The sequence below is a fragment of the Adelges cooleyi genome, unplaced genomic scaffold (genome assembly GCF_023614345.1).
Source record: "Adelges cooleyi isolate 19-005CV unplaced genomic scaffold, UGA_ACOO_1.1 ACOO_flye_CR_arks_rails_tigmint_CR_PRNA_108, whole genome shotgun sequence".
NCBI lineage: Eukaryota > Metazoa > Arthropoda > Insecta > Hemiptera > Adelgidae > Adelges > Adelges cooleyi.
Genome location: NW_026095761.1, coordinates 957,985 through 1,078,787, shown reverse-complemented (window position 1 = coordinate 1,078,787; position 120,803 = coordinate 957,985). Strand labels below are relative to the sequence as shown.

The 120,803-nt window shown below is 30.7% G+C and overlaps 4 protein-coding genes across 9 annotated transcripts; 3 read left to right on the top strand and 1 right to left on the bottom strand.

The window, feature by feature from the left end:
• Nucleotides 1-5,408: 5,408 nt before the first annotated feature.
• On the bottom strand, nt 5,409-75,359 carry LOC126841164 (ras-related protein Rap-2b-like). Of its 6 annotated transcripts, none has more exons than XM_050577510.1 (4): nt 75,114-75,359; nt 67,956-68,075; nt 37,925-38,354; nt 5,409-7,138 (listed from the first exon to the last, which is right to left on the bottom strand). In XM_050577510.1, exons 2-4 carry the CDS (start codon nt 68,063-68,065, stop codon nt 6,728-6,730), a joined length of 951 nt encoding a protein of 316 aa, XP_050433467.1. In that variant the 5' UTR covers nt 68,066-68,075; nt 75,114-75,359; the 3' UTR covers nt 5,409-6,727. The 6 variants fall into 6 exon arrangements, with proteins under 6 accessions (XP_050433467.1, XP_050433463.1, XP_050433454.1 ...); XM_050577506.1 differs by lacking the exon at nt 75,114-75,359 and adding an exon at nt 72,483-72,732; XM_050577497.1 differs by lacking the exon at nt 75,114-75,359 and adding an exon at nt 72,108-72,473.
• Nucleotides 49,903-51,906, top strand: LOC126841202 (uncharacterized). The gene is made up of 3 exons (XM_050577529.1): nt 49,903-50,047; nt 50,205-50,334; nt 51,511-51,906. The coding sequence occupies exons 1-3, from the start codon at nt 50,027-50,029 to the stop codon at nt 51,732-51,734; spliced, it is 375 nt and encodes a 124-aa protein (XP_050433486.1). The 5' UTR covers nt 49,903-50,026; the 3' UTR covers nt 51,735-51,906.
• Nucleotides 65,286-67,813, top strand: LOC126841212 (staphylococcal secretory antigen ssaA2-like). The gene is made up of 3 exons (XM_050577541.1): nt 65,286-65,429; nt 65,541-65,652; nt 67,306-67,813. Exons 1-3 carry the CDS (start codon nt 65,412-65,414, stop codon nt 67,509-67,511), a joined length of 336 nt encoding a protein of 111 aa, XP_050433498.1. The 5' UTR covers nt 65,286-65,411; the 3' UTR covers nt 67,512-67,813.
• A 13,073-nt stretch (nt 75,360-88,432) lies between the features above and the next one.
• On the top strand, nt 88,433-112,289 carry LOC126842045 (glycine receptor subunit alphaZ1-like). Its single transcript, XM_050578902.1, has 10 exons — nt 88,433-88,669; nt 90,210-90,280; nt 101,718-101,785; nt 101,861-102,081; nt 102,257-102,339; nt 103,073-103,219; nt 105,555-105,753; nt 110,264-110,543; nt 111,174-111,397; nt 112,182-112,289. The coding sequence occupies exons 1-10, from the start codon at nt 88,581-88,583 to the stop codon at nt 112,216-112,218; spliced, it is 1,419 nt and encodes a 472-aa protein (XP_050434859.1). The 5' UTR covers nt 88,433-88,580; the 3' UTR covers nt 112,219-112,289.
• Nucleotides 112,290-120,803: the final 8,514 nt, after the last annotated feature.

The window sequence follows — 120,803 nt, the reverse complement described above, 5'->3', positions numbered from 1 at the left end:
GTTGTGAAGAATTCAAATGTTTTTGAAAAACTTAAATCTATGTATTCTGAAGGACAGTACGTTCGAAGTAGAAACATGTGTTTTTGTACAAAAGAAATCCTGCATGCGTTATAAAAGTTGAAAAAAAATTTATCAAAATAGATCCTTCTTTCCTGTGGTAATATGTATGTTTAAAAATTGTAGCTTAATGTTAAGTTTTAGCGAAAAATTGCCTATACAATACGCCTTAATAAATGCTTGTGAAGAGGTCCTTTTGGATATTTTATATATAATTTATAATATTGTAAGAAATTTTTCTTTTTAAAAAAAATGTATTAAGTACAAAAATAACATTTCGTTTAATGAACACAAAACAAGCTTTTTGAAAGATGTTCATGTATTCATGTATTAGTCAACTAAAAACCATGTTGCCTGTTAGCACAGCTTTGTCCAACTTGACGTCTTCTTCAAACATGACTGATGAAAATAAAAGAGTCTACGAAAATGGGATAGCCTCGCTATAATATAAATATGTATATATTTATTATCGATTGCCTAGGAACGTTCAAAATACCGACCCCGAATCCTATTATACCCTTCTTTGAAAATTATTAATATAGATTCTAAACAAATCATACTGTTTTATTAAGAAATAATTGGGGACTAATTATAATTATATTGTTAGCTTTAATTTCCATTCGGAATCATAAAGCGCAAATGCCAATTAAACAGTGTTGTTAACGTTCCTTTTGTGAAGGAATAAGTTCCCTATCTCGTTATTTTTATAAAATAAAAACGCCCATTTGCCACCTTTTACACTTCGTTCACTCCTATAAATTTAATCGATTATTTTCATACATTTTTAACAGATTCCTAAAAAAAAAAAAATTGACAATAACATAGTTTCGAAAATAATCTATTTTATGAGCCAAACTTTTTTTTTCACAACGTGTGCTTTTTTTATACGTAGGTTCTAAAACTAAATAGTGTTTTTTTCTGGTCACACTTGACTTTTAATTATTAAATCGTACATTTTAAATTACTAATTATTCATTGATCAAACCTAGTTAAAACTTACATTTTCAATAATGTGCAAAAACTAAATGCACGTTTCCAAAATGGGCCTAGATGAATTTGTTCCATTCGTGTGTATTATTTTTAAGCTCTGATGAAAACATATATATATTCCTCGTCATTTTCTATTGCCTTTACAAAGTTATATAAGAAACCCATTTTTTTTTTGGCATATATTGAAAGTACTGACTACTGTAGCTATAAAATATTCCATACATATATTAGGAACTATATTGTTTTTTTTCTTTTAAAGTTATAGTGGACGGTAATTTGAAAAATATGTACATTTTAGAGCGTTTGCTCAATTTTGAAAGGGCAAAGGATGAACTGTTTAAATCGCTGGCCCAATAAAGCACCTTTCATGTACGATTCCTGATATACAGACTTGCTACATGGATAAATCGGCTCGGCGGTTTTAGGATATGTCGTTGGACGAGTCACAAATAGTAGGGAAAAAAACAATAACTTCTCATTTCCGCGTCGAAGCTAAAAATATTGGAAATCGTTGCTTTGAATGTCGTTTCTTAACAACACTGTAATTAATCGTAAACGGTTTTTTTAAGGGAATTTTTAAAAACACACTTGATGGATGACTGAATGACAAAGTTCAATGACAAATGACATTAGCATTAGTCAAGTGGACCGTTTCCGGGGTCGATACCTAAGTACTGTAAGGTGTACTTGTTGCTATAATTATTGTGATTATTTTAGTGTCTATAATGTATCGACTGAATAATAAGTCGTTACACGGCTTGTATACAAATATAATGTCATGGTATTGATGGTGTACATTTTTTTTTTTTTTTTACAGGTTTACAAGGCTTACGTGACGTCCGACAATATTATGTCAAAAAAAAAAAAAACGCAATATTAATAATATATAATAAATAATAATAACGCACATCATGAAAATATTATAGTAAACACACTTTAGATATAATAATAATTATTATCAAAACTAATTATATCCGCGTTGCTTAACGGCTCTTAATTAACCGATTCGGCGTTGATATAAGACAAATAATCGAGATAATATTGTACTGTATTATATCTTGTCTTATATAATAAAGTAGGAAATGACTCTGTATAATTTAATGAAGTTATTGTGTTGGGAGGTTGGGTACACCGATTTAAGTTTGCTTATTCGTCAATTGTTCAATTTTTTTTACTGAATTCTCCGTGTGTACTTAACATTGTTATTATGTGAGTTAGACGTTAATAAATTAACGCATTCTTGCTTATAAAATAAATATATTATTTTACCTGATAAACTATATGTCAATAGCTTAGGATTTTTCATATTGATCAGTGATTACACTTCTAGGTAGCAGTGCATATACGACGTAGTAGCTTGTACGTCATATTATACTGGCGCATGCCTTCCTGTTTGGTCATCTACAGAATTCCATTTTATATTAAAAAATAATGAATAAAGGTAAAAAAAATATACTTCATGAGAGCAAGAGGACAACTTGACTTCAGTTTACTAAGCTAAAAATTGATAAAGTAGCATTGGATGTAAAATCTATATTGATGTTCAACACATCTTCGACACATTTTTAATTAAAGAACGACAACTATGAACTACCTAAAACAAATCAATTCGTTTGTATTGATTGAAATATAAATATAATATTTGTTTATTTGATCTTTCCAACGACATTATTAAAAAAAAAAATATCGTATTTACGACAAAAAACACATCATTATAATAATATTATAATGATGTGTTTTTTTGATATTATGCTAATAATATTAGCCTGTCATCGAAAATAAAACAACCAACCCTATTTTGTTATAATTGCCTTATTATGGTAATATAATTACTTAACTTAAAACTGTAAAAAATCACTTATTAAAAACGACATTATTCGAAGGAAAATGTATTAATACTCAATACTCATAGGTATAATAATGTATTAATTTATTATAATTTTTTTTAAATTTAGTTCCACATGCAAAAATATATTTTTAAAATCGTAAATGTGTCTTAATTTATAGTGTTATGTTTTTTATGTAGCATGAGTTATTGATAAAATTTGGCATTCAAAAATAATGTACCATTAAATTCATAAGCTTTTTTTGTAAAACAAACTTCCTGTTATATTAATTTAATTTAATTTAAAAAAAAATAGTAGGTATTTCCAATGCAAACGATTTACTATTTTTGTTATATACCTATTTGTTATATTTGTTTTACAGCTACATACTGAGTTATTATAATTTTACGGTACAGTAATCTTGCTCTGAAATAATTGGCCTAACTAAAAAGGTGTTAAAATAAAACCGTTATTATAATAAATGATGTAAGAAGTAAGGGTGAATGTTTCCTGGACATACAAATAACTTTACAGTCTACCTCACCTCCAGCCTATACCGCTAAAAACTTACAAACAATTTAATGGAAAATTGTTATTGGCAAATCATTATTTTCATTAAATTATCATTTTGATTTTATTAGGCAAACCAAATATTATTTATTTATGTTGCCCCTTAAAATTATATTTTTGAAATCATTTTTTTAACTTGAACTAGAAAAATGATTTTTAATCATGTAACTATTATAATATTATGACTTTTTTTTAAATTTCGCAAAAACATATTTTACATGAAAAAATGTTTAAAACCCTGTATGTTTATAGTTTTTAAGTGTCCGCTAATTGTGACTTGAATCCAAAAACCTCTTGCCTGTACTTTTGAGAATTAATAAATGTATACCTAAGAGAGCATTAAAACTAGTGTATAATTTTATAGGCTTCGAAAACAATTTTTTTTTTTCTTTGTCGTCGAGGCTTTTCGATAATACGTTTTAAAGCTTAGACCCTAATGCGGTGGAGAGTGACATTGGAAAATAGGATAAAGAAAAAAAATGTCTCGCTCAGGTACCTTGGAGGGCAGCCCTAATGTGTGTGCCCTTCCCCCTCCTCTTTAATGGCCCCGCTTGGTTCTATAAGAAGATACGTTTTGAAAGTAAGTATAATAATAATATGTGAGCGAGGGTTTTTTATAGCTGTCCCCGCTATACGCATACGGTTTACCCGTGTCAAGGAAAGGATTTATATTATATTGTACGGGATTTAAGTGGGTATCTACTTGGATACACATAAACTCGGGCCAGCTATTTACTATTAATCTGCGATTTATAAAGTTTTATATGCACACTGCTCGGGTGCCAAACTTTCTAGGATATAATAAATAATCCGGATGGACCTAAACTATTACTGTTCAAACGCGACCGTTAAATAGTATGATATAATATAAATTATAATCCATCCCGTTTAGAGTTGTTGCCTCGTGCCGAGGTTGACCAATAATATAGTATAGTATAACGCATAATATTGACATTGTATGATTTACGGATATAAAAGAACGTATTTTTAACTCTATCTGTTGGCCCTGGACTTAGTGGTAAACGATAACTGGTAAGAACCAAGAAAAAGTTTTGTTAAAAAAAATAAAGGTTTGAAAAGTTCTCTTTACTATTGAGTTTAGCTGATGTAAAACAGTTCAGAAGATGTATTTCAAAAACTCAAAAGAAAAGTCGAAGTGCTCTTTTGGAAAGAAAAAAAACCATTGAATAAAAATAATAATGCAGTTGTAAAAAATATGGTACGACAAATGCTATTCGTTTTTCAGTTTGACTTTATTTTTATTTCGTATCTTTTTACAAATGACGTTTAGGAATCGACAACATGACAAATATATTTAATACGATTAGTTTTAGCGCAGAATCAATAGTTCTTTATCTTAACCGGGCTTTAAAGGTTACCACTGTAGTTGTTTGGTTATCGCTCCGTAAGTCCTCATTAATACATCATCACTAAAGTAATTAGTAACTACACTTAGGCGAATTGGCAATTTAAAAACACGGCACAAAAAACAAATTGAACTAAACAATAGTCGTAGTATATTGTTAGACTAATATTTTTATTCATTTGTGTTTTGAAATTTGAATATAGTTTTAGTAACAAGAGTAGTAACTTATATGCACCTGGTAAATATTGAGACCCATTATTAATTTCACACCAAAAAAAACTCATTATTAATTATTTACAAACTGAAACTCCAGAAATTATAAACCTAAATTAACAATATTACTTTTTAGTAACTATAGAATAAAATGTGCTTAAAAATTGTCGAAAGAACCCATTTTTGGGGTTGTAAGCAGTTGAACCAAACATTTTGTCAATTTCTTCAATTCGGCGGATCAATTAACTTACAACGAAAAATTATGATTATACATTTTTGTTTATTGAATCGTTTGCTTGCACACAATTTAATAAAGTGTTACAATTAATATAAGAGACAGACGAATACATATTATATAATATATTATGGTACACATAAATGTTTGTATTTTGTCGGATTTTGTTGAAGATTTGAAAACTTATATTAATAATAATGCAATCTTAAACTTAAATAATAATACAATATATATTATGTAATATATAATAATAATTTATACTATTTGTTTGATTAAAATATGTTAACATAACTGCGCGACGGTTACCGCTGTCCAAAGACAAATCAGATTTGGTACCTTAATTTGGAAAATTTGAATGGACAACAAACCGTAGTTAACATTATTTGGCCACAGATTTAATGCGATCTGTTGCAATTTTCCAAACTTTCGCTACAGTTTGATAAAACATTAAAAAATCCGAAGTTTTGTTTTTTTTGTCACGTATCTTTACAAAACACGTCAATCAAAATTCAAAAATAAAACGAGTTAATGCGTAATTATAAATTATTTCTATCAGAATGGACTTACTTTCGAAATAGTATGAGTTATTTTACATATAATTATTTATGTACAATAAATAAAACGGGAAGAAATAGTCAACCGATTATGTATAATATCTGTACACTAATGCTAATGCATGCATACATTTGTCACTTGGGTCTAAACGAGTTGTTTTACTAAAAAAGTTAATATCACTTACGTTTAAAAGTGCATTGCATTGTTTATTTTTCTTTCAATGTGTTGGATGATAAAGCGTATGTTTTTCAAAATGTACGCAGTACACATTTGACAAGTAATCTTTGCGCAGAGATAGATATATAATAACAATATAGTATAATAAAGATGGTAAAATGTGACAGTAGTGTGACAGTGTTAGGTATGCACATACCTATACGTGTATATAAACGCAGTGTCTTTAACATTTTATAACACAGTAATTATTATTCTCTATGAAACAATTTTTTTAGGTAAAAAATCCTAATTAAAATCTTTATTACATTAAACCGTCGTTTTATGTCATATTATACAAATCCATCGTCGTACCTATCGTACAAAATATTATTATATGCTAATTATACTCAATGTATTATACAAATAGCAGTTTAGGAGTATAACTTTTTATAGTCAGATAGTAAACTGTATTACATATATATGGTAATGACACGAGAAGTATTTATCCAAAACGTGTTATCGAACTGTCATTGTTTCTACCGTGAAATTCTGCTTTTTATGCTATTACATATGTCGTCGTTTAGATGTTTATCCTCCAAAAGTACTTTATATAAGTAAATGTTATTTAAAATATAAATCACCATAACTGTTTAATATAATAAACATTTTACGTAAAACGTATTCCCCTAAACAATTATTTCATAGTAAAATATACCTACTGCGTTTTAAAATTCTAAAGATCGTGTATGCGTTTAAATTTCACCGAGGGGCGGAGGAGGAGGAGGAGGAGGAGGAGGAGCAGGAGGAGCGGATGGCGGCGGTGAGTTGCAGGTGTTGTTCTGCGGGCATTACGATATTGAACACGAGTTGCGCTTGGACCTGCCGCTTCCTCCATCTCCGCCGCCGCCGCCGCCGCCTCGCCTTCTTCTGCAAGTGCGCCAGCTGTGCCGGCGTGGGCACCATAGTCCCCTGGCCGCCGCCTCCCGAAGGCAAAGACTGTCGGCGAGCCGAGTTCCTCCTCAGCGACGGTCCGAGGTCGTACTTAGACTTGGCCTGGTTCAACAACTCTCTGAACACCTCGCCGACATTTATGTTGTCCTTGGCGGACGTCTCGACAAAACCGTTTTCCCAGTCCACCTCCACCAGGCACGACGTCTCCTCGTAGGGCACCTGAAATACGACACAACATATTATGGGTAACGTTAGCTTGGCGTTGACGAGACACATCAGAGGGAGGGGTTGGGTGTACCGAAAAGTCGTTAAGTGTGAATTAATGTGTATAGGATAAATCTCCCGCTAAAAAATCCTCGAAAAAAAAAAAAAAAAAAAATATTTAGCTAACAGACAAGTATCTAGTATAGTTCGGGTAATACTTATGTATTGACACTCCCGTTGAATTATATTTATAAAGCTTTTTATAATTGTTTAACTAAAAACGCAGTCATGCAATCTCTCCTAAATTTATAGCTAAGTCGTTGAACACGAAATGCTAAACAAATTCGAAGTTTTCCTGTCAATATGGAAAACTGTTATCGAAAACTGAACTCTATTAAAACTTAAAAGAGGAGAAACTTGAGGCCACATGGTATGGTTGAAACATAAACACCACGGTAATGCATTGAGATGTCCAACCTACGTGCATATCTATCTCGAACGGTTTTATCTCATTTGGGTTGTGGCAATTCCCTTAGCAAAAAGTCTATAAAACTAAAAAAAAATTGTTCGTTATAGGACGTTTGGTTTGGTCACTAAATAAGACATTCTCTGTCATATTAATTATTAATAATCATAAGCGCTAAGAAAATGGCTAGGGCAATAATAACCATTGTAAAAGAAATGAAAGATGGCGCCGGACCGCGTGTGTAGAGTGACAAGGGAGGAAATTACAAGGCATACTTTTTTTCTAAAAGACATAAGTAAGTATACGTCATGTTATTAATTCCCTTTAATAGAGGTCCATATTGTAAGCGTTTCACGGAGGAGGGAACAACTTGGACAATTCTATCATTACCCCGTTTGTGTATGATATATATAAACATAATATTATATAATTCATGGCGTTAAAGGACACATCGTACAACAGTTAATCCTATACTATTGTAAGCTTAACGAACCGTCTGAAAACCTTCACTTCCTTTCAAGAGTGTATTTGGGTCACGTGTGCACTAGGGTAAACGGGTTATATACCGCACAGTTTTCGAGAACATAAGTAGTTTTTCAAAATTAATCATGCAGACAAATTTTCTTCTTCAAAAAATAAAATTGTACAGACATAAGGAGACCAATAGACTAGTCGCCTGACCTATAACCTGACCTAAATATAACTTTATTTACTAATAAAATTATTCATGATTTAAAATGTAACATTTACTAACGTATACAATTACTCATAAATACAAAATGTTTATTCGTAATTACTGATTATGTATAAAAAGGGTTTCAACATTTTAATGGCATTCATTTTTGTGAGATAATTTTTCATAATGATGAAAAATTTATATTATTTGTTATATTTAGAACAAGTGTTGAACAAATGATTTATTGTACAATATTCTGATTTTGAACTCTTAAAACAAAAAAAAAACATTTTAAAGTTAGGTTATGCCTTTAAAAAGATATAAACGTTTCGTTCCATGAACAATAACGTGTGTTCAAAAACGTTTACAATTTAAAAGTCGTTTAGAGTATCACAATATCATACTATATAATAATAAATTGAGTCAAGATTTGTTGTAGTTAATCTTTTAAATGTTTCTTATTCACTTGAGTTTTTTTTTCAAAATCGTTAAGCTATTAGAATATTATACTATTAATAATAATCATTTAATTAAGTTTTAATTGGTTAGCAAGTGGTTAATTATTATTTAGTGTATTTAAAAAAGAAAAAAAAATGTATTCGAATAATAATCATCTCTGCTGAGTAGTAACAGATTAATATAGCGGGCACAAAAATTAAAACAGGTGTGTTGTTATAAAAGGTCACTATCGTGGACCGTCAATTAATGCGTACCCACAACACAATACAATAAGAGTAATGCACTGATGAAATTAAAATAATTATGAATAAAATAAAAAAAAAACGATATTATGATTTATGAGTCGGCGAAATTCACATTGAACATTTTTTTATCAAGTACCTAATGGCCGACGGACACGCGGAAGATTAAGTATAATGAGGTCTGGCACCGTTTTCAATGTTAACAATTATTAGTCTGTTGCACAACGGTTATTGTGTTTAATACCATAGCACCATACCAACTCGTTTGTAATCAGTTTTTAGGTATTTTTTATTTGTAGGTATTATGAAGGTTGTATTTGCGGTCACAAATTACGACTTTAAATTCGGCTAGGTAAAACATTAACACCGTATTTACTTATTGCGCGAACAATAGGTATATGTAATTATTACATCCAACTTTTATTGATGACGCTATTATCATTTGGGTCCCGGAAGCTGATTCTCAAGAACAAAAACCGAAATGTTCTATTGTCTAGAATTTATTTTTAAAGCTTTAAAGTTTTTTTTTTTTTGCTACATTTAAAGTTCAGAATTTTTATCGATTTAAAAGGTTTTTTTTTTTTAATACAAACAAAAATGATAAAAATTCAGATTTTTGCATTGTAAGTTGTTTACAACTTTAGAGTAAGTGATTTAAAAAACAAATTGCCGCGCTAACGAAAATCTGAGGCCAGATTCGGTTAGGTTTTTTGGTTAGACATTTCTTTGCTAATTCTGAGACCAATTTTGAATTCAGCAAAAACAATAGGACAAAACCCCCTATTGAAGTACGCTTTAGAAAAACTATCCAAAGGTACAAAACCGCTAAAATGACCATAGTTCGGTTATTTTTCAAAATTTGGAGGAAACTCCAAAACTTACAACTACAAAATAACTTGACATTTTTCGTTATTAATTAACAAAACAATACGATGTTATATAACTGATGGTGTATTAATCTAACCCTTTTAGACCCACGGGTTGTTGCAATAATCCAATTTTTAATTGCTTATAACGAAATAACGAATAGCCGTAAAAAGAACTTGATAGTTTTAATATAAATATGTTTAAAAATAAATTTCGAAAATATGATGATTAAAGGGTTCAAGTAAGAAAATAAAAGTTTTTTTTACACTAAAATACATATGGCTCCGGAGGGGATAAATGGGCATCGACATACAAAATTGTACTGTTTTCAAGCAGTAAACGTCTGATTTCGAGGAATTTCGTTTAATATAATGTTAATATTAATTTTTTTTACTACGAGTCATCACTTGGTTTTAGATTAAAAGTTTTTTTTTTATTATTCTACTTTAATGCACGCGTCCCTCGGACTATATCGATCACATTATTTTTTTTGGAATCTTTTATATCGAGTATCGCAATTCAATTCCGAACCAATGATTTGAAAATAACGACCTACTAATAGGGTTTTTTGCAAAAAGGGTATTGCGGCAAAGCGATTTTTGTTTATCTCCTCTTGCGTGTACACATATAAATACTTACTGTACACCGTTTCCGGGACGAAACGGTTAGTTTAGAAAAGTTTAAACTTTGAAAACCACTTGGTCGGAAACTGTATTATTATTCGTGTGGCAAAAATATCTGCAAAGCATTTTCGTTCGCATATACACCGCGTAATGGCACTATAGAGCACGAATTTATATACAGTTTGAAATTCAATAACAGTTTATAGTGGAATTCATTCACCTAACATTTTATACGACTGCAGACATTCTACAACACAATGGTCTGAAAAATAATTTTATAAAGAAGATGGTTCCTCTTCCCTTGTGAGGCGTTAGGTGATAAAACAATTATGATTTAGACATCAAATAATCCGCCAATTAACTGCTATACCTACTTTTTTAATCGGTCGTCTCGAAAATAAGGGACGGACAATTTAAATTTATATTGTAAAGCAACAAAACTCAATTGCGTTGAAATCAAATATTTTCTATAATAAATCGAGAAAACAAGTGTCTCACATCACCCCGTATACTTAGGTGTCATTTTGGCTGAATCTAAACATGTTTTATTAGACTTGAAAAAAAAAAAATTTTAAAAACTATTTACAAATTATGTACAATACAATTTATCCTATACTAATTTTATGTCATGGGTTTTTTAGTTATATCGTGAACACCTGCAAGTGCTCCCGGCCAGATGGGATTTGTTAAATATGTATACATTCTCCCTTGAAATAATTAATAACGACAAAAAAGTTGCCGGGTTGTGTTTTGTACGGTGTATATTATCAGTATATTTTAAACAAGATAATAGTGTATCTTGTACATACACTGTAAAATATGATTGATAAACGTGTCCGAAGGGGAAATGAGGAGAGGGCAGTGGGTGTATCGCCTCTACATATTCAGAAAAAAAGGATAACAAATTATAAATACACGTGCGGCATGAGTTACAGGTATGACACATAATAAAATATATATTAACTTTGAATATTATACGAATCGTAATGTAATTAAATTGTTTTTTTAAAAGACATCCCTAGGTACCGCCCACAACATTCAACAGAAGTGACTGTACAACTGTACCTAAAAAAAAATTAAGTTATTCGGAATCAAATTGTATTTCCCTCTTTTTCTTCTATCGTATAAGTTTTTTTTAATATACCTGCATCGATTATTGCACTATGGTATATCTAAGTTAATCTTGTTGCATAACTGTCTGAAAATTCGTTTAAATGTGTTTTATAATGAATCAGCTTATTAAATAGATTTGTTTGTCGGTAAAATGCAAATGAGTTTTGATAAAAATATAAAAAAATAATTTGTATAATTCTATTTAGCGGTTGGTACAATATTTATAACGTATAGAATTACATTCTCAACGTCATTATTACGACTTAATGACGTCCACTATTAAGTATAACAAACCTAATCTGAGTTGTTACATTTTTAATATATTAAAACGGTTGTTTTTATATTACTATTTCTAAAATGTTTAGCTGCGATGCAAAGCTGAGAAGGTATTATTGTTTACAACGGTGTTTTATTATATATTTTTTTCGTATCTGGAGCCACGGTATCTCCTAATAGTTTAGTTAGACATCTAGAAATGATTCAAATAATTTAATACATGCAAATTTATAGTGAAATGAGGGTCTAATATTTTTACTTTTCTATGCTTACATACGAGTCCGCACAGAAAAATGTATATTATACGATGACTTTTTTTTATTAGCTTTGTAGTGTACTAAGAAAAACAAGCAAACAAATCCAAATAAAAAATTCCACCCTTTTACGGAGAAAAGGGTTGTTGACAATCTGTTATCTAGAATATGTTATCCTTTACAACGAAATTGCTTTAGGCTGTAGACTACTGAGCGTATGCTTTAGCGCTGGTCTCAGTTAAGCGCTGTAAAAGTCATCGTAGGACATAATAGTGTAGATTAGTGTACAAAATTCATCGTTTGTCGATTAATATAGGCCGATAGGCTTTTGAACGTCTTACAATACAATTATTGTAGAATCTCATTATACAATTGGATCTATAGAGCTAAAATCTATAGACCTATTAATAATAGTTTATGTGTGCTAGAACCGTATCTGAAACTCGCTAAGGGTAAACACATGCGATTGGGTTTAAGACTGTATTTAACTGTTGTTATGTCGACCCATGTGTATATACACACTGTACACATATAAACTTGAGAGCGTCTATACATTCATTGTAAACGAACGTTACGATAGAAATGGTTTAAGTGTGATGTTTAAAGACGCTTGTAAAAATCTGAGTTTGTGAAGCAGTATCAGGGAACACTCTTTCACAATGATGTTTGTTTTCTAGAGACGACGATGATTATGATGCCTGTTATTCTGAGCACTTGTTGTATGGGCCGAATGGTTGTTAATTACATTTAAAAAATATATAACTAGACGTTCTAATTTCTAAAGATATCTTAGGCCAGATTTGAATGCAGCCAAAAAAAAAAAATTAATATATTATTTTATTAATACAAGCTGGCCCGAATAAAATATGCGGTTTTGTCGAAAAACTCATCAGAAATGTCCAAATTGAATTTCAGGGGTCTCGCGGTTATTCTCGGACAAGTAAAACACGGCCAAGTCCCAACCGTGTGGCTGTTATATTATAAAATTTAATATTTCAATTAATTTTCCAAGCGTAATCCGTACATGCATATATATATATATATATATATATATATATATACAGGGTACACGTGTGTAATGTATAAAACGAACACGTTATAATGTTATTATACCCGAAAACCCATCTTGCCCCAACATTTCCTGAAACAACAATATCTTCAAGCGACGAGAGATGGCAGTATAATATAATAGTCGAGTCTTGAAATGTATACATAGGTCGAAATAATTATATGTATAAAGAAATATTGTTACCCTATCGCCTACCCACTGAAAAGCCGTCTCGTTGAAAATTATAATTTCAAATTGAGAACATTAGACGTTTGGATTTTCTCTCAACCGCACTTCCTTAACCTTATCAGTCGGATATCTTAATCGAGTTTTGGCACCATTGTGTCGTGTTATAATAATTATTATTGTTCACCGGCCAATTTTCATTCCGATTCGTCTGAAACCCGTTTTGTTCGAAATGTTGGTCGTATAGACCGAAATTGTAATGAATTCTTATCAAGTACCTAACACACAATTGTTAGCGTCGTTTATGATCATAAATCAAACATTTATTAGTTTATCGTTTTAGCAGTAGGATCGCAGGCATTAGACGAATGTACAAAATAAATTTCTCATGAGAACTAATTTTTATTGTGTATAAGATATTCATCTCAAGAGAAGGGCGTTTCTAACCCGTTTATTGATCAATGTAACTAGACTATTTATCGCAAAGCTACAAACGTTGTTAATTATACAAATTAATTTAGTTAGAACTAATTTGTATAACGTTTTCAAAAATATACAATTTGTGTTTATTGTTGAAACTTATAATTCATTAATTTAACAACGTTTTTGTTGTACTAATAAAATACATATATTTTAATCAATACCCTACGGATAAAATTGATATTAAAAACTTTCACAAGTATACAATATTTGACTATTTGCCAAATTATTTTTCTCGTCTTCGTGTCCAGCAAACTTGTGTTTCTAAAACCAGATGAATGTTTTTTTTTTAATTTGTCTAATTAAAATAATAACTGTCTAGAGGTTGCCTGACAAGTTTTGGATATCTTTGGCTTATCTTGTGAGGCAATAGTGTTTTTTTATTGTTGAAAAAACGGCATTATTAACAGAATTCTTTTTTGAGTGACGACAAATGAAGTTGGAAATTATTTTTGCTTTTTTTTTCACAGCGTTTGCCCGCGGTAAAAAAATAAAAGTCTAAATGATTTGTCAAACGTTGTTGATGGCAGTGTAACTTTGTTTGAGTTTAAAGAATTGCATTGTCGAAACTGCCGGGGTTCTTCCTAATCCTTTTGGGTGTAAGCTTTGCGATGAAACGACCGAACGTCGTCTCTTGGGTCTATTTGTTTTCTATTGTGTTGAATGGCAATAATTCAGCAAAGAAGGCAACATCTAATATGGGCAATGACTATTCCACTACACAACAGCATGCTCACTTGATGAGTATTGATGCCTAAGGCTGAATAGCTTTTATTTTCTAAACTATACTTACACGAGTTTTTAGAGTTTAACATATTATATACAAGGTGATTATTTTATCATGGGCCGTGCAATATCTCATAGGGTTTAATAAGAATTTTTTTTTTCATATTGTTTTTAATATCCTAACTTTTAAACTCTTTTTAACTTTAAAAATAGTTGTCCAAAACTGGTCATCAACCAGTCAAAATTTGTAATACATTATTCTAAATTTAAAAAGTTAATAAAATATATGCGTTATCATTTAAGTTTCAAAAGTTGCTATAAAAAAAAAACTAAGTTGGAAGGGGGTAAAAAGAAAAAAAAATTGTGAAAAACTGAGATCACATTATATAAAAACAAAATTACCCTGTAGAGTTGAAAAAGTAAGAATGCCGAAAAAAAAATTATTTTGTAAAAGCCAAGGTGGAAGCTGTTTCTTCCCAAAATCTGACTTAACCAACCAATAAATAACTAAAAAGAATTTCCTTTTTTCAAGCAAGATGACCTAGTTAGTTTAGGTTAGTTGGTTTTATTGAGTCTAGATTAAACTATCCAAGGAAAAAATGTCTAGTGGAAATATGTCCATAAAAAAAAAATGTCTATAGGAAAATAAGACCAAAATACATTTGTTTACCTCAAACCGTACATAAGTTATGAACTTTTAAAAATGAAATACATAGGGGGAAAAAACATGAAAGTCACTATTTTAAAATGACAATTTTTCCGTTTTGACTTACTGCATTTTTACTTACCTACGTTTTTTTTTACATATGATAATATTTTTATAGAAATCGACTTAACGCGCATACAGTGCAAGCAGCGAGAACAAATTAATTTTAACGTTTGTATGTATATAGCACGCATAATCTTCTCACAGGAGATCCCACCGCCTCCAGGCTCTAGAAATCTGTTACTGGCGACAGTAGTATACTTATAGTTTGTTTTCTTTGTGTGAAACCAAAAAGGGTCAATTTCGTTTCTAGTCAAAGCCATTCGAAACAATTCCATTTTCTTCGACATCCGTCCGACGAGTATAGTATATTCATACAATAAGAATAAATTCCTTGTCCAGAGGGACGTCTGTGCACTTAGTTTGCCGGATTTTCACTTCGCAGAACTATTTGAAAAACTAATAAAACACACAAACGTATAAATGCGACCGCCCGGAGAGTTTTGCACATTTCAATGTATGTATAAATATATATATATATATATATATAGATGTATAGATATTAAGTAACCGTATTAATCTATATTCAACATCACAAATAGTGCCATAAAACTTAAATTTTTTCTATGTAAAAAAAAAAACTAGTCAAATATGTTTTTAATTGATTGTATGAAAATGAAGTCGACAAATATTCTGGTGGACTGTAAAAATGAAGACTTTTTAATTTTAATTTTGACGATGGAAAGTAGAACGGATACTCGACGGGATACACGCCATAGGGTATTTATTATAGTAAAATAATAAGGCTCATCCCGAGTCTGCTGGGCCGGTGGGTATAACGGTGTAGCTATAAGTCGGACGTACAGTATCCGCCGGATAATGTAAGACATATAGGTAGTGGTAAAAAATAATAGCACATTAAGTGGTTTTGTTTCGGCTTCTGTGGGATGCTCAAACTTCAGCAGGTCTAAAAACCTTATTAGTTATAACACATTGAATTGTTTTAAGATTTCTTAATAATTTGTCTTTGGACTTGATTATACTAACTACTGCCTCCGATCAAGGCATGACAAAAAACCAGTAATTTAAGGTATTATTAACCAGTAAGTATAAGCATTGAGTATCCAGATCTAGGTCATTTTACTGAATAATATCTACTCTGACTGATAATATGATTTTGAAAAGTAAAAAAGTTTTAAAAAAATTATTAATTGAAATGTTAAAAAAAAGGTAACGACTATTGCCAAACTATTTTTACATACTAAAGTTTTCGTCAGAAAAAAAATATGAAAAAAACAAATTTAAATCAAGAACAAAAATTACATAATATTTTTTCGCTGGATTCAAATTTGCCATTAGTGATTCTCTAACACGCATAGTATTTCGAACATCTGAACAATTTTCTAAAATATATTTCAGCTAGAGTTTTTCTTTTAACACAAAATAAAATTTGAAAATTCTGATTTTAGTTTTATAAGTTGCTAACGACTTTGGAGGTGATTTAAAAAACAAATTGATCGGCTAGAAATAATCTTAGGTTAGGTTAGGCTAATGGTTTAATACATTTCAGTTTTACTTTAGTTTTGTTGATATATTCACATAATATATTGGTTTTAAAATACATCATAATAACCTCTTTTTTTTATATGAATTAGACAATGAATTATATAGTGTCTAAAAAAAAGTCAAAGAGTAGTCATTTTAGCATTTACTAGATGAAAATATTGAAAAAATATCTGCCGTATGGATAATTGCAAAAATATTTTTACATAAAGCTTTTGACAATAAATCAAACGTATTGTTAACAGACATGTTTCAATAATATTTCTAGAATATTAAATATTAAATATTATTAATATTATATCAATAAACAACTTTCAAAACCTTCACAAAAAATTAATTTTAACCTAAGCGGTTTTTTTGCAGGTCATACGGTAGCTAACCTAACATTATCACTTTTAATCAACTAAACTCATTAAGTTTACTCCATTTACTCAAGTAACAATATATTTCAACATACCTTTTTAAAAGATTTTTTTTGTTAGTGACATGAAATTAAATACAATAATATTATCTACAAACTTAATAGTTATAAATTAATTATTATCAACAACCAAACCGTATTAGATTTGTATTATTTTTCCGGAACCTCAACGAAACTTGGATATCACAGCCAAATGACAGTTTATCTACTTTTTAAAAATAATTATTTTGTGAACAATTTTTGAGATGGGGGAAAAAATTAAAAAAATAACAATTTCGGCACTCTTTAAAGAATATGTCCTCGTTGCGTGCGACATTAAATTCCGTAACATACTGCATACAAAGTATTGTATACCGTTTCAGTATATTGAATACAAATGGAAAATAAAAGGCTGAGAGGACACAGTATGAGTATAGTAATGACCTGACCTAACTATGGTGTTGTGCGTTCTATACTAAAAGAAGGTTGCAACCTTGCTGTGTCAAATTTGGTTCAAGTAAAACTCAAATGTTAGCCATGGTTTTGTCATCGATTTCACGGTTTCCAAAGAAATCGTACGATTTTTTTAATTTAGGAAATTTTTTTTTTATACTCTAGTCAAAGCTGATAGACGAGTTTTTGCTAGAGAAATAATTAACACAACAAATTTAACGTAGACAGAACCCAGTGTCAAATTTTAACGATCTGATTTATAATTGAATACGAATAATGTTTAATACTTTTATCTAAAGGCTAAATATTTATATATTTAGCCATTTAGGACTTTTTTATAGGAAATGTGAAGGTACTTGAAATAGTCAGTTTCAAGCTGCCTAGCTAGTAGCTACAGAGATAGTATTGGTATCAATATTTTTCTTTTCGGTTAGTATAACATAGATTTAAAAAAACTAGCAGGATGCTAAAACTTGAATTGCTCTAATATTCAATTTCGTTTAATCTCACTGTTATTATAGTTTTTTTAGTAAATTTCGTCCAATATGACTTTATGAGACTAAAAATATTGTTATAGGTATTTTATTTCCAATATACATATTATTTTGTATTTAAATACTCGGCCAGTTGTTTACTATTTCATACTTTTTATTTCGAGTATAATACTATTTTATAATTTAAACACCAAAAGTTTAAAGGAAAAAATTGAAGTTGAAAAAGGAGAACTAAACTTTTTTTTTCTATCTCTCTCTCTCTCACTATTAATATTGACTGAGAACATTTCAATAACCGATCACCATTGTGACGACGATACATGTTTCAACGAACTACAACAGGCGTTTCTGATTTTCCAGCCTATATTTTCAGTAATATATATTTTTTTAAATGTACATTCCCTTTTGGTAGAGGAATAAATAAGATAATATATTATATATGATTTTGGATACATTATAATATTATAGCCTATAAACGACGACGGAAGTGAGTTATGCATGTAGTGCGTGCTCTTTTGTTAGTCTGTATAATGGTATAAACCCAAAAAAAGGGATAAAAAAAAGAGGAATACACCATTTTTAGTCTCGGCGACGAGCGAGAATAATAAAGATTAAAGACAAAGTTAAAAAAAAACCGGTAATGCATATAATCTATGTAGTGGTATTGTACAAATTTTAAATAAGAATAAAAAATAAAAAAAAATTTTATTGAATAATTTTAGCTCAGATGCGTTGCTGAGAAGGTATTGTTTTTACAATGATGTGTATTTATTTGGGTCTGGACCTACGATATCTCCTAATCTGCTGAACTGATTTTTTATGTGCACGTCATAGGTCAAGAATCGTATCAAAAAAAGTATTTTATTAAGCAGAACATTTAAAATGTTTACTGATTCCTCTTTAACATCTATAAAAACTATTAAAAAATCAAAAACCCTTTTCGCTGCCTGGGATGAAAACTTTTTGTTTATTTTAATAGGACTTTAACATTTACGATTTGTTCAAAAGTCTGTATTCAATATTGTTTTTTTATTACATTGTTTAAACAAATCTATCAAATAGCATAAACATTTTTAGTAAAACATTTTAAAACTGTTATAAGCTTTAAAAATACATAATTATGTATAGAATTCACATACATCCATTATTCTCCACGTGACAAAACCAAACTCAATTTTTTTTTGTCTGGCTTTTTTAAAATATTTTAAACATATTTGCCGATCAGTTAGAATAGAAAAATATTAGTTTGAAAACCGTATAGTAAGCTTAAAATTATGGAGTCTAAAGGGTCCAAGTCTCTGAAAAATCAGCAAACCCTCCCTTCTAAACAAATTAAGCTCGTTGTCACTAAATTTATTTTTACTATTAAGAAATTATATAAAAAAAAGTATCATCAACTATCATCACAATCAGCATCGCATTAAGTGACAACAGTAGACCACGGCGTTTAATTGATAGTTCATGACATCATATAAAAAAAATACAGAACAAATTATAAAGAAAAGAAACTGGTTAACCACTTAGCAGATATAAATTTGCTTATACTACTATTGTACAAAATAATTCTATTCAGTGTGTAAAATACGATTTTATACATGTGCTTCGTACAAATTTACATGACAGCATAGTTTATAGTGCATAATGTTTAATATGTGAGACCCACTGGTTAGCATACACAACAAGTCTAAAAGAATTTTGCATATCATGACAATGATTGGTAGCTGTGGTGAGGTTAACTCGTTTGCCGTCGGCTGTACAACCGTATAATAATACCTAATTCTGTGCTTATAATTATTATAACTAAACTTAGCCGCTCTTATGTATTTTTTTTATTATCTGGTTTGACAAAAGCGATTATATATAAAATATAAGTTTGGGTTTAAACTATAGAAGCCGAGTTTACGTTAAAATCAGATTTTATTTTAGAAAAATCTTGTAAAATACCCATTATGTATTTAAAAAAAATGATTTACCAAAAGTGATTAAATTGCTTTTAAATAAACGCTTCGATGCGAAACGGGAGATTATAAAAATAATCAAATAGATTAATTTTATAAAATATTGACAATAAGTAGTTTTAATTAATTTTTTTAGGGTCCTCAATAAAAAAACACGACTACAAACATTTTAATTTTTTTTTGTTTAATTTTTTCGTTGAGAATATTAAATATTTAGACTAGACTGTCATGTAAAAATGATTTAAAATCATGAAAACATTTCAGTAATATGCTACGTACGATTAGGGTTGATCGTTTGAATAAATCGTTGCTACTGTTACCAGTAGGCATAACAAAACCGACAATATAATGAACATATTTTTTAGATACCCGTTGATTCATTCGCACATAGCAACCTGTTGCAAGTATGTTTCTCTTTTTTTTTTATGGAGGGGGCTTTTTTTCCTTCCGGTTTCCTTAACAAAAATAATTTATTCATTTTTACCCCCAATTAAGTTCCTTTCGGGTACTTAACCTAACCTAACCTTTCGTTGGTTCAGCTGTTCAAAACGCATCTCATTGTAAAAACACTACAATTCTAGCTCCGCGTCGATGCTAAAATAATAGTATGTTTATCATTGGGGTGTACAATCATGTGGTTTTTCACAAAAAAACAATTCTCAATGCGTTGTATGTAACAACATACAACAACAACTATACATACGTGTAAAGATGGAGCTGTACAATAATATAAAAAAAAATACGCTCGTTCCATTTGGAACAAACAACATTAAACCGGAATAATATTCGAACGCCGATGGCAAGGAGTTTCGCAAAAAGATTTAATTCTAGCAGACTTCAATCGGTTTCTACGTTGCTCGTGTGTGTTGTATGGTTTACGTTACTCGATAAACGATGACGAAAACAACAGATATAGTTCGGGTGGCATGTTTTTATCTAGGTAATTATTAATTCGATTTGCTACGCGGCCAACGAACAGATCACCGCTGACAACTTGACGACACGGTCAATGGTAGATCATCTGAAAAATGTTACCGTGAGGATTGACGTTTTAAGTGGTGAAAATATCTATGTAGGCCCTGCCATTTTGACTCGCCTAAGTGTTATTTGTTCTGGGCGGTTGTTAAAAATCAATCGAAAAAGCATTGCGAACTGTCGAATAACTTGAACCGCCTCCGAGTGGATTGGCACGGGAAAACGACACGATCAAGTGATATTTATGACACTGTGAAAAATCAAACACGTAAACGAGTACCAATGAAAACCACTCGAAAGAATGATTGTTTTTATGGTGTATGAAAATATTATACATGTCATACAATTCTATAAGTGATACCGTAACGAAGAATATCGACGCTGATACGAGGACGAATATTATTGCTATTGTCTTGGACAACCTTAGTTGTTTACAATACCCCGGCGAATATTGGATCTATACAAGGGTTAATTAGTTCTTCGATTAATTTCTTGATGAAAACCCTTGTGACCCCGTCGACTCCATTAATATGATTAGTTTACTCAAAACCGAACAGTCTAGCTTGGGCGTTACATTCATTCCAAACTACAAAGAAGATGAAAACCGAATATGTGCATGCAATCCAAGGGACGAATCCGACGATGGAAAGACTATTTCACCAAGTTTCCAATCGAAATCTAAAAAAGAAGGTCATTCAACAACTATCGATTCGAAACTAATAGAAGTCAAAGACGAAACGGATAATTCAACAAGAGCTAATGCAACATTAGAGGTCGACAGCGACGAAGATAATACACAAACAATGAGTGAAATTGATTTAGGAGTACGGAGTAGTATTAATGAACTACAACAGTATTTTTATATCGTCGCACTATTTGATAAAAACTACAATAATTTATGTTCAGAGACCATACAGTGGATTTATGCTATGAACTAATAAGATAATTCTATAGTGTAGAGTTTAGGCGTTTTAAAAATATCATAAAGTTTAAATTCGTTTTTGGTGATAAATTATAAATATTATTATGATACCCGATTATCCGTTAAAATAACATATATGATCATTTAATTGTGAATTGTACTTTGCAAATTATATTCCTTGTACATATTATTTACACATCGACGACACTGGTACAACAAATTTGTTCAAATAAACGTATCCCCAAAAAAAGCCTGTCCGTTTAAATAAAAAAACGAGCAATAAACACAATATTATTTACAATTAGTAAATTTTTGATCTACCAAAATGTTATTAAACGACTTAAAAAATATTCTAAATGCATAATGTTTGTGTAACACTTTTAACTAGATTGGGGATTTGTCTTTAAAAACACATTTGCTGTCAACTACATCCATTGTTTTTGTTTTTTTTTTTACAATTTTTTATTTTAATATTAAAAATCAACGATTTCAAAACGAAAATATCAAAATGATTATTTCATAGGTAGTTTGCAACCAACAATATAGTTCTTGTATGCTCTTTGGGGATTTCGAGAGATCCTATATATAACTGAGCGACCGAATGCAACAACCACAATTTTTTAACCAAATTTTTACACATAATATTGAAACATTTAATCTCCTGTCAAAATATTATTTTAAAGTACTTAAAACACATTAACAAACTTTTTGACAATGCTTTGAAAAACATTGATATTTGTTTGCTCTATGTATAATAAAATGTATTTATAATGTATTCTGATAAAATATTATCATACCGTATTGCAATTATGACGGTTCTCATCAGTTTTTTGAGCTTAGCATTTGGGTATAATTATAAATTTTCATAACTGAGCAAAGTTAATAATTGAGCATTGAAAATGTTATTATTATTCAAAGTTTTTGCACGCATGTATTTTGTTATTTTTTCAAGGTAAACCGATGAAAATGGCTTTGTTGAGAATGTGCGGTAACTAGTATACGTTATTATTTGATTTGTTATTGATTTGTTATACAGAACTCATTACAAATTATCATAGGTATCATATTAAAATCATAGATATGTTAAAATTACCTTTGCTGGGCAGAATGCTTTTTACGGTCAATGTCTGTATTTGACAATGGTGGTACTTAAAAACGGAAAAGCGCTCGCTGGTTTTTTTCGTTTTAAACTTTAAATAACCTGCTATTACATACGTATCGAGGGTCAGTGGGTAAAACACGGTTTTCCTCTCAAGCGAAATATTTGCCCTACATAAATGGATACTAGCGTGGATAGTAGGTAATTTCTATGCAACGGCTAAGATCGTCCGCGCCCTTTTGACAGAGTTTCTTTTAAGGGTCGTTATTAATTATGTCTGCTTCGGTATATATTATTATGTTCGACGACAAACCCTCTAAATCAAAAGATTACAAGTTCATACAAAACTAGACGTAATATACTGTCGGCGACGCTAAACAGCTTTAATTTAACACCTATCCATACCATCACAGTCGCCATTGTAATAAAATAAGTATAGGTCGCAGCATGTAATATCAACACAACAATTATTACTCATACTTCGGTATTATAGGGAAAAAAATTGTACATCAATTATGAACACTAAAAAAGAAAGAATATTGCCAAAATAAAGTAAAACTTACAATCAATTATAAACGATTTTAGATAGAAAATGGATTTTTACCAAAACACATTGTTATTCGATTTACTTTTTTTAATTAAAATACAATTTGTTTAAAGTTATACAATCTTGTTACGACTAATACTTTACTTAAAAATTAATGAAAACCGAATGATTTAAAAAAAAAAACACTAAATTTTAATAAAAGAACATTATCTTCGTGTATTTAGCAATAGCTGTGAAACACGGTTCGGATTTATTGTTCGGGTTATTCATAAGACTTGTAATAGGTGAGACGGTTCCTGTTTTTATTTTAGCTTCGATGCAAAGCTAAGGTCATATTTCTTCATTTAAACCCTGTAAATAATTTTTTTTAAACCTAAAAAATGTCGACGATATTCCTTACATCTCTTATAATATAAGGATTAACTGTGTTAACAGTATTATTCATCCACGGGACAGCACATAGTTAAATCATAAATAAAGAAGTAACCGAAAAAAATGGAATTGTGTATAAATAATAAAAATTAAAAATAGTTTGGCCGTTAAGTTATTACAAGTACAATTTATATTTTTCAATGTTTATGTACAATACAAAAATATAATGACAACGTAAAATAAGTTAATAATCATTTATTTATTTATTTGTATGGCTTATAAACAAATCAACGTCACAACAAGATCGGTCTAATAATGAATTAAATTAATGACTGTACATGGATTAATAAACATAATAATGATCACATAAATAGGATATTAAATAAGTAATAAAAAACTAAGAAAATGTATCAAAGCTCTCAAGTGAAGTACAGTATAAATTATTTAGAAACTAGATGAAGCGGATTACTATAGAACCAGAGGTATTTCGGAATGACAGAAGAAGTTTGTTGAAACCAAATGAAATAGTATAAAGTTAGTGAAGATTGATCCCCATTTATCTTATCGTGCATGATTGATTGTTTGGCTAAACAAGAAGAGAATATCCGGGAGGGCTGTGTTTTAAGAGTAGACCAACGATTTATAGACTTGGTGAAAAAGACTAGTTGGTCAGTTACCTACTTCATTTTGTTACTACGGTGATGCCGACACAGTCCTATATTTATAACAAGTTAAATTGTTATTTTATTAAGATATTTATGGCTATTATACTTATATAAAATTATTATTTTCAATTACTTGAAAGCCCCTCCCCACGCCCCGGTTTAAAGTTTTGTTCATTAGTATTTCTTAATTTTGAAACTACAAGAGGGAATTGTTGATTAATGACAGTATCAAAATTTTAAAACAGTAATAATTACTTAAAACCAATAATACAATTTTACATTTCACTGAAATACAGAATGATTTTAACTGTCCTAAAGTTTAAAGGAATATTGATTATTTTTTATTTAATATTGCGATGAAGAAATAATAATAAAAACAACGTAACCGTGTGAGGTTGTCATATCAAGTAAAAGGTAATCTCTTAAGGTTTATGTCATGTTGAGAAAACATTAACTGCTTCTATTTTAAAACGTTCCAGTGTTTTTATGTAGAAAATGTACAGATGGGTTTACTGTACTTACTACTTAATCATTTACGGTAAGTATTAATTTATGCATAATACACATAAAAACGCAGTGTACTTGTAATACTATACAATACAATTATAAGTTAGTGAACTATTTTGTATTGATTTCATATTGAATGACCGGATTACCTACCCTAATTGTGCTTGAGTAGTTTAATACCTATAATAATACTCCAAATCAGCTGTTCTAAGCTAAGTGGTATTTTTATTTACATTTAAATAAATGTACATACCGAACAAAAATAACCCGCCAAAGATTAGTGAACAATATAAGCGTTTTAAGGCAAAATATATTGTCCAATTGGAGTGATCAACGGCCATCAAAGTTTATAAAAATATTAAAAACGATACCTTTCCATCCAACTTACAAATATTGCTGTTGTAATGTTTAAAGCTTTTGATTTATATCAACTATAATAAATATATAAAAAATTATGACAATGTTTATTATAAATTATTGTAATTATTTTTTATTTTTCGGTAAAAATAAGTTTGATCGTTGAGCTCGATGGATTAATTTATAATTTTCAAACGCCGGCTTATAAGAAAACGAAAAGATTAATAACACTTAAGCGAAAGTCGGAACAATGGGGTATAAAAGACATTATTACTGTTACTTTTTTTCCTTAAAAGTTTATATTGCTTTCCGCGGCCGACTAATGGGACGCTAAAAGTAAATTATTATCATTTTTCGTTGCAGAAGTTTAAACGGTCGCGCGGCGACGACGCCCACAAAATAATAGCCGGAAAAAGTTGAAAAATAAAAACATTACATATTATATAAAGCTCAGTCGAAAATGCTAGAATACCGAGAGAAAAAAAATTATATTAAAAATTATTTTTTAAACGACCAGCGTTTGGCTCCGTGTTATTATAAAACTGGAATTCTGTAAATTGTTATAGGAACCGCGGGGAGGGGATGAGATAGGTAGTAAAATTTAAAGATGAAGGGAGTATGTGGACAAATATCATTGATAAGAGAACCAGCGTAAAAAGTTGATTGATAAGCCGGATAATATCGAATTAAGTCAATCCAAAAGTCTAGACCAATGTTACAATTAACTCTTCTGGGCATACAGTCAGACACATACATAAAAACACGAAGCAATGCTACACTCCAAAACGGGAGCAGACAATCAAGTATCAAAATAAAGAAATTTGCAGATTTAACTGTTTGAAATCTGTATCATTTAAATTTTTACATTATTTTAATTATTTTTGAAAATTATTAAAGTTAAAAGATTTTTTTGGCCGTTTATAAACAGTGTAAACAAGCATACCCATTGTTGGGAGACTAATCAGTGAACTTCCACGTGGTGTCTCCTGGATAACGCTAATTGGCTGAAGGGACTCAACTCAAACAACCAAAAAATATTTGTTGGACCAAATTCCGACAACCCAAAAATATTAGTGGTACTCAATTCAATATAACCGGATAAGTCGTGTTCATAAACCAAAATTCTGTGTTGTAATTTTATGTTTAGTAACCTCAAATACATTTTTTTTTTGTATAAAGCCTTAATGGATTTGAAAATTTATTATAAACATAAAAATAATTGAATATCGTTAAAACAAAAATATTGTGAGAGGTTGGTACGATTAGGGTTGATCGACTGTCTTTCCTGATAATAATTCGTTAGTGGGCACGTTCACCTGTTCACACATCAAAATTAATGCAGTTAGTGTAATTTTCTCCTTTTTTAAAATATTTCCTTAATAAAAAAAATGTAAACTATCGATTTTTGAGATGTACGAAACAAGGCCATACTTGATCTACCATCAGTTTAGTTTTCAGACTTTAGTGCACAAAACTATACTAGAAAAAGAAAATGTTTCCGTCCGTTCTCACTTAAATTTTGAGTTTTAACCACCGGTTGTCGAGAGTTGAGTTGAGTAAAACCGCGACGTCGGGTAGTGCATATTTTAGTTTTCATTTGGAATTAGGTTCGTCGTTGCAACAATAATTTTGTCGGGCCCCAAAAGTGTTTTTATACGAAACGATATTTCCAAAAGAAAACGAACGGCCGTTATCTCCTGTCGTGTGTGTACCGACTAATTGCACAACCGTATTATGTTACACTGTGTAAACAAGTCCCGGGGGGTCAGTACGGCAGCAACGACAATCTATAAATTAACACTCCCGGCACAAATTCGTTATTGAGTTTCAAAAGCTTTTCCGATCGATTTTACAACAGCTGTACTACGATGAAGCTATAATATGTGTACGTTTATATAACTACCGCCGAGTGGATTGTTATTTTATTACACCTGTGCCGTGAGTATTAACAAAAAAACTAATCCGGCTAACAAAACATTTCCAAATTTATTCAAACTAGTTCAAGTGAATCGGTCCCACTAAAATCCGACGACGAGAAAGCCATTGCTCTGGTAGACTTGCACCCAATCGAGAATTATTAGAAGTGAGGCGGACATGGCGCAACAAAAAATATGTTATCATCGTCCATTATATTATTATCTCTTATAGTACACGACCTAACTGCAATAACAGTATTATTTGGCATCGCGGTTTTTCGCGTTGGCGACGGTTAAAAAGTTCCAGATAGAAAGCCAAAATTGTACATAATATATTTTGTGGTAGTGCTTATGAAATGTTCGAAGTATAACATATTCGCATTATAATACAACTTCACGTGGAATGATCCAAAACTATTAAATCCTCTTCGCCCAAAATAATAGGATATTATATAAGTTTTAAATTAAATAATCAACTGTTGATTTGATGCTTTTGTGGTTTAGGTAAAAATGTATGAACATATCTCTTTCAATAAATAAGTCGACTGGATTATAATAGTACCTAATCTATTTTACAGGAATCATCAATGTTCATAATATCTCTCTAGAGAGACAACGATACAGACAATTTAACGTTAAATTTAATCCTCTTTTCTTCTAATGATGAGAGATTATCGGATAATTGTTGACGTATAAGAGGATATAAAACAAAGAAGTATACATTTTTTATAAAATGAAATTGTACAATACAATACATTTAAACTTTTTTATAGGGCGTGTTTTTTTTTTGTTGTAAAAAATCGATATAAATCTTATGAAGAATTTATAGTTTTTTCATTTTAATTTGTACTACTAACAATGTAGAATGTCAATTATTCAATTAAAAAAAAATTAAATACTGTAGTTTTATTGTAAAATTTAATTTTATTAAAATATGTATAGTTTAAAAATAATTTTACAAATGTTTTTATTGATTTTGATTCTTTTATTAACATTGGGTTTAATAAAATGTGCGAATTTTCAAAAGGCTGATGCGGAAAATAAAGTGGCGCAAACTGTTGACAAGTTTAACGGCTAATAAAAATTGAATAGATGAGCATTTAATGGTTCGTTATAACAAAACAAAACACAATGAACACTCAACACAGCCAAATTAACTCGGTACTAGAATATTTAATTTTTGATAATTAATAAATTAAAAATTGTAATGCAAATTATGTAAATTTGGACTTGTAAAATTTCACTTTTTTCATTTAAAATATACAGTTAATACTGGTTTGGGTTACAATTTTAAGAAAAATGTTTTTATTCAACTTTACATGTTGTGTATAATGTAAGGTTCACTTGAAAACATTATTCAAGAGATTATGTGCTTACGTTATATAGTAAAGATTAATTCTTCTGCCAGCGCAGTTGTTAACACTTAAAACGGCTGTAACCTAATTTTTTAATCTGCTTTATTTGCTTAACTGCTCAAAACAGTCATGAAATATATTATATAAAATTCAAACATACAAATTAATAGAACTGTGTTTCAGAAAAACCGAACAACCGTTTGGTTATTCATAAAATAATAGTAAGCTATTATTTTTCTTTTCAGAGAGTTTGATATTAATACTCAACGCGTTTCTCTGCTTTTAGCTTTTAAATGCCATTTATAGCCCTTACTGTTCCGCACAAGTCCTAAACTTTTCCACTCTTCTCTATTGTCTATCACTTGTCAAGAGTCACCGATTTTGAAGAACTAAAAATGTAAAATATAGTTTTGGGCGGGCCTAAGACTATATTACCTCTCACGGGATAATTCATTTTAGTAATATTATTTCATTTAGAAATAATTGTCAAACTATTTCATGTTTTATCTAACCTTACCTAATCTAGCCGTCATACGATTCCACGATAAGGAGAGTTACACAAACCTCTTTTCATACACACCGAAGTAAAAAAAAACGAAGGTTAAATCAAAAGAATCAAAATTTGTTTGTTTGATATTTTTTTAAAAAATTATTATCATTTTACTAAGCATTTTAAAAATGCTTTCAGATGATAATAATTTTAGAGATAAAATAAATAAACCCGTATGGGTACTGGATGGGCGTTAATTAATTTTATATAAATTATGGAAGACTACACCCTTCTTCCCATCAAAATAAACCAACATTTTTTAAAATTATTATTATTTTAATTTTGAATATTTTAGTCATTTTTTTTTTATTTAATCATAAACTAATTTTGTTTCCTTGATTTAGGTCAAGACTAAAATATGATAATCTAGCGTAGGTCACATAATATATTAACAACGAGAATTCATATACATCATTACCTATCTTAAGTGTTCACATCAAACAAAATCACAAAGATAATTTCAAAAAGTATTTTTTGTTTTTTTTAATTAACGTTATTGTTTGCCGTTCGTTAAATCAGAGCATCGCAGACGTTTAATTAAGATAAATTATCGTCGAACTTCTAGTAAACTTTGTTTTATTATTATAATTTTTTTTTTAACTATACAGAATTAATTTATTTATATATTGCAAAAAACTGCGTCGGTAGGTGAAAATTACTCTTATTACGAGGTATTACGCAATATTAAATTTCTCGAGCTTTGTTTAGACTTAACGGCGGGTTAAGGGTGTCGTGGGAAGACGGTCGGCGTCAAGCGCTTCGCATTTATATACAAGGTCTAATTATCATAATTATTTTGCTTTGATAAAAGAAACAAAGGAGGTATAATGAACACGGTAAAAAAATATACGTTTCTTTAGAATAAATAAATTAATATTGTGCGACAAGTTAAAGGCATATTCATGTACATAATTTAAGGGGGGTGGCTGGACCTGGGTGGTTAGTGTTACCCAAAATCGTTATCTTAATACAATTTTAAGATAAAAAGTAAAAAGACAGTTTTATAAAACTAAGAATTATTCCTTATCTTACCCACAGATGTACTAGACATAAAATAAATTAAATAGAATGTCTAAAAATCCCAATAATCTTTTTGAAAAAAATTATAACATTTATCGTGAAAAACACGATTCAAATTTTATAATAAAAATAACCAGGTGTAATATTTCATAAAAAAATTGTTTAAACATTTTAATTGGTAGCGTACCTACACTTAACCGGACATTTTGAACAGCTTGATTTTTATAGTTACTTAGTTTTTAGCGAGTTGATATATATTTACATATAAAAAAAACAAATATATATATATATATATAAAAATCCTCTACATATAGATATGTATATATGGATTTTTTTTAACTGCTTAGCGGATAAAATTGTACAACTGTAACCTTTATCGTTATATTTTACAATGTCTAATCTTCAAACTTTTTGCGTTCTCTTAAAAGATTCGAAAAAAAATTAAAAAATTAAATTGTCCAACAACAATACATTTCAATTGATAGCTCTTCAAGTTATAACAGTTATTGTGACTTTATATACAACCTATCTACCTGCTCCATTATTGTTACAAGCCCTGATTCACAGGGACGTTTTCGGCATTTTTGCTTAACTATTCCAGGAAATGAACAAAACAATTGGTTTTTTAAATGTATTAGTTAGAGTTGGTAGACAAAACAAACTAATTAATACTGTAAATTACAAGTCAAGTGCCGTCTGCGGTTTTTCTGATAGTTTTATAAAAAAAATCCGTAGTAGGTACTTAACAGACACTAAGGAAATAAAAATAATGCTTTGATAATGACCCATTATGCGTTGACAGTAGACGTTGCTGTCCGTCGGGTTATTTTTTCATTTTGATTACACAACTTTCACTATATTTATATATTATATACAGCCTGTTATACATTATTAGGTACTCTGAACGCGTCTTGTAAACTGAAGCCGTCAAGGTCGCCTGAGTGGTCTGAATTCGGTTATGAAACCACTCGGTTTACGACGCGAAAAATATTATTATTATAATAATACTTAACCTTCTCCCAAAAAAATCTCGCGGTCTTATCTTGTATTACATTTTTTTTTTTTTTTGTGCGTGTACATCGTTTGAAATACTATTTATTTTTTATTGTAACAAAGTACCCAGAAGGTTATTGTAAACGACGACGATCAAAATGTTATAATAACATGGAATATCGTTATTATAATTAAAAAAAAAAAAAACCTTCTATTGTGATACACCTTTATCAATGTGGTCTAGTATGATTATAATTCCGACAGACTCCGTAACCGACTACCGTTGTATGGTGTTAGTATGTATATTGTCAGCCGAACAATCGTCGTTTAGCATAAAATAAAATTGCTCCTTCATCGTGATGTATTGTCCAGACTGCTTGGAAGTAACACGTTTAGGCCCAAGCAATAGTTAACGGATTTTCTTGGTTTTCATGGCGTCGTGTCAATTTCAAGATAATTCCATCTTAAAATCAGCAGAGATTTTTCGAAAGGGTAGTAAGCACTTTAACGTAGGCTTAGATGCAAAAACATCCAAAACGCATTTTTCCAATACACGCATTTCCTAAACGAAAAATGTTTAGTGATAAAATTAGTTGTTGTAAAGTTGACTTAATGATTAACTATACAAAATTAATACTAAATGATCCATCTCTTTCATATTTGATGAGACCGTTTTTGACAAAAATATTAAACTGTGTACTAAACAAACAAATTATTGCTGGACTAAAGTACCGTTACCATAAAAATTCAAAACACAAGGTACCTATAATAGGTTGATTTTTAAAATTTGATTTATAAATCTTATATTCATACCTAGTTTTCGTTTCAACAATCGTACCAACGTATGGTTGATAATTTTAATATTATCTGCACTGTGTACAGGTGGTTAATGTAGGCTCTATTTGATGTTCATACTAAAGTAGTTTTTATGTTACATAAAACAATTTTTAAAATTCGAACATCCTTGATAGATTAAAAGCTACACAATAAAATATGCATAAGCTGAATATATAAAAAATATAGATTTTCAACAAAAATTGACATTGATCCTTTTGGACCTACGCCCTCATAATGAAATCATGATGGTCGCTGGTTATACGGATTGTCCTTAAAAACGCTTAACGACATCGGTCGCCCGTCAAAACTAGGAAGGCGTTTTCGGTTTTACAAATAAATTGGCATTGCTCTTGTTTTAGAAAAAAAAAAAAAATAAAGTACTTGACCAATTGTCGGTCCGCATTATCTGTGTATTATCGAATTCACCTTGAGTTAACGCCCATGGACGTCGATATTAGTACAATGATGAGAAATTCGCGCAACAGCGATAATAATATGATGATTATCGCATAACGTTACAATGTATCTTGTTAATAAGATAATGAAGTACCGAATAAATGATGTGCTATTAATTTTTTTTTCTTTTCTCGTCTCTAAAACGGTAGTCGTTCGACGATCGCATGCGTATAACATTCCGTTTAAAATATTATATTATTTTACGTGGCTTTCAGATAGCCGCCGAGGTCGTTTCTTATTTTGAACCGAGTATACACCCGACGAGTACTTAACATATAGAAAATATTTATTTGGTGGCAATTGGAAATAGACAGGTAGATGATAGATTTCTTAAGAACAAAAATAACATGTGGTTGCCTAAGTTTTTCATAAATGATATTATTTTAGGAAGTCTGAAACAAAAAATTCTGATACAATGAGAACAATCATAACAGATCGACATAACTCGGTTCTGGTTGCAAAATATTTGTAAGTTAACTTACCGAAAATACTTCGAGTTTATTATTACTATTAATTTTATCATCATCCTTATTTTTTTGAGCAAATTATGTCAAAAATCATTTGGAATTTTTTTAATGATATATTATGCTTGAGTAATGTTTGTCTAATGTTTTAACAGTACGAAGAAAACACAAAAATGATTTCACAGTTTTGGTGAGCAATATTTTAATAATAAAGTAATGTACTTATAAAAGGTTATAATTGCTTTGGTGCTTGGAGAAATGTGTACCGAGTCAAAATTCTATGAAATATTTCGGTTTAGTTAAACAAATATAATAATTTATTAGAGTTTAACCATAATTTTCTAAGCGAAACTGCAACGTTTTAATAATGAATATAGTCTACTACGGCTTTATAATATAACAACAATAATAATATATATTTATAAAATAATATAATTACATCAATTACATTGTACCTATTTCGCAGGTTATACATTTTGAAACTTTGCTCGTTAAAATTGAAACTTAGGACGCAGTCTGGGAAAACAACATTTTTGTTATATTATTTTTAACAATATAAGGCGATAAGTGCAATTTCGGCGTTTTATTTGTAGTAAAAAGTCTGAACAGACATTTGAAACGTGCATTTAGATTTCGATCGTCCGTCGTTCATTCTCAATAATAGTAATCTTTTTTCATAAGTGTCAGAAAGAGTATTAAAAAAAAAATATATATATATATATACCTATATAATAATATACAGGTTCTTACTTCAAGATGGAACAGATTTTTTTAATAGTAAAGTTTGTACTATTACTAGATTCTTTTACGATTAACTTTATTCGGTTGTTATTTTTGGGTTGTGTAGAGAATTCATGCTATATATACATGAATAATAAACTTATCAATTTAAAGAAAGTTTGCCTAGTTTTCATTAAACGTTTTTGTTAGTAACCTCAAGTAGAAAATAATAGCTGGATACGCCGCCACTGGTCCTGAAAATGCTTTTGTACTTTTCCGATTTTTAAATACACAAGAATAGTTATTGTGTGTTGGTAGTATCAATGCCCATCTCTGGTTGTTAGATTGTCAATATCGTTCAATTTTTATTTTTTAAGTACTATATTGTGTTTTTTTTTTTTGTTATCATGTAGGTATGTTTTCGGTTGGCCATAACGCATATGAGTGTTACGGTTTTGAAACGGTTGTCTATATATTATATTTATTTCCAGCTCTTCGAAACGGCCAATTGTGGTTACACTATTATGGTGGTGTGGTGATTTTTCTTTCTTCTTTATTATAATAATAATAATAAAAAATATTTATATGAATATATATATATATATTATAATCTTTCGACACACGTCTGTAGTACCGCGGACGACCTCCACGGTTGTTTACAAAAAACAGCAGGTCCTGCAGCAGCTGCACCTGTTCTGGGGTCATCGACACAAGTGGTCTATTGATGAATAATAATGTTCTTGTCGATGTTAATTTAATGGCTACCGAAGTGTTTTTTATTATTATTATGTTTGATTTCCTGGGGTCACGTAAACCGACCTTATACGGCTCAATTGCTTTGCGCGGCGGCGGTTTCGCGATTGATTTTATTTTACTTTCGGTTTATATATTTTTGTATAATAATATAAAAATATATGGCTAGTCTAGCGTATATAATATTATGTATGATTTAAATTTTCGAGCCTACACGCCACGTTCGGTATCCGCAAAAACTGTTCGGCGTTTAACGATCATTGGCTCGACGTGTACAAATTTACTTTGACATTATAAACCGGCAATAATAGCAGCAGTGTATGTATATTCATAGGTAAAATTATCTAGATTCGAATTTGCACGTGAAAATTAACCCAAAAAATCTAGCCAGCTGACCTAGACAGCAAAATATAATGCTTTTTATATTATTTAAACAACATTTTGTGAGTAACTTTTTTTTAATACATTTAATCTCTTGCCAATACATATTTTTTAAAATAATAACATATCAATATATTTGTATGTTTAGGAAGTAATGTCTGAACCTAAACCTGTTTAGGTTATAGCTTAACTATAGAACAATAAACACTTTATTCGGCTAGTATTTTATTGTAATTGCTCTTGTAATTTAATTTAAGTATAAATATTTATTTGAAACAATTCCAATCCAGAAAAGTAAAAGCGACAGATTTTCAAAAATTAGTTTTTTTCAATGAAACACGTTTCTATCTGAGTTTTTTTTTTTTACAGTTTATCATTTTTTTGGAAAGATTTATTGAAGAAAACAAATGAAAACCGCCCATTTAACACACAGAAACATTTTTTTTTCATTTTGATCTCCTTTAAAATATTATTATAAATTCATTATTATATGAAATTTCTTTTTTTGCTTGTCTCCACATTATTTATTAAAGAAGTGCTAACTTCTTTTTGTAATAAAATTTAAATGTTTTTTTTTAAATATTATATAAGCTTAACTATAAAAATGTATTGTACTATTTCGTATTATTGGTTTGTTATTTGATGTTGTAAAATAAATATGGGAATTACACATTTTTCGGTTTTGACATTTTGAATCTAAAAATGTTTCCTTAGCCATTTTGATAGAATTCCAATACACGCTCATTAATAGGTACACACATCCAAACGAAGGGTGTCGTCATTAAATTATTAATCTAAATTCCAAACGTTGAAACTTCAAGTAAACGTTCCACAATTAATGTTTATTCAGTGTACCGGTCGGGTTTAAATAATAATTAGTCACCGTTCAAATCGCACATTCCAAGTAAACGTTCGAGGGTAATAAATCGAGTTAAGTTTATTTAGGATTACTCATTTACTTATACTTACTCGGGAAAGTATTTCGTCGCACAACAAGAACTTGGTGGCAACACAAACGTGGTACACAACTACTGTGGTAATCATAAAATACCATCTCCCGAAATTGTATAATTTATTTAATTACTTGGTTATTTTATTAAAACTATATTATTTAACGACTATTATTATTATTCTGGTTCCATACCGTACAGCTTTCATTATGCATAATAATATGATTACTACAAGCACGAATTTTACTCGAAATCACCTATTTGCTTTGGAATAATAATACAAGGATAACGAACTCTTTGGTATTCACAATTTACTATATTGTGGAATTTGTATATAAATATATAAAATACATATTATACTAATTAATAAACAGTGTAAGCCAAATTTTATGTTAAAATGATTCTTCCGATGAAATTATTATTTTTCCACAGTCCAAAGCTGGTTATTGAGCAGTTATTATTTTCAATACTTCATTTACTTTTTATTGGCAAATCTAATACATGAATCACTATTCGACATTTAAAAATCGTCCGTTGATATGTACTCTATGAAATAATATGTTTAACTTAAATATAAATTATAATTTTTGATCGTTAAATATAATAAGGATTTTATTTGGAACTTTTCCAGCTAAACAATTATTTTTTTAGGAAAAAATATACTGTAAATCGAAAATTGCATCATATTGTCAATCGCCATTGTCATCACAATCATATTTCTTATCAGTTGATATCCCTTATTTTCTCTTATTTCTTCCTATTATGTGTCTTTTTCCACAAAAAAAAATTTTTAATTTTATTTCAAAACATTTTTTTTATATGATGGAATAATAGAAAGCAATAAGTTACAGTTAAGTGTAAGACGAGGAAAGGATCAGCAAGAAATGGTTCAGCAGTTTCAGAGTTTCGAGTCAACACACAAACATGCGTAAATCTCTTTATATAATTTATTAGAGTAAACATATAAATATTATGTAAGGTAATTTAACTTTTTGAGCCGTTTATTACGTTTCAACGAGTCACTGCAAAGGCGTTTGTAATATAAGGCATAAAAAAAAAAAAAGAACGTCACCCAAGTCCGAAGGGAAAATAAAATAAATCGTTTCGATTCCCAGCGCGATTTTCCGAAGCTGATAAAATTCATTGATTAAAATATACATCTGTTGCTGAAAGTGCCCCACTTGAATAATTCATCGTGACGTCCCTAACGCCCACACCATCGCTTTTATATCCCCTATATCCCATTCTATTAAATAGGATTTTTCATATACATATAACATATTTATATGTATAAATGAATTAGCCTCATGAATTTTTTATGGGGCAACTCGATCGTTGTACGGCTGGGTTAGGTACGAATAAAATTATTATATTATGCATGTACACTCGTCCGCTTTAATGTGTGTGCAGTTATTATGTATAGACTATAAAAATATATACTACGTACGTAGGAGCTAAAAATCAATTTTTGCTTCAGTTTTACAATGACTGGTGTTACGAGCAACATATTTATAGAAACAACTAATCCATTAATATCAATAAAAAACACTTAGCGAAAGAAGACTCATGTCGGAAATTGGAGAGAGACGGTTCGAGATATGTGGCCAGTTGTAGTGGGCCAATGTAATATATGAACAATAATGGAGGTGCCAGGAAGTCCCAAAAATAAGTATGGAACCTTATGCTGTGGTGTGCTCCTCTTGAGGAATTTCCAGGTCGAGATACCTGAGATTATAGAGTGGACCTCCGGGAGTTTTTTTTTTATTATTCCCACATAGTTCTAAGTCAGTCCTGAGGGATATTAATATGGTATGGATTCCCCGTGTGATCGACGGACACGGCTCGTGAATTCCATGCGGATTGTCACGAATATTTGTGAAATCCACATTTTCTTGATGTATCTTCAAACCGACCGTTTTCGGGCTATCCAACGCTACTTCATTAGATTTGTTTACAACGATTTGGCGCTTACCTTTCTGTCGGTATTGGCCAGATCCAGTTTGTTGCCCACCACCACAATGGGCACGTCGGAAGTGTGTTTGGTCTCGATAATCTGATCTCGGATGGCCGCCGCCTGCTGGAACGAGTCGGGGTCGGTGACGGAGTAGACCAGCACGAAGGCGTCGGCCGACGATATGGACAGGGCGCGCATCGCCGGGAACTCATAAGCCCCGGACGTATCCAGTATGTCCAGGTCGATTTTCACACCGTCCACCGTGAACTGGCCGTGGTGCATTTCCTCGACGGTCCGCTTGTACTTGGACGAGAACTTCCGGTACAGGAACTGCGTGATCAGCGACGACTTGCCCACGCGAGCGGCTCCCATCACCACGATCTTATGCCTGGTCACGTCCGAAGGGTCCGCGTGAGCCTGGAGCTGGTCGTGATGGCCCTCCACGCTGCTGGAAGACATATAGAGAAATTAGCAAAACGGAAAAAAAAAAGAATACATAAAAAGAATTGAAAATATGTAATGAAAAAAAAAATGCATTTAAGTCTATTACAGCCAGTGTAGGGCAAACCGAATCTGATTAACGATTACGGTTGATAATATAATATAATAATAATAATAATATAATATAACTGAAGCGCATAGAGTCAGAAAACCGCGATTCACAAATCCATTATTTCAAGTAAAAGCCAATTGTAATTTTCTAGATGCCAATTCCAAGCAAATTAGGTTCTGCCATTTAGTGGATCAATTTTTTGTTACGTCTGGATCAGTTTGGTTTTAAAATATATATTGTCCTAAAATATTTAATGTAATAAAAAGAAATTTAACTTTTTTGAGGGTTAAGTTTTTCAGGCATTCTGCAACTCAATTGTAATCAGTAATTTATTCATTTAAAACAAACAAAAAAATATTCGAATAGCGTTCATCTCCGTTATAAAAAAAATCAATCTTTACCTTAAAGGAAATACATTGGACCATGAATTTCTGTTTCTGCCATCCCCCCCACTTCCCCATTTGCATTCTTCCCTCCGTCATTAAACCGACAGTACACTAATTTTCGACTGACCTCCAGCCAATAGACAGAGTCATGTCAAAAAAAAGCTAGTCTCAGTTTTTTTTACAGTTTTCGTTTAGAAAAAATTAGTTTAAGTACAATTTTAATGTAGCATAAAATACAAAATCGAAGAAAAGTTTATGAACGGTCGGCAAAAGTTCAGAAAAGTTTATTTTTTTCTTGGATAGACAAAGGATGACCGGGAACGGTAAAAGAACAATATTATATTGATTTCATTTCCAATACAATGCGCTTCCCGTTCAATACTATAATTCCGAATATTCTTTGCGCGTTCAATAAATAAAATATGTCAACAAATAGTATACTCGATAGCTGTTTGATTGACGTTTAAATTTTACTAAAAAAAAAATTGCCATGTTTTTTTATTTTTCATTTTTGAAACGTTAAACCGAATAGCGGCAACACCATAATACTTTTTACCAGAAAATACTTACTAGAAGATGAACGAAACAACATTAAGATAACATGTAAAACCAGTAATTAAAAACTTCATTTATCGTTTTGAGTAGTAGGTATATTAGTTATATGAAATAAGAAAATATAAAGAATAAGAAAATAATTGATTTACGGTTTAACAAAATATTGTTTCATTTAATATCTTGTTGCCAGTCTGAAATAATTATTGTTGTATTTAATATTTTATACGCTTGTCTACCTTCTTTGTTTTATGGTGAGTTTTTTTTTATAAATCAATACTTGTGTTTTTTTTAGTAAAGGCGAGGATATACGAGTTCAGTTGGACTGCAACCAGCAAGCAAAGGGTTGGATTGTAAATAAAAATAATAATTACATAGCTTCATACGTGACTTGACGATTATAATTATGCGATCATAATAAGATTATTATACAGATGGATGCACTTTTAATGTTATTTTTTTTTTCATTCGTTCATTCTGACTCGCCATTTATAAGTTTTGATCTCGAATTTCCCAACAACTTATAAACCGGTTTGTGTTTTTGCTAAGAGCTAAATTGCAATTTCAATTCTGTATGTAATAACATTCGACCCACACGTGGTTTTTACTGGACATGACAGCTGCAAACCAAAGAAATATTATTATTCTATAATATATAATATATATATATATATTATATTCACTTAAAGTATACTCGTAAAAATAGCAAAACAATTTCTATACAAATGGCGATTTTGTTAAGAACAAACGCTATTTATTTTTCTAGATTTTTATTGAGCTCACCGGCTAAATTGTGTAAGGATAACCCTTTTTTAGAAAATATTTTATTTATAGAACACAAATTTAAATTCAAAATTCGCCACCCCCTTAAGTGACGACGACAATCCAATAACCTTAAATGTTTACATTAGGATATTGTCTTTATTTGTTAATAAATGCATTTTTTAGAAATTATTAACGTACATTTCATTTTTTTTTAGTGAAATTAAGGTTATTTGTCTGTTATTATCGTAAATATTACTTTCATTTTTGGTAATTTATAAAATGTATAAAAAACATATTAGTTGTTATAATACACTGCAATGATTTTTTGATAAATTACAAAAACACATTTAATTTTTTTTACAAATTGATTACAAATATAACAAACATACATTGTACATCGAATTTAAAATAAAACTAAATTTCTGTGAATTCTAATATTTTTTGAAAAATAAGAAATCCGACTAGTTTTATTTTAGTTGAAATTTGTAATTTTCGTAGACAAATTGCATACTGATAAAAAAAAATGTTTTTTGTTTTCTTGAAGCATTTGATAAAATTACATTTTTTATTATTGGTAATTGTATAATGTTTCATGCCATTTTTAAAAACATATTATTACTGTGTAAGTAGGAAAGTCCGAATCCAAACGGGACATTTTTCTATCATGTTGTTTTTTTAATTATTTCATACTGTTTTTTTTTACCAAAAACGATTATATTTTGAATTTCGAACTTTTAAAATTGGATAATTATTCAGAAATGTTGACAAACCATTATGGCATAGGAAAAAAAATTAGGATAGTCAATGAACCCTTCAAAATTGAATGGCGTCCACCAAGCAACTGCGGATACTTATCACACTATTTGCACTGACCAAAATGTATACAAATAACGAGGTTCGTGTTCAATAATAATACCAGTTACGACAACATGGTGCTGTTTGAGTTTACCTAACATATATGTGGGCAAACATATTTATTCTAAAAAAATATAAAAAATACAACGACCGTGCAAGGTGAATGCGAGTAGACCGTAAAACGCTAAAAGGCGAATTCACTATATCGATGAACTGTTCAAGAGTAAAAAAATACTGTGTTCGTGAAGTAGAAAAAAAAATCGTCCAGTCTCCAACCATATACAGGGTTTATAAAGTATCAATAATTAATACATAAGTCGCTTTTAGTTTTTGAATGTCACCCTTTAACATTGCCGTTTACAATTAATAAATAGTAATTATAATTTTTGATCATCGTATACAAAAACGATTTTGTTTGATATTTTAAAATAATGATTTCATAGATAACATTACTGTAACATACATTTGTGTTAACCCTGTATACCCGGGGGCATTTCTTCCTATTTTGGATACCGTTTTACAATCAATTGGTTTTAGAATGTTGAGAGATCACATCACGACACATTGCCGACCGATTCGACTTCGCCATATAGTGTTATATAGAAATCACAACAATAAGAACACATATATTATTATTATTATTATAACTGCAGATACATAGTATAAAAAAACAATAGGATTGTAAGACGAATTAGAACAATGTACAAGCGGTAATTTTTTTAGCGCGCCGGATTTCAAACGTGTCATAAAAAACTCAAATTCTAATTGAATAACAAACGTGAACCCGAAGTTCGTACCACCTTTTTTTAAATTTATTATAATACCATCTATTATTGTCTATTTTTCACACGCTATTCGACAGCAGCGTTGGATCCATAATTTGGAAAAAGGAGGGGCTACGTTCAGTAAACGGGGAAAACAATTTTAGGGAGGTGTTTTTAATTTGATTTAATTTTTTTGAAAAGGGGTCCCCATAGATATATTGACTTATGTTTCAAAATGTCTAAATCAACCATCCGGGGCTGACTGCTAAAGCTAAATAATTTAAAACCGCATTATGTATGGTTCTTATTAATACATTGTCTTTTTGTGTTTCAAATTTCGTTTGGTTTTTATTAGCAACAATAATAAGGAAGCTCTTTTTGCCGGACCCTGTATTAGTTTTTGGTCGTTTCGGTCGATAATACTTACAATAATGTTTGGCCTTATAAATGTATTAGTAAATATTGTGTTTTTAAACATCATTCAGTATCATATTTAAGGTTTAACGTTCGATTGGTTTAATTATTGTTCTGCTTAGTTAGTAGGCATTTAAATCCCTAGAACCTTATAGATATTTCAATACTATATAAAGCCATTGAGTATATTTCAACTTTTGTGTGGACGTTTTTGGTTTTAACCGCACGTGCTTGCCATATATCATTTGCGTTTTTTAATGTCATGCACACACACATAAAATATATATATCACCTATTTATGCCGGTCTCGTACTCGCAATGTGTTGTGTGGATTCAATAAAAAATCACCGTTACGCACAAAAAACATCCAGGGACGTTTTTCGAAATGGTTACAAAAGTATAAAATATATCTACACAAGTCATGAAAATATTAACTAGACAATTTTTTTTTTTTGGTTAGGTGATCTACTTGTCTAGTTGTTGTGATAATACAATTTTTTAATTTAATGCAATTTTGACATTTTGGTACAGTTTATTATATTGTGTAAAATATTCCCAGGAAATTTCAACCGATTCCGACGACTGTATATTGAACAGTTAAAGCGAATGAGTTCTCCGAGTGGATCATTTTATATTTTGATGAACTTTGCAAGGAAACAAAAAAAAAAACCTTTTCGTGTTTGAAATTTGCCCGATCACTTCCACATTGAAAAAGCCATATTGTAAAAGCCGATGTTTTATAATAATTATTGTTAGAATATCTAATAGTATTTTTGTAAAAAAAATCATTTAAAACATAATATATTTGAATCGCTTTTTGTTAAAAGGGCAGATGCTAAGTTTTTTGTTAATTTTTTTTTTTGCAACTTTCAACTAGTACAAACATGAATTAAATATTTTTACAGTATCGAAATTTGGTATAAATGTCGAGTACCATGCACGTCATAATGCACATAAAAAAATTAAATACAAAGTTACCGCATTTTGAAAGTTATGCAGTTTTTTATCATTTCCCAAAAGTTCACCTGTTGAAACATGTTCCCTTTTAACAAGAAGCGATTCATTTGTAAGGTGTTTTAAGTTATTATAGAAAAAATAGCTAGGTATTATTATTATGTTGGTAAATATCGAATCTATCAAGATGAAAAATAACTGGGTTTATATTTTTGAATAATTTCTTTTTGATTTTTAATATTATTACATTAAACAGTGAACACTCATCTCGAGGCTTGGTTTGATTTAAGTCCATGACAATTTCCATTTATTTTAAATCTTCAGATAAAAAAAAAATATGTGCATACGTCATGCAGAATGAAATCTTATATCCTACACACAACAGCATATAAAAAATTTCATTATATTACATAACAACTTAGCTTCGACGTCGAACGGAATTACATCGTAAGGGTTTTACAGTGATGTGTTTTTTTTTTACCTGACGTGGTAGCTCTAAGTCGGTTTCTGCTGGCTGGACCATTTATGCGTACAATATATGCATAGTAAAAATATAAAAGTATAAAATATATTGGAAATAGATTAGTAGAATCTTCTCTCTAATTTCCAAATCGTTATATTGGGAGTAAAATATCAAACTCTGTTTCCTCTTTGTGAGTGGATGGAAGAGAGAGGGAAGCAACATGGAAAACACTTAAAACATATAATCGTTATTCATTTATCAATCAACTTATATAGGTGATTTATTGAACTCTTTGAAGAATGTGTGACCGAAACGCCATACCTACAGGTGTTTTTGTTACTATTTTAAACCTTGATAATGTATTAAGATGGTCAATTATTATTATATTACCACTTTCGATAAAAATAATCTAACACAAAAGAATATGTCGGTGATGGGAAAAATCACAATCGTCTCTGTTAGAACTGGATATATGCGCACTTGATTCTCGGTAAAAAAATATGCTCAGGTTCTTTCTTTCTTTATTTTTTTTCCCTTGTTCTGTCGTCGTCGTCAAGATTCCTATCCAAGCTCGCAGCCGGTTTATATACACACACAAATAGTTTATGGAAAAAACTACATTAGGTATATAATATTATATTTTTAGCTTCATTGCATCGCTGAAAAGATATTGTAAAATTATGTGTTTTTTTTAGGATTTTTTTTTCAATTTTGAAAGTAAATATGTGGTTTTTAAAATTTTAGCCCAATCGAGTACTTTTCGGGTATGTTTTCTGATCTATAGACTTTCTACATGAAAAAAATCTGTTGGACGGGTTAGGAAATATCGTGGGTCCAGATACAAAAATGAGAAAATGAAAAACATCAATGAAAAATGAATACCTTCTCGGCTGCCATCGGTGGCAGAATGAGGATTTTGAGGTACAAATATAATAAAACAACAGTAAAATTGTCACAGCCGGCTTTGTACGAAAATCGCTTTTCCCACACCGAAAATCTTTGGCGCAAATCCCAGCGGATTATACTGTTAATGTTTATATGCCACAACCGAGCTGAGGGACTCATGTAAAACGTCGGATTTTGTTGTTTCAAACGTGAATATCATAACGACTGTCAGTTGTCAATTTAATTTAGGGCCTATGCGGCACACCCGGCAATTATTATAATGTTATTTCATACCAAATGAGCGAATGCGAGCAATAAAATACCTCAACAAACTTTATAGTTGAAAAAAAAATGGACATAGTCAAAAGAAAGTTTGGGTAAAAAAATTAGGTTTAAATCAGCAGCTTACAATTCAGTTATAAAACGTTTTCAAAAAATTACATTTCAACGCGGTTATTTATTAACAGGATTTCTATAAAAGTTGAAAAATAAAAATAATTTTATCCATATAAGATTTTATTCGATGCTGGGACCGAATAAATTTGGTATTAAATGAACATATTAACTATTATTTTTAAAACAATACCTAGCGAATAATTTTTTTTCAATAAAATTTGCAATTTTACAATTATTCATGTCAAACCGTTTTTTGAAACTAAAAAGTTTTTTAAGTTATTTGTTGATTTCAAGGCCATTTCTAAATTAATTTAGTCCGTTTCAAGTAAGTTTATATTTGCTTTAGAATCAAATTTAATCCAGTATACAATTTGAATTTTGAATAAAATTAATCATTTGAAGAGTTTTGTGAATATTCTACGTTAAAAACCCAAGAAAGCAAAGTGTAAAATTTATATTTTGTAAAAATCATTTACATTTTTTAAATAGGTAAATGTTTAAAAAATATTGTAATTTGTCAAAGATATAAAAAGACTTAGTTAACTAGCTAGTAGTCTTCGTTCGTGTCTATAAATTGTAACCACAGTTTAAGATAAAAATTAGAGGTTCAGCTTTGGTCTACAAGTGATATTTTGGCAATAAATTATGTTAATTTTTCAATAATATTTACTGAATTTTATAAACAATTAATACCTATACAACAATAATAAAATATTTTTATATTTTAATATCTGTATGGGTTGAAATTAATTTTATGTAACATAAAATAATTTTTCAACTTAAAAAACTAGTTTTTAACTAAACCGCTAAAGTAAAGAGGCCAACGAGTTAGAATTTTTTTAATGAATTTTAATTGGGCCATGGCCTGTGGTTAAAAAATTGTAGTATTCCAAATATTATTATAAAAATATATTACATTACATTTTAATGACTAAAAAAATGCGTTTTTACATTTAAACACAAATTGAATGAGTAAATCTGATTTGTCACAATCATTTTCTCAACAAACAACCGAACACTTCCGTATGCGCGGTAAAAATATTTAGATAACTTCCTCGTGTCAAATTTTAACTACACTCGAATGTAAATAAATTGTATTTTTATGTTAAATAATATAAGCTTTTTTTAAATAACATTTTATGCAATTTATTAGATTCTGACGCAATACAATACTATTTTCAATATACACAGTAAATACTATAAGAAAACACTATGTACAAAAACCGAACAACACAATATTTTTCCAGACTTATTCAGGGCGAAAGAGGTTGTCTAGAGGAGGGGGGGGGGGTATAAAACCTAGCAATAACAACGTATCGTGACGGTGATGTAACAAATAATTACACTGCATTAAAGTCTCTAATCATTCTAAATCACTGCCGCGACTAGGATTTATTTTTTAGATAGCACTTGAACCGTTCAATCTTCAAAGCAGGTAGAACCTGTCATAGGATAATAAATGTTATATAGATGAGATGATCTCACGGCTCACCTATATTTATTGAAAGAAAATATTTTTGGAAGGAGTTACATAACACCAGTGCGGTTGCGGTAATATTGTAATTGCAGAATCGTTTTTTGGAAAAATCCATTTTATTTGTCACAGTTTACCATGAGTGCAATAATATGATAGATACGTTACCGAGTTTCTTGTTTTATTTTTCCAATAATGAAAACTTTGATAACTATAAACCATACATTTCGGCCAGCCTTGACTACATCCCATGCAGAAATTATATACTTTAACAAATATCGCTTACATTTGACAAAAAAATAGTTTAATTTATTATAATTGTCAAGATAATATGTATATAACTTAAATAGTATGATTGAGTATTTAATGATTTGGCGGGAATTAAAATATTAAACCATAAATGTTTCTCAATAATATAATTATATTTATTGTTAAATAAAAAACAAACCCTAATTATTTAACTGTTCATATTCGTCAACGTTATAATAACAATTGATTAAGATCTTGATCAAAAAAATAAAATAAGCATGAATTATTGTGAATATTATTAGATATTATTGGTTTGATATTTTCTAAATAATTTATGTACAATTATTATAGGGCTTATATTATTTAAATATTAGTGTTATTAATATTTGAGCCAAAAGCAAAAATTAATCAAAATTATTTGACAAAATAATGTTAAATACTTTAAAAATAGTGTTCACAAAATGTTGTTAAAATTAAAATATTTCCAACTACTAATATTTGGGTTTTATTGAAAAATATAAAATATAAAAAATGACTGTCATAATATTATGTAAAAATATGTTAGCAGAAAATCAAATATTTACAAAAAAAGTTTTTACAATATTTCTGAAAACTATTAACTTTATAGTTGCAAATTAATTATATTTTCAAAATCTTGTACAAGAAATTGAGGGGGTCCGTGCAAAAACAAGACAACTCCATTTTGTCGAAAATGTATTTTTGGCCGTTTCCAATTAAGAAAAATTTGACAAGTATATCTATGCAAGAACGAGACAAATCCGGACCACCGGTTTAGGAAATATAATGGAACTGGAGCTGTCTGAAAACCAGATAAAAAATAGTTTTTTTGTTTCTTGAAAAGTTTAAAAAAATGGAGTTGTCTCGTTTTTGCACGGACCCTATTACCTACAATAGCAAACCCCAGCAAAACGTTAAAAAATATTTATATTTCTCTAAACAATTTACGTGTGCTATATTCTGGTCGACTATTAAAAACATAGTATGTACACCTGGTTGCTGTTTTTCACCCCCCCCCCCCCTTCAACATTTTTTAGGCGTATATTATTCATTACAATTAATTTGTATCAATTTAATTACTAAAGATACAAACTTTAGCACATTTATGCTATCAAAGCGTTCGTTTAATAGTGATTTGGTTTGTTGCCACATTCAGTTATTATCGTTTTCGAAGACCGGTGGACAACCACTGTTGGTTTCCAAATAATAATTTCAAACAAATTTTTATTTAAATAAGCTTTTTTTTTTTTTTTTTGTTAACGCTCACACGTGGTTTCACGTTAAGGATTATCCTATTGTTTTTGCGAAATCAGTTTTCCAGTTGCCTATCGTCCGTCCCTGGTATTTACATATTACACGCCGTATATTACAATAATATTTGATTAAAACTAAAAAAAAAATATGCCCGTGACACGGTAAAGTCGCCCGTTCGAACGACCCCGTTTGATATAATATGTGTGTGTGTTTGTGTGTTTTAATAACAAGCGGTCTAGTATACACATTAGGTATAATATTATGTAAAGTAATCTAGCTCTGTCGTCTGCCGTGTAAACTGCAGCGTTGTACAAAGACCCATACACCGTGTCGGTATACAGAGGCGAATCGGTGACCGTGTCCACAAGAAGGACGATAGAATTTGCAAAAAAGAAATAATAAAAAAATATGATAAAAATTATAACTTAAAAACTAAAAAAAAAAAAAACAACTCTTCCATTCTAATTTGTAGACGGTACGGATATAAAAAAAACCGACGAAAACCATTGTAAAACCCAAAATGTGATTATGATATTGTATCTATTTTCAGCAAAAAGATGGCTGCGATCGGGGTCAGCTCATCCTAATAATTTGTTGTCGACCAGTCAGTGTTTTCTCTGCAAATCGCTCTTAATTTAAAAAACGAATTAACCGTGGTGTAGATAAATTTCAGTACATAATCAAAATATTAGGTGTACCATAAAATTCTGATAGCCCTATACATTGTAATTTACAACACAATGAAAATACCCGTTGTCAGATACTTCTTGACTATTGATTCATTCAAACATGCCCACCTGGGAATTTAATACGTTCACAAAAACGTCAATTTCCCTTTTTTTAACTTCGATGTGGACCCGAGAAGGTATTAAGTTTTTAAATATATTTTTTTTAATCTTTTGCCTGGACCCAAGATCTCTTCCAACTCGCTGAACCGATTCCTTCAAACAGCAAGACTGTAGATCAAGCGTCGTACACGAAAAGTATTTTATTGGACAAAAAAATATGTATAAATTGATCGAGAAAAACATCCCAAAAAGCTTTTTATAAACTTTTTTAAAATTAGTAGAATAAGTTTCGAATTTACTGAAATACCAAATTAGACTAAAGGGACATCTAAAATAGGGTTATAAAAAAAACAAGTTTTTCAAGAATCAGTAATTTATATTGAAAGTTATTTGATCACTTTCAGTTATAATAATTCCCTAAATATCCTATCCCCGACTCTGTGCTAGTTTTTTTTTTCATTTTAAATAAAAAAGTTCTACTACGGATTTTTGAGAAAATTATTTACGTTATAGCCACACTTTAGATGAAACTTCAGTATAAATTTCAGACCCGAGTCAGAACCTAATCTAACCTGGAAGAATAGCCTTTGGTATTTTTTAGTTTTTTTGACATAGTGTGTATTATAATACTACACGTATACAAAGAGTATACCACACAAAAACGGAACTAACGAGACTGTCAATTTGAAAAAGTTTACCACGTCGTAATTTGAAGACGAAAAATGTATAAATGTTTATGGTGATTTTTTTCGATTTAAAAAAAGCAAGAAGGCGGCTTTTTACATTTTTGACCCAATAAAGTACCTCTCGGGTCTGACTTATGATCTGTAAGCCGCTTGCACCTGCTAGTCCTCTCTGACTGAGCTCTGGCGATAAACTCAAACTGACCGCGCGCGTAACAAGACCATTGTATCCATTGCTCACGTCCGGCAACGCGCCTAAATGGACTTAGGGTTTTTTTTTTTTTTTTCAATATTATTTTCGCTTTTCTTCCAACACTGTACTCTCCCTCCGAGACACGGTTACGCCGTTCTGAAGGTCATCGTAGCTGTGTTTGTTGTGATCCGGATGTTGGCCTTTTGCACAGGACAGGCAACGCCCTCGCGTGCAACGCGTGTGCGGGCTATTGTGCGACGATGATGATGTACCCGGGGGGGCCCCACACCACCGGGGAGAGAAGGGGGAACCCCCCGGGATTCGCCAAGTCGGTGTTTTGCGTATAAAAACACAGTCGGACATGGGCAACGGCATCAGTTCGCCACCGAGCCAAGTGTAGAAGTTTGCAGATCGCAGTCAAAAGATTTCCAACGATAATCAAACCCGACCACCGATCAAACAGCAGCAGCAGCAATGGCTTCTTTCAAGTGTCTGGTGAGTGTCAATTTTCGTCGAAGTCTCTGTCGGCTTACCAAAAGTATTGGTACGCCGTTCGACCCAAAATTATCCGCACGATATTTCAATAGTTTTTTTTGTCGCTTTGACGGGAAAAAGTTAAAATTAAAAAAAAAAAACCATTTTTCTTTTGCAGATATTCGTCTCCTTGGCCGTCCTCGGCGTGTACGCCGTCGCCGCCGAACAACCGAGTGCTCCACAACAACAACCGGCTCCAGTAGAAGCTGATCCGGCTAGAGTGAAGAAACACGCTTTCGTCGCTGCCCGTAAGTACATACACTCAGTGTTGTAGAGTAAGAACGAAAATGTCAAAAACCATTTTTTTTAACGCAAGAGTTGAGGTTTTATGTCAGGTTCTCCTCCACCGGAGAACGGACGCTTGTCCAATAAAAAATAAAATACACTTTCAAAATGTATATACTTAACCTCCCAATCATCTGAAAGCTTTCGACTTATCTACCAAGTCTTTGGAATATTTTATACACCGAGTCTTTTAAAATTAACTAAAATAAAAACTTTAAAGTATTTTTGTGATTGATTAAAAAAAAAAAAAAATATAAAAATCTGACCAATTCTGCGCATAATACTCTCATCGTAGTACTAGGTAATAGTAGGCATAAAGTCGATCTCCGATCTTTTTTCACTAACAATGTTTCATTTTAACTTACAAGAAGTAAAATAATTACTTGCCAAGAACGTTAAATATTAGAAATTAACATTTAAGTTGCAAAACAATGTACAAGTTTCGATAGGAGTAGGACCAATTTGAAAAAAAAAACATTTAATTTCATTTTTAATCTAAGTGGTGATAACCAAAAGGGTAGTTGTGATTTTTTTTTAAAAATTCCTACGGGTTAATATATTGTGTTTATTACTCAGGCAGCAAAGCATTTTTAATGTTTTCAAAATGTTAGACACTTTATTACAATATATTTTTAAAATATATGTATTCAAATTTTTAAAATTGTTAATGAAATGTTTTCGTGTAAGCAGAAATATTTCAATATTATTCTAATTAACACTTATAAATAAAATATTTCCACCTACATGGCAATAGTATTTTAATATTATCTTAAAATTTTTGATAACTCGTACAAAAACTGATTCTAAATCTTTTTCAAAATGTTAGACAATGTATTGACAATATTTTAGAAATATTTCAATTTGATTTTTTGAGTAGTACTGTTTAATATTATTTGTTTGGCAAACTGATGGAATATTCTTTAACAAAAAAGTCTTGTTGATAAGTATTGTAATATTTTATGATCGGAAACTTATTAAAAAAAAGAAGGTTACTCGTCGTCCCTTTTTTCGGTCTAGTATTATTTGAAGTCGAGTATTTTTCTTGTTTTTCGGTTTTTTTACTTATAAAAAAAAAGTATACACATATCTTTATTTATATAATATATAAGTGTTACTAATGAAATGTTTGATTTCCTCAGCTGTCGTAGCCTACTCCGCCCCGGCCGCATACCCGTACTCCGCTTACCCGGCTGCATACCCGTACGCCGCTTACCCGGCTTACTCCTCGGCCTACAGTGCGTACCACTCAGCTTACCCGAGCTACTCTTACGCCTACGACGACGGCAAATACTGGCCCGGCAAGTACGAGAAGGCTTACTACCCGGCTGTCAAGACCGCTTACCCGTACGCTTACCACTACTGAAGACAACGATCCAGATCCCGCAGCTACTTCTGTCCCTCTCATCCCTTTTCTTTCCCTCTCCTCTCCCCCCCCCCCCGTAATTATGTTAAGTGATGTCTAATTCATTTTTTTTTTTTGTGCTGATTATTAGTATTTTTTTGTAATAAAAACAATAATTTTTTTTTACCGTCAATTACCGTTTTGTTTATATTGTACAAAAAAAGTTCAAATCTTCCTAAACACATTCGGGCTTTCGATAGCAACCGATAAGGGGCAGTGTGGTTTTTAACATTTTCTGAGAGAGTTTCAAGAGTTATTAAACGGTTAAAACTTCTCCAGCCCCCTTTGTTTGTTGCACCTTTGCCAGAATATCTACACGCTCCTTGGTCTCATCTGATACAGCCAAAAGTATATTATAAGTGTCTATTCATTGCACCGCATCAAATTGATGTAGCTGACAACGAATCAAATTATAATATTGTATGTGAATGAAAAAAACAGTAAGTGACGGACATGAAGCACGGACAAAGTAACAACACCAATAATTTGCTCGAGTCGAGTGGACGTCATGCATACCACATTTTTAGGGGCTACTTTAGGCAATTTTGCATAAATAAGTTAATCAAGTTTAAGCTAAAAGTATAACGTATTTATTTATTTATTATGTACGACAATGGCGAGATTACAGAAATATATTACAAAATAGAGTGGTAATACATAATACATATTCTCCAAAAATGATTACATGGAAAATATGTTTTTAGGCTTCTAAAAAAAAAGAAAACTTAACCGAGTATTGTCGAAAATTTTTAATTTCCAGTCACCATTTGAGTTTTAAAAATAATTTTTTTTTTAATTGTGAACCAAAAAATTAACATGGAATTAAAAAGAAACAAGAAGGTGCTTAGATTTATGAGTCTTTAATTAATTACTTATTAATGTTTCTTCAAGGGGAGTGCTCTATATAGCATCTTAAAAATTTAGATTCCATCGAATTGGTTTTAAAATAATTATGTAAACGAAAAATAAATACTAACAAAATATTTCATGCAAAACTGACATGGATATTTGTGGACAGTGCATATTTAGCCGGTCGACGCCATTTTTGTATGAAGACAAAAAAGAACAACATTTTGCAAAACACTTTTAGAAATTTCATTTTTATCAATATCTTGAAAGGCTCGTTTGAATGTTGGCTTAATGGGTCACCTGTTTTACAATATATCGTTTTTGTATGTTATTTAATAACACACTTAGCTCGGTGGCTGTTGAACTCATACCAAGCCGAAAATCCAATATTCTAATATATAATATTATGAAACCGCAAGTGCTATTATAATATTATATTATATCCTGCTGGGTCGCTGTATTGTGTTACTGTGCCGAGTACGTCAAATGAACTTTAATCAAAAACTTTGCTAAAGCGTGCCTGTTGTAAGACTTAATATATTATTATGTGTATTTGACAGCATAGTCTTTTGGAGTTGTGTCTCAAAGAACGTCAGACATAAGAAACAAAACCAAAATACGTAGTTCTCCATTTTAGATTAAGTATACAGATATTTGAAAATGGCAATATTTAAACAATGCTTTAATTTGACTTTTACATTTTTTGGAAATGCTTTTTTCTCACACAAAAAGTCCGATAGATAGATTCCTTTGAATATAACAATTTTTGTTTTAATATGAAACACACTCTATTTGAAATTTAATTAGCTTTAACGGTATATCGGTGATACTGTAATCTGCAGTAACAACGAATGAAGCAATTCTTCAGATATTACTCTTTTATTTTACAACATAAAATTATCTCACTCGTAGTACACGTGCATACAATAATCGTACAATATAAATTATTATTTAGAATTATTTTATTTGCAAAAAAAAAAAATATATATATACATTTTTTATTAAAAAATAGAAACTATTATTTTATTAATGGTAAAAGTTTTTTTTTTTTTTGTAGCAGTATTTTTTGTTGTTTCGATAACTATTTTGAATATCGTATATATATATATACACATTTATTATTAGCTCAACTTTTAACTGGCTTAAAATCGGTACTTAATTTTTTTTCAAATGACTTTACTAGTTTTTAAACCGGCAAAATATATTTGAATTATGAGATTCCATAAAAGCTCATTTTAAATTAAAGTAATGTAAAACATATTTTTATATAGTCGGAAATGTTGCCATAATATTTTTTTTTTTAGTAAAGCCAAAAGGTAGTTTTAATATTATTGTTTAATCCACTTTGAAAACATTTTTTTTGCTGTACAGAGACAATATAATTTTATAACTCTTAGCATAGTTAGAATAACTATAAATCAACCTAACCAAATCCATAAACAATAATACCTTTATTAACCTAACAGCTAATGGACAAAGTTGTCGCAGCTTAAGGATAAAAAAACAACAATATAATAATACCTATACATACATTTTTCATAATATTTAATAAGAGCTAAATTACGAAAAACATTAATTTACAATAAATATTGATAACTATTAATAATTATTTATTATTTTTTGTTTTATAACTTGTGTATATTTATATATGTTTTACAAAGTATATCCGGGATTTTTCCCTTATATAGGTATGTACTTAGATAAGAGAAAAAAAATTCAATTCAATTCAAATTTAATCGGTATTAAATAGTAGTTTTTTCAAAAACTTTTTGAACGTATGCAATACGTTGTTTTTAAACACCCAAGTAAATCATGTTTTATACAGGTTAACGTAAATTTGTTTTTTACTTTCAATTAACTGGTCGTAAATTATAATAATTAAAGCAATCTCTTTAATGCGTGTTTAAAAAAATCGTATACTTATAAATAATTTATAACCGTGTATTAAGAGCGGACAATAATAATAAAAAAAAATATGAATATTATAGCATTAAATAATTTGGGTAAATAGCTGAAGTTCAGTATAAGGCGTGGCTTGACGTTTAATGACTGCAATTATTATTGACATGTTCGACCAGTTAATTGAAAAAAAAAAACAAATTTAAAGCTAAAAGAATACAAAAAAAATTGGAAATTTGATTTCTAAAATACAAAGTATTGGCTTTGTTTGATATTTTTAATTTCCCAAACACAACAGTCTGCCGGAAACAATCAACAGTGCATCAGCGATAATGCGATATTATTAACATCCTACTAATAAGTAGGATACAATCATGACTTAAACAAAATACATATAATAGATACTACAATCTAACTAATCGACAAAAATATCCGATTTAGTTAAAACACAATACATTTCTGTAAATGTACAGCATTACCCAATACTAGATGATTTATTACTGTTTTGAACATAACAAACACATATAATATATAGCTATCTAATATTGTATAAGTGTACTATGATAGCTGTTATTCGACGGAATTCTAAAACAAATACTATATTTTTCAACAGCACTCTTAATGGACATCAGTATAACATAATTATAATAGTAGACTGTTATAGTTTCAACAGGTTTTATTAAAATATTTGCACATATTTTAATTGTTTTACATTTAGATAGAAGCTGAAGAAGTTTTCAACTTGAGTAACTATTTTTCATAATCGTTGGTTTTAAGTTTAACAATTATTTAAAATAATTTGATTTCAGTAAATAATTTAAAACCAATTTTTCGGTGAAAGCGAATACCAACTAATTATTTTTGTTTAATTATAAAAATTAATTCACGGCTAACAGCCAATTCGAAAGCAAATTAAAAAATAACTCACTATTAAGAACCAAAAACTCTACTACTAATCATAAACATTCTGTGATTAATAAAATAAATATATAGACATATTATTATATATACTACAAGTATAAAACCAACGCTCTAATTCCAAATTAAAAACACTCAAAACTCGAAAAATAAAAAGTTTTCTATTCGATTTTGAGTAATGTTTAAAATGATTATTTCTAAAAAACATGTTTATTCCAAAGAAATCATACCTAATTCAATTGTAACAATGTATAAAAACCAGTAAGCTTGTAAAGGAAGGATATTTGAACGTTACTAATATTTCAGTATTTCAGGTTTGAAAATTAGTGTGTTAACAATTGTTTACATCGCAGAAAACAAACGCATTAGGCAATGAAAATCATTATAAAACTTATTGTTTGAAAATAACCCTAAAATTAATAGTTTAGCTAAAACGTGTTTCGCAACATTTCTACAACTGACAGAATTTGGTGTTGTATAATATTATGTGAAATAATTTTTGAAGGCAGTGCCAAATAAATCACACATAAACTATATTGGGTAAGAACTACACGAATAGATTGCTTTTTTGACACGACATCAATATTAATTAATAAATGAACTAGAAATTCTATCCAAAGTGCTCAAAACTTTTTCTTTTCATTGACACTGACTTGAAAAATCGCTGCCCTAGTGCAAAATTGACAATTTTCCCAAAACTATTTATTGTCATAACGGTTTACATAAGTTTTGTTTGTGTACTTAAGAAAAAAACAAATCCGTTTTGTGATAGTTTTCAAATGGCTTGCTCGAGTATTTTTTAACGAGTTTAAGGATAGCAACTGTAAAACAATTTTTTCCATTGAGCCACTTTGAAACTGATCCAGAATCAACAGCGGTAAAAAACATTGTTATTGTATTAAGGCATCAATATTTTAGCGCTTAGTAATTACAGTTCTTGGGAATCGACGGTACTTAGACATTATGTAAAGCTATTTGTTCAATTTAAAGAATTCAGCGGATGTATTACAACACAGACAACACGTATTTGACCTGTACGCTAACAGAACACATTATTATTATTTCTAGTAAAAACGATTTAATATTATTATAAAGCCAATGTCCCTAATAGGTAGAGTGCAGCTGCAGTACGAGTTGCAGTCTTGTTGGTGGTTAATTTTGCTAGTACTTATATAAATGAGTAAGTACTTTTTATATTGTGTAAAACAAAATTTAATCATTTTTTTCCACTATTATTTTTACACAATAATTTATAGACGGTAATCATTCTAATATGTATGTATATTTAATATTATGTATTATATTTAACCACAAAGCAACAATTCAATGTTTCCCGAATACATAAATAGCATGACATCCTTCAAAACAATGCTACCTGGATTAAATAATAATAATATGATACATCCCGTATACGATTTTAATTAAATTATTTTTGTATAATATTTGTGCTGCGACGTTCAAGCACGTTTACTGTATCTCTTGAAATGAAACAGAATAGGTATGTTCATTATTTCTGTCTGGCGTCCAGTCCGCTAACATAACAATTTTATATTTTATTAACATGCAGCACGAATAAATAGCTAAATTTAACTTACAAACATTTGCCAAGTTTTTATTCTGAAAATTTAAATGACCAATGACCATTAATGACTATCAAACTTAGGCAAAACTGTAAATACTCAAGTTATCCTTTTAAAGCATGAAATGTAATAAAATTGATTTTATTTAATGCGATTAAACGTTTGACAACATAGTACTCCTCAAAATTTTGCTGAAAATAGCCAATTTTCGACGACGAGTGCTGTGCTCAATTCTGACTTATTTTCCTGTCAGACGAGCTTCAGTCTCCCTGATTTTTTTATAGCGAGTACTTAGAAAACGTTTCGTTTACTTTACAGACTAGTTCGTAACACAGTAATATACTCACAGCTTTACACGACCTCGCGAGATATAATTATCACCGAGTTTATATATAATGGTTGATAATATAAGTTTATATACAATTAAGTTAATTAAGCAAATTAGCCGTGAATCGGTTTGACGGCAAAGGAAATGGTCGGTGCAGTCTATTCAACCCATATAATAATAATTATGTCTTGAAGAGTTTGTAGGTATAGGTGCCCAACGCACATTTATCATGATATTATTACACCTACTATCCAAACTCATACATTATCGTGACCTTCTAAAAATCATCTGCTGTCGAGTGATAAATACCATTTCGTCCAGATAATATCATCACAATGATTGCCTGGGCATATTATCCATACGGCCGAATGCGAACAAAAGCCACTCCGCGTTTGTGTTCAAGAAGAACAATGCTATAATATTGTCACGTGTAAATATTAATAACAACATTACAATATATTCCTCTCGGGACCGGAATTAATTAAATAATATTGTTTTCATAAAACCACGGCGGCAAGTGGTGATTTTGTCACTTATACACGGAGAAGACATATGACGGCGCATTAATCGCCGGCTTAAATCGTATTGTTCGTTTGCCGTTAGTGGGTTCACATTGATAATGTATTAAAATGGTTTTTACCGCTATCATTTATCTGTGTACGTCACCTCCGGCTTAATAGCGCGATCCGTTATAGAAAAGTATTTTTTTTTTTTTAAACAATAATTCAGTGCTTTATGATTGGAAAGGGATTCGGTTCCACGGAAATTCTTTAATAGTTGTCTCTCTCCCTCTACTTAAACTAGGGTTGGACTTGATAAATCGATAGTATCAAATACCGATATTTTGTAGCTTCATACCTGGAAATGTTTAAAATTAATAATTAGCATGAATATGTTTTTAGTCTGGGGGTAAACGCGTTTTTTTTTGGTCTACAACGCCACAAAAAAAAAACGTTATGGAAGTATATATTATAAATTATGGTTTATTGATGAGGAATTATGTTAGTAAGAGAAAATATTGTAGTAACAATAGAGATTGACAACGATAAATCAGCTGATAAGAAATAGTATAGTGATAAGTAGGGTGGTTAATAAGTATATCCAATGATAACATTTATAATAAGAAAGTTTAAAAGACTATGAATCGGCTGTTATGATGTGGGTTTTGATATGGAAATTGGCTGATGAGAAATATTTTAGTGATAATAATAAAATAAATCTTAAAAACATAGTCGCGTCTTGATTTTTTTAGCTTTACCTTAAACTTGTTAATTTTTACTTTATATCTGTGTAATAATTATGTCCCAGTAATGATATTATTATTTTAACAAAATAATATACTTCAACTAAATTTAATAATATTATACAAAACACAATTTTCGGCTTTAAATTATTGCATGTTTAATGTTATATATAATATATATATATATTGTTTTCACAAAAGTGATTGCAATCAAACTTTAAACTAGCGGTTGTGGTCTTATGCCCGACTATTGTAACAGGCACGAAGAACAATTCAGGGTCCCAAGTAGAAATGTATACAATAATAAATAGCTTAGCAGTTTATACTTGATTTACTGAATAAATAATCATTGTTGTTGTTCACTTGAGTTAGGTTGTGTTCATTAAAGCTACGACCGCTCGTTCTGCTAATCTAACCTCGACCTTCTTTAGAAGATAAGCATAATAAATTGTAATAATTAATAAGTGATCTTTTATACTGTTAGTAAGTACGACTACCTGTTCTAGTAGAATCCACTGGGTTTAAATTTGTCTCGATGGTCGCTTTAGCCAAGCCTATGAAATAATTAAATGTTAAAAAATATTTGAAACACATTTGAAGTATGATGGACAAATTTCAGTGCTTTATTAATTTGTTTTTCTTCAATATATTATCTATATCTATTAGCAATTGTTGAGTATTTCATTATAAATTAACAGCTAAATATTTATTTTTAAACAATAGATACAATTTCAATATCACACAAGTGTGATGTGCGTTTTTTCGATGTTGAAAAAAATGACTTATTTTTAGCAATAGATATGCCTATTAACCTTGACTTTCTGTGTTTAGGTACTTACATTGAAAGTCAACAATTCGAATTTTTACCGTTAATGGACATTTCAAGTTTACTGAATATAATATAAATGGAATGATGTGGCATTAACAAATTGCATACGTTGTTTCTGAAAAAATGATAAAAACATGCAATTATCCCACTTGCACGTTATGTCATTAATATTATTAAACACTACTGCCACATCCTTCAAAGGTGCTTAATGAGTAATGACTAACACAAAAGATAAAAAAAAGCATTGCATTATGTATTGTGGATATTTCATTAACCCAAAGATCAAGATTAAATTATCAGATCACACAAACATTTTTAAATAAGTAATGTGTGTTATATTTTCTTATGAATTTTTTTTTGTGAGAGTGATAAATTTAAAGTAAAGCACGTTTATCTTTGGAATGAATTGTAACTTTGTAGTTTATTTATTTTATAAAAATAATTGTATTGATTTTCTTTATAATATCATAAATTTTCCAACTGACTAGTCAACATATTTCTCAGTAGAATATTCTCAGCTTGGTAATGACATACATGACGCGTCACAGTGAATTTTATTAATTTCAAAGATCTAGAGTCACGCCAAAAAAATCAAAAAATACAATTAATATATTTAAATGTGTACTAACTATACATAATAGTTTATTTGAAATTGATTATCACTTTGTGTTATAGTAATTCCTGAAGTCCTGTGACCTCTCCGGCCTCTTTGTATTGTATATTTTGTATTATGTAGTTTATTTGTAAACATTATAAATACCCAAAACGTTGTTCGTGGTATGCACTACCGAGAATCATCATGGTAAAACATTGTAACTGTTTTAAATAGTTTCGTCGGTTTATTGCGTAAGAAATTAAAATGAAACATTCAGACGTTCCAAGGAAAAGGGTTGTAACAGTTTTGGGGAAGTACAGGGCAAATGCCCAAAGCTCTTAGCGCCTGCCATCTGCTAAAACATGCACAGAAAATGGATAACGTCCAACAAAAGGTGTGATGATAATGTTATGTACTCAAAAGATGTAAAGTCCTAAAGTAATCCAGCTTGGAACGTGCAAAATTTAACTTTTGTTTCCGTGATAATTACATTACATTACATATTCCGCCCACACGCGTTATGATATTATGTCGAGTAGCTCAAAAAGCGATTAAACAGAAAATAGATTACTACGGGCAACTGAGACGGGATGCAGTCGATGGAGGATCATTATAATTATAATTGATGAAGTGAAAAGGCAGAGGGTTATTTAAATTTCACATTAGATGGATGTTTTGAATGGAATAATCATGTGATCTAAAATGAGTTTCCAAAGAAATTCGATTTAATGTTTTGTTTAGTAAAAAAATGTTATCTTATAGCGTAGTTTTAAAGGGCAGTGTTTTTTAAAGTCAAATAGCAATATTACCTAAAAGAAGCTCAACGATGTAATGAAAATAATGACTGGCCGATAAGCTGTTGAATACTTATTATTTTATTAAGAATTATTGTTAAAAAAGTTTGAGAGAAGTGCTGGTGAATATTTCATTCATGTGCTAATAACATAACAGTGAACCTCACTACCAATCTTTACCTTTAAATGTTAATAACTCGAGAAGTATTTATCCAAAATTGATTATCGACCAGTTATTATTTTTGTTTCTTCAATCTGCTTTTCATAGTAAAATCAAATAATTAGACTACCATCTCACTTCAAAAAGTCACCCCTTCATATTAATTTTTAGAAAAATGTTTTCAACTTAAATATTAATTATAATTTTCTATTATTAAACATGTATACTCGTAGTAAGGATTATATTCGAAACATTTTTAGCTAAAACAATAATTTATAAAAAAAAAATACTATGAGAATTTCGCTCAGCAAGTAATCTTTTTAAGACTACTAGATAAGATGAGGTTTTGTTTGGGGGGAGGGGAGTAATGCCCCGCCAAGCAAGTTCCTCCCCGGAATGCAATGGATGCATGGAGGAAAAAAAAGTAAGATAAGGTTTAATTTAAATAAAAAGAAAACATCAGCAGCAGATTTTAGCTTTTTATAAGTAATTTTTAAGTTATTCTGTAAGAATAATGCGAAAACAAATTTAGTCCTTCAAGATGAACGGGTTTTTGATAAAAATTAACATGCTTAATTTGTACCTAGTTAAGATCTTACTGTAGCGTTTTTTCTTGTTGTAAAATAAATATTTGTATAAGTATTAATAGTTTTATACCATTTTTGAATAGTTAATTTTCAAATTTGCCACCTACTCTAGTAGACGCAATAATAACTTTTAAAATAGTTTTTTGTATTGAAAAAATTATAGATAATCCTTGTACCAATATATAAAGAACAGTTTTCTTATTATCTAGTTTATATCAATCAGTACCTTTTTAAATTACCATTTTTATTAAAAAAATATGTATATATTAGAAGCAAACTTACACAAAATTATACAAACTTTCATTTTTTTATTATTAGGTTTTCCTAAACATAGATTGTTTTTATGAACTTATAGAAAATATTTAAATTTCAAAAATTACTATTTTTTTTAATGTTATAGCCCAAATTAGATAGTAAATATAATTTTAGCGGTACTTTTGAAATGTGAATTTGTATTTATATATTTTGCTTTTTTGGAATGCAAGATATTTGCTTACGTTCATCAAAAAATGCGTCCAACTCATAAAACAGGTATAGTAATGTTTGTTTGAAGTTTAAAAACAATTAATTTATACAATTAATTATAATTTATTATACTTAGAAAACATTAAAAGGTTTGTTTTAGTAATAATATTTTATTTGCTGTCAAAAACAGGAAGTAAAAATATTTAGACAATATTAAAATAATTATTATAAAATATTGTATTTTTCAATGACACTTCCATAATTAAAATATATTATTACTGTTGGGATCGTTAAGTTGAAAGTATTATTGCATAAAGTACAGCTTTTAATTTATGTATTGACTTATTAAAATTAAAAAATAACTAATTAACTAGAGCAAGAGTTAAATAAATTAAATTTAATGATCGTTAATATTTTTTTCTACTAATTAAAGCGTTGTAAATACTAAATGTTTAGTATTAAATATGAATATTGTATAATTTATATTAATTTATTATATTTTATAATTTATGTAATACATTTACTTTATTTTTCATTCTTGATTTTTAAACATTGATTATTAAAACGCTATAACATGCTTTATAATTTGTTTTATTTTAGAAATAAGTCACCATGTGTGATGTGAATATATCAGTTTTCTTCGCAATCGAGTGAGAACTAAATTAAACATATTTTCAACCCTCACTAGTGTGCTTCTCGTTTTTTACTGATGATTTCCTATGTAAATAACATCTGTATGTAATGAAAAATTGTACTTAAAAGTTGAAAAAATATATACATAAACCGACGTTTTTTTTCGAAAACTGGTATTGAAAAAAAAAGCAAAAATTTGGAAAGTATTTTTTTGCCCAAAAAAGGCACGAGACAAACAGAAAGTATTTTTTTTTTTTCGTTTGACCCTTGTTGATTTTTATATTAATAAATACACTCTTGTGTGTATTTTTGTAAGCTTTGGGATGTAACCGAAAAAGATACTTTGCGCTGACACATACGGTTGTACTTTCACTCCCTGCCTTTGACCCAACCACCCCTTTATTCTGTTTCAAGGGTTCATAAACATTTATCCGACGGCCATAAAAATAAGAGTGCTTAAACCGACAGTTTCAAAACGGTCGGCTAACCAGCAGACGTCTCAGCTGCGGTCGACGGTCGCAATTTTCTATTTTGATTATGAGCTTGGAACTTGTACTTAGAAAACTGAAAAGTGTACGAGAGCATCGTAGCAAACACGTGGAGGTTTTTTTTTATATATATGCCGACACAACACAAAGTAAAAGTAAAAATTAAAAACAGAAATGCTAATGATAAACCAAAAATTACTGTCGGATCACCCGTGGTGGCAATGTTTGTATAATAATAATATTTGGTTATAGTATACATTATGTTCGAAGAGAAATTAAAAAAAAAAAAGATTACGCTAATAATGATGGCAATTTCATAAAAAAAAAAACAGTGGGGTCGAGGCATAGTGGGTTAAGAGCGTAATGAGTTCGGGGAGGTTCGTTTCAGGAATTATTATAACTGAAAAAGATGAAATCACTTTTTTAAATTGTAATAATACTTTTTTATAAATCACTTAAAAAAAAATGTTGAGTAACAGTTTTTTGAGAAAATTGTTCATGTTAAAACCTCACTCTAGATCTACCTACAGTCTTATTTTTCAATGATCTTAAGTACTAAAACTACACCTAAAAAAAGCGAAGTAAAGAAAAATTGTCCACCCCTTATTGGGAAAAGTGTTACTGATTATTTTTGGAGTTTTTACTGTATATCGGTAGTAGGTACTATATTCACATAAATTCTGTAAAATGTAGAACTTATTTGACTTTTTTTTTTTAAAGTATAAAGCACCCGTAATTTTATGTTGAATAATATAAAAGTACATATATGGGCTAAAGTATAATTTTAAAAGGGAAGGGGTACTTTTTTAAAACTGTAGGCCTAATTGAATACTTATCAGGTACACATTGATATAAAAACGTACAACATAAAGATATCGGTTCAGTGGTTAAGTAAATATCGTAGATCCAGACAAAAAAGTATATAATTTTAAAACACATAGTTGTAAAAAAAATGCTTTCTCAGTGCTGCATATGTACCAATTAAAACAAATTAATGATTATCGTTTTCAGTGGACAATTGACAACATACATTATAAACATATTGTTTAAATTTTAAAACTTACAGTCATTGTCAAACTGTTGATAACAGTTTATGAGTCTTTACTGTAAAAAGAAGACAAAAAGAGCCTTATTTAAGAGCTTTTTAGTGGGGTCAAACTACCTTTTTAATTATTTAAAACTTAATTTTCCCTTTTTTATTATAATTAGTTTTTAATATTCATTTTACAGTAATAAAAAGTACTGTGATTTGCCAAAATAAACACTATTTAAAAATTGTTATTTTTATTAGTATTGAATTGGTACAATTTTTTTTTTATAAATCAAATTTGTAATAAAAATAGAATAATAGAATTACATTTGTGTGCAATTACAATTTAACAAAATTGTAAATAAAACTTGGCTTTGTCTCAAGACAAAAATAAAACGACGACGACCGAGTAATTTTTTAAAGTATAAATTATTATTCTGAAATTGCATTTTTGTTTAAATTTTTTCCATTCTGCGTTTTACGTTAGTATTTACTTCAAACTTATTATACGGAATTATTAATAATATCCATTATAATAATCTTACGCTGTCGTCTTGTTTAATACATTTTTTTTTTCATTATAAATTCCGTCAAACAAAGAACAACTAAATGCAAATTACACGGTTCGAATTTATATCGCTTAGCTAGCTTTACACCCATACGGCTTACGTAACGACTCGTGTGTACAGTTTTTTTTTAACATTATAACAAACACCCTATACATTAAAAAAAAAAAAAAAAACCGAACCAGGAATCAAATGGGTGTGTATGAACGGTTTTTGACCTTAGAAGCGGTTTTAAGCTGGTGCACAAAGCGTAGGTTTAACTTGCACCGACGGTGGTGTCCTTACCGGTGTCGGACAGGCGATCAGCCGCGAATGGGCGGGCTTAATATTAATATTATTATTATTGCGATAATTATTACGGATTGCATCCCGGATCAAGGATGAATAATTAAAATATATGTATAAAAAAAAAATACACATCAACAGAAACGAATGTCATTAACAACAACAACAACAAGAACAAAAAAAAACCAAACGCGCGCTTTTAGCAGAGCAACAAGTCGCCGCCGTTTGCCGGTAAACCGATTGTATATAAAACCCGGCCGACCGGGTCTGGACCGACATTCGTTTTGCCTCCCTCGATCGAAGTGGTTTAGGACGGATATTTCTGTGCGTTTCGCAGCTGTTCATTTGATTGCCAAATTAAAAAAAAACCGAACAAACAAAAAACCAAAATGGCTTCCAAACTTTTCGTGAGTATACCGCGCAACGGCTTTCGCGATGTTGTTATTTCTTTGTCGTACTATATTGTATCGTAATAAATATATTCATGTCAATAATTGAATTACAAACGTTTGCAACAGGTCTGTTTCGCTTTGCTCGCCTTGTGCGCCGTCGTTTCGGCCGAAGACCCGACGGTGAAGACCGAAGGTTCCGAACAAAGAGTGAAGAAAGCTGTCATCATCCCGCCCGCAGGTAAACAACGTATTACATAAGCTTTGCAGTGCTCTGGGCAACCCTTATTTTATACTCTGTACCCGATACCCCCTCGTGATCTGTATTACCGATAAAACGTACGTGATAAGTACCTATATTAAATTCAACTTTAACTCCAAGGCAAAATAATTAATATTTTTATAAAAATTGACTTTTCATATATTTATAAATTAAATTACAGCCGATTATTTTTCGTTTAAATCATGATATCAATAAATTATTTTTTGTTTGTCATTTTATTTAGGTAAAATAAATAAAAGTAATATTATATATCCAATCAAATTTTTTTTTTAAATTGCCGATTGTTTGTTGTATTTCCAATGCCGGGAGGAACGTCGTCTGTTCAGTTCAGTTAGAATTTTACATACTCACGGTCTTCAAGATAATAAACAAAAATCAAGGGGGTGCCATGGATAAAAAAAAAATGATGAAATAAAGGCGTAAAAAATAATATGTTTTTTAACACACTTCGGTAACTGCACTTTTCCTAATAAAAAATACCTTCGCCGCTATGCATCGAAGCTAAAACCCAAATCCGCCCCGATATGGTTTTCTGGTTATTATTTAATAAATAACGAGCGTAAATTGTTGATTTAGAGATTTTCTAACCCCGCATACAGATGTATAATTAATACCCACTATTTTGCGTGTTGGTCTTAATAAATTATTAAGTATATTTTATTTTCCAACGAGAGGTCGTAAATTTTGAGTTTCGCCGACTGTCGAGCGCGCTTTTGAAATCAGATTAAACCGCCGCGCCGGCATGCCGGCAATTAAATGACAACTATAAAATATGTACTTGTATATACATGTGCCTGTACATACCAATTTCCAAAATCAGGAAATTCGTTTCTCTCCACCGAGGGCTGACGAGAGTTTTGTATGTTATTCGTATAACGAACCTGGTCTACCTGCCTCGTTAAATTAATTTAAACCGGCCACAAACTTTGTAAGGCGTTTTGCATGTAAAATTAAAACGTCCCTACTGAGCCGACGCCATACATATATTATATTATAGTGCGCAACCGGCTGGAGTTCAAAGAGAGGGTTGTCTATCCACATAATACAAAATATACAAAGCGACGTCAGGCCAGATGCCGACAACTTAAAAAAAACCCACTTTTAACAAAAACTAAAAATTATGAAAAAAAACATAAGAGAATTTTTCTAAAGCATTAGTTTTTTTTGGAAAAATTTAAAACAAATTATTTGAACTTGAATTGATAACTGACATATATAAATTCATGTCTAATTGTTGATGTGTTATTTGTCAATTTTATCTAGAAACTGGGCCTGATTTACAAGGGGAAACATACTTTTTTATATTTACTCGGAAAAAAACAGCGTTTTTATTAATTTTTCCGGAATCTTTGAATTACAAAAATACTTTATAGATTTCTTCTGGAAAATTACCAAAGTCGACCAAATGTAGTGGTAAAGGATTGGATAGTGATAAGTGGGGATGAGGGGATTAAGGGAGAGGGATGAGGGGATTAAGGGAAATCGGGTAAAAATGATAGGAGACAGAAAATTAGCTGATCAAAAAACCTTGTCCCTGATCGAATGCGTTTTCTTCTGGTACAAGATTGATTAAATTTTTTTCTTATTATTGGTTTTTTTTATATGTTTCAGCTGACGCCACCTACCCGTACGGATACGGATACTCGACCCCGTACAGCTACGCCTCGTTCAACTCTTACCCCGCTTCCTACAACGGTTACTACCCTTATTCCAGGTCGGCTTACAACTACAACGGCTACAATGGGTATTACCCGTACAATGGATACTACAACGGTTACTACAACGGAGTCAGGTCGTACTATCCGTACGCCTACTAGACCGGCCCACGTCACCTGGACACGCACCGAACCGCATTTAATCTTAAGTACCCTAAGCGTCTTCAGCTTAAGAACACTCACAAACTCACAAGTGTAAAATATCATGTGCTTTGGCGGCAAATGTTCACGGTCGGAGAGCGACGCGAAGAGCATTTATTCGGCTCGGCCGTCAGAAAAGTGCCGCAAAAGCCAACATAATGTATTTTTTTTTACCGATTTTTCTATTGTAAATTCATTTCATTTTTTTTTTACCCCCATTTATTTTTTTGATTTGTCAGCTGAATAAAACGTTCGAACGCATACGTAAAAAATTGTGTACCGTACTGACCTTTCCTACTATTCTGAACCCCCTTTATTTTTTCCCGAGGAAAAAAAAAACTCCTCAAAAATCGTTTTTCCACTAAAATGTCATTATTACTAAACGGCAATTATTTTTTTTTTTACCTGGCCATCGAGTGGCTCGCCGACAACGAGTCATCTCTGAAGAACGACGACGGCTGCAAGCTGAACCGCCTTTTGAACTGATGTTTGCCTTTGGATACGTCTCGAGGCATCACCCCGTTTCTATGAACAAAAAACCAAACACAGTTTAATAACATTTGTGTACAATATTTTACTAAAAATAAAAAGACGTTATTAAAAAATGTATAGACAGTCTTAAACCGACGAATTCAGCGATGGCGCTTTGGTGTTGGTTTATGCGACCGACCTGACCCTAAGGTATGTGCCATAATGTGTATTATAATATTATTATAATTCATAATATTAATAATATTTTATTACAATTGTAACATCATTGTTATTCACGATAAAATTGGTCCAGTACCGTTTCCTAAGTATTGTGTTGTGTATAATACATACATTCTTTTAAAAACCTCAAACGAATAATAAGTTTTTAGTATAAATTAATATTTTTAAAAACTGTTGTATGACACATCTATTGCGAAAAATAAATTAAAATAAAAACAAATTTTCATAATTTTCAAATGGAAAAAAAAGACCAGTTAAAAATCGGTATTGGACAAGATTTCGTAAAAATGCGATCCAGTTCGTATCTTTTTACAGTATTAAAATCGAGCCATCTTAAAAAGGCGAAGTTAAAGTAATGTAATAAGTTAATAGTTATCTGAAAATAAATTACTTGCATATTAATATTATAATCTGTATAGTAAAAATGTTTAAAAAATTAGTGTTGCAAAAAGTGTTTAGAGTTTATGGCTAAAAAAAAATTGTTTATTCTCGCGTTTGGTTTGTACACGAAACTTTTAACAAAAGTTGTATTTTTTAATAAAAAATGTTATGGTAAACATTAAAAACTTTGAGCTTAGCTAGGGTTTTCCCCAATTCTTAAAATACAACTTTAAAATAATTTGTTTTTTCTTAACTTAACCAATTCTAACTTCGACTAGTTTTTTTAATAGGCAACTTTTCTTACATTTTATTCAACAAAATCAAGTTATAACTTATACATTTAACTCATTAATTATGGAATTAATTCTTCTATTTAAAACAAAGTATGTTTAATATTTGTCTTTAAATCGAGATATCAAGATAAGATGTAGAATTATTTAACCCTTCACTGCATAATGTTTCATACATGGAACAATTGTATTTATTGTTTATATCTGTTCATGCTATACACCTTTGTATGCACAACGTTCCATAATGTTCCAAATTCTTTAATAAGCGTTTTCCGTGAAACCAAAACTAAAAAAAAATTAATTTTAATTTTTTTAAGTAGTATTAGGTACATTTATATCATATGGTTAAAAAAAAATGAATGCAGTGAAGGGTCAAAATACATGTTTTAACATAATATTATTGTCGTTGTAATGATTTTCATCATTATTTAATATTACTACCATTTACGATTACCCGGAAGTTATTTCATCACATTCAGTTGTAAGGATTCCCTATAGTCGTTAGATAACACCGATCACACTTCGTCACACTGTGCTGGCGGCATTTGTTTTTTTTTTTTTTTTTTTGTTACTGTTGAAACTTTTCAAAAGCGTTTTATCGCGTTATTAAAATTTCAATAATCGTAAAAGCACACACAAATGCTCGCGATGAAAATTTATACATAACCGTTAATTTATTCTGACCGCGTATAATAGATTCAGGCAGTAAACTCGACGGTGCCACTAAAACCTCAAAGGCTGCAAAGGGTTGCGCTTTTGCGCAAGAGAATCTTATTAAAACTCGGCGGGGTCGCACTTGTGGCAGACGCACCTTTATCTACTCTCCTCACTACCCCTGCGCCTCAACCCTCCCTCTTAAAATCAAGAAGAAAGCCACTTTTTGACACGCCTTCGCCTCAACCTCTGCAAGCCGGTCGAGGGCGATTAATACAAAAATGCAGTAGCGTTAGCTACATTATACACATAGCAAACACCTATGGGCGTGTTCAGAAAACCGTGGACCGTAAAGGCAAATTACAAAAACCGCACAGCCCCCCCCCCCCCACTATTTAGGTGTACTGACTACAATATTTCTGTCGAAAATGTCAACAACTTTTTTATACTTGGATAAAAACGCACGTGTTACAATACTATCAACATTGGCCGATATTTGATACACTATTAAATAACGCTATTAAATAGGTGGTATAAATTTCAATCGTAATTTTGTGAACAAATTTTATTTTTCCTTATAATTATACACCTAATAAATAATGAGGTGATAAAACTAATAAAACTTGTTCAACTAATACTTGATACGCGTACCAACGGACATTCGATATTTTTGACATTGATATATGTTCTGCATCTATGCGCATAATTAATGTCTTAAAATATTAATACTTGGAATCGTTGATACGTGCCCACTTCTGGTCAGTAAGAAATAAAATATTAACAACACAAACGTTTCAATTAAACGTCTTAAATACTGTGATAAAATTAAGTAATTATACATTATTTTTTCCATTACACCATTAACTAATTGTTCTAAATAAAATAATCACTCATACGTTTCATGTTCAATTTTTTTTTATTTTCCATTAGAACACTGACGAATTCTCAACGTCACTCAGAACCCACGAAAATGTTTTAAAAACTAACGAACATTTTCAACTCTTAAAAAAGAACTCCTTTCTCTAAAATAAAAAATGTTGAATATCATATTATACCATATTGTCTGTTAGGATCAAAATCTGCTAAGTACCCAGATTTATATTGAAAATTATAGTACAAGTATTTTTACGGACCTTATAGGAATAATAATTATATATATTATCAATAAAATCTAATTTATTTAAATTCATCGTTGAGACCAGATCTGAAGAAATCGCCGTTAGTCTTGGTTTCCCGTAAATTGAAAGTAATTAATAATGCATGTGTATAACCTTTGACCGAAGCGTTGGTTGACGATTTAATCTTTAAGAACACCTGCGCTCTCCTAGGACCCCAGTGAGCTATATGTAGGCCCTACGCTCATAGGGTATAATTTTCCTTAATTTTCATAAAAGCTTACATAAAGATTAATATATAACTCATTGCACCCGCAACACAATTTAATTATGTTTTCTCCCTTTTATAAAATTACTATAAGGATTAACGGCAAAACTAAAAATATAGATTTTCTGAATATTTGTACTAATTTCTACAGTTTATAAAATAATATATATTTTTAACAATAATAGCCTTTGATCATTTTTTTAAACACTATTTTTGAACACCTGTGCTCTCTTACGGCCAGGGGGATTCATTCGTATGTCCATAGGGATAATTTTCATAAGAGCTTCCTTAATCTATAACTCATTGCACCCGCAACACAATTGAATCATATTTTCCCCCTTTTTAAAATTACAGTGCAGTGGCCTAATTGCCTATACAGTTTAAATAGTCAGTGTGCAGATCATTGGCTTGTACTCAATTATCTACAATATACATACAAGAATACTCTACAAAAGTATAAAAAAAAAATCACCTACACCATGAACAATAACTGCGCCACTCATCGAAAATAGACAAGTTTTACTCCAAAAATATTATACAATTAAATACACATGCATAAATTGATTTCTAAATGGCAGTAATGTTAGAATTTGAAGGTACTGATTGTTTAGTCATTCTAATTTTATCTTCTTGCGTGTCTTACCCCTTATAAAATGTGTGATCGATCAAACCAATACTTACTACAAAAATGAATCTTGTTTTCGCCATTACTATAATGACTCTACAACGATCATTCAGTTAGGTTAGGTTATAATAATAATTTCGACGACATCATACAACCAGTAACTGCTCAGATCTGCGTCTAAGTTAATAAAACGTGTTCCTTTAATGTATAATATTAAACAAAAAAAACACCTAAATAGTAAAAATACAAATTTGAGCGCATTATTGTCAATACGACGATTTTATCGGTATACCATAATTCTACCATCTACGGTTTCGCATCGAAGCGGTTGTTCAAAAGTTATTTAATCACTTTCTGTAAATTCCCGAAGACTTCCCGACCATCCTATCAACCATGGCTTTTTATTAACAAAAAACCAATACATAAACAAATAATTCGATTTTTTTTTTTCGCCAATATAATACACAACAATATCACTAATAACGTAAAATAGTACAAACACGTATACCCTACTCGAGAGAAACTGCGACCAATATGTGTGTGATTATCCTTAGCGGACAACCCGCGCGCACCTGAAGATCATCCGCTATGTACAATAACGTCGCGACGACTATAATGTTTTATTATTATTATTATTATATATATATTTATATGTTATTTTTATATTATAAATCACACGGTCGGCGTGGATTTCGACACCTTTACGACACCGTCGTGCGACACCGAGAGCCAAAACGATTAGACTGACACTGCGTCGGGCCCGATAACATAACCGTTAACGTGTCGAGTCGGTAAAACTAAAACACACACACACGCGGGCGCGCTCGCGTTTCAAAAAAAAAAAAACCGTACTTGAAATATAAAACACAAAGTGAAAAACAAAAATACCACCAGAAAACGGCGTCGGCGTCGGCTCAAGTGGTCGGTCGTGCGCGGCTCAACAGGTGTCCAACCGTAAAGCGACTTTTCACCGCACTTTTACCGTCTCCGTCTGTTCCGCCGGCGTTGGGTTTATCTCGCCGTCGAACAACGCCGGTAAGTTAATAGTAAACAGGTCGGCAAGTAAGTAGTACGTGCAGTGAGTTTGGTGCGACAAGTGAGAGCGGACAGCACCGCGGCGGCCGGCCAGGAGGGTTCGAGCACGGGAACGACTGGGAAAATCTGCAGGGAAAACGCTTTATCCCGCCTTAGCGCTGCGGTGACGCGCATGCCGGGGCCAGTCGCCGTCGGCAGCGCGGCTCACCCACTCTCTCCCGGTCCTGTCTTGTCTCCCGTGCTATCCTGCAAGTGTACATCCGTTGCCGCCGGTCTAGGTACGACCCCGTATAATCACATACAATACACGGTAACGTTAATTATTCTTATTGTTATCGCGCGCACAACGATAACAAAAATAATTACACCCCCGCAAAAGTCAGTTTTTTTAGATGTCTTAGACCGAAAACCCTGACAAAATGTCGACTACCCGGCACTGGTCACCGATTTCGGTTCTGGCTATTTCACTTGAGTATGTTGGAAACGTATTTCATATTTTTTCTTCTTTAAATTAAAAAAATACGTTTTAATTTTGAAAAACTAAATTGTTCAATTGAAATTTCATTTCCAACATAACCTCGTATAAAGCGAGGTCAACAAATTCGAATCTTCTTACACAACTGAAATTGAACCAGTCATAGTCCACATAAATTTGTCGCAGATAAAGCATTTTTTTTTTTACCACTAAAATGGATTTTAAATTGTAATCATAATTTTTAAGTTAACACACACACTGTAGAACAATATTTTTTGTTGGAACTTTAACTTTCTGCTTCTTCAACCAGAAACGACGGACAAATGTAGAAAATGTACAATTTTTTACTAAAAAAAAAGTTGAAATGTTTTAAAACAAATTGCTTATAGCATTCAATTATATGAACCTAAATTTTACATAATGACAAATGATTTATGACTATAAATCATCTACATAAGTCTACAGTAAATTAGGGAATAATAATAACCATGAATAAAACATGTTTTTAATATATATACCAACTCACAAGCTACTCGCAAAAAGTAAAATGTAAAAATCACATTTTATTTTTAAGCCCTGGCTGTATATTACATAGTAATTAAAAAAAAAAGGCCAGTAAATGCTTTTTAAGTTATTAGCGTTAAAATTCTAAAAGCGGGAAGCAAAGTAAACGCTCTTGTTGTCTGGCTAAAACACCGTACCTCTCTTTCATTTTAAATGCTAATAATATTAATTCCAAGAATAATTATTCAATACTGCTGCTATCGACTATTACTAAAGGATATCAACTTCTCCCACCTCGTTTCCAGTTAGAGAGATCATAACTATAACTTAACAAGACCTACGCAGTAAACAATGTTAGAAAAACAACTTACAAAAGATATCAGAAATATAGATTAAAAATAAGTTTCTTAACTTGAGCGTTTATTCGAAGTCAGTCCAGCTAATCTGTAACATGACGTATAGAAGTACACTGATCTGCGCCAATGACATATTCTAAAGTTATGTTTTCCAGAAGCAACTGGTAAGTGCCAGGCTGAGAAAATCATTGGTCTAGCGGTGTTGTTTCTCATATTGACATTGCAGTTTACACTAAAATATAAATTCTGTAATGCGAAATTGACTATGCCTAAAAGGTCCGTAAAAGCCCCTTTTTTTCGCTTGTAATAAAAAAAAATTCACCAGTTTACATGTGTGTACACTTTACTAATATTATATTATCATTAACTCGTTCGGACTCGCAACAGTCGGTTTCGACAACAATAAAACAATAATATGCTGTACGTGACCATCCATATAATATAGTATGTACTCTGTCTGTTGTCAGTGTGTGGGCGGAAAGAGTTACAAAAAAAAAGTGTTGTTTATACGCATAGATGACATAAAAAAAAAACTAATAATTTATTCCTCGTCCACCAGAGAGGAAAATATTGTTTTTCAATGTAGATATATGTGGATATCTCAGCGCAGATATGTGACCGGTTATTATTATTTTTATTATTAACTTTTTTTTTCATCGGTTCGTATAATATGTCAAAAGGAGCATTGTATTGTATTGTTTTTAATACGCTTTTATTTTCCCAAACCTAATCCCCGACAAGCTGTCGACCAAATCCAACCAAACCAGTCGCCTCATAATAAAAAGCCATACTTAACATATCATTTTTTATTTTTTGCCATAATTAAAACTCAAAATTCGTCCAAAAAAACTATACGGTATGACTGGGAAACAAATACCAAAATAAAAATATTTTAAATAATTTTTCTCGCTGATTAGAATACACCCAAATTTTTGTGTGAAAAATCAAATTTTTTTGTAAATATTAATAAATATTTATTTGGTTTTATGTATGTCTTTTGGAGACTAAAATAATGTTGAGAAATAGGATGAGAATTATTATCTTAATAATTTTTAGCGCTACAATATAAAACGTATATTGTGTATCATAGCATAGTTTAAATATACTAAGTATATTTAATTTATGATCATAGTTAAAATAAGAATTTACATATTTTCTTCAAATTGAAAATCTGGGAAAATCCATAGTGAAAACTGAGAAGAGAATTTTTTTTTAAATTACTCACAACACATTAATTACAGATTAAAAATATTTATTTTACAATTTCAGAAGCGATTTACAAAAAAAAAATACTTAGTAGTTGATCAAATTGGTAGCAAATGAAAATTTAACAAAACCACTAGAAGAAATGTTACACATTATGACATTATTATAAAGAGGAAATGTCCATAATTGAAAAATTATTAACTATATTCGATAAGTGAAACCAATTATTATTGTTTTTTAACATAATATTAAAATAATGTAACTCGTTTGTTTGATTAAAGTAACTATACAAAAACCTATTAACATAAAAATGTGTCTATAGAAACAAGTGGCGATGAGTATATACAATGTACAGTTAAATATTTGTATTACACATTTTTGAAATAAACATAAAAATTAATATAATATATATTTGCATGCTTTATTTATATAATACCAGGCTCGAATGCACATTAAATACTATGTAGTGTACCTACTTTATCGCCACCAATATGGCATGGCTTGTCAAAAAGCTAAATATAATGTCCAAAAAAATAATCAATAGTTACTTTTTATTTGGGTCTCGCGGTTATAATAATTCATTTAAACGTTGTAATTACTCGGAAAAACAAATTGTTTTCGCTCGATAAATATAAATTATTTTTTTACGTTAAATCGACCACTCTGTATATAAAGTTTAAAAAAATAATAAGAATAAAAAAAATATGCGAGTTCGGTTTTGAACTCGAACACTACTCGTGCCGTACAGTATATAGCTGTCGACGACTGTGTTTATTGTGTGTACTTACATTCCGTCTGGGGCAACAACAAAAAAAAAAAAAATAAATAACTCTATTTTTGTGTGTATTGTGCCGTGCGACAATCAGGTGAAGTATTAGATTGACAGAAAACGCGAAAATATGTTGCACTCGACTTCGGGATAAAGCAGTTTTACTTCCTTTGGCTTTATCCGGTACGTCACGTCCTATACGAGAAGTGCGGCGGACATCCAATAAAATCTATAGAAATTCCCGAATAATATATATATATATATATAAATGCATGTATACATGTAGATATATTTTCAAATGTATAAGCCACTCGAACAAACAACTCTGAACTGCTTGCTACAGCGACACAATAGAGCTGTACGGTATACTGCGGAAAAAATAAAATAATAATAATAAAAGTTCACAATACGATTCGGAGGAAAAATAAATTTAATATAAGTACAAGTAATCGAAAATAATCATAGATTCCGGCATCCGGGAAATTAGTATTAGTAGTTGTAACTTTGTATAATGTCATATTGTACACAATCGCAAAAATACTTTTGCAACTTATTTGAATATTTTCAACAAACTGTTTCAATTTTTTAAATTATTATTTTTTTGCTATTTCCGGTACAAAAAAAACAATCCAGACTGGGGTTTGACAAGAAAATCACTTTAAAAAAATACTAGTATTGTAAGGTTAAAAGTTATACATCAATTTTTTAGAACCTCATATAAATGCTATAGTTTCTTTTAAATAACAAAAAAAAACGTTTAGCTAATATAAATATTAATTAAAAATTGCTGTGTTAAAAAAAATCTACTTATTTAAATATGAAATATTTTTATTCGTTAATTTTTTTTTTTAAATGTCAGTATTTTTTACTAAATTGTACCTAGGTAAAAAAATATTATATTTATATTTTTTTAATTTATGAATGCTCGTGGGGAAAAACATCTCATGTGCTACATGAAGAATATTTACATACAACTTTACAATGAAGAATATTTTTTTCTGTATTCCGGAGTACTAATCTTAAATTGTTAATCGTGCACCTAGGAGGGTATTTCTCGTGAACGACGATTGTCTGTTACATAAACTATGTAAAGTAAACCAGCGTCGATCTTCATTACAGGTAATTCGGAACATATTAATCCGAAATGTGTCTACAGCTCTGTTGTAACATCTGCGGTAGCCCTTCGTGTACTTTTGGCCTATTGGACATTTATAAATTCGGATACGATCCAATTCGCTAAGTAATCCTATCCCTGGGTGGATAAATAATAGTAAAGATCTATTGCACAAACAAACAACATTGTATACACCACATAGAACGAGTCGGGGGAGGTCAATTACAGCTGGGTTTGACTAAGAGTCATCTTTATTGGTATTATTAATAGATAAAAAGAAAAAAAGAAAATGAATTCATCTTTGATGTGGAAAAATTATAAGACAAGTATAATATATAAGACATAGTAATCATAGTGCCTATGAATTTTGGTAATTTTATACACTATATATATATATATATATATATGATATTAATTTAATTAAAATGTAACCATAAATTAAATTAGATAAATATATTTTTTTTATGAATGTGTTGAAACTTTCGCGGAATGAAATATGACATGAATGATTTTCGGATATATCGGATATAGTATTGCGGTGATGTTTTACAACGGTTCAGCACTCCTTGAACATTTTCATACAGCCGTCACTGGTTTGAGTTGTGGTTGTTACTTATAGAAAAATGTATTAATGACAAATAATTAAGGATACAACAGCGTTCCGATAATAACAAAACACATATACTACACACATAATATTGTGCCTTCCGGTAGACGTTGTACTGATGCGGGTAATTTGTATCTATAGTAAATGGTTTCACGCTAATACTTTTATTATTATCAAAATGTAATATAATATGTCACTGTCCGAGTAAGTTGTGATCATTGAACTTATAGAGTTTCAAAAACGTGAGTTATTACAGTAACAGACGATGAACATCCTTTTCACAATGTGTACAGTGCATAAACAACATTATGTTAATATCTATAACTATGAGTCTGTACAGAACCACACAAAACCTTATACACGAGTCAAGAAAAAGTTTATATCGCATAGAATTGTATGCGAAAACTGTGTAAGATCCACTGAATGCAGACAATCAAAAAGGTACCTACAGAGGTATTATAGTCAAAGAGTTGACAGTAAAACATATTATTAAAAACGACAGCCTTAGCCAAAAATGTATTTGTGAGACACCTAATATTATTAATTACCTTGCTCACTATAGCTCTATGGACTGGCGATTCTTTTCTTAAGAAATATAATATATTACTATTATTTGATTAGTAAAATAATTTTTGGAAGATGGCGCACGTGTCCCTGTCGCTACAACACTGATTGAAAATGCATACTGTGGAATTTGCAATATTCGCAATAAAACACACTTAATGCGTTGATGTTAAGGTAAAATGTACGTTGTACCTGGCCACAATATATATGGGATTCCGTCGATACAAAACCGTCTTAAACACAAACAATTGGGTAAAAAATGTTTGTTGTCATAGACATCGGTCACATCACCTTGTTTATTTTCGTAACCAACTAGTTCGAATAATTATTATTTTTCTTTTCATGCGCATAAACTATATTGAACTTTATTAATTTGTCTTAAACTTGTATAAATAAATATAACAATGGATCGTTACGAGCAAAGTTCTTCTGACGATGAATGGGAATATGGCACCGAGGAAATAATTATTGTCGGCGAAACTTCGACCGCATCGCACAAGTTCCGTACCAAACGCCGCCGTGGGTCTGGATATGACGATGAACTGCTTGACGTAATTGAATCTAATCCCGGCTCGGTGTCTTAATGTGGATTAATCACTAGCTTGCTTATCTTTCATTTTGCACATCTCTAGAGATCCGAATGGCCTTACGCTACGGTCACCTATGCGGGTTGTCCCGCGAAACGGTTGAAGGTGTACAGGACGAGAAAGGGTGAGAACGGGGAGGACATCGTGGAAGAAGTCGTGAACCGAGTAACCGTCTATACTTAAACAAACAAATCACAATACTATTCGTTATTAAATATTTTTGTTTATACACAAAGCCGTCGACGTCAATCCGTGTGGAGTGCAGGTAACGGCGAAGAGGCGTCATCCAGTGAGCCGGTTGCAGGTGAAGTAGACAGCCACGTTTTATAAGGGTCTTGGGGAGATGGGTTATTTTTAAATATTTTTATCCTACGGTTTTAGAAACAACTGCTGAAGACGGTGCCGAAATCATTGAGCCCGGTACCGACCGCCGTGGAAAAACTTCGACTAGAAGAAAAAAATCGGTCGCTCCCGCCAAACGCCGCCGTCGCAAGGCCGCTAAAAGGACCAAGGTAATTAGGGAATCCGATTCCCCAAACCTATGGCTTATAGGCAGGTAAAATTATTATATTTTGTCGTTAATTAATTTTGTACATTTCTAGCGTACTGAAGCGTCCAAAACTGTTGGTCAGACTGTTCCCCTGGTGAGACGGATGAGGAAGGAAAAAGAAGGAGGCGGTATACGAGCCGTCATGGAGAAAATAAAAGAGAAGCGCAAACCTAAGCCGCCCCCGTCGTACGAGAGAGTGTTGGAAATCGCCGCAGAGTATCAACGGCAGAGGGACGCACGGCCGCAAAGAAGTCGTTACCGTAAGACACCTCGTTTGTTAGTCACGTGTTTATTTTTTGTTCTAACCTATTTTTGCTGTACCACAGCCGCCTACCTATAATATCAACTTCGTAAAGCTTTTTCTCTGGTCGAAACATATTATCCTCGGCACTTCATAACAGCTGCACAAACCCAGCTGCGCCAACAGATTTCTCTGTACAATCGTGTACAATTCGATATTGATCGTCGCCATGTTTTGCTTACTTATTATTACTGTTTTTCTTGTTTTGATATTTAAATGTTGTGCTATGTAACTTGTTTATACCCTTACATGTTCTATTTGTATATAAAGCGCGTTTACACGACGACGGTAAATGGTGATAGTTAATGTCATGACAGAAACCATCGTCTGGTAAATTATTCGACAGTGGCTACGACAGTACTGTCACACTATCTGTCCAAGCTAGATAGTACTGTCGTATTGTCGCACTGTCGCGATAATACTGTCATGACCATTTACTGCCGTCGTGTAAACGCGCCTTATGTTCTATTTCATGTACATTATTTTGCTTATATTGTTCTGGAAATGTTGTTATGTACCTTGTTTATACTCTTTTATATTTATCATGTTCTAATTTTGATGTATTTATCTTGTTTATATTGTTTTTTAATAATATTAATTTTGTTTATAATTTTATGATTGGATCACAATAAATGTAAGACTTGAACTGAAATTGCCTTATTTAAAACTAGTAATTAAGTATCACTGGGAGTGGTGCAATCACGAGGTTATATTCGTTTTTTGAATATTTTATCTAGCTAACAATTTTGCCCAACTGTATGTAATAGAACACATATTTTGTATACTCCAACAGAACATTAATGATAACTTGTGTTTTCACTTTGCTTCCAAAAATCACCCCTTACAGACGTGTTACTTGACGGTGTATATATTGTATAGATAGATAGTGAATTATGTGTTTACAAACAGACCGGATGAGCTTATCCCGGCCACGGATACTTATATATATAGGTTCTACGATGGCGTTGCAGTGTATACTAGGTTTATTGATGGGACCAAATCGGTTGTATGGTCTCCGGAGCAGATCGGATTTATTTTATCAAATTAAAGTAAACTACGGACCGTCCGGCAAGAGGTATTGCGCCAAAATCGAGACCAAAATATATATATATATTTATCTATATGAGATAACTGTAGAGACGCACAAAAGAGTCGGCCGCTACAAGACGGATAGTGGTTTATTTAACGCAACGCGGGGTTCGATCCAGAGAGATAGTACACCACCGACCACATAATAAAGTATATAATATACTTATATATAGTTTGTGTGTGTGGCGATGCATTTATGGCGTGTCTGTGTTAAAACGAGTGTGAGTTTACTGGGCAGAGTGTTAAACGATAACACTGAATAAAATGCGAACAATAACTTTCCAAGCTATAATTTGTATTTATTTTGTTATGTCCGGTGTATATCATATAACCGCCTAAACTTTGATGTCGTCCGAGTCGTAAAACGGTGCCTTACGTCTTTTAAAACAATATAAATAACATTTGTCCAAAATATAATAATGAACTATTCCTATAAAGCAAATATTGAAAAGTTGTCAAAAATGTTTTTGGCGCTTTACCAAGTTCACATACTTCCCGCGCCCAATTCCATTGGCCTCCATTCATTGTCGAACATCATCACAATCATTGTCAAGGCTTCACCATCTTCAGTACTGTCAACATATTCAACATCTCCGCCGCACGTACAAGGTCCCTTTTCATGAGTTAGTATTGTACATTTATATATATAGTTTTAGATTTAGTGAGTAATATTGTAGTATAGTGCTACATGATTGTTTTCTAGTCTTTAAGTTTATTAACATTAGCATTTAAGTAACTACCGTGTAGTTCATTTTATTCAAAATATTACCATTGATTAGCATTGCATTTGCATTACCCATTTATTTTCTATTTTTAATTTATATTTGCAAGCAGCATTTACGATAGGGATTCCCATCCAACCTTACTGCTTGTATATAAACTATCCTTGTAAAAAATATCAAGAGGTTTATTACAATACAGGGTTTTTAAAACAAATTTTAAATTATATCCTAACATATTTTTTAATAATAAAAAAGAAACGTTTGACAACACGCATAACTATTTCAAATTATAAATTCTTAGCAATTTGTAAATTTTCTTAACTTTAAAATTATTTGAATTTTCTACCTTTTAATAGCAAACCTAATTTGTCATAAACAAATTTATAGGGTGGAAACTGGAAACCCCATCTATGATCACCTTAAGAAATATTTTACTCTTTACATTTCGGTATAGTCACTAAATTTTTGTATACAAACTTAACCATTATTATTGTCTTTTGAATGTATATAGACTGTCTCTCTCAGTCTGTTGTATGCGCTGAAATAGTAACATTGCTGAAGCTATAGATTATTATTTTTGTGGTAAAGGGTTTATTTTATAGGCTAATATTGACCCGTTATGAGACAAAGTAAATTTCATCACTTGCCGGCCTAATGTGTACAATAAGTTTCTACACTAAACTATTAGGCCGACAATATTTTTCAGTAGACCGTGGAACCGGCGAACTTTGCCAAACAATAGCGAATGTTTTTGATTCGTTTCTTCAACTTTTCTCTGGCCGTTATGTTTTGAGTAAACAATATAACAAACGGTCCAGCGAAACAACAGTAGCTGTTTAAGCTCCTCTTGTACACATATTTTATTTAGCATTATCCTAAACATTATAATCTTTGTACAAATAAGGTTTATTATTTTCTTTTTAGTAAAGAAAATTAAAATAAATTGTACGGAATAATTATTAATTAGTTAATTATTTTATATTGATTCAAAAATAATGGTATCTATTATTGGTGAACAATGTAACAATGTTTGACGATGACTTGGGGAAACTTCATATGAAAATTAGACATCCACAAAGATAAATAACTTGATAACAAAATGTAGCGAATACCTACTTAAAATCAAACGGCAGATCGTGCTTGTAAGGTTGAAAATGGCGTGCGAAATACTTTAAAATATCGCAGATGTTTTAGACTGTAAAAAAACGTTAGAGCCGTCTCCTTCACCACTATACAATATATACATACATTATGTAATATGCATGCTACTCCCAGTAATCCACCAGTAAACAAAAAACAAACTGTATATACAAAGGTAGTTGAAAGCAACTCCAGAAAGTTTGCATTCCTTATAAGTTTTAAGTATTTTTTTACACTACCGAAGAATTTCACAGGTATTTGCTTCACTAGCCATGCCAACTTAAGTGAATTAAAAAACAGTTGGTGGATTTAACAGTTAAGAAAAAAATGTATATAACCAAATATTGAGGGAATTTGAGGGAATCATCAGACAAATTTGCAAAAAAACTGACTTAGAATGTGTGACTTTCGTGAATCAACGGCTTTTGGTCATACGTGTCGATACAATACAATGTGATATAATATGAAAATATATTATGTAGTCTAGTTCTTGCGTTTAGTATTTGCGCGCAAAATCAAAAGGCCATAAAAAACTTCAGCGAACGTAAGAGTACACTCACTTACATCAATAAATTCTGATATCATGCTATTAAAGAACCCACTCGTAATATTACCAGAAGTTGAGTAAACTGAACCAAAATATTGACCAAACATATTTACTATATCATTGAAATTATCAGAATGAGAATTGTGAACTCTAAAGAAGTAGATAAGCAATTAACATTCTTACAATTTTTTACATAAGTCTATTTTTTTTATGGGGAATTCTATATTATATCAATGTTAGTTTTGAATAAATATATTTAATGGACAACGTACATAATATTTACACTGTACAATAAAAATATTTGTTGATCAAAAAACATAATACATATATTTTTTTCACTGAATCCAAATGTGCTCTAAAATTTCTCTAGCACCTCAATTCAATTCTTAAATCGCTTCTAAAATTGTAACAGAACAAAAGCTCTACCTACTTTTTATTGTGTTAACATTTTAAAAATATTATTAAAATCCTGTTTTGGCAAGAGATTGAATATTATTGACTAAATGTTTTTTGTGCTCTGCAAATTTATCCAATGTTTTTACTCGTATTTTATAATATTTCTACTTTTTTTCTTTTTTGTTGTTTGGGTTAATTAGGAGAGCTAAGGGAAAATTCGTTCTATACGCGTGTTGCTACAAAATAAACTCGTTTTAGAAATCCATATTAGGTACTACTGAATACTTATTGTCTCTGCTTGCCGCTATAATGACGTCAAATGGGTTCATTTAGAATATATTTTCGCGGTGGTTGCCGAGAGTGTTATTTTGGTTTTGGTCAACAAGGAGATGGAATAAAATAATACAAGTACAATTTGCAATCTGCAAGCGCCCGCGGTTCATGGGTTCCAATTTCATATAAATAAGCGATGAGAGATTAACAAGTGGAATCTGAGTGCGCTTTATTTGAACGGACCGTTTTAAAATTCACCATCGTCATCCGAGTGTTTCATTTTAAGTAATACAGTGTTAGATAAGAATAGTGTTTCTTCACGGGTCGAATGCGACCTCTGTATTTTGCGCCGGCCCACAGAAGACCTTTGGGACAAAGGTACATTAATACGTTTTTGTCCGGTCCGGGCAGAGGATAAATGATTTGTGAATAATTATTCGCCATGTTATAATTTCGGTAATCCGATTAGGTGCGCCGAACGACCGTGTACGAAGACCTTAACAATATAATACACCTACAGAAAAGCTGTTTTAATTTACAAACCAACCCCAATCGTATTGTGATGACACAAATAACTTAAAATGAGTCTGCACAGGTCGGTGTAATCACGGGACTGTAACTGAGAACGATGAATTCGCTTTGATGCGAATCTTACTGAATGCGAATCTGTACATGATGTAAAATATATAAATTATTAATAAAAACGTTGTAAAGGTGGTAATTTGCTTAAAATTGTCTAATTATTATTATGACAAAAGTTCTAGACTCTCGAGTTAAAAACTTCTATCTACAATAATTATTGCAATTATTGCAATTATTGCAAGTTCATTTTAGAACGGAAAAACACACGTTGATGTATTGTGGCCCTAAAGGAGGAGTTTCTTTCGTGTTTGGAAGACATCAAAAAATGTTTAGGTACATTATCACTTTACTTATTGTACTAAAAACAAATATGCCGATTGTAAATATGAAACGCCCATACTTAATATAATACAAACTGTGAAGCATTAGAACAAACATATTACAAACTGCTGCAAAAAGCGATACTCATAAAATATCACAAAAATAAAAAAATACCCTTAACAAAGTATCTAAACATCCCATATTTACTCCATTATGATGTTGCCATTTGCTGATACGGTTATTATAATATTATTCTAAGAAGCGCATTCACTATAATACACTCTTTGCTTAGCTACCAAGCAGTTGGGCTCTATTTTGACTAATTATTGTTTTAATCTTGAATTGTTATTACTATAAAAAGAGTTTAAGGCTTATAACAGAGTGGCGTTGAAAAGAGCACCCTGTATTTGTATGTACCTACGTAAGCATGACGTTTAAATTGTATAATACTATCTATGCACGCTCTTAAAATGGTTTAGGCCTATTAAATTATAATATATGTCACGAAAGGTTTTCACTCCAAAGCAATCAAGGTTTCAAGGTATAAAAAAAAATTGCATGTTTTTAATTATTATGCAATGTTATTCGAAAATCCAACACTGCAATTATTTAGAAGTACATTCTTTTTCTTCAAAGTGTTTTACTAAAAGTAGGAATAATACAAAATGTTAAACTGTATAACTACAGTATAATTTTTATTGATTTAATTTTTCATAAAAAAACAAGGACAATATAATGCTATCTCATAAAACGTTTAAAAATATAGTATACTATTGAAATTTTTGTAATGTTTAAAATTATTTTATCTTGGCTACGACTGACATAAAAAAGTGGTTTTTTTAAAACGATTGTATTACACATAGTAGAATAACAAAAATCTACATATTATTAATTATTGATCTGTTTTATATTGCACCTACTATAAACATCAACTAACAAGTGTTTTTCAAAATGGTTATTAAAACTGTTGTCTGAACATAATAAAAATATGTCCATTTAGGTAGCTGACATGACACAATTTTAATTATGTTTCGTACGAGTTTTATTCGATATGAACCTATAGTTATTATGTAAAATTACATTTACATAAAGTTAGCGTTAAAATACTTTATTTTAAAGAGTTTTTAATAGAATTAAGAATTTTATTTTATGGAATATGTTATTGATCGACGACTTATCATAGATTTTCCGTGAAAATTTATCGAAATACACAATATTACAGCTGTGCTGAATGGAAAATGCAAAACAAAATGATATTTGTGCGTTTCGAGAGAGACTTGTCAGCCATTAGATACACACGAGCTTACCGCAGGTGCTTACTGTATAATAATAATTATTATTATTATTCAAACGGGCTCTTTCTGGAAACGTGATTGAACAGTTTTGTTTATGTCAGTCATAGTGAACGAAAATAAAGATATCCGAGCTTTTAGACACACACTTTGAGGCGATGTGTTTGAGAAGTGTTAAGGACGAGGAAGAGGTATAAAATGTGATTTCAAATAACGTATTATATCACTGCACAGTGTGAGGAATTTCGGTGTGAAGTATTTTTTTGCGGAAATAAACGACGGAGACGATGTATGAATAATGATGGCCAAAAAGTGTCGGGCAAAGCGAGCGAGCGAGGGCGTCGGAAAGAGGAATGAAATGTGGGGGGAAAGTCAATGCTATGTATTATATATCGAGCACAGAAGTCGGCCTGGATGAAAAAGCGGTGATGGGCTAAAGGTAAAAAAAAAAAAATAATAAAGAAAAAACTACCGACAAACATCTATTTGTATTGAATTTTGTTCGACCGAATAAATCAAATAAGGAAAACGCGCACTTCAGCGAAAACATCAGCTACCACTGACAACCAATTGCAGTTATAATTATTATTTAATTTCCAATTATTATTATTATTATTAGTTTATCATTGTTTGATGCTTTCGAATGTTTTTTTCACTTAACATTTTATACTCCGAGGTTCTAAAATGCTGTTCTACCCCCCCCCCCCTACTCGAAAACCGCAAAGTTAACGCTTTGACGCGTTTTTCATTTTTTTTGCGTCTGTAGTTTGTACGTACTGTAACTTTTCAACCGTACTCGAATAGTAAAAGTTAAAAAAATTGAATCATGCACCATTAAAAATGGGATAACTACCCCAAAAAATTGTAAATATAGTGAAAAGCGTTAAGAAGGACGGAAAGCGCTATTTATTAAGGGGCATAGAATAGGCAATTTTTGACTAAAATTTATCCAGTAACCATTTTAAGTATGCCGACTAATTTAAATGTAAAAATATATTATGTTTTTCTATTTATACTATTTACACACCTTGCGGTTGCTCCCATTTGATTATCTTGACTGGTTCGCCAACGTTGGCGAACCAGTCAAGATAATCAAATGGAAGTAACCACAAGATGTGTAAATAGCGTAAATATAATACCCCCATTCAAGTTTTAATACTTTTTAAAGTTTTTCTAGTTATAAAACTTTAAAAGTTATTTTCTCCGAGTTATGGCGAAAGTTTGACAAAAAATTACTTTCGTAGAAGTCATTTTCCGACATATCTATTGGACGGAATTAAATTTTAAAGTGCCTATATTTGATTTAGCTATCGGAAAAATAGTTAGATTTACGAGAAAAAAATGATGAATAAAAGTAAAAATATAAATGCTTACACAAGTTTTTTGAAAACAAAAATTAAAAAACGGCCTTCTAGCCGTTAGAAAAGCCCATTTAAAAGATGCGTGAGTTAAAAACGGTTTCATGTGAGAGCAAGAAAACAGAGTTGAAAACATTGTTATTATCGGCGATAAATAAATATTGAAATGAACGAGCTTCTGCAGAATATTCGACAGTAAAAGAGGTCTACACAAGCAATGCAATTTTTCAGAATAATTATACTCGGGTTATTATTTTTTTTTTCCAGGATACCCTTTAAAAAATCCCAGACCGTCTCGGAACTCAGCGGTAACTTATTTTTGTGCTGTCAGCGTAAGTTTAGAGATTACTTTAAAAGTTCAAAAAGCCGCCTAAACTACACTTTAGAGTTATATAATGAAAATAATCACTGATCAGTAAATCGCAAATCAACAATTTTTGGGCTATGAAAATAATATAGTTTTTGACATTTTTCTGCTTAATACGGATTTTTATTAAATTCATCATTATTATAAATATATTTGTACATTATTTTTCGACAGGAAATCAAAGTTTATCGTTTACGACATACATTACGAGTATATGTGTATCCAAGTCTATTAGACCTACGAAACATTTGCTGATGGGTCACGTATTGTAAGTCCGTCGATGACGAACTCGCAAGTGCTCGGCCACGTTATGTTGCTCGGGGTCGTGTAATAAGACCGTTGATTTCGATTGGTTTGCGCCCTTAACAACAATACATTATTATGAGACGACGCCGGCATTTGCAAAGGTCACGCTTTTGCACACCGATAAACTGTATATTATTATGATTATATTATAATGTAGGCGCGATACCCAAAGTCCTTGGCACCACTGTTAAAGCCACCGCCGAAGCCCAGTGTGCGAACCGAGCATAAAGTTTACATACGGTCACGCGATAAACGCTGTTTATTTGTTATTTTTTTTTTTTTTTTTTTTTGCTTTCCAAAACGGCTTTTGCACGAAAGACTTAGGAAACCTTATACGGGTCGACAGAAACGACTGCCGTCAGTGTTTGCGCCGAACGGGTACCGTCTGACCGTATAAAAATATTATGTCTGAAGGCGCGCGCGCAACGTTCCGACCGGTTGGGCAGTGCCGAAACTGATGTATACCAAAAATCGCTACAGTATGAATTATAATAACATCGCCGTCATTACAATGTATTACTGTTGATGACGATTTTTAAAAAACAACCACAACCGATGAAAACGTCACCGATCATCCGGAAAATGGGACCCGGGGCTTCCTTGTCGTTGGTCGCGTGAGTGTACTAGTAAATATTTGTTATTCACTTACACACAGTTGGAAAGAGGTACGTGGCAGGTGGGCAGCTGAGGTATATTTCTGCCTGTTAATACACCAAATGTCACTAACCAAAAAGTGTATAATGATAATTCGCAAAACAGTGGACAAGAGGGCAGTATAAGGAATTAGCGGGTTAAATGTTTTCGTCGATAACAATTTTCGGATTGTTCAAATCAAAAGACGACTGGTTTATCGTATAAAAATATTGTACTTTAATAGTTGATGTTCATGTCAAAATAATTGGATAGTTCTCTTTTTAGGGTCGATGTTTTTTTTTATTGAATATTTATGTAAAATATTATTTTAACGTAAGACGCAGATTTAAAGCACTTATTGGTTATACTATGATAAAACATTTTCGTGTATGTGAAGTTAGCCCTCGTCCATATTATTAAAATCTACCCATGTATACAAATATTTACAAAAAGTTTGTTGTTACACTACTTTCTATGAAAATCCCAGGCTTATAACAATATTTTATCCCACATCAACCTTAAGAGTACGTGGTAAACACTATTTCGTCGAAATTATTATTATAATAATACAGAATGATCAATGGTCATCTGATTTCTCTGTTCCGGACTCAAGGGTGTATTTCAGTGAATTTGTTTGTATAATAATACATTTTTTTAATAACACAAAATTATTCCTATTACCTCTGTAATATTGGTTTTATTATAATTCTCAAAATCTAAATCTAAGTACATTGTAAAATTGTTGTTCCTGAAACAAAAACTGTAATATAATATGATATTCAGCAATATTTTTATTTGGGTGGAACGGGGGTTTTCTTAATTTAAATATTTATGTTTTAAATTGTTTAAAAGCCAGCACAGTGTAAATACCCTATAATATAAGTAATCGTATGTAATTTAGCTAACGCGTTATTGTATTATCACATTTGTATAGTTATTGAAATTGAAATAATGAAAAACATTTATACCTATATTTACTTTCTCTTTTTAACGGCTATGTTGTTAATTGAAAGATCAAGTACTAAAACCACGTAAATAAAATTATGTACTTTTGGATTAGAATCGTTTATAGTTATGGGGAAAAAATTTCACTTGACTCGGTCTACTATTTTGATGATTTTGTTTTACATTGGTTTGTTTAATATACATTTTATTAACGTTAAACTACAATATAAAACTATACCGGTGTACGAATTGTATATTAGTTACGTTAGGGATATTAATATTCTAGATTTTATTATTTTTGTATAACAAATAGTAATTATTGTATATTAAGAATATATATTAGCCTTATAAGCTATAAAAATGAGTACAGGTATTCTGAAAATCTATATTTTTAGTTTTGCAGTTATTCCCTAAGGTAATTTCTACGATGGCTTCACAATTTATGTATTAATGTAAAAAATATTCGGCATTTGATTATATTAATTTATATATTAACAAACAATAACTTAAATATGTTTGGGGAATTTCGGTCATTTTTACCTGACTTGACACCTCCTTTTTTTCTCTTTTTTTCAGAATGTTTCATCTGGTCCGTTCGAAAGAGCTGTACGAAATGGAAACGGAATACAACAAAAATATGCCTCCAGGTTTATTTTTATACACACTTTATCCAAATGTATATAAACGTCATACTTGTGCGCTTTACCACGTTCAATTTAGCTTTTGTCGTTTCGTTTCACGCGTTATTTCCTGTTTCATCATAATATAGCGTGGCAAACACATATAAAATGCATGTGTGTGTGTGTGTGTGTGTGTAAACACTTACAAATTGTAAGTCAGAGTTCAAAAACGTTGCAATATAGTAGTATTATAGGTCTTTTCCGGTCGTGTAGCTGTGCGCCATGCTCACAAAAGGTCCGACGACTAAAACGGGGAATCAAAGGTCCTTTGATAATGAAAAAGACAATATTCGAGCCCCACCAAACATGGGTGATTACGTTTAATACCCTCTTCAAAGAAAACATTCAATAATAGCGTAAGGCCCTGTTGAAAATAATATAGTATCATCCGGTATAGCCTTCTTTAATGCCATCTTAGAGGAACACGAGTCCGTGCGTGACGCCTAAGGTATTATATTATATTCATAGCTATAACTACAACTCCGAGGGGTTTGTTTTTTTTAAACATTAATATGCCTTATGGCTAGGAAAAATTGGGGTGACGCTTTTGTGACACAAAGCGGGTGTTGTATAGTGACAAGTGAGGATGAGCTGAAAAGTTCTACTATTAATTGTTTGTAGTCGCTAAGAGTAAGCATGAGTAAATACAAGTACAGGGATTGTTTGATTAAAAAACACAAGAAAATGTTAATGACAACATACAACAAGACAACGAGTATTGTAAAACAAAAAAAGTATATACCATACATCAATAGTAATTTGTATAGACTAAATAATGAAAGCAAATCAGTTCCTGCGACCATTCATTTAAATTATTTTGCCCCTATTTACCGCTTCAAAGCTGATCTTCTGTAACAGAAGTTTATTTTAACAAAATACGATTCCAAAGGGCAAAATGTGTTGTCACAGTATTTCTGCAGTTGTGTCTCGTAAAGCACCACAACGTTCATAACGAATTATAGTTATAGAATTGGTCAGTATTATTATTACTTGTGACAAGTTGTATTTTATTATAATGGTTTTATTAAGAATAATTGAAGACTATTGACTACAATGATTGTAGTTTAAAAAAATGTAATATCAGGATAATTCAAAGGAACGGGTTGTCTGTGAAAAGGGTCAAGTAAAATGTTAGTGTGTCAATGGTGTCCAGGTAAAAAAACCTGAATGTTTAAAATTACATTAAAACGACTGTACTGTAAGCTTGCGTGGCAAATTTAAATGCGGTTACCGCATTAATTGTTACAATAGTTAATATTATTATAGTATCGATATGGAAAAAATCCCAAAATTGACCCCCTGTGCTAGTTTGTTTAACAATTTTCAATATTCGAATAAGTATTTCCGAAGTTTCCGTTCAGATAATATGCACCCCAATTACGACGTCTTAAGTGTGTGTGTGTGTGTGTGTTTTTTATCTTCGTTTCGTAGCTGCGAAGATATTGTTTTTTTTACTACCAACTTGACGCGACAGGCCCGTCTCAATTTTCGAGCTTAAAACGGTTGTTTTTTTTCTTCTAAGTACATCAATGTTGCATTACTGTTATTCTACGACCCCGAAGGTGATTGGATTGTTCCATTCATGGCGTTCGTTCCCTGTCAACCTAAGCTGCCGTATGTACGCACATACACCCCTTGCTAAAGTGTCTCCACAAGGTTTTTGATTGGCTGGTTTTTTGTTTTCTACTTCTTTACTAGGTACTGCCAGACCGCCAGACTGAAATATTTATGTTATATAGGTACACACAGTGAGCGGATGACTATCACAATCAAACCTATGTGTGTAACTGCACTGAATACAAAAAAAAGTTCTAAAATTATTTTATTTACAACTTTATTGTATAATATAATTTTTAATTACAATTTTTTTACAAAGACATTTTAAAACACAACAAAATTACAAACACAAAAAAGTTGTTACCATTGACATTTACTTATTCTAAAGTTTTGTAGATACATAATAAAAATAGGCATTATAAGTACAAAGATGTCCATGATTTAACGTATCAACATTATAATATTTTATTTATCTATACATTTATATCAACTCATTTAGGAAAATAAATGTTTAACCATAGTGTTATAACACTACAAGTGGTTGTAGACATATGGTCAATTAGTTTAAAGTTTTGATGGGGTTTTTTTCAGTGGTTTTAATTTAAAAACTACCATATTAAAACCAAAATCGGCCATGACATCTAGGAAGTATTAAAACATCTATATCCGTTTTCAAAATTATTACGCGTTTTAGAGTTCTGATTTAATTAGAATGAGTTGTTTTCGACCAAACATACGTAGATAGTGAGGCCTCTTAAATGAAATCATAATAATTCTTCCGCCTATTCTAAGACAGAAGGCTTACGATATTTGTTTGGTTTTTGGCTGTTTACAATATTTGTAGACTGTAGAATACCCTAAACATATTTTAAGCTAGTTCTGCGGGTTTTTGTAGTGTTATATTCTTAAATATTATTATGTCGTATTATAAAATTCATACGTGTATTTGTTTTAGCATTTTTACATTCGAAGGGGGAGGGGTCAGATTTTTACCTTTTGCCTAAAACTGCAATAGCAGAAGGACAATTTATCGTTTGGGTAGGAAACCGGGTGTATTGTCTGTGGGATTTATGAGTCTTTTTATTTCACATGTTATTAGACTATAGCGATATTAAAATAATGATTAATGTTAACAATACATTAGATTTTATTGCGTGCGCGCTTTTATGGTAGTTGTGTACCAAATTCAAACGACCTACATTAGGTGACTCATTGGCCTCACTGTTTATTTTCCATTAGTTATTATTTTTTAGTCGTTTACAATTTTATCACTATCGATATCCTTTGCTGAAACTATATTAATGATATCGTACTCGAAGAGTTATTATTATTGGTATTGTGATTGCTATAAAAGGGAATACAGTGTTTACAAAGCACACCAATCGCCCCATTACACACGACACAGTTTGAACCATAAAACAAAAACCACCATCTTTCAGTACAAAGGTTTTCAAAGTAGGTCATACTTTAAAGCAATTGAGGTTCACAGTTCGCATAAAATTCCCGTTAGATAATTTAGCCTTAGTTTAATTTGATGCAAGAATAAATTATAAGTTAACTACGAAATCAGTAAACTTTTAGATAGGGACACATCATACAGCGCGGCGAGTCCTATCTTTGTCTATCTTTTTATAAATAAATTATAAGAATAACTTCTCATAGCAATGGGCTATACACTTAAAATGCGATTTTTATTGTTTTTCGTAACGCCTTCGCCATGAAAATTGGGGCATTTTGCTGTTGTTATTTATTTTATCGTTACCAACGTTAATGATTATGTTTATACACATTTTTTTCTGTGTAATACAGAACAGCAATTCCGTTGTTTCTGCGTAGCTGCTTAAATATTATTTTCAGTTTATACATAAAATTAACACTGAAAATATATAAGGTTTTTTTTTCTGAGTTGCACAACAAAAACCATTAACGGTTTAAAATCCTATATGGTGAAAAAAATTAACATATTATGTTTTTAAATATTCTACAAGTATTAGTGTTTTTTGTTATTGCACAATACTATAAAATAAGTATTGTCCTGTTTTGTATTTTCCAGAGTACTATCAACTTTTGAAATTTAAACGGAAACGAATATATTTTATTAACATTTTTAAATGAGAAAAAATCGCTGAAAGATTTGACTGATCGATAACGAATTGTGAATAAATACAAAAGTTATAAAAATGTAGACCAATTAGTAATTTGATAAATACTTTATTGCTATTGACCCCATAAATGTTACATTAGCATATTAAGCATTGTATTTTATACAATTTTATCTATGTAATCATTTCTTTTATTACCTATACTTATAATCAGTATTTTTTTCATATAAATAAAATAGTTTAATCAAGGGTTGGTAAATAATGTTTATTCAAATTGATTGTTATTTTTCGGTGAGTAATGGTTAAAAACCTATAAAAAAAACTGTTATTGATGAAATCTCATTTTACTATGATGTGTAATTTTTTTGTGTCTGAGTACACTGTAACAGCTGGACTAATTCCTTCGAGTAGCAACTTTTTAATTCACAAGTTTTATCCAGTTGGTACTTAAGAGGGAAGTATAAAAGTTGAAAATTTACCCTCCTTCGCCCTTATAATCGCAAAAAACAAAAAACTATACGAGTCTTCAAATTTTCCGAAATCACTTAAAAATAAACTCTTTGATACAAATCAGTGGATACTGCACTTCACGTTTTCCTAAATTTTAAAATTTAATAACTTTACAACTATTTATTCAAAACTGGTTATCGACCAGTCAATTTTTTTAGCAAATTATTGTTAATTTAAAAATTTAAATATATATATATACGTTACCATTTAGGTTTCAAAAGTTGATAAGGCTCTAGAAAATACTAAAAGAGATAAAAAATTAAATATTGTTTTATATAGTAATATAGTATAATCAAAATGTTTTTCAAAAATAACCACTACAAATTTGCAATTATTTTAAGAGTAAACTAGAGTAGGGCGTTAAAAGAATCACCCGGTATAATAATATTGTTAATGACACATGAACGAGTTGGTCGCAACTGTGTTTGTTATAACTAAATAACACGAAAATAACTATTATGTGTTGTTTTTCATGTTTGAGCCAAACTACAATACTACAGTAGTGTGAATGTTTAAAAAATATCACACCTATTTTGTGCTACATATGCTAAGCTAGTGTTATTCGACAATCATAATGATACATTTTAAGATATTACTTATTCTATCGTTGTTATGTAGTTTTCGAGGGGCTAAAGACAACGTTTTAGAAGAGCAAAAAGAAACACAATGCCGTTTAGTACTTAGAGCTCTAGTGCATATAAATTTAATCAAGACGTATTTGTCGGAGCCGAAGAAGTTGAGCAAACTGTCAGAGCATGAAGTAAGCTATATAACGTTTACGGAAGAAGCGCAATCCATGGTCGATGATGCGTACAATAAGAAAAACATAAGTTGGAAATGTTCCACGGAAGTCATGTGGATATTTTATATGTATAGTTTAAAGGCAGAAAAGTTTATCCAGAACTACCGGGAAGGTAACGAACCTTACAGCTTAGATGTTATGATTTCCACTCAAAATGCCGTCAAAATGGTACTCGAAGAGTTCACCAAGTCCAACGAGTGTCAGGTGTACGATACAGAACCAAACGAATTGGAAGGGGTCGAATTGTCAGGAGTCAGAAAAATTAAGAAGAATTCCGACTCAGGTATTGAGCGCTTTGAACTCAAGCGATTACGGTTGTGTCACCTGTTTGAAACAAAAGTGTCGATGGTTCAATTAATGATGTTTTGGGCTATATCCGAAAAATCTAAAGTTTCGGAAATATTAGAACAACGTTTTAAACAAACCAACTCTCTTAACGTGCCATTGTGTAAATACATAGAGTACCTCATAACATTACAACGTGATTTCAGAAGCGTACTGAAAGCAATCGTCATGAGAATTATCGTTGTATATTTTTTGTATAAAAAACAAGTAATGGGACAGCTCCCAGTTTTATCGATACCTATTTTGCATTGCAATAGTTCGAATTTGCACAATCGTAATATAATTAATGGTCTAAAAGAATTCGCCATTCAGATTGGTCAGCCAAATGATGTAGACATAAATATTGTAATCACAACAATGAAGAAAAAAAATGAGTATAGAATTAATTCTTACATAAAACGTATAATGCATGCTTTAAAAAACATGGCTTCTGTTAATAGCGATTTAACTCCATTTACCGACGATATAAGGTTGTATAAAAATTTTGCAAGAAAATGGTTAGCTAGCATTATAAGAGAGGTCAAAGATGATTTTAAAAATTTAGACTATTTAGAATACTTGTTTTTGCCCACTGTCATACAAATGATCGTTGATATATATGTGGAGTTCATCCAGAAAATTACTAAAAACATCGATTTCGGAGTGATCAACTCGTTGATAAGTCTCAAAGAGTCCAACCATTACAAACGTCTGAAAGAATTGGAAACTAACAGTTAGAAATTCCACGTAAGAATTCGCAAATAATCGTATTTTATTAATAGTTTTTTTTAGGTTAAAACTCATGTATAGTCATTAAAATTATAACATTTAAGAATTGTTTTTGAAATAATTATGTGGTCACAATGTTTAATTTTCTGCCATAATATGTTGAAATACAATTTATTTTTACAAATTATGTTATAACATATCCTAGTTGTCCTACAAACCATTACATATTGCAACAACTTAAAAAAAAATGTAAATTTAGGTTTTGGGTTTTTACTAAAATAATTTACTGATATTGATTAGTAATAGACAGAAATAATTGCATATTTTATGTTTTGTTGTTGAATTACTTGCTACTTCTTCTTCGTGTAACAACGTATAAAAAAATATAATACTATTATTTAGGATTTATGAGCCAACTGATCAAAACGGCAATAGTATACAAATTAAACAAATACAGCAGTACAACCATACGAGTAGGAATAAAAAAAACAACTCAGTAAAAAATAATATCGTATCAGTTTTGTAAAATTTTGCAAGAAAATGGTTAGCTAGCATTATAAGAGAGGTCAATGATGATTTTAAAAATTTAGACCGTTTAGATTACTTGTTTTTGCCCACTGTCATACAAATGATCGTTGATATATATGTGGAGTTCATCCAGAAAATTACTAGAAGCATCGATTTCGGTGTGATCAACTCGTTGATAAGTCTCAAAGAGTCCTATCATTACAAACGTCTGAAAGAAATGGAAACTGACAGTTAGAAATTCCACGTAAGAATTTCGAAATAATCTTATTTTCTAAATATTTGTTTGAGGTTTTATTGTTTTATTTTTACAAATTATAATATTCGAGTTGTCTCACAAACCGTTACATGTTGCAACAACTCTTAAATAGGTAAGCTAAAAATTTAAGTTTTTTTTTCAATAATTTTCTATATTATTGATTAGTAGAATACCTGAATTATTTTTTAGAACTATTAACGTTACATACGTTTGGAAGAATTAGAAACTGACAATAAGAAAATCCCAATTCGTAAATAACTTTATTTAATAACTACTTTTTTGAGGTTAAAAAAAAATATGTGTTTAAGTTTTAAAAAAAAACTCATGTAGTTTAATTATTGTAGTTTCTTGCATGTAAATTTAACTGATTCAACTCGTGTAGTTTAATATTATTGTGATTAATTTACGTAGATATATTATATATTATTATATTTTAGTGGTCACAAAAACTTGACTAATTAATAACCAATTATAAACGATCACTTTTAAAGTTATTAGAGTTTAAATTTATTTAACAACTTATATCGAGTCTATCCAATATCATATACCGTATGTTTTTTGTGTTTTCACCTGTGCAATTCATATGTCCATCGATAAAACGGAAAAAGTAAGGGTATCTTTGGGGTGAAGTCGAATGGGTGAATGGCGACTTCCGGTGACCTCAGGTATCTTCTGTACTAATTCCTCTTCTTTTCATAAATAACTTACGTTTCACTTAGCCGCAAAAAAATGATTTTATATTAAATATTTACTGTTACATTATTTTGGAGTAATTACTTTTTAAGTTCTAATTAGTATTTAAAAATGTCTACAGGGAAGAGCGAAGGGAGTGGTCGTCTCGATAAAATCAATGTGGCACGACGACACTCCTCTCTTACGTTTTGCTGATATATAACACTTGAAGGAAAATATCATCACTTATGGTACGAAACTTTCAAAAATGATTAGCATTAATATTTTATAAGCGGAAGGATTTTTCGTTAATATTATTAGAATATAATACATGTGACTTGTACCTACATTATATTTAAATGTAACTTGACATTATTAGGGTTTTAAGAATGACGGTCTGTATAATGGATTACCTTTCAACGAATGACAACTTTAAATGGCTAATCGAAATTTTACACATTACATTTTTAATAACCCTCCTTCTCGCAAGTTACCTTTAAAGATTTTATAATAAAATTATATGTTAATATATTTTTCTAAATACATGTATAATTAACTGAAGCCTATTTACCAGTAACTGGTATAATATATTTTATGCCCTAGTTAAAACGTTTATTATTGCAGTAGGCGTTCCATCGAATACAAACCAGAAACAGAGAAGCCTTTGTATGCTCAAAGTGATAGTTCAACCTGGTTAGTTAGCAGTAAAACATTTCAGAAAAACCTCATCTTCAATATGACTACTTGGATTATTTTAAAACGATCAATAAATGCTAAACACTGTACCTAATTTGCTTTGCGGAATAAGTTAGCTCTCGAAATTCGTTTTTATTCTTAGAGTGTTAGAGTAAATATTTATGAGTTGAGCAAAAAATAAAAGTCTAACGATAATTTTGTTTTAATAGTGCAAATAAGGTGTTAGATTTGGAAACGTTTGGAATTTATTTACATCATTATATTGTAAAGAATGAATAAAAAAAAACAGTCGAGTACTGTTGACGTTGTTAAAAGCAGTTAAAAATATTTCGAGTTCTACACCCGCTGTGCAGAATATAATAAATAATCTTTTATTTCACTTCATTTGCAGAAGTTTAATGGTATCCAATAAAGTGCGAAAAAATGCGCCTTTATAAAATTATCATTTGAAAACAGTAGGTCGTTGAAATACAAAATATAAATTACATTACTTAAAGACAACGGGAAATATATAATGAGATTTTTTCCAAAACAGATACTCAACACATAAAACCAGATTAGTTATAAAACTTTGTCGAAGAGTTTGCAAAAATGTGTAAAACAATGCTATTTTGTTTGTCACTTTATATTTTTATTGTAATTATTATTGTTTTACGAATTTCAAAGTTATAATAGTCTATTTAATGAATTTCATGACGCATTGCTATAAAAATCTATACTTACTTATTTAATTTATATGAAAATATAGACAAGATTTATCCCTATTCAAAAGTGTATCAGTTTTATCAATGGTAATGGTATTTAGACAATGAATACCCGTACTTTTCAAGACTGTGTAAGTTTCAATAACTACAATACCGAAGAAAGACAGTTTTTGTTTTAAACTTTGTCGAAGATAATCAATTGTATTGTATTGGTGTCTTCTGTATACACCGTCTTTCTTTTTATAGAAATACCTACTACTAATAATTATTAATAGTGATGATCCAAATAATGGGCATTCGAGCACTACCATAAAAAGTTACAGTGGTGCTAAAACCTTTGAAAAAAAAACTGTGAGTACATCAAAGCAATTAAGTGACTATCTAATTACAACCAAATACATTGTTATCAATACTGTTAAATATATATTTTCTTAATTTATTAATTATAAATTAAGTATATAAATTTACTATAAAATATACTATATAAATTTAGTATAAAAAAAAAATCGAAAATTTGTAATTTAAGTTGTTACATTTTAATAGTTTACATAAATTACTGCTATTTTTTTTGAAAATAACAAAATCTTAATAGGTTTTGTGGGGGGCAAGAATGTGAGGGCGGTATTAAGAGTAGCCGTATACAATTTTTACAATGGATAGAGAAGAACTTTACCTACGGGGTAGCGTTTTTAGTTTTTCGATAACTTAAGCACAATCAAAATTATTCATTCGTAATTATTCATTATTTTTTCCTATTTTAATTTTTAATTTGTCTTATAAAAAAATATTAAGTATAGATATCGAAAAAATTAAAACGCTACCCCGTGGATAAAGTTCTTCTCTATACTTTGGATTAATTTGGTAAATTTACCGTTAATACTGGCCTCACATACTTGTTCCCCGCAAAGCAGTTTTGATGGGAAAAATGTACTGTATTAATAGGTATACATTATAATTCAAACTCTGATTTAAGATTTTTCAAAAAGTTGCCTATATTTTACTCCTTAGAAATGGCCTGGGTAGCCGTCCTCTTAAGTGACGTTTTTTTAACAAGAAAAACTTCAGCTGTGTGTTAACACGGTCTTCAAACAATAAACGCAATGCCGAATGTACAGTTATTATCACGAGCTTACCGAAACGATAGAGCCGAGTATTTTATATTTCAACGTTAGACATACAATGATTTATATCTACTTGCCGTTATCGGTGTGTAGGCAAAATAATATTTTACGCACATCCGTGTACCTATTTTACATATACAATGCGCCCGTCAACACTAAAGTATACTATATTTTAGTGAACGTAGTTATTATTTACGGTTTATACTTAAGAAGTGATTGTTTGACTCATCACCAGAAAACTATGGGAAATCTATTTTATCTATGACGGTGACACTCGTAATGATACGCTATTAATAATTTATGAGCCGATACTTTTCTATATTATTTTGAAAACTAGCTAAGGTGAGGTAAGGTAAGTGTTCAATTGAAATACTTGTTTTTAATGACGTCAAGGAAGAAATAGTATCCATTGTTTATTTTTCAATGATAACCTAATATATACTAATATTGATACTATGAAATTCTGAATTAATATTGGGGACTATAAACGTAATGAGAACTATAAACCAATTAGGAAAAAAATTATACTATTTTACCAAAATTAGTTTTAAAAGTACACGTTTTTGCAAACGATTCGCCAACGATATAACATTTTTAAATAATAATATATTAATGAATGACTTCATCGACATACTTTTCTTAATTAAACTTAACTAAACAACAACACTTTATTCACTTATTTTCCGGTGTTTGATTAACATATACTTTAATCTATATTTTACTAATAATGACGATTTCCAGCTTTTTTTTCTAACACCACTTTGTCATTAGCCTAAAATATTATAGATATTTAAAATGTAAAAATGTTGACAGATTCGATCAAACGCATCTATTTATACACACACTCAGTCTATTTAGCTTACTGTACTTATATTAGGTATTTGGCAAAATTATACCGAACACTTATTGTTTATTTGGCTATATTGGTTAACCGTTTACACTGTATAGTGCACCTACATCATTTTTTCCAACGCAGACACAGATTGAATGTGTAAATAAAACAATTAGAGTACTCGTTACATAACTAGTAGACCACTCCAGTTCTTCAATCCAGTCTTTGATTTTCAGTCTACCAACACTGATTAGCCAAATGTAGTCATGGAAATCACACGAGTATAAGTGAGTATTATAACATCATAAAGAAGAGCAAAACTATAAATGTATAGTACTCTCAATGTGTACTGTTCATTAGTTTTCTACAGAGTGGTATTCAGAAATTGACGACAAACATTAAAGAAATAATGATTAAAAAATGGAGTCAAATATTAAAGCTCATTAGTTGCTTGCTTCTCAAGCTAAACTCTTAGTCATAATTTTTTCCACCTGCATTGCAGTTCTTTGTTATAGGAATTTAAAAATGACCTATCTTGCTCACTTCTATTTTTTGTGTTTTTGTTTCCAAGGTAAAAACGTTGATGTATCCATATCGTTACACGTGAACCGGATATCCGGAGTGGACGAAAGCAAAGAGGTGATATCATCCCCTATTGCGTTGGGGTTTTTGTTGGAGATATAATTCTCGTTGGTTGTTTTTGTTGTAATATAGGAAATAGCTCTGGATGTTTTCCTGTACGTCTACTGGGAGGACACGCGGATGCGCATAGTGGACAATTCCAGTCAAGTGGAACTCACTTGGGACAAAGAGCCGAAATTCTGGATACCCGACCTTTATATTCGCCAGTTGCGGGAAATGAAAGTGTTAACGCTGTTCCAGGACATAGCTTCTATCCGATTGTACAGCAACAGCACACTGAGAATCAGCATTGGGTAGGGTTGTATTTTAAAATAAATGTTACACACATAAAAAAAAACAGCACAACGGAATCGACACATAGTGTGAACGGAAAGGTTTTAAATCTTCTTATAAATATAATTTATATAATTTTATTTTGAACCCTTGAAAAAGCCATATGCCATTAAGGGTTTAAAAAAAACGTTACAGGGCAACGGTAATCATCAAGTGTGACATGGATTTTGTCCTATACCCGTTGGACGTGCAAACGTGCCTCGTTGACTTTGGCAGCTGTGAGTATAATATTATTATACAGAAATACAAAAATGAATATTGCGAGTACGGATCGATTAGGTTTTGCGGTCTCTTATTTTGTGTATGAATGTATCTATACTACTGGCTGTAATAAGAAATTATAATATCGTGGCTTCTGAAAAACAAAGGCCTTACTGCAGAATTGTAAAGAACGTTGAATTGAAATAAAATACCTTTTTTAACAATTGTGTATGTACAGTAAAAAATTCCCGAAAATTCCTACTTATTAATTTAATTGTTCTTCTCGGTCTTATTTATCGCCTTTATAAATTCGTTGAACCGATTCTAAATTTAAAAATCAAATACTTAAATACTACACTGACTTCTGTTTATCCGTGACTTGAGAAATAAAACATGGGTTTGATACGCTGACTCTATTGGTTCTTTCAAGCTAGTTATACCATTCATCGTGCCTCCTACAATTGTTTAACCTGCTGGAACCTGGTGTTTTGGGGATAAGCTAAACTGGTAAAAAGTTTACGATCGAAAAGCGTTACGATGACGTATGAGAGAATAATTATTAGAAATTATTTCAATAATTCCTCGATGCTCAGATCACAATGTAGGTAGTGCACAAGGTCGAACTTAGCCGGCGATGCGCTGCTACTTCGTGGCACGGGCAACGGAGATAAGTCGGCGCGGAGACAACCGTTAAAGCCGTTTAATAATAATAATAATAATAATATGTATTATTTGTTTCTTTTCCCTCAGACAAATACACGTTAACCGACGTGAAATTCCGATGGAGAGACGATCCTCTAAGCTTTCCCAGCGACTTTGGCGACGGATTCCGATTGCCTCGTTACGTCGTGTCGTTTGTCACTGACAACCGCTTCAATGTGATTTATTACGGAGACGGTGAGTTCGGAGAAATCTGTTAATATCAACGCGGATATTACCTGAGACTTTGGTGCCAAGATGCGGTGCGCGCGCCCGGAAGTTCTGATAAATTAACCGAAATCAAAAGCCGACCTTTACCCGGTGCACGTCTAAAAAAAAAGATAACATTTCCATTAATGAATAGAGGGGCCGAGATGTGTTTCTGGACTGATGGTCCGATCCAAAAAGATGGCCGTCAAACGTTCAGGATAAAAACCATTTTTTTTTTTTTTTAATAGTCACCGTTTATTTTTAGAAAACTGCGCCTGTATGAACAGTTATTACTATTTATATTTTTTTTTATTTTCCAACCGGATTCGGGTGAAAATTTTTCCGACGAATTAAAAAAAACTCGATACAGTCTCCTCGAAAGCTCCTCGAACTTTCAAAAGCCCTGGCGGTTAATATTCAGCAGTTGATTGCTTGAGAATACTTAAACACCCCAAGTGGACTAAAATCTTACAACTCTTTCTCGAAGGCATCGGTTTCGTTTCGGTGGTTGAACGTCTGCTGGAGGGGAACATCACCATATTGTTATGTATTAATAGACACTCTCTACGCCAGACGAATAAAGTTAAACAAACACTGGCTTTACTTTGTACTCTGAATGTGCAATGATTAAAGTCTAATCTAATTTGCATGGTTTGGTTCGAGTAGTATAGTATAATAACATTTTGTTTGCAAACCGAGAATAATTGTTACGACGAGACATTCACTGCGCGTTAAACCCCAAAAGTACACATTGCAAAAAAAAGATAAGACCACCAATGTTCTTTCACTTCCTCTTAAAAATGTGTGTAAACTAAAGATTTTCGTTTAGTGTGCAAAATTAATTGAAACACTTCAAAACATGTGGGTTAGAAAGAAGAACGGTAAAAGTAGTTTAATTCTAAAATTCATTTAGTTCATTTAGTAAGCAAACTTAAAACAAATGTTGAATTTATTATTCTTAAGAAAGAAACCAAATTATAATAAGAAAACATTGGTGTTATGAATTGTTGTTATAAATCAAATCAACCAACAATATTGCAATATAATGATACATAACTGAACTGAGCAATGCGATGGACTAATCATATATTTTTGTTATAACTGAATGTAAATATGTCACAGATGTCAGTGACTTGTCATACAATCGCCGTTTTCTTTACAAAACATCCTTACAAACATTTGAAACTAGAAAAAATAATATTTCATAAAAGTCATGTAACGCTACTCTCTGTAAACAATTTTTGGACAGGCCCAAACACAAGTGCGGACCTCGCAGGTGCATTTTGGCATTCCGTAATCACTCAGCCGTGCATTAATTGCGATTTAGAATATTTAGACTTTAAAAAAAATTATCGTATTTTTTTTTACATAAATTTTGTTTAAAAAAGATTTTATGTTAAAATTGTGTAAATGTGTGAGATTAAATTATAAATATGCCTTTTTTGTTTATTCCATTAGTTTTACAATTTATTAAAAAGAAACGTGTGTTGTGATTACCAGCTATAATCAACAATTTTATTTAGAGATTGGTAAATTAATTTGTGAAAAATTAACCCTCTCGCCATGTTTTGTTCATTACCATATTTTAAGTGATAACATTTATTTCTGCGCTTTATTGACCAAACAACAAATCTCAATTATTACAAAGCTGTTTAAAACAATCAATTTTTTGGTAAATAATACACTACTGTGTACTCTTCTCTTCACGTAATCTGCCTAACAGAAATCCGCAAAATATTTCAATAAACTGTCAGTGTTAAAAAACAAGTTGTTATTATTCACAGTACGAATTAATTACGCAACTTTTTAAGTGTCACAGTGCGTTAAGGTGTCGACTTACTCTGTTTGGAGCTAAGGTGATGGAAGCAAGTAGATATAACTACATTTATATAAGAAGATATGTACAAAAAATGTGTATATCAGTTAATATAACTGTAAGTAAATATTTTGTATAAATGTTTGTTTTAAAAAAAATATAAGGATTAGACAACCTTTTCTTTTTAGTGACTCCTAATTGCAAAAAAGGCCGATGACTTTTTATTGCAAAAAGTATTTTTAATAAAGGGGAGGGGAAATTAAAAGCCGTTTGATGAAAATTAATGTCGCACTGCTGTGGTCCCACACGGGGAGTAAGCTTCAACGTTTAAAAGTTTTTCAGTCCGACGATAAATATAATAACTTAGACGAGCATATTTATTTTTGGACGGACCACTTTTCGTTAAATTAAACTTTTGTTTTGTCTCTGCCGCTTAGCCCTGATGGGAATATCCAGGATCCAATACGGGGCAAAAAAAAAAAATACACACTTTACTCTATTTTACAGGAAACCATTCTACGGCCAGGTTGGTGATCACTCTGAGTCGAGAACTCCGCAGCCATTTGCTGGAGAGTTACTTGCCCAGCACTTTGTTCGTCATCATGTCCTGGGGAAGTTTCGTGGTCATGCCCGAAGTAGTGCCCGGCCGCATGGTGTTGCTGGTCACCACCCTCCTGTCGCTGGTCACCATGTTCGATACTATAAGGTACGGTATTGTAACCTTTTTAAACATTTTTAAAAATTGCACTGAGACTACAATTATAATATTACCAATTTTGGACGACCAATCCGATAACACAATAGACCGTAAGGCATCAGTCATAGTCTATCATCACTTGGGAAGTATTGTTGAATTACAAATTTTTACCGTTTAACGCCAAATTACTTTTGTAAATAGACAAGAGTGAAACGAGCGAAAATCCATTTTATCAATAACGAAGATCTTCAGCTTCTAGTACCACGATAGTTTGTACTTTTAAGTAAAATTCTATAACTCTGATAAGTGACCTACTTTTAACAGATTCTAATAAATATATTATTTACTGTATGTACGTACATTACCACCTACTCAACGATGACGACCCGCAAACAGAAGCGAGGCTCTCAACCGGAGTAAATTGTTTTGATGTACTTTTGTTTTTCATTGTAATGGATATTTTGTGAAATACTTCGTTCGAAAATATCAAGTAATATTGTTCAAAAAATAATGTTTTTATTTAAATAAAAATTCAAGACAATAAGTTGACAAGCTGTATTGTAATGTTTTCTCGGAAACGCTATTCTCTTCCATTTTTATTGTTGGCGTTTTCTTTTGAACTTTAAATACCACTCGAGATTAAATGATACAGAGTAAGTCCTGTTTTTCTTAGAAAAGAATAAACTCATACTTTAGAAGTGTACAAACGTTCTACTCACAGACTGCTCAATGTTCGGGTCAAATAATAATACATTCTTGTGATGATTTTATTAGAAAAATGTAACTTGAAAATTGTTGCGCCAGTGTTACTATTATACAATTTTATGGCTTCAATGCGGAGCTAAGAAAGATTTTATTTACAGTGATGTACTTTTTTTATTTTTATTTTTTGTCTGGATCTACGATATTTCCTAAACAACTGCATCGATTTCTTCACGGAGAAAGTTTATAAAGCAGTCGACGATTTAAAAACTGAATTAACTATTTATATTTTTGTTTACACTTTGAATTTTCTCAAACGCAGTTTAAAATTTCCAAATTTGTTGCGACATTCTTATAAAAATGTTTCACTATGTGATTTTTTTATCACTTTACAAAAACACAAACTCTACGACTTGTCGTTGTCGACAAAAAATACTTTATGCAGAAAATGTCGTTCAAATAAAATATATACATGCGCGTTCTGTCGTTACCATGATTTTTATTACACTTAACGACGACACAATACCCGACAATAATAGTTACTATGTTATGATTATTATTATTATTATTATTATTGTTACAGCTTATGCGACTTAGCAATTATGGGACGACGCATAAGCGATTTATTAGTGTTATAAAGTTTATACTCGTTGAACGTTTGCGCTGCGCAGAAAATATTTTCAAGTTATAATGTATAATATTTTACATTGTGTCCCATAAGTGCCGTAACATCCAAAACATCTACATGGCAAAATAATTTTTTATTAGACGTTCGTTTAAGAAGAGCGAAAACGTTTTCCAAAATCTCACCACCCATTTTAGAATATTATTCGGCTATACAGAACACTGAAAATACCACAAAACAGCGTACTTAACAATATTTTGGATGTGTTTTTGAAAAGTAACTCAACGGACTAGACAAAGTTGGGAGGACACAATTTAGGTTTTTGCGTAAAAACTGAATATCAAAAACATGTTTTTTTTTATGATTAACATGATTCCTTAGTTTGATTACAAGTAAAATTTTGAAATTATCTATGTGAACTCGTGATTTTAGTAAAATTGTGTTCTGCTAGCATTTATGGGTACAATTGTTCAAGGATTTCAATACTTCTACATGTTAATTAATAGGAAACATATATTTTTTTAAAGTCGGAACTTAATCCTAACCTATGATTAAGAAAAAAATTCTATCAGTTAACAATAAAAATAAATGTTTTGTGCGAGTAGTCAGTGTGTTGAAAATTATGTATTTGGGCATTTCATAAAAACGCTTAACTACATAACTCAAAAATAATGGTTTGCCGAGAATGCGTTTAGGGTTTATTTTTCGAGTTCAAAACTTTATATTATAAATTTTGTAGGGAAAGCCCTTGGTTGTTGGTAGTCTGTGATTTAACTCACCTGCCCGTTTGCTTTCAAACGACAGTATTATTATTTCAAATTAAATGAATATACACATTAGCGCAGAGACATTTTCTCCTTCTGTCGAGCAAGTATTATTATATTATTTTTTTATTATTACCACTGAACCCGCGTATCTCATGTTATTTGATATACATATGAGAGGTGCCCGTCGTTGGAACATATTATAATATTAATATCCGTCATTATTGTACATGTGTACCGGGTGAGAGCGCAATAACACAAAATGAGGACATGCTCTGCGTTAATATTATACAGATTATCCACAATAGTTATATTAAATAATGCCTAGTCTACTGGCAAGGTCATTTCCTCCATACGACATGGTCCATTTTTTTTACATGTATGTTAGAAAAAAAACTGACTCCAGTGGCGAGTAGTATGAAGTAACAAGACGATTTCAATATTATTATTCAACATATTTGCTTAGACCCTGATTTAAAAAAAAAAATAAATAAAAAGTTTGACCTTTTTCTTATCAACTACACCTACTCAACTAATTATTTTTATATTTTTTTAGTCAAAATTCAACACGGTAACGGCAGTTTTGCACCAAAAGTGTAATAGCGTACTATGGGTTATAATAATTATGGTAGGTATACTACTTTGTTCATGACAGTCGGCAATAAAATTCAACAAAATATGGGTTAATCTAACGTTAATCAATATATATATATATATAAAACTAATAGTACGGGGCTGGCCATGGTCTTGACGCTTTTACATGCACATTTACTTAAAAATTTGATGCTTAAAAAAAACACACAAACATCAGTACAAAACAAATATTAATAAAACACAATGCAAAAAAAAAATGTGTATGAACAAAATACAAAACAATTTACAATTTATATGAACGCAAAAATTAATTTAACAACTATAAAAATATTATCTATAATTATTTGTCATATATAATTATTGTATATATTGAATATGTGATATTTTACAAACTTAGCGCGATCTACCAAAATAATGCAATTTCAAAACTATTATAAATTTAAATTATCAACTCGTTTGAAGCTCACTAGATGGCATTGGATGTATATACTGATGGAAATCCATCATAACATGAAAAATAATCATTCAATGGATTTTAAAAAGGGATTCATGTGAACCACGTGGAACCAAGAAAAGCAATGTTTTTAATACAATGTGATTTTTATTCTTTTATATTAATAATATTATATTTTGCTCAATTTATTATATTTGTACCTATATAATATACTCTGAGTTTTCAAATATTAGTCTTTAAATCCGAAATCACAATCGGTGAAGACACTTTATAATACTAAAAACTTAATATTTGTATGAATATACCACTACTGACACGGTCAAAAAGTTAGGAAATATCATTAACCATTTTATCCAGAAGGTATGAAAACTTTTTTTTTTTTTGCGCAATCGTTGGATTTTTGTGGTCTGAAAATTAGACTGAAGGGCAAAGTGAACTTCTGACAAACACCTATAACTGTTTTTTTATTGAGACCTTATACAAACAATTACTTTTATTCATCAATAACAATATAATGCATTTTATTTCTAGTACCAGTTGACTGATGATTCGCTAAAAAAAATTTATCCGTTTTCCGGAACGGAAATTTTATCCTAGCGGTATGATTATTCAGTTATTTTTGGCTTTTAGTAAAAAAACACAAAAAAAGGCCTACTTTCAGTCTAATTGTATTATATTTAAATCGAAAAAATTAAGTTTCAAAAGTTGATAATGCTGGGAAATACTAATAAAGGTAAATAATTTAGTAATTTTATGCAATAGTTAAATAAAAATGGTTTAAAATGAAAACCTGTAAAATTATAATTATTTTTCCGGAAAATGAGTATGTTACGTTAAATTGATTGTCCTGTAATCTAATATCTGAATAATTACAAACAGTTGAACTATCTAATATATTTTACTATAATAAATGCTACACTTAGCGTTTGTGTTAAACCCTATTACATATATTTTGTTTAAAAAAATGAAATCAACGATTTGTTATGGTTTTTAGCATACGCCATACTTTCTCGTACCTCAAGTGGACCCAATTTCAAAAGTTAGTTGTTCTATAGTTTTTTTTAATGTAAAAATACTAGAACAATAACTAGAAACAGCCGATTCCGTGTCCACTCTTTTGAAATATTTTAGTAATTGCTTTCGATTGAATATTATGTCAAATAGTATCTAATTATAGCTAAACACTAGATTGAAATTATCTACCTACGCGTTGCAGATGCCAAGTGAAAATCAGATCGGACTAAATGTTTGGTTTTTATTACCCAAAAATCCAGTAAATCAGCGCTTGCCCGCTATTTTACCCCTCTCTTACCTATTAGTAGGTCTGGAATGTCGTCGTGTGATTGTGACATAATCCCAAAAGGGTTTTGGTCTTTTCAGAAACAACTCTCCTAGTGCTCTAGAGCTCAAATGCATCGAAGTGTGGTTGATCTCGTGCACCCTGTTCGTGTTCCTGGCCCTTGTCGAGTACTTTATCGTGCTGTTTGGCATGCGGTACGACAAACATTGGAGACACAAACATGTCGACTTAGAACCAACGAAGATGACGACTGTACCAGCTGGGGCCGGCCAGGGCAACGACAGCAGAACCAGCGCCTTGTTCAGCAACAATAAAGTGCACCAAGCGTCGGACATCGCGCTGGACAACAATACAACTTCGGTACTGCATTCAGAAAACTATTATCGTGCTATAACGTTTTCTACAATTTTAGATTCTTATATTTCACCGATTTTGAAAAATAATTTCTTCCAACCCACCGGCAACACGGAATGCGCAATCATGAATATTCAACTATACAGACTTCATGAACTTTAAAGCATGTATTTATAAACTTCCCTTCCAGCGGTGGTAAAACACTGATACCATCCACACGGATTTCCAACACGAAACTAAATACTTGTTTAGGGTGCGACCCTCCTCCCCACGGCCTCTCTCTGTTATGCCGAGTAATAGTCGTAGACAATTTCAAAAAAACAATGGCATTTTCATTTTAAATACTAGCATAGCATTTTAGTTAATTATCTAAATTAAAAATGGATATTTTACGATTTTTGATGGATAAATAATTATTTTGTCTTGTTTTTCGTTGCACTTTTATTTTGGAAAACTTTAAAAAAATGGTTGTTAAATCTTTGCTTTTTTTTTAAATCATTTAAACATATTCGCAAACTGTAAAAACGCTATTTTATCTTACAGAATTTCGTATTATTCTTTTGTAATGTAAAAAATCCAAAGGAAAACACTGATTACTAGACGTCGGCATCACTATTGTGTAATGTGGTTTTTCAGACAACTGCGTCAAAAGCTCAACAAACGTCGGTTACCGTCATCGGGCGGGGCAAACTGCGATTCCAATTGCTTACCAGACACGTCATCTTATATTGTGGTTCGCAAAGAGGTATGCTGGACCAAGTGTCATTGGCTCTGTTTCCGTTGTGCTTCGTGGCGTTCTCCATCGTCTACTGGATATCGTACATCAACGAATCAAAGCGGAAATCGCAATCGGTAAATTTGTAAGTTGTTTGGATTACCTGCCAACTTGGTCTCATTCGATCACAGTTTGTCCAGAGACAGCGTGGAAGATTCCGTCGTACCAATATCTTTTATTTTACAGGTTTAATATTTTTACTCGTAGCAACCTATATTATGTGTAATTGAGATTTTTTTTTTAAAGTTCCTGATAGTAATAGTAAAATTTGTATTCTTGTTGTAATTCCATTTATATAAGTTCGATACAAAAACAACGTTTAGGCTAATTACATTTTATACTATACCATTGGTATGATCATTAAACACTGTTGTTTCAACTTTATAAAGAAAATTTAGCTTCGAGTCGAATTCGCAATTATTGTACGTTTTATATTTTTTATTTATATCTTTTTACATGATAATTTGTTATGACACGCATCTTTTTGAACTGCTCGCGAAACGCCGTGTAAAATTAAATTTTATTTATTACAAATATCAATTAATTATATTTATATTTCATCATAATATATTGATAATATGTAAACAACAAATACATATTGTTATCAACGAACTTTCTTTTCCTTCTAAATATACTTTATATGCCTGATGAAAATTGTTATTTTTTATGTTTAAATTATACATATTTCTCACGCCCAACGGGGGTGAAAATTTTTTGTTTTTTGTGTTTTTAGCCGTTATTGTAGAGCTTTTTACCTAAAAATTTGTCAGGACCTAAAATTCATATGTATCCATAACATGTTGAACGGGGAAAAAAATTGGAACCACAGTTGTTTTTTTTTAATTGCCCGAAAACTGTGTTTTTTGCAGACTTTGTAACATAAGCAGGATAAAACTTGAAAATTGAAAGTGATCCTGGTAAGTATTTTATCGACAGGACTATCATTACACAATGAAACCACAAAAGAAGATTTGAAAACCGTTTTTCTATAGAAAAGAGTAGATTAATTGATTTTTAACTGTTTCAAGGTGGAATTATGTACTACTGTGACAATGTATAAACAAAAACTATTATTTAGGATTTATGAGCCAACTGATCAAATCGGCGCACACTGGGCAAAATAGCTGATTTAGGCGGACAAAAGTCATTCTCAGAATTGTTCTCCATTTAATGCTAGTTGTTTTTTTTTAAAGTTGTGAAATCCAGAAACAGCATAGCTCCCGTTGAAAAGTTGTTCATAATTATTAATATGTGACGGTTTTAAGACATAGTTATCTCATAGTTTATGTTATCTTGCATTGTTATCAGCGTCAATTATGTTGCTTATCAGTTGTAATAATTATTACAACTACAACAATTTTGTTAGTACTTAGAGCTCTAGTGCATATAAATTTAATCAAGACGTATTTGTCGGAGCCGAAGAAGTTGAGCAAACTGTCAGCGCGTGAAATAAGCTGTATAACGTTTACGAAAGAAGCGCAATCCATGGTCGATGACGCGTACAATAGAAAAAACATAAGTTGGAAATGTCCCACGGAAGTCATATGGATATTTTATATGTATAGTTTAAAGGCAGAAAAGTTTCTCCAGAACTACCGGAAAGGTAACGAACCTTACAGCTTAGATGTTATGATTTCCACTCAAAATGCCGTCAAAAGGGTACTCGAAGAGTTCACCAAGTCCAACGAGTGTCAGGTGTACGATACAGAACCAGACGAATTGGAAGGGGTCGAATTGTCGGGAGTCGGAAAAATTAAGAAGAATTCCGACTCGGGTATTGAGCGCTTTGAACTCAAGCGATTACGGTTGTGTCACCTGTTTAAAACAGAAGTTTGGATGGTTCAATTGATGATGTTTTGGGCTATATCCGAAAAATCTAAAGTTTCGGAAATATTAGAACAACGTTTTAAGCAAACCAACTCTCTTAACGTGCCATTGTGTAAATATATAGAGTACCTCATAACATTACAACGTGATTTCAGAAGCGTACTGAAAGCAATCGTCATGAGAATTATCGTTGTATATTTTTTGTATAAAAAACAAGTAATGGGACAGCTCCCAGTTTTATCGATACCTATTTTGCATCGCAATAGATCGAATTTGCACAATCGTAATATAATTAATGGTCTGAAAGAATTCGCCATTCAGATAGGTCAGCCCGATGATGTAGACATAAATATTGCAATCACAACAATGAAGGAAAAAAATGAGTATAGAATTAAATCTTACATAAACAGTAAAATGCATGCTTTAAAAAACATGGCTTCTGTTAATAGCGATTTAACTCCATTTACCGACAAAATAAGGTTGTATAAAAATTTTGCAAGAAAATGGTTAGCTAGCATTATAAGAGAGGTCAATGATGATTTTAAATAATTAGACCGTTTAGATTACTTGTTTTTGCCCACTGTCATACAAATGATCGTTGATATATATGTGGAGTTCATCCAGAAAATTACTAGAAGCCTCGATTTCGGTGTGATCAACTCGTTGATAAGTCTCAAAGAGTCCAACCATTACAAACGTCTGAAAGAATTGGAAACTGACAGTTAGAAATTCCACGTAAGAATTCGCAAATAATCGTATTTTATTAATAGTTTTTTTTAGGTTAAAACTCATGTATAGTCATTAAAATTATAACATTTAAGAATTGTTTTTGAAATAATTATGTGGTCACAATGTTTAATTTTCTGCCATAATATGTTGAAATACATTTATTTTTACAAATTATGTTATTACATATCCTAGTTGTCCTACAAACCATTACATATTGCAACAACTTAAAAAAATGTAAATTTAGGTTTTGGGTTTTTACTAAAATAATTTACTGATATTGATTAGTAATAGACAGAAATAATTGCATATTTTATGTTTTGTTGTTGAATTACTTGCTACTTCTTCTTCGTGTAACAACGTATAAAAAAATATAATACTATTATTTAGGATTTATGAGCCAACTGATCAAAACGGCAATAGTATACAAATTAAACAAATACAGCAGTACAACCATACGAGTAGGAATAAAAAAAACAACTCAGTAAAAAATAATATTATCGTATCAGTTTTGTGTTCTTACATTGTGTGTTACTATCCATACACAATGAAACCTCGAAAAATTCAAAAAGCATTTTTCTATAGGAGGGGTTAGCTTAATAATATTTTATTGAAGAACTACATGTTACTACTGATCAAAACGGTGTTCAAAAACTGTTCCTTAAGAATTAAAGCCAGTGCTAAAACTGCTATCTCCCGAAAGCCCTAATTACTTCTAAGTATAGCTAGTCTAAAATATTATTTTATTTTATTTCGTAAATTCTAGCTACAAGAGACAAGAGCTGCCATCCTAGGGAAGTAGGTTTCCTTCTTACTTTCTTATAGAATTTAGTTAATTTACAATTGCGCATGTTTTAAAATACATTTAACCAAATAAACCTGATAATAGTTTACTGTAACAGTTACCGTACAATTATAGTTCAGTTATAGTTTAGTTTTAAGCGTGTATATTACGTATTGTATCTGTTTTATATCAGTACATCTAATCCGTAATCGAAGATCGGATCAATAGGTGTTCTACTCAAATTCTAGTATAAAATGTTTTTAATTTTTACAAAATATGTAAGTATGTTAATTAATATTTGAGGGAAACATAGGGAAAATTCTCCAATCCGTTTAGAGAAAATCCTATTATAATTTGGTTAAACTATAAAACAAAAAATGCTTGCAACTATTTCATTAAATATGTGTTGTTTTTATCATGACGATAATAAAAAATAATATGATCTAAATAACTTTATCCCTAAAGACGAAATAAAGATAAAGTTAATACCGCTTAGGAATAAGAGAAAAAAGGAGTATTAATATTTTATTACAATAATCTTTGAAGAATCAAATACAAACGTAATGTATTATTTATTATGGTTTTAAACATGTATACCTACATATTTTATGAAGTTTGACTGTTTACAATAATATATTGTATACAAATGAAATGATGTTTTACCAGTGTTTGTGATTATTTAATATTATACTACTTCTTAAGAAACTAAATATTACCTAAGGAAAAAAGTTTTTAGTAACACTAACAATAAGTAAAATTTAGTAATAAAGCAATAAAAAAAAAACATTATGTGTTTTCAATCCCTAAACGAATATATTCTTTTAGTTATTTAGTAAATTTTAAACACAAAGAGAAAAAATTAACTAATTACACTCATTGATTGTGATACATACACTATATTAACACAGTAATATTTTCATTATGTACATCTGTTTCTAGATTTGCCTAGATTGTGCCCATTCCGTCATTATAGAACGTTCTAAAAAATATTTTCCTCGTTGCTATGGGTTTTTAATCAAGAATACGGTCTTACCATTAGACAATTTTTATTTATTGTCGGTTATGATAATAACAACGAACAAATTATTCATAAGTACTTCCGGAAAAGTCTACACGTGCAACATTCAACTCGTTTAAATTTAATCTCAAACTTTTAATAGGAGAACGTAAAAGTGGCAGTTTTCTGGTAACCATATTGAAAGCTAGTTGTGCCGGAACCAAAATGTGTTTAATACTTTCTTTTAAAATATTATTATAAATACATTAGTTTAAATCCAACAAAACAATTTTAAATTCCTTAAACAATGTGCGTCCCGCTTAAATATCGTCTGTAACTAGTTTCACTAGACTGGCTAATAAACTATCAGAATTGATCCGAAATTCAGGGCAATCTGAGTATAGTGAGTGAAAACAAAATACGTTGTTATTATGATGTAGTTGTGTTTTCTTTATTTAGAAAAAAAAATCATATTTTATAGTTAAATTATTTATTGAACATTCGCATACCATAATCAGATTCTGTTTCTCGTTCAACTAAACGTTTATAATGTTCGGACTCTTTGAGACGGATTAACGAGTTTATTACTCCAAAGTCAAAGCCTTCAGTTACTTTTTTGATATAATCTAAATATATATCAGCGACTATTATAATTTTGTCCACCGAATCCTTCATATCTTCTGAATAAATAATAAAATACTTTTTGGCAATTTCTTTAACATTGGCCATCCACGTTTCGCCGTAATCGTTCTCCGACAACGGATTGGCAAATGCACCAAAGGTGGTACTATGACCAGATGTCATGCTTTTTAATAAACTGAGTACAATACTAGACCGACGATCGATAAGAGGCAACAGAGAAAACCTACAGGAACATTCATTCAGTAACGCCGTTGTGCGGTTTAGATGAAAATCAGTGACCCGACCAATACACGTGGCGAAGTCCGTAAGAAAAGCGCTCATTCTGCTTTTGTCTTCTTCGCAAAAGTCGTACAGAAAACTTGCTCGTTGATCCAACGAGCACGGTGTTAAATTTGTTTTCATACAGTTCAAGTATACAATGACGATTCTCAGGGCGATCGCCTTTAGCACGGTGATGAGTTCGCTCTGTAGCGTTGTGAAGGAGTTGATATATTCATGTAACGGCACGTTTGCATTGTAGGTTTGCCGGTAGAGTTTCGATAAACGTTCCACCGTGGGATTGCTGTCGACGTGAACACTAAATGTGTCTATTAGCTCGTCAACCGTGTGTCTATCTTTCATCAGTGGGCTCAGCCGCAAATGTTGGAGTTGGAAACGCTCCATTCCTTCGGCAAGAATTTTATTACTTTTTCGCTGATTCGAAAACCGTTCCTTGTTGTACGCTACGGTCAATGGAATACCCGTCGTTCGTCCCTGCGCGACTTCTTTGATCTTGTCCACGTACTTCACATCTCGGGGTCGCCCGGTTTCTTGGTCGAACACCTTACATTGGTAGGACTCGGCGAACTCCTCGAGCACATTTACCACGGTATCGTGACCGGCTAGCGTTATCTTATTGTCGAGACCGCCACCTCCGTTTGTGTGAGAATCGATGAACTCGTCTGTTCTCGAAGCGTACAAATACAATATCCACATGACCTCCACGAGATTCGAATTTTGTTTATCGAACGCGTAGTTGACTATGTACGCGGCTTCTTCCGTAAACGACAAACTGTTCACTTGTTGCTTGGTGAGATGACCTAGTTGTTTTGGTTCTAACAAGTAAATTTTAGTTAGATACACGTGCACCAGAGCACTAAATACAAAACTACATTCGACCTCTTTGTGTAAAGCTTCCAGACGTTGCCCTAAAACCGTGATGTCATCTGACATGAGCTCATCTATGGTTAAGTCACGCGTTGCAATGTAACCTCGATCAGGTGTTAGGACCTGATCAGTGTAAGTGAACATGGTTAAAAATACCTTCCTTTTGTACAATTCGTCGTCACTGTCGTTTGTGGCATTTAGGTAAGCCATTGTCATTGTCACGAAAACCAGAGCAATCTTGTTGATTATCGGCAATCGCATACTGCCACTTATGCCACTTCAACTATGTTCACTCTCAAGTCGTTTTCCTTTGCAAAAAAATGAACCGAACAGTAGATGTATTGTTTTTTTCTGTTTTTATTAAAGATATCGCGATTGCTTTACAAAATATTACGCTCGAATTTGTTGCTTTCGTGTATGACACAGAAATGTGTACTAAAATCAGCAGCTATTGTTGATCTAGTTGTCATTTTACCATTAACCAAATTTATTTATTTAGCCGATAAAATGTATTATCGCTATACCGGTGCATGATCGTGGCATTTTTTGTATGGTTAGATTTATGAGCATAGTACAGACTATAGTAATGCTCCCCAATGACATTTACTCGTCGCACAACCACAGTAAGTTTCCAGTATACCTACACGTTACCCTTGTTAGGTGATCGAACCAAATTTAAATTAATTAATTAATTTAAATATTTTTAATACATTAAAATAAATTTAATTATTTATTTGAAAAATAAACATTTGGAAATTATAAATACACAGTAGAAGAATTGTATTTTTTATAACTTTTAAAAACATTTTTTGAATAACTGCGTGTAAACTGATGAAAGTAGTAAACTCAAATAAGTCGCTTAATTGTATTATAATTCAGATATCAGTAGGTGCTATACTGTATATTCTATGATTGTCTTCAATGACTGACTAAAGATTCCCTGCGTAAGCTACCGAGTGTAAATAGTTTTTCATAAGTGAATCTTACTGGACTCTTTCCAGTTCCAATGCAATTCAATTTTAATAGGCACACAAATATTCTCTGTCATTCATCACATTACACAAGTTATTTGTACTGTATTCATTACCCTTTTTAGTCATTATACTCAAGTTCAAATAAATAAATTTCATTATTTTTTTATTTTCAAAACATTTAATTATATTCTGCTAAAATTTAACATTTGTCTACTTTACAAACGGAATTTGTTTACTTATTTTTGTATTTATCGAATACAAATTAAAATGATTATATATAAATGGAAGAAAGTACTTAACATGAATAATTGCTTCATTTTATTATAATTTAGAAATTATTAGATACTACAATAGATTTTATTAGCGTATTCCTGGATTGCTTAAAAAACAATACCTACCTAGTTTTTTGTTGAGTTCTGTTATTAATTGACAAACAAAAAGTACTGGAGCCATATAAGCCTCAATGCTAAATAATCTGATAAGTGTCTTGAATTGATCAACATCTATATTGTCTACAACAATAAAAAAAATGTATTTTATTTATTAATAAATAATCAATAGATAAGATAAGTTGTTAGAATATAAACAGCTGTAGCACAGCTCATTTATCTTAACTTTACATCAATTATCACATATTGTGCATGACTTTTCTTCGTCTTGTGTGCCGATCAGAGTAAATAATAACAACAACTTTAATGATTGCAATATAATAATATAATATTTTACGATATTTGTATTATAAGATAAAAAAATAAGTAGAATAATTTGTGTTTAAATTATTAAAATTTGAAGAAAAAATTAGGCTAGAAGACTTGGATTATTTTTGTGTGGGCTAAAAAAAACTATCCTACACATATCATGACTATTTCAAATATATAACCCAAATTCAATTTTATTGGATGTAATTATTTTTAAGTTTTTCAAAATGTAATAAGTTTTTATTTTTCCCAACAGAAGTATTTGTCATACTCAAATTTTGACTTTCATAAGCTATACTTAATCATGGTTTTTTAAAATAGTATGTTACATGATACAACTGTACACAACTTAAGGTATATGATAAAGTTGTGTTTTTTTTGTCATTTTTTTATTTTCCGGAACACTGAAGATAATCTTAAAATTTTAATAAAATTAACGCTAACTTATAAAAAATATTTAAATAGTCAAAATTTAAGAATGTTTTGTGCACATTTATGTTTCAATACTAAGTTGGAAAAGTTGTATTAGTTTTAAAATGAGGATTTTTAATTTTAATGCTTGAAAACATAATAACTTAATTTTATGGACCAACTTCAAGTAGCTTCCATTAGTAAATCCAAAATAAATGTTATAAAGTTTTTAAACTTTAAGTTTAGAACCCTATACTTTCGTAAAAATATAATATTATTAGCTTATTTTATGATAAATATTTATCATGAATAGGGAAAAAATAATAATATAAAAATATTTTAATTTTTTATAAGTACTACAATGTATATTATTTAATAACTATAAAATTATTATTAAATGATAAATAGTGAATAATTAATGGTTACATTGGACTGGCTTTTTTTCTGGATTCTGCGTGAAGTACTCGTTTGCTATTTTTAAATGTCGATCAGTAGCACTTATAAACTTATACAAATCTTCAAATGTAAAATCACTATCTTGATTTTCTCGTACATGTTTCCTCGCCCATGTATAAGTATCATTTAGAATCTAAACATTTGTATTTACTAACATTATTATACAGAATGACTTGTTAAGGGCGAGACAAATTTTCTCTTAAGATAATTTTGTAGTTTTTTTTAAAGTGAATCTTTAGTTTATTTTATTTTACGGTTGTAGACAATAATAAAAAAAAAATTTCAAAGGTCTATGAAATTTTATAACTTTAAAGGTAACGTGTACACTATACATTTAATTAACTTTTTAAAAAATGATTTGCTGAACATTTTTACTTGTTGATAACCAGTTTTGGATAGTTACTTATAAAGTTACTGAAGTTTAAAATTTAAGACGGATGATGGCTTATGGTAGAGTAATGAATGCAGATAAAAATAAGACTACCTATACTCCATTTTTTTTACATAAAAATTTTCTTATAAAATTTAAAAGAGTATTGGCTTGAGAATAATATAAAACAAACGGTAAACAAACAACGCATCACGTATTACAAAAATCGGCATTTTTTGAATGAGTTTTTATTTAAATAAATGTATAATAAAAAAAAAATGTATAAATAAAAAATTAACTGATATTCCATAGGTAATTTATTAATTTAAGCTCGATTTAATACATTTTTGAACCATGATCAATTTTTCAAATAACTAAATTAAATATTTTTATATTATTTTTTTTTAGGAAAAAAAAGTATTTTGTTATTCATAAATAATAAATAAAAGTATAGTTTTTA

Excerpts from the sequence above, each read along its gene's own strand:
- LOC126841212 (XM_050577541.1), top strand. Across the intron at positions 65,653-67,305 it reads TGTCATCATCCCGCCCGCAG|CTGACGCCACCTACCCGTAC; the intron begins GTAAACAACGTA and ends TATATGTTTCAG.
- LOC126842045 (XM_050578902.1), top strand. The coding sequence starts at position 88,581 with ATGACGATTTTTAAAAAACAACCACAACCGATGAAAACGTCACCGATC. Across the intron at positions 101,786-101,860 it reads GAGTGGACGAAAGCAAAGAG|GAAATAGCTCTGGATGTTTT; the intron begins GTGATATCATCC and ends GTTGTAATATAG. Across the intron at positions 102,082-102,256 it reads ACACTGAGAATCAGCATTGG|GGCAACGGTAATCATCAAGT; the intron begins GTAGGGTTGTAT and ends AAAACGTTACAG.
- LOC126841164 (XM_050577510.1), bottom strand. The coding sequence starts at position 68,065 with ATGCCTCGAGACGTATCCAAAGGCAAACATCAGTTCAAAAGGCGGTTC. Across the intron at positions 38,355-67,955 it reads GCGAGCCACTCGATGGCCAG|CAGCGTGGAGGGCCATCACG; the intron begins GTAAAAAAAAAA and ends TATGTCTTCCAG. Across the intron at positions 7,139-37,924 it reads TGGCCAATACCGACAGAAAG|GTGCCCTACGAGGAGACGTC; the intron begins GTAAGCGCCAAA and ends GTCGTATTTCAG.
- LOC126841202 (XM_050577529.1), top strand. The coding sequence starts at position 50,027 with ATGGCTTCTTTCAAGTGTCTG. Across the intron at positions 50,048-50,204 it reads TGGCTTCTTTCAAGTGTCTG|ATATTCGTCTCCTTGGCCGT; the intron begins GTGAGTGTCAAT and ends TTTCTTTTGCAG. Across the intron at positions 50,335-51,510 it reads ACACGCTTTCGTCGCTGCCC|CTGTCGTAGCCTACTCCGCC; the intron begins GTAAGTACATAC and ends TGATTTCCTCAG.